The 144,179-nt window shown below is 43.2% G+C and overlaps 2 protein-coding genes across 6 annotated transcripts in view; both read right to left on the bottom strand.

Moving 5' to 3' along the window:
- LOC133344506 (homeobox protein Mohawk-like) overlaps positions 1–4,447 on the bottom strand; it is a 23,869-nt gene extending 19,422 nt beyond the window's left edge. The window contains exon 1 of the mRNA XM_061554484.1: positions 4,316–4,447. Coding sequence (XP_061410468.1) covers positions 4,316–4,374 — 59 coding nt within the window. The 5' untranslated portion in view covers positions 4,375–4,447. The remainder of the gene's footprint in view (positions 1–4,315) is intronic.
- A 67,668-nt stretch (positions 4,448–72,115) lies between these two features.
- MPP7 (MAGUK p55 scaffold protein 7) lies at positions 72,116–131,042 on the bottom strand. Of its 5 annotated transcripts, XM_061555181.1 has the most exons (21): positions 130,862–131,042; positions 102,413–102,485; positions 101,990–102,108; positions 100,670–100,747; positions 100,161–100,241; positions 98,041–98,172; positions 96,246–96,327; positions 93,512–93,597; positions 90,640–90,714; positions 90,148–90,344; positions 86,923–86,987; positions 86,701–86,718; positions 84,622–84,642; positions 84,462–84,476; positions 83,969–84,004; positions 80,863–81,033; positions 80,207–80,287; positions 79,924–80,017; positions 79,268–79,376; positions 78,456–78,590; positions 72,116–75,418 (listed from the first exon to the last, which is right to left on the bottom strand). In XM_061555181.1, exons 2-21 carry the CDS (start codon positions 102,468–102,470, stop codon positions 75,239–75,241), a joined length of 1,833 nt encoding a protein of 610 aa, XP_061411165.1. In that variant the 5' UTR covers positions 102,471–102,485; positions 130,862–131,042; the 3' UTR covers positions 72,116–75,238. The 5 variants fall into 5 exon arrangements, with proteins under 5 accessions (XP_061411165.1, XP_061411166.1, XP_061411168.1 ...); XM_061555182.1 differs by lacking the exon at positions 86,701–86,718; XM_061555184.1 differs by lacking the exons at positions 84,462–84,476; positions 84,622–84,642.
- Positions 131,043–144,179: the final 13,137 nt, after the last annotated feature.

Below are 144,179 nucleotides of genomic sequence, written 5' to 3'. Positions count from 1 at the left end.
AGCGCGTGCAGTACGTTACCTTGGGGCCCGGAACGGGCACAGATCGTGCTATAGAATAAAACTAACACGGCCAGTTGACGCAAGCGGTGTGGCGTGCGAAACCACAGCGGTTGTGTAATCGTAACGCTTCAAGTGACAAATCAAAGTCAAGTCGTGCAAGTTGTTTCCCCAACCACTGCAGGGGTATACGTTCTGTTTCATTGATGCGAGACATGTATGTTGGGTGTTATATACGTTGTTGATTTGACGTGTTAAAACGCGAGTCTTGCTGTATGATTTATGTTGCATGGGTAATTGTATTTTCTTTCGATGTTGGGTTGTTTATTTACATTTTTACGTGTTCACTTTTCTCTCCCGCTTGTACGTGTTTCTAATTCATGCACGTACACCTTGAATTATATACGCGAATCTAAGTGGGTTGTAGGCGGAGTAATTAACATTAACTTACTTCTTTTCAGACAATTAATGACATCGCATTGTGTATAAAGCACATAAACAAATCCATTATCATGTGAAAGAGACATGCAAGCAATCAGCAACTATTCACAATTAACTCAAAAGAAGCACATTTCACCTGAAGCTATATACAATATTGCAACATTACTGTTTTAAACATGAACCAAGGAATGCTGTTTCCCTATCATGCTAATAGCGTACATTCCCAATTGTTTAATGCAATATTTACGCAATTACATTTTTCAGAATTATTTTTTTGCGTCAGATAAAGTAAGTAAAATGTATGTCATGCACCCTCTTCTACCAGGCATAGACAATTAATATAAATGATGAATAATAATATTGGTAGCGAAAGTCTACGTGTTAAATTTGTACAATTAAATGTATTATAAAATGTGAAATTGGCAACGAGCTATTATCCCGGGCTAGTATTAACTCTCACAAGAGCAACAATTATATATTTTTTCTTTATTAAAAGTTGATGATCACAGTGAGGATTTTATTTTTGACACTCAAACACAATGACCTATTTCTTCAAGCGAGACAAATTGTCTTTAATATCCACTTTACAGCGGATAACACGAATTGGTAATAACGATGAACGTTTGTAATTTCCTCTACCCATCAAATAACCACATCCCTTCTCCCCATGGACCCGCAGAGCGGGGGGAGGTCCTCATCCAGCAGCGGATTGATAATATCCCTGTGCATGTGACATGGCTCGGCTGCGAGTGTCCAGTATACTGAGTCTACTCACTGCCACGGGCTGGCACAGATCAACAGGATCAACAGGAGTGAACGTCAGTCAGTGGGTTTCGCATTCAGACACCATTACGTGCAGCTAGATAAGCACGCAGAACTGAGTTTAATTCGAGGCCAGGGATACTTTCAGAGGCGAGTGACATCTAAGCCGGTCCTGCCCCCACCCCTTCACCAACCGGCACTGGCCAGCATGGTTAAGCATGGTCAGCCACATCACCACCCCCCGCTTATCCCAATGACGAGCCAGGCGTTGGGGATGTCTTCATCCAGCGGTGGCTTGACAACGATCATTATTACGCAGCGATCACTTCTAATGTAGTAGCGAGATCGTCAGCTACAACTTTTGGTCGGCGGTTGACTCAGCACATCATCATTATCATCGCCATGGTCGATACAATAAATACCACGTTGTAAGACATCCACATTGGTTTTCTTGGGGACAATCTAGTTCCCCGCCATGGTAAGGTACAATTTCCACTCGGCTGAGCGCCGCGAAAGGTGATGCCTGCGGGACTCATGGCTCACGGCAGGAGGGAGACACTTCTTTGACTCTTGACCGTGTTCACAGTTCAGTCGCCTGTCCATTGTTATTCCACGTCTGGTTTTACACAGAAGCTGCTGCTGCTGCTGCCGAGCCTTCTCTCACGGTCAGAGCACGCAGTGCCCGCAGGGAACAGATGAAACGGGAGCCTACACCACGTCCACCGCACGAAACCATTTGGAATGTCCGCTATTAGAATCACAGGAACAAGCATCGCTTGGTTCATGTTTAAAATGGTATTTGTTGTAGCATGCGTGCTATCGGAACGGTGTGCATGTATGTATGCTCAGGTACATGTTTTTTGCCTATATATCTAAACATATATATTGCTGACCCTTATCGATCCACTGGTGGATCAATGACCCCCTTCCCCCACGCATGTCGGTCATCAGGATTGTTTAATCTTACTTCACCACGCTGGGCATTGAGTTGAGGGACTCCAGGAACGGTTCTTAATGCGTATATCAAATATTAGTCGCCACTGATGTTAGCCGGATTCAGAGCGCAGTGCGCCAATCACTGCGCCGCCGCTCCCTTCCAGGTTCGGTTGAATAACCATCAGAAAACAAAGTGCATTGTAAGGCAAAGCAGCTTATACAATGCCAAATTTACAATATGTTTGCATTCATATGACACGTTACTTTAAGTATACAATTTATATTAGGGTCTCGCACGAAAACTTTATCCGATGTTTGATCTCACCTTCGTGGTGTTACGCTACGTTTGTATTACGAGACTGATACCAGCGTGTATAATCTTCATACATCTCATTCAAAACACTTACATGAACCATATATGTAGAACGCATATTTGTGTAAATAATTATAGAAGCAACATCGACAATACCAGTATCGGGTGACTTCAGATAAACGGTTTATTCGTTTTCTTGTACAGGGAAATATAATTTTCAGGTGTTATACGGCGTATCAGCCGTTTCAATACGGGCAAAAAATATCGATATGTTTGTGTTTTTCCCTTGTGATGGGACTTTGTAGGATGAACGTTGAGATTTATCAGGGCACAGGGTGATAAATAAGGTCTGAACTGGTCTGTAATGAGGTAGGCACTGATAAGGGTTGACAGGTATGTAAACGCATATGCTGTACGTATCGTGTTGGGAGACTTGATTGAGGTCATTGTTCTGCATGTTGACGGAATCGAAACGCTATGTCATAAAAACATTCGCATTTTCAATTGCACAAACGTCGATTGCTTGAATAACTTTTTTAAGAACAAAAAAAATCCTGTCATCACATCCGCCCACTAGCACTGTGACTTTCAAATAAATTAATTAAACCATAATAGGCGACGTTTCGGGCAATGTCCCTTCTTCATAGCACCTTAGTTATTTATGTATAGTTATCACAGAAATACGTAACAGCGTTGTTTTTTTCTTGGTTCTTTCGGTAAAGTCACGTAGAATGGAAATAATAAAATAATACAAATAAAACATAATAAAATAATTCTCACGACGTTTCGGCCACAACGCAAGCAGCCGTCCTCAGGTGGAGAACAGGTTTGTCGAGAAGACAGTGAGTTTAAATCGAAATTTAACAGCGTTGTTGTCATATTCCCCCATTTTTAATCCCGATTGAAATAATATTCAAAAGGTTAAAATCAACAATTAAATCCAACCAACCGATTGAGGCTTACGATAATTTGTTTGCACGCTTCATGAGGGGAGCAAAAATTTGCAACGACTTGTAACCGCCTGCCTTTGATGATCTGATTTCCCGAGACTCGGTACACAATGCGTGGGTTTTCTGCGAGCGATCGGATTCATATCAGACGCTCATTAATGGAAATGGACAAAGATGATAATAATAATAAAAATCCTCCTGATTTCAAAAGAGTCTTGAGGCTCGGTTGAGTTTTCTCGGATGAAGATGATTGGTACATTAGTTACACGCAGTATATTTCAGTCGGTGTCTCGAATATCAAATAAGTCGAAATTCCACATTTCTGTATCACACACAGGTTGTGCTCATCACTTTCCACAGGAAAATAAAATAACCACCGTTGACTTTCCAAAACACTAGTACCTATTTTATCGACCCCAAACAGGTAATGATGGTGATAATGAGTTGAGTAGACCGCTACAAAGACCCGAAGCCGCAACCTTTTGATTGTGAATCAAGTGCGAGATTCTAACACAGCACGACAAGATACGATTACGCATATGCACACGCATAAAGACAAATATCAACCATATAGTCTTGACTAGACTGTTTGGAAAAGTTATGTTAGCACCAATTAAGGCCGGCACGCTACAAGCAGAGGTTGGTAGCCAGCACTACGCCCACCCGCCTTTGTCTCCCCAGTGCTGATGTTTACACACTGCACTAGGTACCCATTTCAGGCTAAGTTGACATAGGGGAGGCTCAGGACCGGTTCAGCTAATCGGCACCGATATTGGCCATAAGCGAGAAATGAACTTGGGTTCGCAGACGCAGTGCATTGACCACTGCGCCACAGCTGCCCCACGTGCACGCACGCACGCACACAAGAGCACACACACTTGTTGGCGATGACGTGCGCGTATCGAGATGCACTTACCCCGGGCAGATGAGCACCCACTCTGCAATGTAGGAAGGAGGTCCTCGCAAGCGGTTCATTCACGCTGCTGGGTGAGGAGAGCATGAGACGGCGCTGCTCTACATCAGTAGTGATGATCGCTGCGTTCATAAGGGCACCCGGCCGGTGCACGGGCTGCATGCCTTACGTGGTAGGCGGAGCCTTCACCACGACCAATCACACACCAGAGGACGGCGTTTGGAGGTGCCGGTGTCTAACTTTAACATTGCCGAACCAAACAAAAACAACACGTGAATTTGTCAAACGTGCTGCGACGAGGGTGCATTTTCTCCGGGCAGTGGTTGAAATTCCACATTCTTATGATGGGGGGGGGGGGGGGGGGATGTCATTCTCTTATACAAGGTGAACGTTTCGGTATCTCACAGAGTTGTATGTATTTTTATAAACTCTTGATGAATTATGGGATTGGAACTCACAACCTTCGGACTGATCATTTTCCATACAAGATGCACTCAAGAGAATCTAATGTAAATATAAATAGCAATGTTTAACTCTGCTCACAGTGGTGGGAATTCCACATTCTTATGGCAGGAGAAACAGTTAAGTACTGTTTTGGTAAAACTTAATTTTATTAACAAGTGAGGGGCAAATTGAGAAATTTATTCTCTTTGCGGGGAAGAACTTGCACTATAAAAAATAATGAAGGTAACTTTTCGGTGTAAGTGTAAAAAAATTTGAGCGAAATAAAGTCATGATTTATAAAACTGACGATTAACTCAGAAAAGCCTCATTGAGGCTCCTGTATGGGATGTTTGGCCAATTCCTTTTTTTAGCGTCTTTTGATAAGTTTTGAATGCAACTATACAAACTCGACCACAGTGGGTTATATAAAAAGTTGTAACTTAAATTAAACATTAAAAATGTTGCCACTTTAATAATGTTTTTGCATTGCTTCTGAGAATTTCCCAATTTTTGTGTTTTTGCACAAGTGAGTACTGTTTTCGATAGAAATATACATGTATATATTTGTTTGTATATTTGATCGTGATATTACACATTTATCTTTCGATTTAAAGCTTTCGTGACTGCAGGGATTCATCTTCTTGGTTCTTTCGGTAAAGTCACGTAGAAGGGAAGTAATAAAATAATAAAAATACAACATAATAAAATAATTCTCACGACGTTTCGGCCACAACGCAAGCAGCTGTCCTCAGGTGAAACCAGGTCTGTCGAGGCGACAGCGTCTGAATGAAACAGCACACGTGCTTGGAGCATATATATAAGCTAGGTTGGAAGGGGGGGGGGGAAAGGGCGCCTTGACAAAAGAATTTGCATATCAAGAGGGATTTAGCATATTTATGGGAAATGCAGGTATGTGATTAGTACTACTTATGTCCGTGCATTATGCAGGATTAGCAGCATCCAAGGGAGGGGATATGGGAAATGCAGGTATGTGATTAGTACTACTTATGCCCGTGCATTATGCAGGATTAGCAGCATCCAAGGGAGGGGATATGGGAAATGCAGGTATGTGATTAGTACTACTTTGCCCGTGCATTATGCAAGATTAGCAGCATCACAGGGAGGGGATAGGGGTAACATTAATAAAGAGAAGAAGTGTTAATAGTATGTAGCTGCAGTTACTAAAACCACCACGTAAACAACTAAAGAATAAACTACATAGTATCATCATTATACTAAATATACTCTACAATAAGCTGAGTTACTAACAGTAAGTAATACATTACAATTCTACGTCGTAAAAAATATAATATGCTTCCATCTAAACGTTATTCTCTTACATCACACGAGTCTACACCGTACTATATACTGCCATAGACAAACCCAGCATTAAATTATATACTGTATATTGCTATAAACATCCCTATACCTTATACATAGAGTATTGATGAGGGAATTCTTCATCCATCCCAGAAGAATTCCCTCATCAAGACTCTATACCATAGAGCCCAATGCGTATCCGACCAGGAACACATTGCCAGTGAACTCAAACACGAACGCCAAGCTCTTAAGGCTAATGGTTACTCCGACTACACAATCCGCAAAGCCATCACTCCAACCATCAAGAAGGATCCCGTTGAGGAGCCTTTCAAGACCATCACCTTACCCTACATTGCTGGGGTCACAAAAAATATATCCAAAATCCTGATAAAACACAAGATCCAGGTCCGATTCAACACCGTACATAAAATCCGTGATCTGGTCCCGTCTGTAAAATATGTGGTTCCAGACATACAGTACCCTGGTGTCTACAAACTAAGTTTCCTCTATGGTAGCAGTTACATTGGAGAAACCAAACGACATGTCTCGGACCGCATCCGTGAACATAAAGCAGACTTGAAATACGGTAGGACAAACACCTCAGCCATGGCAGATCACTGTTACAATTCAGTGGGCTCACATGACATTGACTGCTCCAAGACAGAGGTTCTCTGCAAGCCATCTGGCTACCATGAGAGATTCGTTCATGAGGCGATCCACATATACAAACACAGAGACAATTTCAACCGAGAAGATATATTCTGGCTTAGCAATCATTGGAAGGACGTAATAAACCATTTCGGATCTTAACTGATTGTGTACACGTTTACGGTGACTTTCAGACCGCGTTCCACTCACTGGCATTGTATTCTCTGCAGGGAATGGATTCTTTGCCCTGCTGCATTGACATATTTTGTTTCTTCCTCTTAGTATCTTTCACACGATGGTCAACGATACAATGTATAATAACAAATAGTATAAAAATGTATATGCTTAATACAATGTACAAAGTAATATATAGTATCGTAATTGTATAGTGAATATACAGCAGTGTGATATACATTAGGGTGGGTAGAATAATACATTGTGTAATATTACAATGGATAAGGTGGTTTATAGCAATACAGTATTTAATTTAATGTTGGGTTTGTCTATGGCAGTATATAGTACGGTGTAGACTCGTGTGATGTAAGAGAATAAAGTTTAGATGGAAGCATATTATATTTTTTACGATGTAGAATTGTAATGTATTACTTACTGTCAGTAACTCAGCTTATTGTAGAGTATATTTAGTATAATGATGATAATATGTAGTTTATACTTTAGTTGTTTACGTGGTCGTTTTAGTTACTGCAGCTACATACTATTAACACTTCTTCCCTTTATTAATGCTACCCCTATCCCCTCCCTGTGATGCTGCTAATCCTGCATAATGCACGGGCAAAGTAGTACTAATCACATACCTGCATTTCCCATAAATATGCTAGATTCCTCTTGATATACAAATTCTTTTGTCAAGGCGACCTTTCCCCCCCCCCTTCCAACCCAGCTTATATATATATATGCTCCAAGCACGTGTGCTGTTTCATTCAGACGCTGTCGCCTCGACAGACCTGGTTTCACCTGAGGACAGCTGCTTGCGTTGTGGCCGAAACGTCGTGAGAATTATTTTATTGTGTTTTATTTTTATTATTTTATTACTTCCCTTCTACGTGACTTTACGAAAGAACCAAGAAAATACACATTTATTGTTTAGTAATACTGTAATGAGCGACTTCCACGACAAGTCGTGTAGAGGCTACTCTTCTTTATTTCACGTAAGGCACGGAACAGGCCAACGTTATCGGCTTCCTCTCCAAGTACACACTGAGATGTTACGTTCTACAGACTACACACACGGTCGATCACACGGCGGGTTCCGCCCGTCTGCTCCCGGTCTCGCCGCTGGCTGACGGCGTGCCGGCAAAGGCTGTGGAGCTCCGCCGGAGATCCGCCACGTGGCTGAACAACGAAGAGAGATGCACGGCGAGTAGTCGGTTCTCGTAGATACCTTCCCCTTTGGGAATTGGATAATGTTTATAATAGTATCTGCTTCCCTTTACCAACCAGTAGATTTCACTATCTCATTATATTACCCCCCCCCCCCCCCCCCCCGTCAGAGCACATATGCGCACAATAAAAGAGGTGTAAAAGAGGACTCGTGACGTGTGCCTTAAAGAGCGGGACAACGCGTGGAACAAATAGCCCGCAATATGAGGGAACACAATGTGAAGGGGATATATAAGGGTCACGACAGAGGAAGGGAACAAAATGCAACAACCCTAGACACTCCGACATTCCTGAGCAACTCCAGAGCAAGGATTAACGTAACCGCAAGCATTTGGGCCGAGTCCGCAATGCTGGTCTGTCAACGGGGACGGACTTCTGCTCCTGCTCGGGCGGCGCCCCAACCACCGGGTCAACCGGGGGCACGGACTGCAGCACAGGAAGCACAGGAGCAGCAGGTTCAGCAGCAGCAGGCGCATCCTCGATCCCGGCGAGGTCCCGAGCCCCATCCATGGTCACAGGCCTGGATGCTGTGGACGGTACGACACAGTCCTTCCGACAAATGCCCTCCGAACGCACCATCCCCAGCCCGTCGGACACATCAGATACCGGCAGGCCAATTGTTGGAGATGAAGAGGCGATACGTGGAGGGACAAACGGCTTCAACTCAGAAGGATGGACGAACTAATGGCGACGGCCCACCCAGATACGCACACATTGTGGCCGTTTCATCTCGACCACTTCCATGAGTCCTTGCTGGAGCTTATGTAACTTAGGAGATGTACCAAGCAGCACCTGGAGGAAATGCAACCATGCTTTGTCGCTGATGGACCATGGCAACACGTGATCCCGCTTCCCCACAATGCGTTCATTGCACGCCTGTGTTTTGGTGGCATTAACTCTGGCTGCCTCTCGAGCCATAGAAATGTGCTGTAGGGAAATTGGCACATGCTCAGACAATCTGGACTTTCTTTTATCCAGCGACAAACCCAATTGGGCATCTATAGGGGGCACAATCTTCCTCTCATACATGAGAAAAACCGGTGAAAACCCCATGGAAGTATGAGAGGCCACCCTATACGCGGCGAGTACACTCGGCACATGCAAATCCCAATCCGTCTGCCCAGCGTCGACCGCCTGACAGAGCATGGAGATCAAAGTTCTATTCAGGCGCTGCACCATCCCATCCATCTGTGGGTGGTACCCAAAGCGTCGCAAACCTCACGCAGCAATTTAGATGAGAAATTGCGCTCCTGGTCAGTGAGGAATTGCTCCGGGGCTCCCATGTCCATCACATAATCGTATAAAAACGCCTCCACAATGGAGTCCGCCGACTGGTCAGGCAGCGGCCAAGCCATCGGCCATCGGGAAAAATATTCGACCCCCACTAAAATAAATGTATTCCCTCGTGGAGTGGCCGGAAAGGGCCCAAGGATATCGAGCACCATCAATTCGTTGATACGCGAAACCGAAATGGATTGCAGCGGCAGATGGGACTTCCGTTGTGGCGGTTTCCTACACGCACATTTAACACATCCTTGGATCCATCTTGAAACATCGGCTGTCATCCCCAGCCAATAACAGTCATGCTGCAGTGTCAAAAGGGACTTCTGGACACCGAGGTGCAACAGCTTATCCTTGTGCAGCACGCGAACCAAGTCACCCCGAAGAGTGGTGGAGACGACAAGCCGCCAGCGATCCAACATGTCCTCTCTCCACGTAAAAAGGCCGTCATGAAGGATCAACAGGGGCCCATCAGCTGACGCGATAGTGCATTTCCACGCGACCCCGCAAGACCCCTAAGGAATCGTCATTCAGCTGCTCGTGCACTCAAGCAGAGCGTGCAAGCTGCAACACGCTATCAACCGGCACAGCCGGCCCAACGGGATCCGAACCAGCAACCGCAGACATAACGGCAGCCGGCTGCAACACAGAGGGTCTACAAGGGCCCGCCCCTGACGAACATGGACAACGAGGCGATTGAGGCAACCGGGACAAGGCATCTGCATTACAATATCGAGCACCCTTCCAATATATCACATGGAACGAGAATTCCTGCAAGATTTCAAGTCAACGCGAAAGTTGGCCAGAAGGTTGTTCGACGTTCAGGGAATAAACAATGGCCAATAATTCCCTCTGAGTGACACAATAACGACGTTCCGCGGGGGAGAGGACACGGCTGCCGTACGCGACCACCTTCTCAACCCCGTTTTTAACTTGAGACAAAATGGCGCCTATGCCCGTGTCACTGGCGTCAGTATCTAGGATAAATTTCAGGGAGAAATCGGGATATTCGAGGGTGGGCGCGTCCGACAGCAGCTCACGAAGGGCTAAAAACGCTGTCTCTTCCTCTGGACCTCACCGGAACCTTTGATTCTTAGCAGTCAAAGCATGCAAGGGTTTGGCGACCATAGCAAATTGCGGCACAAACCTACGGTAGTATGACACAAACCCAATGAAACTGCGCACATCACCCACACACTTAGGGTTTGGCCAATCGCGTACACAGGCCGTTTTTTCGGATCTATGGTGATGCCCTCAGCGCTAACAATGTGACCCAAATAGCGCACTGAATTTTGTTACAAATGACATTTCGCTGGCTTAAATTTCAGATTGGCTGAGCGCATCCTAGCGAAAACAGAATGCAGACGTCGGAGATGTTCGTCAAAAGTGCAGCTGAACACAATAACATCGTCTAAATAAATGAGACAAGAGTCTCACTGAAGGCCAGTTAAGACGAGTTTTATGAGTTTCTGAAAGATGGCCAGAGCCGAATTCAAGCCGACCGGAAGGCAATTAAACTGAAAGAGTCCTTAGGGCATGCGGAACGTGGTTTTCAGCTTTGATGAATCGTCAAGGGGAAGTTGCCAAAACCCCGAAGACAAATCGAGAGTAGAGAAAAACCGTGCACCGGACAAGGCATCCAGGGAGTCGACCATGCAAGGGAGTGGGTACGTGTCAGCCACAGAAACTTTGTTGAACTTACGGAAGTCAAAACAAAATCTAAGACTACTGTCCTTATTCTTAACAAGCACGACGGGCGCTCCCCAAGGGCTTTTAGATGGAGAAATAATATCAGCGGCCAACATGTCGTCGACCGTCCTTTGTATACGTTCTTTTTCCACTGGGCTCAAACAGTACGATTTCTGATGAATAGGGCCGGCCTCCCCTGTGTCGATACGGTGATGCAACGGGGAGGTCTGCCCGATATCAAATTCACTCTTACTGAAAACGTCCGAGAATTCGCACAAGAGCAACCGCAAGTCGTTCCGTTGCTCAAAAGACAACTGCGAATTCTCATGACACAGAGCTTCAGCCCACATCTCATCCATGACCCCAACGCGATTAATGGCACCCACAAAAGTATGTGATGTAACGGCATCATGTTCACTAAACGCGGTGGTGGCGTGAGCCAACACCATGCCCGCATGAACCACGACCGCATCCGGGCCCCCGTTAAGCACTTGCAAGAACGGGGCCTAGTCGGAGAGAAGGACCGTCTGTGCACCAACTAGCACCAGTCCACGAGTCGCCGTATTCGAGGGGGTCAAAAGGACCCCAGCCGCCGAATCAACACTTTTAATTGCCTTATGATAGCGTAGCAGTACAAGCATCTGGGATCCCGGTGGGATCTCCACCACAACATCAACAAGGGCTTGTACCATGACGCATGCTGCCGAATGTGGTTGCAACGACGGCAAAACAAACTTGACACGACGGCATTTCCAAACATCCCTGGTCAACGAGGATTTTGATGGGCATCCTCTTAAGGAAATCGGTACCCAAAAGGCAGGGGGCCGCTAGCAACCTCGAGATCAGGATAGGCCCAAGCACAGCCACTTCGCCAATTACGATGCGGGCATCCACCTGACCAATGATGCCCATGCTCCCACCGTTTGCCGCTACACAAGCATTAACAATAGGTCGTATTTGACGAGCCTGAATCGACAACAATTGAAATATAACGTCTGAAATAATGTTAGCCGAGGTACCTGTGTCCACCAAGACACGTACCTCCACTCCCTGCACGGAACCCGATACCGCTGAAGAATCCGCAGCCGCCGTGACCACGCGACGCGCCATTTTTTTCCACTGTGTCCTCGAGCTAGGCCACCCCCGCGCAACTGAACCCTGGTGCCTAGTGCCAACGTGTGGGTTATGCTGAGAGCGAGTGAACCCCGAATTATCAGATGTCTGAGATTGCAAAATGGGCTGGGTGTCTGATGTGTACCGACTTGCCTGTTGGGAATGAGATGGAGCCATCGGAGGGACAGCAGGGGCCGGAGCAGCAGTCGATGGATTAGTTTCTCCAATTCAATTTTGGCAAGTAAAATTATCACCTTTTCGTACACCCCTTTAAATATGGATTTTAGTACTTTCTTCGTGTATACTTAGTGTCGATGTTCAATGTTTCTAATTCGTTTTTTTAATAATTTGTAGTTTTTATTTTAGGTTTGTGTGAGCTTGGATGACGCCATAATTTCTTTCTGAATTAAGTGATTTTTCATAGTGTACAAAGGCGAGACACAATGGTAACTGAAATGCATTGGTCTCTTTTAGACTCTAACTAATATACGTGGTTGATGTGCAAATACGGGGCTGATGGGTCTAAATCAGGTAGTTTTTTTTATCTCCGAATCAGCTTAAACAATTAATTAACATGTCCCAGCAGTCAGTTGGTGCTGCATCTTTCGTGATGTCTACAGTTATATAATCCGTTCCAGGAGGTTTCTCGTTTTTGGACACGACAATATTTATTCCAAAGGACAGAATAGAAGAAACAGAATTTACTCCTTCAACTGTTGTACCTGGAATGCATTTCTTTTCATCTGAGAGTTAACTTGGGCTATGTGCATTTTTATGTAGATATATATTGTGTACAAATAGAGCAAGGGGCATGCATTTATTTATTTTGAAATGTATGATATTCAGACTGAAACAATTCTTGACAAGCACCTTTCACTTGCGGTGAGTCTACCCTCTCCACCGAGCAAGTTTCCAGAGCCACCGGTTTGATTTGTGATTCCTGGAGCTGCTCAGCAATTTTCAGAGGAGTTTTACAAATTCGCTGTCATATTCTTGTTATCATTCTCATTAGTGTGCCACGATGTCCCTGGGTCGTGATCTACATTTTAAGTAGAGATTTATTTGTAATACTTAACTTGGAAATAAAAAAAATGGTCTCCGAGGTTTGAGCAGTTACGCAATGGACTAAAATGCTTTAAAAGTCAGACATAATCTAAAAATATGAAAGCTCAAAAACTTTCTGCTTAATCAAGTGTTAATTGGTGCTTTTCTCAGTTGGAGGCCCTCAGCCAGTGCTGGCAAATCCACTTGACTATTACAGGGACAATTATGATAAACATATTGTGTTACCATGTTCCCGAAGAGAGATATCGATATATAAAACAAACTCCCCACATTCATTATTAGCACTGCATAGACAAACATCTTTAACTCGGTAAAACCACATTGAGATATACATCTGTTTTTTAAAACAAACATGCAAGCCAAAGGGAAAACATAACAAATTAATAATCTGAACAAAAAAACTTAATAGAATTTCATCATTATCATACTAATCAGCAATTGTCTACCCACTGCTAAATGAAGGCCACCTGTGCTATCACCATCGTTTATGGTACAGTGATGTATCAAACTATTTTATTCCTGCACATGAACCTTATCGCTCCATCTCCACAGTGGCTTTCCTCGTCAGTGTCCAATGTGTCTGATTCGTGTGTTACAGTGGGTAATACGCACTGATTAAAAACTTTCCTCTACAGGCACATTTTTTGTTGTTGCTTTAACAACAAATCTAGATCAAATATAGATTGCTTTAAATAATCAACATGTTTTTTTTCTCTTCTAAGAAGCACTCCACGATGATGAAATTAAGAGGCACACAATTTACCAAAGAAAACCACGTTCATGTTCATATGCGAGCAGTACCTACAAACAACGTGTTCGTGCCGCAGTTTAAAGGCTTACTTTTTTAAAAAAAAAGTGAATACCCTCATGCCCTTCGTTTTTGGAAACCATTAATGCTTTTTTCCTATACATGTTACTTTTGAGTGATTCTGAAAAGCGTTTTCTATTTTAGAAACAAGACAGACAGACTCAGTCGCTGATGGTGCATGCACACGTGTTGCTCTGTGTCTTGTTATAGAGTTCACAGCGTAATGTTCATTTCTCAAAGACCTACCTACCTGCAGTATTACTTTAATTTCAGCTGATCGATCCCAGACACTGAGCCTCAGTTTGTTCCGGAATCATACACATTTAATGATGACAGCGTGCAACACCACGGTTTAAATTGCCAGGAAACACAAGCAGCCAGATTTGCAATAATAACACGGTTCCGCACCGCATTTTATTCAAAGATCATTTAATTATGTAAATGAAACGGCCACAATAAGAGATGCAGGGTGACTAATGGCTACCCCGACAGCCTGCTTCCCACCACAGTGGCAGCAGGCAGTTGTGCTGCTGCCTCGCCTTGCAAGATGAGACTCCTGAGTGAGGACCGCGCTTTGTGATGTTAAGCGGTGCTTTCACAAGTGCCTTTCAATTTGTTTTCCACGCATCGTAGAACGATCTGTGAAAAGTGCTCCGTGAGGATTTTCAGCCACGAAAGAGTGCGCGGATTCTTCTTCGCGCTGTGTTATTTTACACGTGTGTGTGCGTGTTTAAGCTGGATATGACTGTGCCAGAGTGCTCAATTCACAATTTAAATGTTGTGAATTCAAATACCATATCCAGTCGGGGAGGGGGGTAGGTAAGGAGTAAACTTCGTCCATAATAATGTCTCTAGGATTGATAACATGAGTGCTGCTTTATAGGACGTCAAGAGCAGTTTCATATGGAAACACTGAGTAAAGACAAACACTGTTTAGCCCTTAGTGTTCCATTTCCGTAACTTCACTTTAACCAACAAGCATACATCCACTCTCAATACAGTTGCTGTAGCTTGTCCTGTGTAAAGACTGGTCCCCATCATGGGAATGCGGAATCTTCACCACTTGCTCAGAGCCACCAATTGAGATAGGTATCACCAAATGCTCATTTGGGCAGGAAGACTTCAACTCTATTGTCTCCGAAAAGTTAATTTCTGAGAGCTACCGTTCTTGTGCACTGATTTTTGCTGGGAGGATATGGGATGCCCACTGGCATGGGGAGACAAATCCCATGAGACCAGGTTTGGTGATCTGCTTAATGTTACGGAGTGTTGAGGAAGTGAGTCCTAATTAATGCTGGGAGACTCGCGGAGGGCTAGTATTCGTGGCTGGGCACAGCGGGTTCAAGATCTGCGGTGGAAAAATAAAAGTGTCTTGTTCATTTTTACTGAATACAGAAATATTGATGATCTCAGACAAAAAAAAGAATACTTGAGCTATCTATTACCAAGATACAGTAACAAGTATTCAGTGTAGGGCAGTAACATGTGGCAAGCATGGGTTTACAATAATGCTTGACTTGTACCTGTAAGTTGGCCAGAAGATGGAAGTACATAATGTAACACATTCCTACGGAGGGAGCTGGTAGAAACGTTGGGTTGCTCGGTCAATGGCCAGGGTCAACGGCGGCGTGGTGTATTTCGCAAATATGCCCGACTGTGAGGGCGGGCACAAGCCGGCGTGAGTAGGTTAAACGTTGAGTTTTATAAGGGCACCACGGGGTAACCAGCCCCTCTCCACCCAGCCCCACCCATCCCACCCAGCCCCACCCTCCCCACCCAGCCCCTCCACACCCTCCCCACCCAGCGCCTCCCCACCCTCCCCACACAGCTCCTCCCCACCCTCCCCTCCCCACCCAACCCCTCCCTCCCCACCCAGCCCCTCCCTGCACGATGGACACAATAATCCCCTGTGGGCTGGTGTGACCAGGAGGTTCCTACCAGTATTATTGAGTAAATCGGTGCAGTGGTTTGAGTGTTGCCAATTCCTAATGTTTGGGTTTTATCTGGCTACTCCGATTTATTTTCCATAAACAGGCATTCCTGTAACATGGAATTAAATAAACGTCCTAATGCTGGACAACTTTTGAAGAAGACTCTTAAGACTCTTTTCTGGATAGATAGCGATGTAAAATCGTTGACAAATGAATAACATTGTTAAAGGCCAGTACCGATAATCCCACAGTATGACTTCATTTTAATCAAGAAAAAAATTACTATTACATTGTATGTGCCAGGGTGTTTTTTTTTGTTTGTTTACAATTTCATTATATTATAAAGAAAACAACAATTTGCTAAATAATTAAAATATAAAAATTATGTTGCAAAAAGCTTGGGTTTTGATGGAAAGTCAGAGGCAGCAAAAGTATTTCGACCAAGCCATGAAGACAAAGATCCCCCTTATAGCCTTAATAGACTGTTGGCGCAAGTGCTGTTAGCGAGCACCTATGAAGGCCTTTGTCTCTCTCGTGGCGATGTTTACACACTGCATCAGGTACTCATTTGAGGCTGAGCTAAACTAGGAGAGGCCCAGGACCGGTTCAGATAATTGTCACCGGTGTTGGCCGTGAGCGAACTCGGGTCGCTCAGCGTGCTAACCACAACACCACCGCTCCCCATCTATATTCACAGTCATGTGCTTGACTTGGTAGGTTAAATCATGCTACTTTATATTTGAATTAAACAATACAAGTACAGCACATTACAGTAATGATGTAATCAGATTACATTTAGTTAGTAATGACAAATAAGGTATTACATTACACGTCAAGCATATGAATAACTTTTCTCAAACAGTACTCTCAATACCATAAGTATGCAAGGGAGGGTTTGGGTGAAATTTCGTAACAAAGGAGACGAAAATCATGCGTCTTGGAAATTCGGATAAAGTCAACACTTTTGGGAGCAGGTGTCACTTGGATTACATTCAACACAAAATCAATAAAAGCCAAGCCAAATTGTCACTTTGCTCCCTGCAGGGAGAAATAGGAATGGGGTGTGCAGAAACTGTGAGAAAATTGGGTTGGTAGTCAGTCTTAGTGCCAGCGAGAGCCTGCAAACCTACATGGGAACGCTTTCATATTGGCTGGTGCAGTGGGTGTTTAAGCCCCCACTTACTTGAGTGTTGGTGCATCAAGCAGAACCGAAGACTCCGCATGTGTCATGCCTGCCCCCTGCCTGCCTCTTCCTATCCACGCGCGCTACCCAGGGCTGCACAAGGCAGCCATTCTACAAAAAAAGCTTTCACAAACACTTGGCGTCAATATTGTGGTGTATTTGGTAAAAGCGTGCTTAAGAAGGAAAACTCTCCTGTATGCCAACAAACCACTGTCCTGCAATCCCACATTACCAAGATAGCAAGGACATTTATATGGAACAGCCGTTGCTTAAAATGCCACCAACTAATTTTGGTTGTAATTTTTTTGTTCAGCCAAACACATTGGCCTTCATGCGTTGGCCTGAAATCCAGTCTCTTGGAAACCCAAGTTTAAAGACATCTGAGGTGACTGGTTCGAGGCTCATTATGGCCATGTCTGAGGCCAGTGCCGTCACCTCTAGTATTCTGCGTTTGAATAAGAGTTTCAGATGTATTTTCAGATGTATGTGATTAATTTTGGTGTTTGAGTGTATTGAGTTGATGCTTTAGAGCGATCACCATAACTGCAAAAAAGGGGCAAACATTGATTAGTTTATATTATTTGGGTCTTTCGGTAAAGCCACATAGATAGAAAAATAATCAAATTATCACGGCGTTTCGATCGCAACACAAGCAATTGTCATCAGGTGAAAAAAGTATAGCGAGAAAGTTGCCGAGGCAGGAGAAAATACAGCGGGAGAGCTGTTGAAACACGAAGTTATATAGGCTTGAGATGGGCTCAGCCCAAGGGTAAGTGGGCGGGGCTGGACGTGGAATTTGCATGTAAATGTAAGATCGGTGATGTACCTCCACGACGACGCAGCTGTAGAGGTGGCCATTGTATTATGAGAGATTAGCATGTCAATGTAAACGAACCAACGTAACGGTGGCTGTGCTAGTGAGACATCCAGCTTGTTAAAAAAAACGAGGGACAACACCACATCGAGGAAAAGGAGCAACGGCGGCTGTGTTAATGAGACATTTAGCGTGTATGTAACTCAGAGAGACGGAAATAACTGCTAGTATCGGCAGATAGAATGGAAACATCACAGCCAGTTATGACTTAAACTGGTTAATAACGTCCTTCCAATGATTGCTCAGTTTGTATCCATCTTGTCGGTTGAAATTGTGTCTGTGTCTCTCACAATACAATGGAGGTACATCACCGATCTTACATTTACATGCAAATTCCACCTCTAGCCCCGCCCGCTTACCCTTGGGCAGAGCCCATCTCAAGCCTATATAACTTCGTGTTTAAGCAGCTCTCCCACTGTATTTTCTCCTGCCTCGGCAGCTCTATCTACGTGGCTTTCCGGAAAGACCCAAAGAATATGAATTCCTGCAGTAACGAAAGCTTTAAGTCAAGATCGATTAGTTTGTTCGCTTAATTTGACATATTCCAGCTTTGAACAAATACGAGGTTTTTATTGTCTTGCGACAAATGCTCTTTTCAGGGCACATAAAAGGGCATTTTGTAGTATTTCATTAGATGCGTATTGAAGCTACTCCAGAAAACAGTTATATGTTATTATCCTATCGGGCCCATTCCTTGACAAAGTGTGAGGGTACACTATTTCACTATGAGAGGTCCAAAATGAAAATAACTTGGTCCCGTGACAAGATGCCAATAGCTTAATTGCAATATACATTAAAAATTTTCCAGGACACAAAATTGACCCAATTTCAAATGTTTCAGCGGCTCCACCAAGCCTTGGGTTCTGCAGAGGAGCACAATGCGCGTGTGTGCATAGGCTGGGCAGGGCAGGGCCAGGCGTAACATTGATGGACATGTCTCCGTGGGTGTTTTGCCTGTGCTGTGGCTGCACATAATGGCTTTATTTGAATTGTGAGCTGTCCAATGTGCATGTTTCCAAATTGTTCTTCCAGACATTGCCGGCTATCCTTATGGAAAATATTTCAAGCAGGAATGCTGCATTTTATCCAAGTTGTATGAGGATACTCGAACGGTTTCAGTCAGCAAGCCACTGAAAACCGAATGCTACACCCATCTCGTTACGCCCCCCCCCCCAACCTTCTTCACACACACACACGCTCATCTCTTCCACAATAACAGAACAATACATAATAATAGGGTTTTTCCCCTTTTTTTCTGGCAACAAAACTGAAACCTTTTCACAAGGATTCATGTCTGCATTAACCACAATACTTGCAGTTAAGATGCAAACAAAAAACATACTATGATAATATATGCATTTTATTGGATCTTTCGGTAAAGTCACGTAGAAGGGAAGTAATAAAATAATAAAAATAAAACATAATAAAATAATTCTCACGACGTTTCGGCCACAACACAAGCAGCCGTCCTCAGGTGAAGAATGAAACACCACCAAGCTTGGAGCGTATATTTAAGCTGGGTTGGAGGGGGGAAGAAGAGCGCCTTGACAAAATAATTTGCATATCAAGAGGAATTTAGCATATTTATGGGAAATGCGTAGGAGGTGGGCGGGGGGTTTCAAAGTCATATTATGCCCGTGCATTATGCAGGATTAGCAGCATCAAAGGGAGGGGATGGGGGTAGCATTAACAAAGGGAAGGAATGTTAATAATATGTAGCTGCAGTTACTAAAGAACCACGTAAAAAACTAAAGTATAAACTACATAGTATCATCAATATACTCTCCAATAAGCTGAGCTACTAACAGTAAGTAATACATTACAATTCTATGTCGCTAAAAATATAATATGCTTCCAGCTAAACTTTTTTCTCTTACATAACACGGGTCTACCCCGTACTATATACTACCATAGACAAACCCAACATTAAATTATATACTGTATTACTATACACCACTCTATACCTTCAATTATAATATTACCCTAAGTATGATTCTACCCACCCTACTGTATACCACACTGCTGTATATTCACTATACAATTACGATACTGTATATTACATTATACATTGTATTAAACATGAATCCCTGCAGTCACGAAAGCTTTAAATCGAAATATATGCATTGTCCTTGAAACTGATTGGTCCACACCAAGGGACGGCTTTCTTTTGAGCCTCGACCCAATTGGTGCTCGACCAGAGGACGCCAAAAGATGTACAGCTCAAAGACAATGCACTATCAAAGTAATGAGGGCTCGAGGTGAGCATCTACATCATTAGACCTCCTTTTCCAGTACCAAAATATAATAATAGGGTTTCCCCCTTTTTTCTGGCAATAAAACTGAAACCTTTTAACAAGATTTATGTCTGCATTAACCACAATATTTGCAGTCAAAATGAAAACAAAAAACATACTATGATAATATATGCATTGTCCTTGAAACTGATTGGTCCACACCAAGGTACGGCTTTCTTTTGAGCCTCAACCTAATTGGTGCTCAACCAGAGGACGCCAAAAGGCGTACAGCTCAAAGACAATGCACTATCAAAGTAATGAGGGCTCGGGTAGAGCATCTACATCATTAGACCTCCTTTGCCAGTATCAGTTTCAAGGTCACTCCATAGAGATAAACACCAACGAAAGATAATTCTCGAATGAACAAAACATCTACAGTGAGGGAAAAAAGTATTTGATCCCCTGCTGATTTTGTACGTTTGCCCACTGATAAAGAAATGATCAGTCTATAATTTTAATGGTAGGTTTATTTGAACAGTGAGAGACAGAATAACAACAAAAAAATCCAGAAAACCGCATGTCAAAAATGTTATAAATTGATTTGCATTTTAATGAGGGAAATAAGTATTTGACCCCTCTGCAAAACATGACTTAGTACTTGATGGCAAAACCCTTGTTGGCAATCACAGAGGTCAGACGTTTCTTGTAGTTGGCCACCAGGTTTGCACACATCTCAGGAGGGATTTTGTCCCACTCCTCTTTGCAGATCTTCTCCAAGTCATTAAGGTTTCGAGGCTGACGTTTGGCAACTCGAACCTTCAGCTCCCTCCACAGATTTTCTATGGGATTAAGGTCTGGAGACTGGCTAGGCCACTTCAGGACCTTAATGTGCTTATTCTTGAGCCACTCCTTTGTTGCCTTGGGTCATTGTCATGCTGGAATACCCATCCACGACCCATTTTCAATGCCCTGGCTGAGGGAAGGAGGTTCTCACCCAAGATTTGACGGTACATGGCCCCGTCCATCGTCTCTTTGATGCGGTGTCCCCTTAGCAGAAAAACACCCCCAAAGCATAATGTTTCCACCTCCATGTTTGACGGTGGGGATGGTGTTCTTGGGGTCATAGGCAGCATTCCTCCTCCTCCAAACACGGCGAGTTGAGTTGATGCCAAAGAGCTCCATTTTGGTCTCATCTGACCACAACACTTTCACCCAGTTGTCCTCTGAATCATTCAGATGTTCATTGGCAAACTTCAGACGGGCATGTATATGTGCTTTCTTGAGCAGGGGGACCTTGCGGGCGCTGCAGGATTTCAGTCCTTCATGGCGTAGTGTGTTACCAACTGTTTTCTTGGTGACTATGTTCCCAGCTGCCTTGAGATCATTGACAAGATCCTCCCGTGTAGTTCTGGGCTGATTCCTCACCGTTCTCATGATCATTGCAACTCCACGAGGTGAGATCTTGCATGGAGCCCCAGGCCGAGGGAGATTGACAGTTCTTTTGTGTTTCTTCCATTTGCGAATAATCGCACCAACTGTTGTCACCTTCTCACCAAGCTGCTTGGCGATGGTCTTGTAGCCCATTCCAGCCTTGTGTAGGTCTACAATCTTGTCCCTGACAGCCTTGGAGAGCTCTTTGGTCTTGGTCATGGTGGAGAGTTTGGAATCTGATTGATTGATTTCTTCTGTGAACAGGTGTCTTTTATACAGGTAACAAGCTGAGATTAGGAGCACTCCCTTTAAGAGTGTGCTCCTAATCTCAGCTCGTCACCTGTATAAAAGACACCTGGGAGCCAGAAATCTTTTTGATTGAGAAGGGGTCAAATACTTATTTCCCTCATTAAAATGCAAATCAATTTATAACAATTTTGACATGCGTTTTTCTGGATTTTTTTGTTGTTATTCTGTCTCTCACTGTTCAAATAAACCTACCATTAAAATTATAGACTGATAATTTCTTTGTCAGTGGTCAAACGTACAAAATCAGCAGGGGATCAAATACTTTTTCCCCTCACTGTAAGTGTCCCCATACTCAAATGAGCCATGATTGGAACATCTCCATTGGTCAGTGGTGGAAATTCCATATTGCCATGCCAGGTTATTTTTACATATCGGATTTGCGATGACAGCAAAACAACACAGGGGCATACTGTTGTTAATTAGACTGGTTTGTTGTTTATGTCAGTCTGTGACTTCCCATTGATTGCAGGGCGAAGGTCTCCCCTAATTTGTTCCATTCCTTTCCTTTTGTAATAAACGACTTCCACGACAGGTTGAGACTTGCGCCCTTTCTTTATTTAGCGATGACTGCTCGGCACCGCACTCCCTTCTGGATGGTCACCCTCTTTCTCTCTGCTCTCTTTCCTGTGCATCGCTGCTTGACGGCATGCAGTGAGAGGGCAGAGCTTCAGCCCACGAGGCTGCCACGTGGCCAGTGGCGTGACGAGATGGCGGAGATGCAGTCCGGACTCCAGGCTCCCACACCAACCCTCGAGTCCTCCCCCTGCCTCTCCTTCAGTGGCGGCTCCTGCAAAATCTCTCAGGGGGGGCAAATGTCTGGATGATTGATAAGGATAAGGTCCTCCCATGCAATGGATAAATTAACAGCTTAAGCATGTAAAGGCAACTTCACTTCTTTAATATTAATGAAAAATAAAGTGACTCTTACAATACATATTGTTTGTTTCTATACTCACTATTAATACAATCCACTCAAGTTTCTTTTATTAAAGATTCCACTAGGTGGTGACAAATTATATTGTTGGATGAAACGTGCTTACGTATGATGACGTAAGCACGTTAGGGCGAGCCCTCCCGGAAGCCATAGAGAATGCATTGCAGCGCCCCCCGGTCGAAAAAAAACATCTTTGAATGTAAGTCTATGGGGCCACTCGGGGCGATTCTCAGCCGGAGTGAAATCGCCCAAAAAGAGGCGGTACTCCACAGAACATGACATGACGCTGATTGGACTATATTCAGAGGCACAGTGACGGCTAGCGTGACTCTGTGGTTGAATGACATTGGTGGTGCGTCGCCAAATCGCCCTAATGAAGAAACCGCCCCTTATGGTAAATGACATCGAAGGAGAACTCCTGTAATGTCTCAAGCAAGCGAGATAGCTGGACAGCCGGCTGCTCAATTTTCAGGGAGTATTGGAGAGCCGCATGGTCGGTACGCACGACAAATTTCCTGCCCTACAGGTAAGGCCGATACTGACGCACAAAGTCAACAATTGCCAATCATTCCCTTCTCGTCACACAGTAGCGGCTCTCAGCCCGAGACAGAAAATGGCTGCCATAAGCAACAACTTTTTCTACTCCGTTCTTGGATTGGGACAAGACAGCGCCAATTCCCGTATCGCTGGCATCGGTGTCCAATAAAAACGGCAAGGAAAAATCAGGGTAATCGAGTATCGGCGCAGCAGCCAAGCGATCTTGAAGGGCCACGAATGCAGTCTCATCCTTGGGTCCCCATTTAAATCTCTGATTTTTAGCAGTGAGGACGTGCAGAAATTTAGCGATCGTAGCAAACTGTGGAACGAACCAACGGTAGTAGGATGTGAACCCGACGAAACTCCGTGCATGTCACGAACACAAGACGTCTTGTCCGGGTCCGTGGCAATACTGTCCGAGCTCACAATGTGGCCCAAATAGCGCACGGAACGTTCAAATTTGAGGTTAGCGGAGCGCATCCTGTCAAAAACGGCCCGCAACCGTCGAAGATGTTCCTCAAATGTGCGACTGAACACAATAATATCATCTAAATATATGAGGCACGTGTCCCATTGCAATCCAGCCAAAACGAGCTCCATCAAGCATTGGAACGTGGCGGGAGCGGAATTTAATCCCATAGGAAGACAGTTGAATTAAAAGAGCCCTTAAGGCATGTGGAACGCGGTCTTCGGCTTCGAAGAGTCATCCAGGGGCAACTGCCAAAACCCGGACAAGTCGAGAGTCAAAAAAATACCGCGCTCCCAACAGCGCATCGAGGGAGTCATCCATCCGTGGCAGAGGGTACGCATTGGCCACGGACACCTTGTTAAGTTTGCGGAAATCGAGACTGCCATCCTTTTTTTTGACAAGAACAACCGGTGCCCCCCACAGGCTGTTAGACGGGGAAATTGTCAGCGGTCAGCATATCATTCATCGCGCTCTGCACCCGTTCCTTTTCCGTGGGGCTCAAGTGGTGGGAATTCTGCCGAATAGGGCTGGCCACTCTGGTATCAATGAGGTGGGACAAAAGTGACGTGCGACCCAAATCGAAATCATCTTTTGCTAAAGACGTCAGCAAACTCGGTCAGCAGTGCACGCAGCTCCCCACATTGATCGGCGGCCAACGATAAATTCTTATGGCATAGCTCAGCGGTCCAACGATCGTCCGACAACGAACCCGGACGAGTCGCCCCCACCAACCGGCCGGACGCGTCCTTGTTGTGGTCCATAAAAGCGATAGTGGCATGAGCCAGTACTGTACCAGCAGGGACCAAACCCCCTTCCGGAGCCCCATTCAGAACCTGAAAGAATGGGGCCTGTTCAGAACAGACAATCGTTTGAGCGCCCACAAGAGAAAGACCCCTGGTAGCAGTGTTCGAGGGAGTCAAAAGGATTCCAGCCGCCGTATCCACGCCGCAGAACCCTTTTCGATACTGCAATGGAACAAGCATCTGGCACCCCGGAGGAATTTCGACCGTAACATCCGCCAGCGCCTGGATGACAGCGCACGGCGGCGAACGAAAGAGCGGGGATGGCAGAAAAAACTATTTATGTCCAGAAGGAATCTCAAGACACCCTTGATCTACGAGAATTTTAACAGGCATTCTCCTGAGAAAATCAGTGCCAAACAAGCAGGACACCGCCAAAGATCTCGAAATCAAGACCGGCCCTGACGCAGTGACATTCCCAATAGCAATATGGGCATCCACCTGACCGATGATGCCCATACTCCCACTATTGGCAGCAGCGCACGCATCAAAAGCCGGACAGACCCGTAAAATGGGAATAGATAGGAGCTGGAAAATCACATCGGAGATAATAGTGGCCGACGCCCCAGAGTCTACCAAAACCCGAACATCCACACCCTGTATGGAGCCGGGCACCGTCGAAGATCCTGCCGCTGCAGCAACGATGCGGCACGCTAGCTTCCTCCATTGCGTTATCGAGAGAGACCAATCTTCAACCACAGTATCCGAATCGTGATGCGACGGAACCCGATGCATGACAAGAGATGCCTGAGGTGACAACTGAGGCCAGGTGTCTGACGTGTACCGAATTTCCGCACGAAAGGATGCCGGCCCGTTAACGGAGGAGCTGGAGCTGCAGGAGGCGTCGGAGAACGAGGGCAACTCCGGCAATCCTGGGCAAAGTGGCCCTGGCGGCCACACTTGAAGCACGTAACAGCTGCCCACCACGCAGCCCCCTCGTCACCCCGGCGCGGGCCATAGGACCCTCGGCGACATTGATCAGCCCCCCGCCGTGGGTCCCAATGAGGAACGGCGGCCGCCAGATCCCCGTCCCCCGGCGCATCGTCCGGAATATGGACGACCTTCGATGGCGACCATGCTTTAGGCTCATTATCACGAGCCGGGTCCCCCGTCCAAGCAGCCATCTGGGCCCAACGTTGTAAGTTGTCTTGCGCGTTCAGCCACTTGGTGGCCCACCGGGACGTCAGCGACTCGTGACCGCAAACAGGCAGCATAACCCCCATGTCCTTTGCCAACGCCAGCATCTTACCCAAGATGAGCGGGTCGAGTATTTCAGGCTTGACTTCGGGATAAGCAGCCACTGCCAGCGCCAACAAAGCACTGCGGTAGGCCAAGGGAGATTCGGAACTCCCGCACCTACGATGCATGAACTTCTGTTGAGTGTCCGAAGGCGGCTCGTAAACCTCTGCCATTTCGGCATACACGTCTTTTAGCGTATTCTTTTGGTCTGGAGGAATCAAACAAAATACCGCCAATGCATCATCATCGAGCCCAGTAGGTAAAGCACCCAAGGCGTCTTCCTCCAACCACCGCACCGAACGGAATGCTGCCTCAAAACGCCATGTGAAAGTGCTCCAATCGCCGCCCGCCGCGACAAATTCCTTGATGTGAGGAAGAGGGTGGCTGGGCCCCACACCGCCGCGTTTGTCAGCAGCAGCCTCGTATGGCAGCTCGCCACGCGGCTCCATGGAAATGGCGGGCTCCGACCGTACCTCAACAGCCGCGCCCAAGATGGCTGCCTCCTGCCGCGTGGCGTCCGCCGCGGGTGTAATAGCGGACAGTCCTCCCGCGACTGTAATGGCGGCCGTCGATTCCGAGGTCCCCTGAAGAGGCCCCTGCTCATCGCCCCTCGGCGACACGTCTTATGGCCGTCCCGTCACCGCAGATTACGCGACCAGTGACACCAGCTGGAGAAGAACAGTGCAGAGTGAGTCCAGCTGCTCCGCAAAGTGCTGCCAGCCATCGTTCGCGCGTGGAGACGAAGATGCCGCCGCCACACCATCCCTTTCTGGTGCGATGACCGCACCAGCTGAGGTTCCAGTAACTGAGTCCATGGAACCCAGGGTCATCGTCGTCGGAAGACGCCACAGGTGGGTTCTTCTTCTTGAGATGCTTGGACATCTTCGCACTCTGTTGTGTTTTCTTGTCCCAAAAAGAACCACTTCTTACTCCAGTTGTAATAAACGACTTCCACGACAGGTTGAGACTTGCGTCGTTTCTTTATTTAGTGATGACTGCTCAGCACCGCACTCCCTTCTGGATGGTCACACCCTCTCTCTCTGCTCTGCGTGTGCGGGCTCACTGCTCCTCCGTTCCCACGCGGTTTCCCTCGCTCTCTCTCTCCTGCGCACCAATGGTTGACGGCACACCGACCCTGAGTCCTCCCCCTGCCTCTCCTTACATCCCTTTTGGCGGAGCCAAGCTCCGCTTCTAACCACGCCCCCCTCAGAACCTTCCCGATGGTTCCTCCATATACCCACGAGCTCCGCCCATTAACTTTGACCCAGATGGAACCGTTAGCTCTGATTGGCTATGACTAATGCAGCAGTGCCTATGCAGCCCTCCGTCCCCCGTCGGTGCGCTCTCTCATTACACTTTTGTTGTTGTTCTAGCAGTGCCTCTGAATTTTTAATTCCATCTTCCCACGTTTTCTGCTGTCTCCCTCCGCTTCTTTTGCCATCTCTCGGTGTCCATCAAGGGGTCTTTCATTGAACCATGCAGCAGTCAGTGCATGAGTAAATCCCTGCCGAAATGTCTGGTTGCTATGAGAATTGAGCCGTCGATTTTGTGCAAGGTGGCTGAGTGGTGGGGATCCTGAGCCTCCTTCATGGCTTATTTGTCATGATGGATTGCAAAATGTGTAGTAATGCCTGCCTAAACAGTGTGCAACATCCACATATCATATATAAATAAAGAGGCACTGCAAAGCTAAGAGAGGCTATAATAAATGTACTTGTTTATACATGAATGCAGCATTAATCAGTGGCATTTTCTGCGCAACATGAACAATTATAATGATACGGCCGTGTCGGTCTACATATTCTAGGAACTTCCATATGCCACCGGTGTGGGTAATTTGTTGTTGCAGGGTAATGATGTGTGTAACGTGCAATTATTGCGGATGTATGTGGGGTAGGGGAAATATGAATACTGTATAAAACTCACTGTGATAAAGCACAGGGACTGTGTTCAGGTTTAGCAGATGGAGGCCCTCGATGTATAACGGTAAAAACTGCAGTGGTTGAATATGCGACGAGCAGATTGCATTTTGTCACATTCACAATCGAGCGACTCTTTTATTTTATATTTGTGAAGGATATAGACGATGGGGTGTGTAGACTTGGCCCTCATAGCTTTTGCTGCTAGTTTAATGACCCTAAGGGCGATTAGCATCGATCGGTCGCTGGTTTGATGGCATTCATTGTTTTCACGCGTAACAGAGAAGACCGTTGGTAGGTCGTCATCTTCCTCCCTGTGAAGTTAAAGACAGAAAGATCACCATCACCCACCCCCCTTGGGTCATATAAGCGTACGACTTTATCAGAAGTCCAGCATAGTTATTTAGGATGCCCTAATTCTTGCCAAAGGAAAGTTACATTGTTCATAATGGCTCATGGCCACTAATGGAGGCATTTACTGCCCCATGCTCAAAGTAGCAGGAAGACAATTTTATTGTTTTTACTCTCAATATATAACCCCGCAATATATCATGAAGAAAGCCAGTCAACTGGCACAATCAGCCCTTTCTGATCTCTTGGTGGCTGTTTTATTTGTATGTAACCTGCTAATATAGTTCTCTTCTTGAAATACGTTCAGTGTGCTTACAGTCAGAGCACCTTGAGACAATGCAAGGAGTGTCTAGAGAGCAAAAACCATTCACACATGCACACTTTGACTTTTCATTTAAGAGATGAAGTACAGGACACGTTGAGCAGAATCATAGGTATCACATTGTTGTGACGTTGCAGTGAAAAGAGGGAGGGATCATCTGATTTGGCAAAGTATTCGATGGCAGCAGAGTATACTAATTGGGTCCTGGGTGTATGTTCGTGGGTTCTGGTGGAAAATGATGGACCTTTAGGGATTAAGGGATGGCCTTCCCCAAGTCCTGATGCTTCTTATGCCCATAGAGGGGATCTGGAGTGTCTCTGCATTGTACTTTTTAGACGTTCATTTCGTCTGCGGAAAATATATATGTATACATGTAAAAACAAATATTCCCGGCTTGTTTGTGCTCAAAGAGAGCCGAGATAATGGCTGGAATAGAACAATATTTTTCGTTCACTTCACCCTGAAAAGTGCGAGTTGGTGAAGGTAGGTGCCCAGGATTGCTTCAATTATGACACATCGCTGATGTTAGCCGTGTCTGGGAATCAACCTCAGGTTTGTGTTTGACTAATTATACCCATCGAAATAGCCGCGGTCATATGTGGTGTTATAGAGAGGAGGGAGGTTATTACTATGAATATCCTTTTGCCCCCATGAAAGCCAATTGCCTTAATAGTGAACACTGTATTCACGCAAACAGCACCTTTTCATGTTAAAATAACCTTTGGAGTTCATTATATTGTAATGTATGCTTAATTATTTTTCGCAAACAGCCCTTTGTCAGTGCACTGCTGGGTGAAGGCCTCCCCACACTTGCGCCCACACTGAGCAGCGTGCCAATTCCGACTATGTCCATTGCCAGACTAATTTTTGTTATTGACCACCTTTTGTCGTCACTTACTGTGGTGACTTTCAAAATGGCAGGTGCCTCAACAACATGCCTCCTGAAGGTGGGAAATCCTCACCCCCTCCTACAAGGCCCGCCCAGCGTGATGACGCCGTTGATGTCACAAGCCCCGGCCATCACCTCCCGTGCAGCGGCACATGTGGTAACAGAGGTGAGATATTTTTTTTGCCCAACAATTTTCATGTTAGCCATATTCGTTGGTTAATCACACCGATAATCGGTCATCGATTACGTCAAGAATCTACAAGCCCTGCTCTAAACTACGCCCAAAGCAACGGCTCTCGAAGACAAACCGAATGTAACATCTGCAGTAGTCACACCTGGTAAAGCATTCATCGTGCGGTTGAATAGACCAACTGTGTGCATGCGCTGTATTATGCCGAGATTTATTGGTCTGCTTATCGAGAAAGAGAGCACGGAGAAGCAAAGCCGCGTGTGCAGCTCCCGCAACCAGCAGGCTGAAAAACACCGGGGGGGCGGTGAGGGGGGGAATGGCACCTCGCCTTGGACACCACAACAATATCCAGCTACGGCTCTGATTACAGCACTCCTCTGCCACGCGTGGTGGTGCGCACCTGTAATCCAGGTGCATTTAGGTAGGTTTGGTGGATCACACAAGCCAGAGATCGAGGCTGCTGGAGACTCCAACCCTACAGTTTACTGAGGCGGATGTCGGATGCTGCAGAAAGCAGTGCTGCAAGTAGGGTTATGGCAGGATATCTACATCGTGCAACTTGAGTGTCTCCCTCTTGTATTTGTGAGTTTTCTCTGACAGAGGTTATTAGGATTTACCCTGTGAGCCATTCGGTTCTTGATTTGGGTTCAACCGCAACAAACAATACAATTACAAGATACACCTAAAATTCATTGTACACAAATTTAAACATCACATACGTAAACAATTAAATGCTACATAAAAAGCACAACCCGTCCATGCTGCGTACAAAAAGTGCAAAAAAATCCATTTCGATGTTTGACCCCAATAACAATCATAATACAATACAGATACAATTTTTAAGTATAAATCTATACTAAAAAAAAATCGGACCAAAACAAGCTCCTCTAAAACTTACTCAAACAATGCTATATAAACAACATAACAGTTTTCCCAACAAATGTGATTAAAAGTTAACAATAGCGACACACACAACACACATCACTAAACCTAGCATCCTTTGCTAACTGGATAAGTCAATCCATAACAAAATACATAATAAGTTCATATGTTGGTTACTTGGTCACAAACTGCTGGTGGCAGGGCTTCCACTCAAAACAGCTCCATGGCATTGTAGCCGATTCTTTCCTGCTGACCTGACGTCTTGGTAGACGAATTCCGATTGCTGGTCCTGGGCTGCCAATGGAAATTAGTACCGTGCCACATTAATTACAATTTTACTTTAGACGTGGATCGCAATAATTAAACACTAAAGCAGTACTGATTGTACATTTTTCTCAAATATATATTTTATGAATTTGCCAGGACAATATACTGTATACCGTTGACAATGATGGATTTATGGAAAAAACATGAATGTCTAACATAATTACACGATAGGCAGCAGGATCAGGTTAATTACAGAACTGCGATTCATAAAAGCCCCAATTTTAGCTTGACAGCCTGATGGCTCTATCCTTCCCATAGAAACCCACCGATATTTGTCAACTTACTCTGTTCAAAAGGTTTGCATTTACATTCGGTAAACCCCACACGAGATTTACAGGCCTTGATATTTTTAAATAATAATATATGGCAGTAATATAATAACGATGCCATTATTTATCAAAAAAATGCCTCACTGAGACGTAGGATGCTTATTTAAGTATTGCATTGGGATGTTTGACCAGTTTTATTTTTATTAATATTTTGGATATGGAAGGATACTGAAGTACCCAGAGAAAATCCATACATGCGAGAGATTGGCGCACAAATTTACGTGTTGTACTGTACTATTGTGATGCCACCGCCACGAAGCCGCTCGGCGGGCGCCCCATCTACGACCTCGCCACCACCAAGCGACGGAGCCAGCCCCGCTTCCCCCTCACCTCACCTCACATAAACACACCCGCACACATTTCCCCCCCCCCCCGCATAGAGCTCCGAGGGGAGGTCACCTGGCTGACCGGTTTTAATCCGAGAAGCCCTTATCGGGATAACTTTCACGGTTTCCGGTGACCAGGGAATTGGACGACCTCCCCCGATGCTACTTCGCGGCGCTGCGACCGGCATTAAGATTGCAAGGTCGCGGCGCGGGGCCACTCGGCCACTGCGGTTGAAACGCACCCCCCACACCCACGCACGTATCGACGAGACAGGCAGAGGAGGGACGGCACGGCATAATTTAACATGCCAAAAGGGGCTCGAGCGCGTAGGTGCCATTATTAGGGAAATTAAAGGGTAAAGCTGGAATTACAAATAATCAAATAGGCGACTCGGGTGCATCATGCGCAATTGATAGGGTAAGTGGTAGAGACACGCGGAGGCTCCGCGCATAACTTCCCACGGCAAGCCTTTGTGATGGACGCCGCCGCATAATTTGCATAACCAAGGCACCATGCATGAGAAAGGGATTGATTAGCATATGCGCTGCGCATGAACAGGAAAGGGAGCGAAGAGTGTTCGGGGAGTCTGGGAGAGAGGATAAAAGGGATTGTAGCAAGGTAGAGGGATCTCACTCCAAGAAGCCAGCGGTCAAGGCGGCTCTCAGCTCTGCCCTCCGGACGTCCGTGTGACGTGTCCAGACGAGCATCGGGGAAAGTCCACAGGACGCCGAATACTTCGAACCGTGAGTAACAAGGTGAAATTGTATCGTAAGGAGATAACTCGGGAATAGGCATAGAGGTATCAGCATAGGCCAGCTTCGTCGATTCATACTGACTTAACAGTAAAGTGCAGCCGCCGAGAATAAATCATTAATAGCTGATCGTGGCCTTGTGTGATCTCGCTGAGGAGTGTGAGTCGCGTGTGGGGCTGTGTGTGGGTGTGGGCGTACGTTCGCTACGTGTAGGATACAGGCGCGCGGTTAGGAAAGGGAGGTATTGTTGTAGTGTGAAGGGGGCGTAATACTACTCGGTAATTAACCATGCCTACTACGCGGACCCGTGGTGGAGGGGAATCCTCGAGCGACGGCTCCCACCCCATGGGGGAGGAACCCAGCAGCGGTTTGCCTAGCAGCGGGGGGGGGCGAGTAATAATGTTAGCCCGGCCGTTAGCGTTATCGAGGGAGGGATCTCGGGGGCCAGCGACCCCCTCACTATCTTGGTAACCTCACATACCGGTCGGAGTGAGAGTGTCACAAATCCCTGTGAGCCACTGACCCTTGTCTCCAAATCGTGTGATTACAGGCATGATCACCTTACGAAGAGACTGGTCTTGTACCATGTAAATGTGGAATTGCCAACGCTGGACTCGGTCCACCAATGGAGATGTGTATCTCCTTTAGGCAGCGATAAACTTTCCACTTCAAATGTGGTCACTAGAGGCCGAAACTTGGCAAATGGCCTCTTTCGGCATAGTTTCTGTTTCGGCCGAAGCCAAAAAGTTAACTTTTGGTTTACTTTCGGTTTAGGCCGAAAGTAAATTTTTTACTTTTGGTTTCGTTTTCGACCGAAAACCAGAAATTCAGTTTCAGGCCGGCCTCTAGCCGACACATATAATACCTGTGCGCAGGAGTGGCTTCGTTTAAAAATCTATCTGGAAAAACAAACAGCACATTGGGTTTTCAGCTTTTCTGGCCAAGTGCAGCATGGCATGTGGCACATTGCATTGCTCTCCAGAGTTATTATGCCATGGGAGTGACCACAAGACTCGTGTATTAAAGATGTGTCTAATCATTATTGTAAATTTAACATTACTAGGAACCTGGCTCAAACATGCAAAGGCACTGAACTGTCTCAATTAACTTTCACCTGGTAAAATTACGAGAATTTACTTAAATGTACGCATGTTGAATTTGGTATGCATTCACACCCAAGCACCTAACTACATACTGGATAGTCAACAGCTCGATAACATAATGATGATTCATCCCGTTGATATACACTCAATATTTTACCTGAAACATTCTCGATAAAAAATATTTTCTGCCAATGAAACCTTCCAATTTCTGCATTTTGGGACCAGCGATTGGTCACATAGATGCCATAATTCACTTACTTAAGACATTCACATGGACGTTCATCATTTACCAAAATCGTGACTGCAGGAATTACTCTTTGGTTCTTTTTTTAAAGTCATGTAGAAAATCTAATCAAATGATAATATAACACGACGTTTCGGTTGCAACACAAGCAGTCATCATCAGGTAAGAATTAATGATAAAACACAGACACAGAAACAATATCGGCAGACACACATGCAGAGACACACCGAGCGAGACACACACCAATACAAACAGGTGCGTGTCTCGGTGTGACAGCCAAAGTAGGGGAACAGGTCCAAGAGGACATCCATTGTGGCGATGAAGCGATCAAATTTGCTAATGTAGAGGAGCTGGAGGTGCCAGATGGATTGTTGCATTGTGAAATCATGAAGGATGGTGAGATCTTCATTCACCAGTGGATAGATCGTGGCCTTCTAGAATTTCGTTATCATTTACATCACACACTCAAAGAAGATCACCTGCGTGTTAGATGTGTAGTGGATTAACGCGCACCAAGGGGGGAAATTGGAAACACGTGTGGGTTATGGACAGTGGGGTCGCATCAGGGCAAGCAGGTGTTGTTGGGAGATAACGGCCGGAGAGAGACGGCTCTTAGGTGATTATGGGATGCAGTGCAGTGATTGGCCGGTTGTTGTCAGGGACAAGGTGGCGCCAGCAAGTCTGGGGATGGGACCAGGTGGCAGGGGGGGGCGCGGGCACGGGGCGTCGGTGGGGACGCTGGTTAATTAATTGGTCATTAATGAGGACGGGGATAAATACGGGAGCGTGAGAGTAAGACGGGGAGTTGTGCTGGGAGCTGGATGGAGACAGTCGAGGAGAAGAAGAATAGGTTAGCAGTAGAGACGGAGAAGAAGATATGGAAGATAGAATAGGTTAGCAGTGGAGCAGGAGAAGAAGAAGAGATGAGAGATAGGATAGGCTAGCAGTGGAACGGGAACAGAGAAGACACGATAGAGACAAGGGGGAGAGATAGTTGGAGTGAGACAGTCGAAGCAGAGAGGAGAGTCGGGGAGAGAGAGCGGGAGGGAACGGAGCGAGCGAGGCCAGCGGAGCGTGGCGAGCGAGCAGAGAAAGCGCTGAAGTCTTGGTTGTGGAATGTGAAGAGTTTTGTAAAATAAAGTGACGACGGAAAAATAAGTTGTCTGCGTAATGTTCAGCACTACAGATGTATGTGATGTTGTAGATTGGATATACTCTGAAATAACACATTCACACAGCATAAAGAGGTACTGCATTGTGTGGTAAGAGGATTATAATCCTCTTCAATAATTATTTAAGAGATACCAGATATTGTTTTGAAATATCACTTTTCCCTGTTATCCAAAATGATGTGAAAATGCTTTCTGCAAGAATTGAATAAAGTATATTTATACACATTTCTGGTCAGTTGCTCTGTAGGTGGACCACAAAGCATTCTGTTGAATGCACCTTTAGGCACACGTCACCATTTCATTTGTGTTGTAAGCATAAACAATGTTTTTTAAATGGCGTCCATAACAAGTATTCTCCAGCATCATGGCACTACACTCATCTCTCGTAAGACTGCTTTACTTTGTCTCTCTGAGGCCGAAGAGTTTCTCTTGCACTCCGACATAAACGTTAATGCTCTTTGGAGCCTTACAACAAAAACAAAAGAACACATCGCTGTGCTCCTGGGTCGGGCAGCATGTCGGCACTAACCCCGGCAACTGCAGGTCCCTGCAATCCCAACACGGCAGCCTCCGCAACGTACGACATTGGGGTCAGAGCAAGCCGGAGGAGAGACGCCTTTTGTTCTCGGAGCCAACATACTTGCGGCGTTAAGGCCGCACTTGTGAAAATATGGCGTGGATTAGTGGCCCAACGTACTTTCCCCCTCTCCTTTTTTCAACAAACAAATTCTGTGAAACAGTGGAAGTGGAGAGCCACGGCCGAGTCCCAGGTCCTCGTGGGAGAAGGACTTAGGAGGGATGGCGAGAAAGCGGCAGAATCGGTGGTGGATGGAGCGAGCGAACGTGTACTGACTGGAGGGAGAGGGAGGGGGGTTGTGGAGGCTGAGCCAAAGTGGGGGACGTTGAAAATTGGATGCAGGCTCTGGATGGGTTTGGGTATAGGCACAGGTGGCATTGGAAAAGCACATTTTCCATTTCTCTTACATCTTGTGGTGGCACGCACCTGTAATCTAGTGCTTTGAGGGTGGGGCTGATGTATCATGGAGAGATTATATTATCAACCTCCATCATGTTGTCTTCTAAGCTCACCAGAATATGGCAAGACAGAGAGTGGGTAGACTTTTGAGTATTATCCCATTCTATTTAAGTGGTTTCTCCAGGAACTCCAGTTTCCCTTCTACATATGAATCACTAATATTTTAATTGAAATACTGATGAAAGTAGTATTACGACTTAGGCTTTCCTGGATAAACCAATGATATTTTTATTATCAGCTTACAGTAAATATGCCTTGGGTATTTTATCACCAATACATCCTAATGGTACGCATATAGATATGTCACAATATAAATGTCTTTCCAGAATTACAACAGAACACCACCTTACATAAGGGAACGGCTAGGAAAGGTGACACTGCAAAAACTGCTTCTGGAGTCAGTTTAATTGTTCTCTAACAATCACTCACCGGTACGAATTCATTCTCAAAACAGAAGAGTTGCCTACATGCCAACCATCCAAGTGTTTGTATGTTGTATGTGTGCAGTCGTGGCACAGTGGTTAACGCACAACATTCTAACTTGACGACTTGTGTTTGATTCTCGGCGACGGCAAACATCACATGGGTTGCGAGTGATATTTCAACTTGTATTGGGCCTCCCTTAGGTCAACTCAGCCTTAAACTAATACCCGGTGTAAGTAATCATCAGCGCTTGGGGAGCCAAATGTGGCGGAGTGTGGTGTTGGCCACACCATCATCCCTTCTAATCTCATGCTATCCGTAATATGTGCCTGCTAAGAGCACTTTCCCCAACAGTCCACAAGGCGAAATGAGCACCTTTGTGTATAATGTATATACAGTATGCGTGTGTACAAACATGCATCTTTGCGTAAGTGCCTGTGTGTGTGTGGGGAGCGGTAGTGTAGCGGTTAGCGCGCTGCGCTACGAACCCTGGTTGACCCGGGTTCGATTTCCGCTCACGGCCACCACCAGTGACGATGATCTGAACCAGTCCTGGGCCTCCCCTAGGTCAACTCAGCCTCAAATGAGTATCTGGTGCGATGTGTAAACATCGGCGCTAAGGAGACAAAGGCGGCCGGACGTGGTGTTGGCCATCCACCCCTCGTGTGCCGTGCTGGCCTTAATAGGTGCCCACTAACAGCACTTGCCCCTACAGTCTGTTAAGGCTATACAGGGGATATTTGTCTTTGTGCGCGCACGCAGTCCTTCGTGGTCTCAGTGTTCAGTGCTCCACTTTTCATTTTTGATTTCGACATCACATCTGCCGATCGCTCAATCCCTTCCACGCCAGAACGCCAGCCGTATAACGCAATTACACGTCTGCCTTGATGTTTTGACACGCTTGACATTTGAGGAACCCCACCGTTAGGAGAAGTGCAGCTCACCTCTGAATTCCCTGTCTCTACTTCTCCTCCCTCCCCCTCCTCTCGATCTCTCTGTTCCTGTCTTCCCTGTTGTCTCAACTCACGCATTGCCGGTGAGCGTTGTGACTCTCAGCTCTTGTGAGTCAACGAAAATGCCTTGAAGCTTGGACCACCAGGGTGCAGAGCTTTCGCAAACCAAAGCGATGATGCGCGATGCACGTGGCATGTTTCGCTCGGCATGTGGCACAGGGCCACACGACTAACAGGTAACAGGTTCAGTTGTGGCTGGGTGGCTTTGAGCTTCTGGGAGCTCGCTTACAAGCCCACACTCCATTGCTTTGGGACCCAGGTTCTGGCTCGGTCTTGGCCACATTTATCATAAGCAGAATATATATGCATACAATATGACTCCCTCATAAGCATTTATCCAAGTGGAGCAAATATGAATATAGCATGAAATGATAACGATTGATCAATGTGCGTAAGTTGTGTTAGAAAAGAAAGAGGTGTCTCGTTTCAAAAGAAATTACTCCTTACACGATCATGCATTCAATAGGCAGCAGCTTACATGAAACAGAATTCTTTGTGCGTGCACACATCTGTGTTAAACATGTTAGTTCAAAGGTCGCTTTTTCATAATTTTATACCTTAAAATAGGACATTATCATGATTATTGGTGACCAGGAGTTGTATTCCAGATATTAAATGTAAAAGTAAACAAAAAAGATAAGAGATTGAATTCACTGTGTAATGTAATTAAATTATAATTAAATTATAATTAAACACAGCAGCCAGCATAAACTTGGCTACAGAATTGGCCAGGGTCTGTTTTAGAACCACATATATTGCCATCCTTAATATTTACGATGGTTATTTTGTTTTTAGATTTCATGTACTGATGTGTTTGAAAAAGTCCCTCATGAAAAAAAACATTGTTTTTAATATCACACACTCACACAGTCATATGCTTATTCCCCATAACCATATTCTTATTTACGTACCACAACTTAAAAAGCTCAGTTTAACACGTACGCGTTCGCGACCAATATCATCCATAATAGAGGTGTTTGGGTTAGATCGCGTAAAAATATAAATGTGCCGTTAAAACCTGCCACCACCCGAAAAAGCCAACTCGTAATGGTTGTTACTACCTTTACTATAGTTGGCTGTGTCGGGTGGCGGCGGGTTTTAACAACACATTTATAAACTCAAAATTGATCGAACCGAACATTCCAGATTATAAGAGCAATATTGATATGGTACTCTTTGGTTCTTTTCGGTAAAGTCACGTGACTTTACCGAAAGAACCAAATAGTATAGATTCCTGCAGTCACGAAAACTTCAAATCAAGATTGATATAGTAGTTTATCATGACTGAAAGCACTAGCCAATACGTTATAAGGCTGAGAGCCCGTGCTAGATGAGTGATACACATTTTCAGGATCATGCCATACATAGCTGGCATCCACAGCTCATGTTCAGAGCTGCAGTGGCATATTGCCTGAGCTATTTTTACTATTTTTTATTTTATTTTACCAGGTAAGGCCTACTGAGCTATATAGTTATTTTTTTCAGAAGCGACCACAAATTAGAGCTCAACAAAATGGCTTATCATGTGAACATTTATAGCGGCCACATACTGAACCTGTACTGACACAGACAGCCACGTGACAGAAAGCCAGCCCTCAGGTCTGTGCTGCCTCTTCTCTCAGGCTTGCAAAGCTGCTTCTTTACTAATAATCTGTGTTCCCAAACCAAATCTTTCACTTGTTGGTCCCATTTTAGTAAAATAAACACAAACCGTGGCCAATGCAAGTGTATTGGGTGACAACTTGCTCAGATGTGGACGCAGGGAGATGTACAACACACGTCTCCGGCGGGATGGACGCTTGTCCGCAGCACAGTGGGGAGACCGAGGAACTCGATGAGTGTTTGCAAACACTGCAGAGTTGTTCATGGCTGCGCAAGAGCTAACTGCTTCCAATTTGTTGAATGTTCTGCTTCTCCAGCTTCGTTTTTCATTCCTTTCCAATTCCTTACCCCCTGCCCCGCCGCCCCCCACAACTCTCTCCACTCTCAAGCTTTCTCTGTAAAACATACTGCTTTAATTCGTACATCATTATCATCATCATTATCGCAAACGAATTTTGCACAGAGTCATTTAAATGGAATCATGCATAATGTGTGTAACTATTATATGTTTCTGCGGTCAGTTCTGTTCTCCGTGCGTCTGTTTTGTATTACGCCGGTCCTCTTGAAGACAAACCTCTCCGCTGTGTCTGATCTCCGTGTCCCATGTCGGGGTGTAGCAAGTGCTTGAGTTAACCTCCATTCACTTGAACCTGGTGGTCTCATAGCGTCCTGAATTACATTCCAAAATCTTAGGTGGGCCTCACCGCGAGAGGTCTTTGTGTTGGGCGCTGTTTTCTACATTTTATTGTTACAGGTGAATATTGATTTATAGCAGAGTATAACTTAATCGAATAGAATATGAGGAAGTATTTTTTAAAACAGTTTAACGATAATAGTATATGAATGCATGCTCGAAAATGCAATAAGAGAAGCACGATAAGAGTACGGATAAGAGTATGGACGTACGCCAGCTTGAGAAATCACACTGGCAGTGAAGAAAAATAAGTGGGCTTGGGCAGGATACGTCGCTAAAAGAAGGTGCCGGTGATCAAAATTCACGATTGAGAGGCAACCAAAGGGGGAAACATGCCAAAGAGAATGTGCACTATGGAGATGGAGTGAGGAAACCAGATCGTGTGCAGGTGCTTTATGGATCGTAAGACCGTAAGAGATAGAACAGCTTGGGGAGGCCTTTGTGTGGCAGTTGATTGATGATCGTTGCCGACGATGAACGCCGATTGTTTATCCAGAGAACAGCACCATGGGTCTTAAGATGAGATAATTAAGGATGGGTCGTTAATACATACGTGGATGCACACAATTATAACACAACAACTTTGAAGTTAAGCTGCAGATTGTTCTTTCCCTGCACCTCCGATTAGCACAGTTGGCTACGTACGGTGCGAAATAAGTTCAACATACATACATACAATACTGATTGGCCATGATAACAGGTGTAGATGTACCGACCATATTTGGAGGACGATAGGTAGACATATACAGGCCAGCGACCTGTTGCAGAAAAATATCTTAAGATGAATATTGTTTTACTTTTAAAGCAATTCGACTTAAGATACAAGTCACTCGTGCTGTTTCTTGGGATTGGCAACGGGTGAATTGGTAGAAGGTTGATATGACATCCCTGTGTAGAAGAAGGCATCTGACGATGCCACACTATCTTCAATTAGATGTCATGATTCACCAAGTCTTCCCAATGCAGCTCTAATGTATGGACCCAGACACAGCCTCAGTTGTAGGCAAAGCCCTGCACAAACATTTACAGGTGAGCCCTCAATATGCTGGCCCCCGTCCTAATGAACCCAAATCGACTCTCCACCACAAGCACATTTTCTGCCCCCAAGTGTATATACCAGCAGGATTATATTTAGCCCCATTGAATGAGCCGGGTGGGCGAGCGGCTGGGTCGGTGGGTGGGTTGGGTTGGGCAGGGTGGCATCCAGAATTTGGGGCTCATTAGGGCGGGTGGTGGTGGGTGGGATGGGTGGAAAATTGGAATTCGGAGAGCGTGCGTGCAGAGTGGCACCCCCCGGTGCCGTGATGAGGACTTTCAGGGCTGGCCAAGCCGCCGTGCGTCACTCTGCACGCCGCCACGGCTGCCCCCATGGCCGATTGGCCAATTTGCAGGAACCGCAAACAGGCCCTCGGCAGTGGCGTTAATCAGCGGAGGAAAACGCTAACATCTTGTGCAGCGTGCTCTCTCGTCTCCGGCTCTCGAACATTAACAGCAATAAAAATCAAGAGCTTGCTCACTCAGTCCTCCCTTTTAGATCTGGGGGAAGCGATCGGCAAATGTATTTCACAAAAGCCTCCAGCACAGGTGCGGTCAATAAAGTTGCCGCGCATACCGAGTGCAAGTGGTATGCAGCCATTCTAATTGTGACCTTCTGCTCAGAAATGGGATGGTGCATTTTAAGAAATGGTTATTTTCTGAGGGCCGAGTTGAATAGGAAGCCTGAGAACACGTATCCGTTATAATGTGTTTCTTCCATTATAGTATGTGTTGTAAGAAGCTGCACTGAAAGATAGATGTGTTGTTTTTGTTTTCAACAAAAACTCAAGTATAGCACGTAGGCTTTCGTGACCAATATCATCCATAATAGAGGTTTTTTTTGGCTTAGATTGCGTAAGTATATAAATGTGTCGTAAAAACTCGCCACCACCCAACTAGTAAGGGTTGTCACGTAAACAGAACGTGCCAATTCGTCACGAGTACAGCACACCGGTGCGTTGGAGAGCCAAGCCACAGCATTTACAATCGGAGTACGACGTTTCGCCAGTAATTACAACTAGCTTCATCAGGCGACAGCCAGATTTGTGGAGAAGTCTGTTTCGTTCCTTATATAGAGGCGTTGATGTGGTGACCACGCTTCTGCACTCTTGCGCCACGTGGTGGGGGGGTGGGAGTAATGAGTCAACGAACATTATGCATGTACATTATGCGAGCCCTTTGAACTTGTCCTTCCTGTCGATTGTGTGTATTATAAGTAATATTTAAAAAACACGCTTTCATTAAATGTACCGTACTAGTAATGGAATCACTCCACGACTCCAGGAAGTGGCCCCGAAGCTTGCCATAGCGTAAGGGACCGTGGCCAATTACAGCCAACGTCAGTTGAGCGTGGACAATTAGACCCAAGCCGAAACATAACATATAAAAAATAATGTTTTTTTATGATAGAATATAGTATTGTCATCAGTATGACATAAGTATACTAAGTTTGCAGTCGATACCACATTGGAAAGTGGGTAAAAATGTAGTTACAAGATTTGAGGATACAGCAACAGACAGAGTGAGTAAATAAAAAGCGTGTAAAAATAGCCATACCAACAGTAATCCCTATTGAAGTATGCTGCCCTTCGTAGGCATGCATTTAATAATGTATTATTTGATTATTCGCTTCGACGCAGCGGTAGCTATCCAAACGGTGAAGGGAGTATTTATTTATTTCAATTTCTATATATGTTCTGCCTCACGGCAGGTGTTGTGCTCCGTGGGAGGAGTAGGGGTGTGCGCATACAGGAATTTCCTGTTTTGAAGCTGAGTTTGGTCACGTGACCAGGAAGTTCCGATTTGACAGTCTTTCAGCCACGAGGCTGGAGGCAGCCATTACACCGAGTTCAAGATGGCGGCACAAATCACAGCTGTAATTGTCCATTGTGGGACTTTAAGAAGCATTGTCTGTAAGTTCGTTTATGTTCTTATAATACTGGGAAAGCTGTTATAATGTTAGAATGACCGTTATAATGCTGTAAATGCATTTATAATGCTGTTAAATTGTTATGATAAATACGAGGCCTAGTTAACAACGAAGCCAGCAACTTTCCTTATTGTGAATGTTACTTGTAATTTAATAAGTCGAGTCAAACTTGTACCCAAGTAACTATATTGCGATCTTGAGAGCAAGGATGACAAAATGTCTAATCCACAGTTAAGTGTTATATGTAGTGCGGTACATTTGGGGTGCAGTGTGATGAATACACGATGTGCCTTTATGTAACACAGTAGCTTATGCTCTTGTATAGCTATTCAGTGGTAATGTAGGTGCCTGGTCCATCCAGGATCTATTGTTGAGAAACATGTTATCTAAGACAATGCTATGATGCTGTGGTATTCATTCATTGTGTTGGTGTTTCCGAGTATTAACAGATGCTGTATCTGTGCTGTTTTCTTACCAGTTTTACCTCGTTCAATTCAATAAATGATGTTTGGAGTCGGATGTTCACCCTGGCTCTGAGGGTTTATTGGATGCGAGGTTATCTACTCAGCTAGCGGTGCAACGCAGTGCACAGCGAGGCCGAGACAATAGATGATCTAATTAGTCTTGGCCAGTCGTAGCTAGTTTTGCGCAGAACTTCAACATTATTAAAATAAATTGAGTGTCATTGTTGGCACGCGTGTTCTGCTACTGGTTACAGTTGTATTTGCGATAATTTAATATTTCTCTGATGTTCTTTTAGTCTCGTGCTGATTATTCATCCCGTTTGCCCAACATAACAGTTACCACACGTGCAGTTAATCCTGTACACACCTTCTGTTGATAGCTTCGGTAATACATATTTTGTACCAGATATACAATTATGCATTTTATGTACTGTGCCAAATCTGACTCGGGTGTTTTGTTTTTCCAAACATCTGCCTAGTTTATCAGTTACTCCCACAGTGTACGGTATTTTGATCGTTTTAATTACTTGTGTAGTTTCAATGCTCGTATTATTTGATTTGGTTTTGGCATTCAATGCCCTGTTTATTTGTGCATAATTATAATCAACTGCTCATCGAGTTAAGAAAGTGTCAGATGGTGACAGTCTAAGTGACACTCAACATGTTAAAGAAGTTCTGCATACTGTAAATAATCTAGATATTACATTTAAAATTACATGTAATTGCACATTTACACGTAATTAACAACTAATATAATTAGCCATGAGTAACAGCCAAATAATAATGTTTTAATATAAAATATGTATAAACCAAAGTCACTACAGCACTATTGGCTGTCAAGCCACCCTGACCCCGACTGTGCGTGCACTCCCTGAAACCCTTCCACCACCTCCACCATTACCGGAAGAGGCGTGGCCTAAAAAGGAAAGGAGCAGAGCCTAGATGAAGGGACGGGGTCCTCATCAAGAAGAGGCGGCGTTCTCGTGAAGAGAAAGGAGGTGGGGCCTAAAGAGGTTAACATTCTCTGTTTTCAGTTTCGGTTTTTCAGTTTCATTTATTTGGTATAGTCCTGTGAGCCATTGGGCTTTTGAATTGGGTGCAACCACAACAAACAAAAAACATGAACAAGAAAACATCTTAAAGTGACTATGCGCAAACAGAAAAATCCAGGAAAAAACTGCAAAGTTTTCCAGAAAAAAAGCACCATACAAAGCACTGTTTATGTAAGGTAATAAAAAGCATTGCCTTAAAGCTTTCGTGACTGCAGGAATTCATATTCTTTGGGTATTTGGGTAAAGTCACGTAGATAGGTTATTATTTTATTTGCACCTATCTATGTGACTTTACCGAAATACCCAAAGAATAATAAAAAACATGTAGTCAAACATGTGCAGCAGGCAGGATAGCATATGCTGCCACAAGCCAACTAGTACAGTTGAATGTCATCATCCCCTTGAAGCAAAGGATGAAGGCTGAGGTTCACAATATATGGGAGGCTGAAGAGGTTTTAAAATAAAATTAGATAATAAATATTGTTTATTCATAAAATAAATGCTAAATAAATATGGAAACAAAAACTGAGAAAGCACTAATAGACCACACTAGCATTAAAGGTACATATTTCTAAATTGCATACAAGACATAAATACTGTCGTGCAAATACACATGCTAATTCCGACCGTGTGCAGCTTCATTAGAATGCGAAATAGTGTTCCAGTCAAATGTTTTTTGGTTATATTTTATTGTGTTTTATTTATTTCAGACAGCCTTCTACCCTACCCAGAATTCTGGCTTGCGCACGTTTGGCTTTGAGAGTTTTTGCTAAACTAAATTTGGAATTACAGGGATGTGGCCCAGACTACTGGCACCAGCCATCTTCTGCACAACTTCCCCTTGTGGTATCTGTTTCGGATTTTGTTTTTATTCTTTGGAATCTTACATTTCACTATGTATCAATCAATGCATCAAACACTTTACGCCAGATTAGAAACCATCAATACAAATGTTTTTTGCATACCTTGGTAACATTAATTAATTTACAGATAAAGGGCTTTCAACAAACCAATAACAGCATATCATATACATATCAATACAGTAAGTGTCTCCCTGGCCATATGAACTTGGATAATTTTTCAGGCACTGATGGAAATTCCACATTCCTATTTTAGGGCCGGTTTTATTCAGAGGTAAACCACTCTTGAGAGGATGGGCTGAGTTTTTCCCTGATTTGGATTTCAACTCATGAACTTCTAACTGTGAGTCGGGGTCTCAAACCAGTCTCACCTGCCCATATATAATTTACAATTCACAATCTAAGGTTATTGGCACATTTGTAATTTCTTGCTAGAATGAGTGTAAGATCATATTGTGATGGTGATTTAACATAAGAGCAGAATAATACAATAAATTTGACAATGAAGGACTTTATTTTATCTGCAAATAACGCTTTACAAATTATGACAGCTGAGGCATGGATATTCATTCCTGTGTCGCTGCACACATGGTGCACATATGGTAATGTCACAAAAAACTATTCTAAGGGACAATTTATTTCTTATAATCTGTTTCACAGATGCATTAAAATCGCTGATGGACACATTTTCACCATCCATTTCTTGACCATGATTTATTTAGTAGGAATATAATCCTGATCACATGCACCATTTGTTGAGCACACTTCATTACACCTTTTGCAATGTCTAATTAACGTTGGTTTGTATCTTACATGAGCCGAAGTGTCACCGTATGCTCACAAACGCCCGTTAGACTCATAGATCAAATTGTTACGGCTTAAATCTACGTATGCCAATTCTGCACTAAGACGTGCGATATTGAAACAACTGGTTGTGGCTATTGTTTGTGACAATTGTGTTCAATAAAAGGAGAACATATAAACGCTCCCAACTGGGGCACATTGAGCAGTGCTCATTTATTTGCAGCACATTTTGTTTTTATTTTCCCTTTACCTTGACATCTGTAACAAAACATAATACCTTGCAAAGTGTATTTGTTGCAACGGTTAGAACAGAGTATGGGGAGCACATGAGAATTTCACATTGGAAAAGGAGTAGGATATGAATGTATACTGTCTCCTTACCTATCGAAGCAGGCGTGAAGATTGGAGGCAGAATAAAAAACAACTTTAGATATGCTGATGATACCACCCTACTAGGAAATAGCCAAGTTGAAATTGTGACCCCGTTGGTAAATGTTAAAGAAGCTTGCGAGAAGGCTGGACTCTGCCTCGATCTCGAAAAGACAAAGGTGATGGCGACAACACCTAAACTCATTTAGTCTGGGAAATTATCCAATCGAAGTTGTGAAGAACGTATTCCTGGGCTCCTTTATTGCTGAAGACGGGGAGTGTAGCCACGAGATCAGAAGGCGGCTAGTTCGCGGTAGAACAGCCATGTTATGGCTCAATACGATATGGAGAGACAAGGGCATCACCATAAAACTAAGAAGAGGCTTGTCGAAGCTCTGTTATTCCCTCTTGCCCTATATGGATGTGAGTCGTGGACGCCGAGATTGAGTGAAAGAGGGTCAGCGCATTTGAGATGTTGTGCTGGAGAAGAATGCTACGCATATCATGGACAGCAAAAATATCAAACATGCCCGTCCTGAGAGAGATTGGTCCTGCGCTTCTACTCGAGGACTTTTTCGTGAAGCAAGAATTGACAAACTTTGAACATGTTATGAGGACCTCTGGACTAGAGGAATCGGTCTTGCTTGGGTATGGAGAAGGTAGCAGGGGCAGAGGTCGACCTCGGAGGAGGTGGATGGACGACATCAAGAACACCGCTGGCCTTATACACTAACCCAGCTACGAGAGGCAGCGGAGAGACAGGTGTGGATGGCGGAGTCTGGTCGTGAATGTCACCAGAGGTCGTAATCGACTTGACGGCACAAGGTGACAAGGTGAAAGTATGATAATTGGTTCTTTACCCTTCTATCTGGCAACAAAACTGACACCTTTTTGCAAGGAGTCATGTTTGCATAGACCGCAATACCTGCAGTCATAATACAAACAAAAGAACATAACTCTGATAATGTGCACTGTCCCTGAAGTTGATTGGTCCACACCCGAGACAGCTTTTCTTTCGAGCCTAGGGTAAAGAACCAATTATCATATTTTTACTGGCAAATGAGGTCCCCATAGTGTAGATGCTTGCCCCGAGCTCTCATACTCTGATGGTGCATTGTCCTTGAGTTGTGCGCCTTTTGGCGTCATCTGGTCCAACCCATATGAGACTAGGCTCGAAGGAAAGCTGTCTCGGGTGTGGACCAATCAACTTCAGGGACAGTGCACATTATCAGAGTTATGTTCTTTTGTTTGTATTATGACTGCAGGTATTGCGGTCTATGCAAACATGACTCCTTGCAAAAAGGTGTCAGTTTTGTTGCCAGATAGAAGGGTAAAGAACCAATTATCATATTTTTACTGGCAAATGAGGTCCCCATAGTGAAGGTGAAAGTAGTTCACTTTATATTGCATGGGGGGGTGGGGGGCTCTGGAAAGAAGTGCATTCGCCCAAGTAGTCAGCCTGCTCCAGTTATGCTGAAACCTGCCGGCTCAGACAAGGTGCATATGAGGAGAGAGCAGGGGCCACAAGCACACCCGGACACAGCTCATGTTCGCACACGTGTCACAGACATTAGCTCGCAGTGTGACACTATCTTGAGAATAGCATGGGCAAACTCTGCTCACCAAGTCAAAGTGTCTGCTTGTTAAAGCAAGAAACAGAACAGTACTCATCTCCCTTGATGGCCGTGGTGCCAGAGGTGGAAATTCTACATTATCATTGCAAAATTCATTCATCTCCATAGGATGGCAACTGTGGACACTGCACAAAATGTACTCATGTAATTATCTAAATGCTGTTTCTGTGACTTGTGTTCTTACAGTTAAAAGTTGCACGTTTTAACCAAGACACCACCAGGCTGTGTCCAATATGAAACTAGGACAGCTGATAACTGCAGGTGTGACAATTACCAGGGTTATAAATAGAATTATTCAAAATATCGTTATTCATTTTGATGTTGCCTTGCGGTTGCAGGATCACATTGCCCTCAGGCGATCCATACCACAAAACGTTACTCTATGAGGAATACTAAATATGTTTTGCCCAATTCCAGGAATTGCAATGGGAAATACCTTTCTAATGCCCAAAATAAGGCATTGCATACATTGAGCGACATGAGGAAATACCTTTATAATATCTATATCAGGCAACACTACACTGAAACGTAGCCTTGTTTTTGCACTATACATTTGTAATGGGTATTGCTACTTAAGCGATATCCATTACTGAAGCACTAACCAAGACAAGGACAGGCATGGCATCGCTATATATAACTCATGAAAGGAACAATCCAGTGCTGTGACCGCCTTCATCACAAGATATTGTTTGATAGGTTTGTGCACAGATCTGTTTGTTGTTACCGCTTGACCCTCTGAGAGGGAATAGTAAATTACCATCGCATGGGACACCTGGTTCTACGTGGCTGTGATGGGTTATGCCGGGTGAAGGCGAGGCCAGGGAGTATGGGATATTGCCCCCACCCATACCACACTCGAGTCAAAGCACGAATCCTTCTTTTACTGCACAACATTGTGATGTTATGCATTGGCTTTCTGCTAGGCATCCAACAAAGACGGTCACTGCATCTGACGCTTTCAGATGCGCTTCGGCGGCCACCTGGAGTGCTCTTCCTACCGATATTAGGAAACCGCTGGAGCTATGCACTTTAAATCTAGATTGAAAATTAATTTCTTAAGAACCGCTTTGTATGTGGAGTTTGTTGTCATTTCCCCGCACCTTTGATTCGCGCGGTTGACTATGTACGGTGCGAAAGAAGTTCAACATACATACAGACATGATCCGAAAAACTTGGGACAGTGCTAATTTTTTTAGGATCAACAGCTTTAAAGGCCGTTCGATGAGATCAGGAGGCCTTTATTACAGACATTTTATTTAACAATAATGTACAAATAATCATCCTGGATTTCAGAATTTCGATGTACAACAAGCAGACTGTCTAGCAAGTCAAACCTTGTCAGACATTTAAATAGGAGTAGCCTTTTCTATAATAGAAGAAGAGTTGACAGTATTATGAAACATTAGTAGTTTTAAATTATCTGGGAATCAAACAAAGAACGTTATAATTGAAGAGCACTTCTGATGGAGTTGCTCAGCTAACATTAAGCCACTAAAACCATTACAAGGTGAAGATAATTCATATATATGCTCCAATAACAAGATATGAAATTGTAAAAGTAGACCTAAATAAACTAAACAACTTCTAAATGAGGGCAAAACACACAATTCCATAACGTTGACTTTAATGCAAAGGTAGGTAAACAGATGAAAGCTGAGAAGATTACTGGTAAGCTCTGCATTGTAATGAGAAACGAGAGAGAAAGTCTGCATGTGTGAATTTCTTTAACACTGAAGCACATATAGGCCCTGTTAGAAACTAGCCCATGGGGGCCATGTTTCATCAGCAGATGTCACCACGCTGTCTGCTGTCACAGCCTGTACGTGTCGCTGCCTGACGAAGGCGAGCTGTCATGCAAAAAAGCAACAGTCTAAGTTCCAAACTGAAGAAGAACAATCAGCCAGCCACACGCACCTCCAAAGCGGTTGTTACTCCCACACCATTCCCAGAATAAGCTTTCCTTCATAAATAAAGACACTATTTCAGTCTGTGACCAGCTTTTTTGTGTTTCCAGGTGAAAGCCGATTGATATAGCAATTTGCGTTTGCATGGCAGAGCTGTGATGAATAAAACTAAATAAATATTGAATTGGAGAAACAGGGAACAGACAAAACTTGGTGTATGACAAAAATTAATCAATCCAAAAGAAAAACATAGAGTGTAGAGAATACTAAAATGTAATTACACATTTTATATTTAAAAGCATAAAATGTTAAAATTTCCAAAAAACAGTATAAAATACAAAGAAATTTTCAGAATTAACTAGTATATATTTTATTGAGAGAGCTGGTCGTTGTTACGTTTCACCATAAAGAAACAAGGTGCCGCTGATGCCTGTGTTACGAGCTTCTTAAACATCTACATTCACGATTGAAACTCTGCGATACAGTCTGTAAAATGTTCTTCAGATGTTAAACATGACGACTGATGGCTAAAATTGTGCAACTCTCTCACTCTCTGCTTTGTGCGTGTGTAGGCCGCCGTCGCCTGTTAAAGTGTCGGAGGTTTACAATGATTTGTGGATGACTGCTCACAGCACCAAAGAGCTCCACATCTTTTGTGTAACACACATTCCCAGTGTAAAATGTTGGTCTTGAAAGGCCGTTGGCATAACGTTTATTTCTTTTCCTTTCAGCGATCATATTCAAATTGTTTTATTACCACAGCGCTGTAAATACACAAATTCTTACGTCTAACCCCCCCCCCCCCGCACGACTGTAAATTCTTCATCCCTACGGGTGAAACTAACATGGCAAAAATGTCCATTCCACACCCCAGCGAACTGGCTGCCTGTTTTATTTTGACTTTTCATTTTATTATTATTGCCAGCAAAGCGGCCAAATAATCACACACACTGCGTGCCGACAGCTGGCCGGCCGCGTGCGAGGAGTGATGCCTCTTGTTTGATGTACGGCTTTATGCTGCTTCTGCTGCTGGCTGCTGGGTTTGTTTTGCAGCCGGTGCTGGTGATGACAGGGCCTTATGCGGAGGCCTCTTTATGGGTTCCCACAATGCATTCACGGCCCGAAGAGGTTCCCGTGTAATCGTACCCGGCACAAATGTTCACTGTGCGTAGGATTTGGAGCTGATACGCGATTTAAAGAGAAGAAAGAGAACGACGAACTCAGCGGCTGCTGTCGCCTCTTCTGTGTTGCGCACGTGCAGGGGTCCAGAGTGCCGGGCCCCTGAGGAATGTTGATACGAACATTGTGGAAGCACGTCTAGTGCTGTGGAGGTGGGGGTGGGTGGAACACGCTCAACTAAAACTAAACCATTTTTTTAAACCAGGTAAGGCCCACTGAGCTATATTGCTCTTTTTCAGAAGCGACCTGGCTATCACAAATAATAGCTCAACAAAGTAGCTTATCACGTGGAAATGTATTGCAGCCAAACACTCGAAACGAATGTTTCTAAATGTGGAGGGGAAAATCGGAGGACTCGGAGAAAAATCCACATGGCCACGGGGAGAACATGCAAACTATATAAAGGCGTCAGGGTCGCGATCGAACCCATGACCTCCAACATACCAGGAGAGGTAGTTAACATCTCGCCGTGCGGTTAGATGTTAAAAAAGTTTTGCTGCAAGATGGCAAAGAGATCGCAGTGCAGCAAGTGGGATTGTAACTCCCGTGAGTGAACGTTTTAAAGTGTTATCTTCTTGTATGAATTGATTTTCTCTAGGTGTTCCCGATATTCTTCCACAATCAAAACACGTGTTTCGAGAAAAGAAAAGAGGATTTGGTCAAACATCGCAGTGCAGAAATCTCAGAAAAAGTCTTGCGACTCAATGAAGCTTTCTTGAGTAAATAAAGAACATTATTATAAAAAATTGTCTGCGTGTTATGTGCATTCCAAGCCAGTGAAAATGCTTTCCAGCAGCACAAGAAAAGTAGCTGAAAAACCTGGCAGGAACTTAAAAATATTTTACTGTCTCCACAAATGTTTTCTAGTGAATTGTTTTCAAATAAGGCCTCATTTGATTGCCACCAGCACTGCCATCCGAGTTTGTATTCTGGTGTCATTACGATAACTTTTAGTTTTTGTATGACTTACCGTCTGCGTTAGTACATCAAACAGCTTTTTTTTAAACATATGTGTTTGGTTAACTTACATGTTTAGCGTTGCTTTACTTAACTATGCACAACCAATATAAATGTTATGTGTTTTTTAAGTGAGATTGGTTAATCCTAGTGCACCTACAAACCGTTTGTATTATAGTTGCAAATATATTTTAATACTCGTGTTGTTTTCTCATTAATCGTATGCACTGGAACAAAATCACCTGTTGACTATAGAGGCAGGTCCTGTTGGCTAGCACCTAGTAAAGTCAACACACCAAACAAGGTGATGCTTATTGCCAGAATGCCACGCCTCCATATTTGTGTCACTTGTTTGGAGTAGTCATTCTGTACACCAGGTACAGACCAATACAAATAAATCCCTGTATAGCCTAATATACAGTCTCCATTGCTGGATGAAGGCCCCCCCCCCATTTTTCATGGTCTCCTGATGCCACTATTCAACTCGATCCTACGAGATGCGGTAGAGATTCATTTCCCTGGTATTTTACTCTCTGATTGTTTGAGAGCACCTATAGAGAGCACCTATACAGTATTAAGACCAACATTGGGCTCAAAGGAGTGGTGTAGCCAGAACCACACCCAGTTTGCCTTTGTCTTCCCAGTGCCAATGTCTTTGCAGTGCCGATGTTTACAAACCACATCAGGTATTCATTTATGGCTGAGTTGATCTGGGGGGGGAATTCAGAACAGATCCAGATTTAGATGCAAATTGCTGCTGATGTTGTCAATGGTCAGGAATCTAACGCCGGTTGCTGTGATAGCGCGTGGACCAATTCACTTCTGCTCTCCACAGGGCACCGATACAACAAAAGGCAAAACACCCTTGTATAACCTACAGACTGATTAGGCAAGTGCTATTAGTGGTTGCCTGTTCAGGCCAGCACAGCACACGGTGTGATGGTGTAGTTAGTACCATGCCTGGCCACATTTGTCTCTCCAGTCTTAATGCTTATACAGAGCCGACATAAGGATGACCCAGGACCAGTCGAGATATTCACCACTGACGTTAGCTGTGGCAAGGCATTGCACTCGCCGAGTTCGTTGCGCAGTGCGCTAATCACTACACTACTCTTCCACCAACAAATACATACACACAGACACACATACACGTGTGTACATGCACACACACAAAACATGTGTGCATATGCACATGTACACACATAGTGGGGTCAATGGGGTGAGATGTTGTTTGTCTAAGTGCCACAAGAGAACTTTGGCAACCTTATGCCTTTGCCATATGCTTGAAATGAAACCTGCACAAGAAAAGCAATTCCATCGTTTCAGGTAGGAATGCTCTGGGGTTATTGCTTTTGGCCACGAGATCCATGCATGCACGATTAAGTGCCATGTGCAAATCTCTCCTCCATGTGGACTGTTTTATTTTCCACTGTCATAAGCAATAGTCAATTCTACATGACAAGCTGCCAACATGTCAAAAGCAAATTGATACCAAAGCACTTTCAGCAGTGATAAAGCTGTTACTCTTTTTTTCACAACCCAACTTGGTACAAATTATTCGCCCAGCAATCAGAGAATCTAAGACACCAGCAGAGTCGTATGCTCAACACCTAGCAGGTTACACTGGTCTACAATTTTTTAGACGTCGTCTGTTTCAGAGATGAAATGTGCTGTGTATTTTGGATTTTGATGTGCTGAATTCAAATATGACAATTAAAACAACTGATTGGCTACTGTTCCCAAGATTATTTTTATTTACATTTTACGTCTATTTATAAGTTTTACTCATAAATTGTAAACCTAGGTCTTTTCATGTCTTTATGGTTGCTTTACATAATAACATGTCACATGTACTGTTCATGTAACACTTAAAAAGTCAGTAAAAGGGTTATATAAATAAAATGCATTATGATACAAAAGGCAAAAAACTATCATGTATATATAAGTACATAGTTTAGTCCTTATTCAGTGTCTACTCGGCGCTTCTATTCATTAAATTGAGCATCTCTTGTCACTGTCCAGCAATAGTCTGCAAGCATTGATGGGCTCCATTGGCCCAGATAGCGTTTCTCCATTGTCGCAATGTCCTGGTGAACTCGCTCGCCATGCTCATCGCTCACTGCTCCGCAGTTCGTTGGGAAAAAAATCCAGATGAGAGTGCAAAAAATGTATCTTTAGTGACATGTTGCAACCAAGGCTTTTGTATGCCTTGAGGTTTTCCATCGACTCCCTGTAGTTGTATACCTTGTTGTTTCCGAGAAAGTGTTGTCACTAACTGGAAGACTTTCCATGCCGTCTTTTGCTTGCCACGCAGTGCACTGTCAAATGCATCATCTCGAAGAAGTTCACGAATCTGAGGACCAACAAAGACACCTTCCTTTATCTTAGCTTCACCTAACCTTGGAAAATTTCCACGGAGGTACTTGGAAGCTGTTTGTGTTTTGTCCATGGCTTTGACAAAGTTCTTCATCAGACCCAGCTTGATGTGTAAGGGTGGTAACAAAATCTTCCTTGATTCAACAAGTGGTGGATGCTGAACACTTTTCCTCCCAGGCTCCAATGACTGTCGTAGTGACAAATCTATCTTGATGTAGTGGGAATCTCTCGCACGACTATCCCATTCACAGAGAAAACAGCAGTACTTTGTGTATCCAGTCTGCAGACCAAGCAAGAAAGCAACAACCTTCAAATCGCCACAAAGCTGCCACTGATGTTGGTCATAGTTTATGCGCCTCAAAAGTTGTTTCATGTTGTCATAGCTTTCCTTCATATGGACTGCATGAGCAACTGGAATTAATGGTATGATATTGCCCTTATGCAGCAAAACATCTTTAAGACTCATCTTCGATGAATCAATGAGCAGTCTCCACTCATCTGGATCATGAACGATGTTGAGGGCTGCCATCACACCATCATTGTTGTTGCAGGCTACAAGATCACCTTCCATGAAGAAGAATGGGACAAGATCCATTGAAAGTCACAGAACATGGAAACCCTAACATCACCTGCCAGGAGATTCCACTGCTGCAGTCTGGAGCCCAACAGCTCTGCCTTACTCTTTGGTATTTCCAAATCCCTGACAAGCTCTTTCAGTTCACCTTGTGTTATGGGGTCTGGTTCATAGAAGGAGGATGGGAGAAAATCTGGGTCATGTGACCTTGATGGTTCAGGACCAGAAGTTTCATCCTCTTCCTCTTCTGACTCAAATGAAAATGATTCTGGTGCATCAGGAACCGGAAGTCCTTCTCTGTGGGGTACTGGGCATATAGCTGATGAAATGTTTAGATAATGCACAGTCAATTTTTTTCTTATTTGACACACCTTTCCCAACTGGAGGCACCATGCAGAAGTAACAATTGTTGATATGATCTGTTGGCTCTCTCCAAATCATTGGCACTGCAAAAGGCATATATTTCCTTTCATGTTCAACCACTGGCGAAGATTTGTTGCAGAAGTGTTGCAGCATATGTGTGGGACCCACATCTTGTCCTGATCTCCAATTTTGCAGCCAAAATCAAGGTGATAGGCTTTCTCATAGTGGTTATACTGCACTTTTGTGATGCAAAAGTCACTTCACCACAAACATAACGAAAGTTATATGCATTGTTCACACAAGCACGAGGCATCTCTGCTCCCTTTGGCTAAACAGACATGTGTCACTTTGCAAAATCAAACACTGACAAATAAGAGAGAACGACACTGTATGATTTCGAGAGCTGATATAGGGTGATTTGTTCAGCAAAGGGATGTAAGCCTAGTTATGATTGCATCATCCATGACTTCTAAGAATAACATGATGCAATTCATATCGCAATACCAGGTTCAGATTGCATCATTTTTGTTTTGCTCAAAAAGCAAGTACTGTCCAAACCCAGTTATATATTTATTCATAGATCTAGTCAAATATGTATTTTAGTCATTTCTGGTTTTAATTAAGATCCTTTCCCTTTATAACTCACTTATCCTCCGCCATTCCCAAGTCAAGGGTCGTATATGCTGACCCAGTAGCATATCTTTAAAACTAGAGCCAAACAACAATTTTAAGCATAATTTTCATTCTCAGTGACCCAGAATTAGTAAAGTTGGACTACATTTATTTCGGAAACATTTTGGCTGTAGACCAGTGTTATGGAGTCAATCCGTGCCCAGGGCTTTCTTCTTCTTTAGTGCTGCCTAACGGCGTGTGCGACTTCACGATGATATTGGTCCCGGTCTAGCACGGCGTGTAGAGTTTGTGCTGTTGTTAATTGTAGCCATGTTTTGATGTTACTGAGCCATGTCGTTTTTGGCCGTCCTGGTCGTTTTTTCCCTTCGATTTTTCCTTCCAGGATTTGCTTTAATAGCTGGTATTTGTGGTCGTTTCGGGCAATGTGGCCTAGGTAGTAACACTTCCTGCTAATGATGGTCTTCAGCAGTTGCCTGTCAGTGCCCATATCTTACAGAATTTGTGTATTGGTGGTTTTGGCTGTCCATGGGATTTTCAGCATTCTTCGATACAGCCACATCTCGAAAGCTTCGAGCCTTTTTGTTGCTGTTGTTGTCAGTGTCCACGTCTCTACTCCGTACAGCAAAATTGACCAGATGTAGCATTTCAGTGTGCGTAGTTTCCGTGATGTACTCAAGTTGCGGTCTGCAAGGAGTGTTTTCCATTTAATAAATGCTTGCCTTGCTTGTTCAATTCTGCTCTTGATTTCGACTTCATGGTTCAACTGATCGTCAATGATTACACCAAGGTATTTAAATCGGTGTACTTGTTCCAATTTTTCGCTGCCAAGCTTGATTGTTATTTCGCTTGTAGTTCGGCTGACCTTCATAACCTTTGTTTTCTTTTTATTAATTCGTAAGCCCCATATTTGACTCTCTGTGGCAACCTCGTCCAAGATTTGTTGTAGGTCTTGTTCCGAATCGGCCAGCAGTGCAGTGTCGTCGGCATACCTGATGTTGTTGATGTATTGTCCATTGACTTTAATACCAATGTTTTTATCTGCTAGTGTTCGATCAAAAATCTGCTCCGAGTAGATGTTGAAAAGACTGGGTGAAAGTGGGCAGCCTTGTCGTACACCTTTTTGTATTGGTGTTGGGTCTGTCAATTCGTTGTCATATCGGAGTTGGGCTGTTTGCTTCCAATAAAGAGCAATGATGAAGTTGATGTCGTTTTAATCTAGTCCCAGTTGTTTTAATAGAGCTGCTAGTCGGTCGTGGTCGGCTGAGTCAAAGGCTTTCTCGTAATCTATGAAGCAGATGTACACTTCTTTCTGATGTTCGTAGCATCGCTGTAGTAGTATCTGTAGACAGAAGATTGCTTCTCTTGTGCCTAGTCCTTTGTGTCTCCCAAGTGAACCCACTACAGATTGATTGAATACTTCATTCCTGTGCTGCCATTTCCTGGCCACTTCCTGGCATCGAAGTAGACAGAGGAAAACAAGAACAGTGGATACTTCATGCCCAGGGCCATTGGACTTAAAATCTTAAGCCTCAATCGTGACGCTTCTGAAATATAATACACGTATTGTTGCCCTAAATATACCCAGAAAAGCCTCACCAATTCTCAAGACTCGTTTTCAAGAGGGTCTTGTTTAGGATATATGATGGATTCCATTTACTAGTGTTTTGCAAGTTTAAACCAAAATATCTGGAGAAGACTCTCAAATATCATGGGGTAGCAACGAAAACTCTGCACAGATTTGTAGTGATGTATTTGTTGGGTCACTACGGCGCCCAGAACTGGAGTGTAATTAGCCCTGTCTGCCAGCAGGGTGTGCTATGCCATGGTACATGGTCCCGAAGGAGCACGGTTTTAGCGGCAGGCAGAGAGAGAGCATGTGAGGACGTAGCAGCCAGATTGGCTGGCAAGGGCACGTGATAGGACAGGGTAAGGATGTGGGTCAAAGGTGACAGAAGGGACATGTGATGTCAGGCGCAGAGTCTTCTATTGAGTTCTAGAAGGGGGCGCGCTGAGGGGCATAAAAGGGAGGTCCCAAGGTCCGATACGGGCTGTCTACTGGAATGGAACCCGCCATGCTAAGTCTCTTCGGTCTTCACGCTCGGCATCGTGGGTCAGGCAGTGTGTTAACTGACCTGACCCGGTTATGTTGTTACCCCGTGGTTACCATTATATAGTTATCCCGTTGTTACGTTTATGTAGTTACCCCGTTGTGGTCATAGAATACACGTGTTGCCTCCTAAGTCAAGTGTGTCTCCCAAGTGAACCCACTACAGATTGATTGAATACTTCATTCCTGTGCTGCCATTTCCTGGCCACTTCCTGGCATCGAAGTAGACAGAGGAAAACAAGAACAGTGGATACTTCATGGCGAAGACAACTTTATGAACGATGAAAGCTAACACAGAAAGGAGCAGCATCGATTTAATACTCGTAGGCAAAATACGTCTTCATGTTGTGAGTGACAAATTTGAGTGACAAATTATTATACCGTGTGCATCGGACTGCAGGTGAATCTGTGCTAATTAATTTAGTGCTGCAAATCCAAATGCAATGAGGATGTATGCTTACAAAAAACCCAACAGTCTCCCTGCTCAAAGGAACCGATTAACTATTGTTGTAAATGTTGTTCTCATGCAACAGGCCCAAATATTCCCACAGGATGACGACTTTTTATATTCCTCCTGATTGTGATTCGAGAGCCCTCTGCCTTAGCGACACTCCACTAAAATATTGAACCAAAACTTTAATGAGCTCTTTTGGTACTAGTTGTCTCGGGAGGTGGTGTTAGTGACACTCAAATTAGATTAACACATAACTATCGATCATGGAAAACCACTCACAATTTAATAACAAGATAATATTGATAGGGTAATACACAGCTACGTGTAAAGCTCATTTGGTGAATCTGTTGCTAAATGAGGGTCTCTCCATTACATCTTGTGAGACGTGAGATCTTTTGCCATACTTCATGAGGCTGGCCAGTGTGGGTTGAAAATGTGGGCGGGGGGGGGGGTGCGAAAAACCTCAATGGATTTGCCACTGCACTGCCCGCAATGCTTATCACATCCGTCTTGTGTGCATTGTGGTCAACCATTAAAGCGCTTTCCAGGCTCAATCCTGTTTGGCTTCTGAGATAAGATAAGGAAGTCAGACCCCCCCCCCCTCAAATATGACGTCACAAAGCTCTACCCCCCCCCCCCCCAAATAAAACATGCTTCAAATCGCTTTAAACAATTTTCATTGTAGTGCGTATTTAATGTGGCGCTGCACTCTGATGTTGTAGGAGAAAACATGTATAAAAAAGTATATTTAATTATGTCAAACGTGTTGTCTATATTTATTTAAAGTTGCGCATTTTGATGTGACATCACATTTCTCAAACCCCCCCCCCCCCTCGTCACACATCGTCACAAATGTCTGACCCCCCCCCCTAGGTGCGTGACGTCATTTATGGACGGCCCCTAAGGTCAGGTGCCGAGGTTAGAAAATCAATAAAATAACTGCAGCATGCTGTCCAAAGAACATATAGGTAATGCAAAATAATATTATAATGGAGCCTGAGCATTTGATCCTACATACAGGACAAGTTGATCGTCACTGCAGATGTGGAATTTGCGCATACGCGTTTCAGCTTTATGGCCAATTATTGTTAACAATGGCCAATGAGGTTAGATGTGCCAACTGTGAAGTACAACCGGGAGTTAAACCTAAAGCCTGGCTTTCGTGAAATTGAAACACCGTAGCCTAACACTGTAGTGCCTAATTTTCCAAGCGAGTTTCCATGCATTCTTTTGCTATCGGAGCTTAGAATGTTTTTTTGCATGCATTTTCTCACTCAAAGCTTGCATTGATTTTATAGAACTTGAATTGCTACAACAGCGTACTGTACTATATTTTTGTGCGTTTCGTTTGTTGTCCTTCCCCCACACCTTCGATTAGCACGGTTGGCTACGTATAGTGCGAAAGAAGTTCAATAAACATAGATACTAACTTCATAGATTGCCCTGAATACAAAATATGTGGGTGCATATCATGTAACTCTGCACGTGCTATTAATGAGGTAGGATAACGGTCTGCTGCCCATCACCAAATCTACTGAAATCTCGTCAAGTTCCAAGTTGATTTGTTTCACCAGTTAAGAACTCAAGAGACCAAAATACAGTAGTCTCATTTGTAAGAGTGACCTGGCCGACCAAAATGACAAAATCAGTTACGTAAAACAAAGTGCAACGAATGAAGCAAATACTAAATCTAAGCAAAAATAATCGTGTTGCGCAAGTAATTAAAAACAGTGCACAAACACACATTATTCAATATATATTTTCCCTTTAATGCAAGCTAAATTGGGCAAAATTACTTTAAAAATCATATTCAATGTTTTGATAATTCATTAACCCTTTCCCATTTCGATGACGTACGTGTCGGTGATTAGTTTTTATTTTGATTCTGAAATCGGAGGAGTGAAAAGGCAATGCAGGAGCGCGTGTGGCATAGTTTGGCGCCCGCTGTCATGGAGTCCGGTCGTGTCGCTACAGTTCTCTGTGGTGAGTACAATGTCTTTCAAAACAGCGGCGCTATGCCTCTCTAAATGAAATTGACACTAACCAATTGCTCGTTTCGAGATTCAGCAGTGAATGGGAGCCTCCCTGCAACTTGTAGACGTTTCGGAATGGGAAAGGGTTAAATTGAGTTATGGATATCGGAAGCTACTGCATGGGTGAGCCTGGTTAGGGCCTGGGTGGGTGATCACCAGGGCTCAGCAGGTACCGTCGGTGTGGGGCTGTGAGGTGGCCAAGACATGACAGTGTTGAGTGTTACCTGTTGTGCGTGTTGGTATGCTCCTTCCACATGTCACACACGCATGAATAGCATCGTCCAAGCATCTCTCTTTATCCATGACCTTCCTGAAAGAGAGTTTTGAAGACTCAGGGAGGCTTTTCTGGGACAATAATGGGCACGTTAATAATTGACAGATCAAAATACAGCTCTCGAACACAATTTTCTGGCCACCAGCAAGTTGGGAGTCTTACAGTAAATGATGAAGGCTGCACAGTTCATCAACCCCTCCTCCAAAGCACTGGATTACAGGTGTTTGCCACCATACACTTACCTGTACGCCAGCGCCAATATTGACGGTGCCTTGGTTGCCCCACAGAATTTGTGTGATTGGGGATTTTCTGTCCAATGCAATAGCAAATAAAATGTCTCAATAGGAATGAGTTTTAAACAGATTATTTGTAAAATATGAACCATATTGACATGGATTCCGTTATCCAAGGGTTCATCAATCTGAACCAAGAGGTATGGGGCGCTGCCGTGGTGAGATGTTAAATACCTTGCCTGGTAGACAGGACGACGTGGATTCGATCCCGACCGTGACACCTATATATTTGGATATTCTTTGTTTTTTTTCGGTAAAGTCATGTAGATAGAAAAATAATAATAAAGTGAATACAAGTGAAGTATTTGAATTGACGGCAGGAACTTCTTGACGGGTAACACACTTTTATTAAATCTTGACGTATCACAATACAACGGGTGGTCTCTATCTTTTGGACTATACACTCCACTTAACTCGTGTAGACTCTATGCCTCTAGCTACACACAACACACTTGACTCGTGTAGACCCTATGCCTCTGGCTACACACAACGCACTTGACTCGTGTAGACCCTATGCCTCTGGCTACACACAATGCATTCGGCTCGTGTAGACTCTATGCCTATGGCTACACACAATACACTCGCCTCTGGGTTACACAGAGTCCCGGTCCCGTTAGGACAGCGGGACTAGGTACCGCAGGGCCCTAGGTCTTCATCCCCGTCTTCATTCTTCGCTGGTTACATACTGCCCTTACGCCTGTGTGCATCCCCTTTTATAGCCCCTGCTCACGAGAGACGGAGCTGATGCGGACGTCGATGTGAGCATCGCTCCTTAGTGAACCAATCACGACGCACTCTCTCTACGATCCGTTTTCCCCAGCGCGTGTTAACACTACTCCACCAATCACACCGCGCTGCCACCCGGTCACTCCCTCTCAGCGCGTCACCGGCCCACAGCCAATCATTACCCCGTAACCCACGACCCCGCGCTGACCCCTGATCCTCCACCGTCAGCGCATGTCACCACATACACAGCCAATCATTACGCGCTGGCATACGATCCCTAATCCCAGCGCGTATCACCACTACACAAGTAATAAAAATAAAAACCACGACGTTTCGAATGCAACACCTCTTGTGTTGCGATTGTGTTGCGATCGAAACATCGTGGTTTTTATTTAACTTTCATTATTTTTATTCACTTTATTTTTTTTTATCTACGTGACTTTACCGAAAGAACCAAAGAATATGAATTCCTGCAGTCACGAAAGTTTTCAGTTATATATTTGGAGTTTGCATGTTCTTCCTGTGGTAGCATAGAGTTTTATCTGGGTCCTCACGAATTTTCCCTCCACATTTAAAAGCATGCTTTCACAGTATTTGGCTGCGTAAAATTTCCACGTGATAAGCCACTTCATTGAGCTACCATTTGTGGCCAGGTCGCTTTGAAAAAGAGCTATATATCTCAGTGGGCCTTAACTGGTAAATATATATTGTAAAAAACAAGTCAGCTTTATTGCTTGTGCCAGAACAAAGTAGGAACAATGAGATTAATTCGAAGAAACAACAACTCCAGTGTCATTCCTGGAACGTCCGACACATGTACACGTAATGGTGAGGCCCCAAGCACTTACCCAGTTCACAGCCACGCTTCCTTACGATTTAAATATGGATGGACAACCGTTATAATGCGGAGCTATCCGCGTTGCTTTCTGACCCAAACTCGATCCTTTGGTGCATATTTCTGAAATGGAAACTCTTTGTTTTTCCCTTGAGCACAAATACAGCCATGACCTCAATTTGTGTTTACAGAATTTACATAAAACAAAACGCACAGTCGGTCAGATTTGCTGCGTCAGTTTAGGCATTTTTTGCATTAAAACATCTCTAATATATTAAGTGGAGACTATCAATCACAATAACAGCCCTGTCTCATTCTTTGAAATTACATATCCTTATGACAGAGACCACCCAGTAAACATGCAATTTTGGGCTAACATTGGCATGTGTTTGGAACCGTTGGCCCCACCTTGGCCCAAATGTCCATGTTTACTGGGTTAGTCTATGGCCCTGACAGATATTCTGAGTAAAATGTTTCATTATAACGTTTATGGCCAATCCGTGAACCACTGCACCTAAAAACAATTTGCATATCGATAGCTCTTCTTATCAACTTCCTCATGTACGTAGCATGCATCACAATTGCGAGGGGATGTAATGAGGGACGTTCATAAGATTAAATTAACTATGTCCTTTCACTGGTTTTCCTCGTACGTGTTGACATACACACTGCAAGTGCACGTCTCAGAAATCAAGTCACCTGGAACGTGCGTACAGCGTGTAATGCGCGTTTATGTGCTCGGTACTTGGCCGATTGCACCCTTAAGCCAATCCCAGTCTGCTGACAGTGGTGAGTTGAGGGTCAATGGTCAGAGGTTACAAGTATGTATGTGTGTAGAACTTTTTCTCACCGTACGTAGCCAACCATACTAATTGGTTGACTGAGTATTTTTCCATAACTGTTTTCCCAATGGCCTTTGTAAAGTTCACTTCCTGTCACCTCTTTGAGGTCCACTAAAAATGTAATTGTTTTTGGAATTAAAACTGCAGGCAATTTTTTTAAATCCCACTGTAATTGATTATATGTGATTGTTATATGATATTTAACGAAACATGGCATTATTACAGTTAATTTAAAGTTAGTATCCTTTTCAATTTAGCATTGTGTTTTGCTTTGCACATTATTAGTTAAATAATGTTATTTTTACAACGAATTGCATTTTTATATTTCTGCACTTAAATATATTTTGTTTTTATACCATAATTGTATTATTTTTGCAATATACATTTATACTGATGGCGTTTCTTAACTTATTATTTATTAATTTAACGGATGTTTTTGTTGCTTCACAGAATTTCAATTTACTACTCTGAGGTCTCCTCTATAATAAAGACCGATATCTCATTGGGTCCTTACAATATTCTACAGAGAGTTCATCGAGTGATTGATGCGACTCACATGCAGGCAGTAAGGCAGACAAATTGATATTTGTGGAATCATTCATGCACAATGAGTCTGTCTATTGTCAGAGAATGAAGCAGACAGAAGATCTGGCTTGGATTTCATCTGAGGTTTTCGGCTCAGACAGCGATAAGGCTTTGACAGAAATGCAGGTATCTCCTGCCCAGTAACTTTGGCAGTTAACGAAGGCTCGTGGGAACTCCTTGATCTACAGCAGACAAGAGAACGAGTCCAACTCCACAAGCCCAAGGGAGTCTAGCAGATGGGAAGTGGATCTGAATTGTGTCCATTTGATTTTCCCAGCATGGCCTGACCTCCCGAGGCCTTGTGCACTCCATTTATTGCTCAGAAGCAAATGTTTTATATTGTATTCTCAACCAAAAGACTGTAGGCTGCAATTAAATAAACATTCTTGTGCCAATTTATAGTCGGCTGTGTGGATTTTAAAGTGGGTTGAGGATCGTGAAGCACATTTAAAACAGCAGTGTTTAATTTCCTTGATGAAACATGCATTGGGCAATACTGAACTCCATCGTCAGTCCTCAACCAGCGGTAGAAATTCAACTATCATGTGGCATAAGACAACCACTGTTGGTTTATCACTAAATGTAGAGAGGTTGAGCTGGGTCAAACTTTGACTGAGATGGAATCTTCTGACGGTGAGTCATGAGTTCTTCTGCCACTGTGCCATCTACCTGAAAAAAACATCAGTTACAATGTTCATGGAAGTGTTTGTTGTCTCAATACAGCATCCACTTAGGTGCATGGTAATGCCCGAATTCACTCGTGCTTGACCTGCTGTCGTTATTACAGAAAGCCTAGAAATCCTGCAACTCGCAAAATCCCCATTATGACAACTTTTACATGTGTTTTTACAAAATCAAATCTAACATGCTTTCAATGAGTTACATCATATATTTAGAAATATTTATACCAATGATATATCATGAAAGTAATTTTATATTTTTTAACATCTCAGGTTTTTTTCGTAATTTATATTTGACTAATTCTGTTTTTGAAAATATTTGTTTCTGCATTCAATATACTCCTAATGGCCTAATTGATTGAAATGTAGTCAACCACCTACCTACACATTCTTTGGGTCTACATTTAACCTACACTCTTTGGTTCTTTCGGTAAAGTCACAGATAGAAAATTAATAGATCACGACGTTTCGATCGCAACACAAGCGACCGTCTTCAGGTGAGAGAGAGAAAGCTACTGAAACAAAGCCTTATGGAGGTCTGAGATGGATGCAGCCTCAGGGTGAGAGGGCGGGGATAGAGATGGTCTGCATGGGGCTGTGGAAATGGCTAATGTATTGTGAGAGATTAGCATGTCAATGCACGAGCTTATTATGTCGCAGCATCGGTGACTGAGCGAGGATATCCAGCCCGACAATACAAAGACATCCAACCTAATAATGTAACTCAGAGAGTCAGCTAGAATCGCAGGAAGGATGGAAACATCACAGCAGGTTAAGACTTTACCTGGTTAATCACGTCCTTCCAATGATTGCTCAATTTATACACATCTTCTCGGTTGAAGTTGTGTCTGTGTTTATATATCTGGATGACTTCATGAACACATCGCTGATAACCTGTGGGTTTGCAGAGTACATTCATCTTGGAAAAATAAATTTTGTGTGCCCACAGCGTTAAAACAATGATCCACAACGGCAGAGGTATTGGTCCTACCGTGCTTCAGATCTGCCTTGTGTTCGCGAACATGGTCCGAGACATGTCGTTTCGTTTCCCCAATGTAATTGCTGCCGCAGCCACAACTTCGTTTGTAGACACCAGGATATTGCATGTCAGGAATCACATCCTTTACAGAATCCCATCCTAAGCTCGTGCATTGACATGCGAATCTCTCACAATACAATAGCCACTTCCACAGCCTCAGGCAGACCATCTCTAGCCCCGCCCTCTTACCATGAGGCTGCACCCATCTCAGGCCTACATAAGGCCTTGTTTCAGTAGCTTTCTCTCTCTCATCTAAAGACGGTTGCTTGTGTTGCGATCGAAACGTCGTGATCTATTAATTTTTAATTTTCTATCTACGTGACTTTACCGAAAGAACAAAAGAGTGTGGATTCCTGCAGTCACGAAAGCTTCAAATCAAGATTTAACCTACACTTACAGTTGCTCTGTGAACTGACCAATGGCACAGATGGTTGGAGGCAGGACAAAAATAAAACCTGCCACCTGGACTGCTAAGTGGCGCATTGATTTCACAACCACGAACACTGGATCTGCAATAGTTTGGGTGAGTGCAGTGCCGCCCGTGCTGTATTAAAGATGTGTTTGGCCACAAACCAGCTGTACGCACGAGCACAGAGGACATCTGCTGTCAATACAGCGGCGCTAAGCGAACATGTGATTAGTTCAGCGTGTGGGCGCACACTTCACAGGGCATGAGATCACTGTTGCATCGTGTTTAAATGTGGCTCTTAGCTAACACGGGCCGCTAAATCTTGTCCACATACCCAATGTGCCGCCGCTATCGCATTGCCTCTGTGTTACGAAAAAAATATTTACCAGGCTCGCCTCATTGTACCAACGTTTTTTTTTTATACAGTCAATAGTGACCAGGCTGAAATGGTTAAACTATTGATAATGTAGTTTTACAACAGGTGGATGAAACAAGTTTTTTAATCGAGAATCTCAATGGTGCTGGATGAACACTTTTTTTATCCGAAGTAAAACAAAAATCTCACATTAAATGTTACGTTCTGTTTTACCATCATTTAACATCAAGTCAGAAAAGTACATGAAAAAAAACTATTAAAGTGTCTACTCAAAAGAGCAAGGGACCAGACTTTCTGTACAGCAACCACTGTTGACGTCTCACAAAGATATCAACAATATCAACAACGCACCAAGCCTCTCGGTTCCCTCCGGGTCGAGGTGTTTACACTCTGGGTGCTTATCGAACAATTGGACGGTCGGAAGTTCAAATCCTAAACAAGGATTGGTTGGCTTTGGACATCACGGAACATATTACCTTTTAAAATAAATAGGGTTTTCTAAAAAAAACGACTCTGCATACATTTAAGGGAATATGCAATGTTTTATAACATATTTATGGAAAGATATGCATTGATATGCCATTATTTTCAGTCCACAATTCGTACAAACGATGCAATGACTTCTTTGCACTTTCCACTGTGTTGTGCTCAGATTCCTGTCGATTTGAGATGTAAGCTGCAGTGTAAGGATACAATGTCGTGAACACTAAATAGCGCATTATGTGTTGTAGCTCAGTGATTCACAATCAATGTGCGGAGGCAAAGTGCTAGGTGCGCCGCGGTATTTTCGAATTGAACAACAGACAAGGAAATAAATACGTAACTGAGAGACACTCAAACACACGTAAACCAATGTGAAACAATTAAGTAGACGAACATTGAAATGAAACAATTCTGCATTTTTAATAGTTTGTGGATGTCACAAATATTGTGAAACTCCCTTCTCTTCAGGAGAAGGGAGTACGTGTAGCAAGTGGACCAATCGTCATCTGTTTCCATCTCTACGGCGATCGTGTTCCCCCTCGTGCACATGAGTTTCCTCCGGGTGCTCTGGTTTCCTCCCACGTGTATAAACTCTCATCATGAATTGGCTGAAAACATCTTAAAATAAAAACCCAATGCAGGAGCCTCATGAAAGAGTCATACGACTCAGTGTGGATTTCCTGGATAAATAAGTAAACAATAATTATTAGAATTGTTATGAATTAACAGACACACATAGTTAAATGAAATAATTAACTAACACACACGGACATAAACAAAACATAAAATGGACACATACATTGAAATGAACACGGCAGACACAGAAGCCCACGTAAAACCACGGAACAGTTACAAGTTAAACAGACAGACTGACCGATGCACACAAAACACACAACGTCCCCCTCTGAGCGATTTGTCCCCTGGGTGAGATTAAACCCAGGAGCCTCGCGAATCTTCGTTTCTCAATCGAGTCCGCAATGAGGCCTGGGGGTGATACACCAGAGAGCGACTCAAGCTATTGTGGAAATTCCACATTTCCATGATGGCACCAAGTTCGTAGCGCGGTGTATCACTTTGAGAAAGACAGACTTGACGAAAACACTACTGGATGAAGATCCATCTCGGTCGCTTGATTGAGTGTGCCGTTTAATGAAATGTCGATAAGCATTTGTATTTGATGATGCTTTGACTTAAAGCTAGATTTCTTGCAAAGCAGATCCGTTGCCTTGCTGGCATCATCCTTAGTTAAAAAGGATTTGATATATTTATTGGTGGGACCAATTTTACATTTATGTAAACTCTTAAATAGGGGATTTTTTTTGTTGGAAAGAATGAGTATCTCATAAATTACATTCTTTCCACTCGCACTTAAATGAAAAATATACGGCATTGATGAAAGCACGATTGTCTTAACATATGTCCAATCACATATATATTATTGCGTACTTGTAAAATATTTTGCATACATCTTGATGGAAGCAGCTGAAAAGCTGGTGTCTGCTCATGTGTGTGTCTGACAGGACACGAGTGCAGGGGGGAGCAGTAGGGTAGTGGTTAGCGCTGGACAGCGATACAAACCCGGCGACCCGAGTTCAATTCCGATATCAGTGATGATTATCTGAACCGGTTCAGCACCTACCCTAGGTCGACTCAGCCTCAAATGCTTACCTGGTTGTGCAAACATCGCAGCTGGGGAGACAAAGGCGGCCGGGCGTGGTGCTGGCCACCCACCATATCGTGTGTTGTGCCGGCCTTCATAAGTCCTCGCAAAGATCACTTGCCCCAAAAATATGTTAAGGCTATATGGGGGATATTTGTCTGACAGGGCTCATATGTTGGTGGTTCTGATTTAGTGCCAAAATTCCACATTCGTATGGTGTGGCCCAGTCAACCCAAAGGAAACTACTGATAACTTTCCACCAAGTGGTACTCTTTTTTATATTATTCTATGAGAATTTTTTTAAACTGAGTACAGAAGCGCATGCAAGATTACACTTGCGATTTTGCGTGTTTTGCTAAAGCATACTGTGTTCGCACCGACTAAGGCCGGCTTGTGACAAGAGAGGGCAGTGTAGCTATTGCTAAGCTTGGCTTAGCGATGATACTTACTTTTCTCCAGTGCAGGGTAAATCAATCTGTAATAAAATACAATTGTAAATTGTACTTCATTTAGTGATTGCTTGTTTTCTTGTCATTGAACATCTTGATAGAATTTCCCTCAGTTAAATAAAGGACAATCACTTTTTGATTGACTGCAACAACCCTGCTTTAGCCATCAATCTTAAACTCACACGGACCACAAATAGCAAACAGAACAATAACCGAGGACCAAGAGAAGAATCACTTTTCCATCTGCTGCAATTGTAAATGGGTTCAGGGGGATGGTAAGTTGTGTTTGTTCACATCTGGTTGCAATCTAACACAAAGGCATTACAACTCTGTACACGACATCAAATTTAATTGTTGGAATCCTTTGAAAATATTTACATGTTTTTATAGAAAATTATACCTCTCCACAAACCTCCCCACCCCCTGAAAAAAACATATCTCCATATCTACGGTATTTATATTTATGTTTTACGATAACAATTGGGGTTTTAGGCATGGGTTGGATGTTATATGGCCCCAATATTAGAGGTGGCAGGGTGGCTCTGGGTGAATATTATTGCGTGTCAGAACGCTAAGCCGCCCCTGCTGACTGAGATCCTGGATTTGAATTCAAGCAGCCAGATGAGAGTGAAGAAGCCTCGCTCGTGTGAGTTACGTTGATGTTCTCAATGTGGTCATCCGTGAGTGACTGCACATCAGTGAAGAAACGACAGCAGATAGCACCACTTTACACGAGCTGTCAAACCTCGCCTTCATGTAGGTGTTAGTGTCAACCCTGCACTGCATGAGCAAAGTTCCCGCGGGGAGGCCCAAGTGCTTCCTCTGCAGCAGGGAACTGAATCTGAGCCTGCAGACCCAGAAGTACAAGGTGGTCCAGATGTATTGTGACCCCCCAATTAATTGACTTCTAACATTTTGTCCCTCGGCGTAGTCATTTGTTTTAAATAAACCTGACTTAAAATAATAGTTTTAGATAATTAAATGGGGGGGGGGAGGTCACAAGACATCTGGGTCACCCCGTACAGTGCATGGAACCTGCTTATTTTTTAACTCGGCAAAACTGGATGCACCCGCGGATCCATGCAGCTATCCTTGCTCTCGAGGCAGTCTGCCTCGTTCATCTGACTGATGGAATCACAATGTATAAAGCGGCCGCGTTACGCTTTCGTGGCGCTTAGCGGTGGATCATTTGCGTCGGATGTTTCTGGAGGGTGTGGAGAAAACGATGATAAACCCACCGTGTGTTTAAAGTTAAACTCTGCGAAAAGGGTGCTTTTTGATTTGGATGGCCTCATGCCACTAATTGGAGGCTTTTTTTGGAAGCTGCACACATGGCTCGGTGCACAAGGCTCGCACGGCTTTCAAGTCCATTAGCAATGGCACATCCCCGAAGCTGGCTGACACCTGCCGGCCCCTTCGCGCTCACGCCGGCAGCTGTGCATCTGCCTCGAGTCACGCGTTGACCTTGACACCGTCACGATTTTTCCACGGCCGATGCACGCGGTTGAGGAAAAATCAATACGGCAAAAGGAACGCACATCTAAAAAAAAAAGTCTGCATAATAAAAAAAAACTACTCAACTTGGAAAATGTTTGCCGGGTTAATCACGGAATAAGAATGGTGTGCTAAATGCTGCACAAATATTTATCTTCACCACTACTTCAAACCACAGGTGTGTTGGAGAGTAAATACACATTCACAATTTGAGTACGACGTTTCGCTGGTAATTACATCCAGCATCATCGCCCGATTTACTCTCCAACACACCGGTGGGCTGGAGTAGTAAATATTTGTCGTGTTGTTTACGTGACAAATCCCTTACTAATTGGCTGTGTCGGGTGGTGGAGGGTTACGACGCATTTATACTTATGCGATCTAACCCAAAAATCTTTATTATGAACAAGCCCTGTTGACTTCGTTGAATTAAACCTGCATAGATAATGAGCAAAGTCGTCTACTTACCATCACTTAAACTTACAATACAATTAATGTTTTTACTCGTGAGTTCTTAACAATGCTCCAGAGCCAAATGTTTGCATTCTGACAAGCATTGTGGTTAATGCAGACGTAATTCCTTGTAAAAGGTTTCAGTTTGGTGTTTTAACATATTAACCCTTGTTTTGTTGCCAGAAAAAAATGGAAAAAACCTATTATCAAGGTTAAATAAAGCAACTTTAGATAACATAGCTTACATTTACTGTACTTGCATATGATTGTCAAAGTGAGACAAAGTTGGACCCAAGTTTGTCAAACGCATTATTTCATGTGTGCTGCCTATAGCCATCGAGGTAATAATATAATTTAAAAGTTTGTCTTGAAACTTTCAAACAAGTCACCAGGTTCTGAAAGAGTATTTATTGGACAATGCTTATCTTTGTGGTTTGAAACTAGTGAAGGAAATTCCATTTTATTTTGACTAAGTTCAGTCTGAGACCTCCTTTACCAGTGGTAAAATATAGTAATAGGTTTTTACTCTTTCAACTGGTACAAAAACTGACACCTTTATACAAGGCATCATGTTTGCAATAACCACAACACAAGCAGTCAAAATGCAAACAAAAAGAAACAACTCTGATGATGATATGCACTGTCTTTTAAGTTGATTGGTCCACACCCGAGACAGCTTTTCTTAGAGCCTAGTCTCCATTGGTGTTGGACCAGATGACGCCAAAGGCGTACAACTCAAAGACAGCGCACTATCAGAGTATTGAGAGCTCGGGGTAAGCATTTACACTATGAGACCTCCTTTACCAGTGGCAAAATATAGTAATAGGTTTTTACACTTTCAACATTACCAACCGAGCCCTCCTGATGACGAATGCCTATCCTGTATTTGGTCTTTAATGATTATGCATTTGATGAATTGTCACAATTTAGGATCATGGTGCAATTCAAAACATACTTTGTTTATGTAAATGTAGCAAAAGTGGTGGCAGCAGGGGCCGTACAAACCCATTACAAAACATATGAATGGGAAAAAACAAGAGTTCTTGCACACTATTTGATGCATGCCTTGCAAATGTAAAAAATGTATCTTAATCGATGCAGCGATGCATCATTGCACCCATTATGCCTATAAAGGTATACAGAAAACCACCCTGCGTCACACGGATTTGTAGATGGGAAAAAGACAATTGCACACTGTTTCTCTCTTTATTTCCCACAGATATACACCAACGGACAGTGTCTACTCAAACTTAAATAACGTATATTTACAGAAATGCACATTTTACACAATTCATGGGATAAGTGGAGACCTCTCAGTAGCCAAAATTACAGTAGGTTAAACCTGCTCCCAGGATGATGCCTCTCATATACATCAATCACCCACCATTGTGTCCACTACGGCGAGCCTGATGCACTCGACTATGGGACACCTTTACTGGGAATTTAGGTTCTACTTCAAGCTGTGCTGTTGGCATCTATACGAATGCAGCACATTATTCTGCTTCATAGCATCTGAACCATGTCATATTCTGAATGACCCGCATGTGAAATCACGAAGCATTTTCCTGTATTCTTTAAACTATGCAAAGTTGCATTTTTTGTTTTACTACACAGAGCTACAAGTGCTCAAAGCTAAATGGACAAGTCAGTGCATAGTACATTATCTGCCAATTAAGGTTTTCAGGAGCCAGGTTTGAGCCAATCAAGTCATCATCAAATTTAGAAGATGATTATGTATGTGGAGTCATTGGTGAGTGGGTGGAGAACATCAAATTAGCTTAACAAAAACACATGACCACCTGAGGTGGGCACCCAAGGGCATGAACCATGGTTTTGGCCTAAGTGCTCAAACATAGGCAAAGCATTAACCCACAAAGACAACCAGCCACTTTTATAATTCCAATCGTTAGCAAATACCCAATGAGATGTCCTCTTTTGGTGCATTCTGATAATAGCTACCTTATCATTTGTTTAGCGCCATATACCCCAAGAGTGGTTGGGCAATTCTCATAAGTTGAGGTTCTACACCAGCAATGGTTATTATAAATTTGTATAATGAAGATCAGTCTCTCCATAGGACAAGTTTGGACATCGCACATAGTCGAAACTTCTTAACCAACCTTGGAGAGACAACGGATTAAGTAGACTCCTGACCAAACTTTGAGTTTCCAACTTGGAAGTACAGCGCTGCGTCAGAGCACCACTTGGTTCACATGCAGTAACTTTAGAGCAATGCAAATTCTTATATTAAAATAAAAAGCTATATAAAAAATGCTCTCTCTAACTTAAGCACACTAGCAAATCCCAACTAAAGATAAACTCTCGCCGTAGTACACAATAGGATATGTGCACAGAGATCTCGAATTCAACGCTATGTCAAGTTTGTTCAAAAGGACATCAACATTACAAAACCTAACTACGACTGATAGCCATACAACATAACCCATACACAGTCCAGTAGGGAGAAAGCTAATAAAATACTGTATTACTAACATTAGATTTTGGTCTTTTACACTTTTAAGGATTGTTTTTACAGCAACACATTTTACAGGATATTATTTAAAACTGCCGATTCAATTACGTATAGCAAGCTAATCAAACATTAGACAATCATTTTCCGCAAGTAGTTTCAATGTCAAGAAGAAATAATTTAAGAAATCCTGACAATGTCACAATACTGTATTTTTAGCATGTTCGTCCTAAAAACTAGCACTACACTACAACATGCAAGACATATGAGCCATCATCGGTGAGCAAATATTCCGCCGCTATTCGCACACAATACAGCTGTCTACAATAATTACTAAATCGCTCAATACATTACAACGCTCAGTTATGATTTCACTCAATTGTCTTAAACTGGTTTGGTACAGGCAACACAAAAATGTAATTCCAAGCATCTTGGATGAGGCCATCATTGGGCAATCATTCAGCAGTGTAAACAATGCTGGTTGTTAAAAGGATCGTTCATGATTTCATGAATTTGTGAGACAATGGCTGCAAACCAATGGCAGATACGAGTGGAAACACTAGCATTTGGAAACCAAAAAACCCTACACACCTGTACAAGGCCTCAAATCTGGCCTCAAGATATAAAAATGTTGTTAAATGAATAAAATGTCCTGTTTAATCATATGGTACATAATGTGACACTGCTCTTGAATTATGTGGTTTAATTTTTTTTTTAAATAACCTGGATTTATTTAGCAGCAGTGGATAACACAAACCATGCTTCAATAGCAATAATAATAATACATGTAACCTGGTTAAATGACTTAAGATACATTTCAGAATTATTTGGTTTGGTTCCATTTTAATACAAGCCACAGCAAAAAAACCCCCAAATTTATAAGCGCATCTTACTAGGTGTGCATCCTGTGTTATTTGCATGGGAATTGTTGAGTGAAACCTTACATTCACCAAGAAAACAAACGTGTACAAAGTTAAGATGACTTAAAAACACTATCAAGGAGTGGGTGGCAACTGCCATGACAGCACTGATGAGAGAGAGCATGCGGTCTGCCAACCACAACACACCATGGGATGCTTCGTCACCCATTACAGCACTCGGACCAATTCCTGACCAGCAGATAGGGGCACGCAAGGTAAAAAGGGGTTTTCCCCCAGACAGCTCATCTTACCTATTGTGCCCCATGTTTCTGTGAAGTGCAACACATCCTTTTCTGCAGAAGAAACATCGCAAAAAAGGGAATTTGACACAAAGCACAGCGCTGTGGAGGAAATGCCTATTGACCATTGCGCGATACGAGAGCACGCCTGACTGTTTTTACTGCAAGCCAATTCAAGTTGTGTTTAATTTGAGTGTGTTACTTTTTAAGTAAAAATAACTTTCGTGTTAAGTGGCCAGCAGAAGTAATGCCCATGCTGCTGTGCAAGTCAAACTGCTAAACTGTAATACAGCAATGAGAATACCTTTTTGCCTTAGATTATATGTGCATGCAGAATGAGGTAAGGAACTTTGAAATATAATGTGGCAAGAAAGCCAAGTAGGTTTAATCAAGAAAAGGATGTTGCAATGGGTGGAAGACGATGGGGACAGGTTACCGAGGCAAAGAATGGAGTGGGCACCCAAAGGTCAGAGGCCAAGGGAAATACCTAAAAGCCAGATTGTGAGATTACTGCAAGAGCAGATTTTGGTGGTCAGGTGTCAACTGCACAACAGCTGCAGGATCTAGGAGTGGTGAGGAGCATTGGCATCGATGGTAATGGCCGTGACGACCTCTTGAGCTTGTTTCCGTTTGCTCGGCGGCGCCATGTACTTGCTACTGTGCGACGGTGGGGTGGCGGCGCGGGGCTATGAGAGCACCCAGCCTAGCGGCACCCACATGGTCTCCCTCTCCAGCGAGTCTGCGGTGGCACGCAGCTCGCGATACGCCACTGCCAGCTCGTCGTTCACCACCGTCTTGTCAAACAGGTAGCCAAACTGAGCCTCCATCCGTGCTGCCGTCCCCAGCATTTCCTGGAAGTCCTCATCCTGTACCCGAGTGGGGGAGCGGGTGGGGATATAGGTAGGATTCTGTGTGAGTTGTCCTGCTTCTTGCATATTTCTACTACGTCACAAAACCACCGGTGTCGAAGTCACCGGCATCTGTGTGGGCTGCAAGGGTGTGCTAAGTGTGTACGCATTTATTTAATTCTAAGAGATCTCAAAAGACCTTCCACCAATGCAGCCCTAACTTCCATCAACCTAAGACACCCCATTTTTTACCCATCAAGGCTAAACATCGTGCGAAGAGATTTATTTAAAATACTAAATGTCAAAACTTTTTGTAAAAATTCTGCACTCCAACAACAAATGTATTTCCAATTCCATTTCAGAAAATTGGACCACTATGTTTCCAAGAGGGGAAAGGAAAAAAAGTCACTGTGTTCACATTTTGCCTTTTGGATTGGAAAATAAACATTGGACTAAGGGTACAGAGTTGAAATAATTAATTAGACATAGAATTCTCCAAACAACAGCATAAAACACAATAAAAAACATGCATACAACATTGCACGGAGCACAATATGGGATGTGAGCACGTGCAAAATTACAGAACTAGAGCATGATAAATAACTCATAAATCACGGGACTTCCAATTATGCGCTTTGTTAACTCGCATAATCCATTATCGGCCTATCCAATTATCCAAAATATTTGCTTATCCTCACCCCATTTCAGCACAGATTATGCTTAGGTTCATCTATCCACACATGTACATACACATGCATGGGCTGCTCCTGTGAAGAATGTCATGTTATAGCAGTGTGCTACAGATCAGCAGATGCTGGATTGCAGCATAAGCCTTAACCTTGATGCATGTAAAATCATAAGATTTGACATGCATCACGTGGATCTATCTAATGCATATTAAAGGAGAATTGATACGTGAAAAAGGCAGCCTACTCTGTACTGGGCTAGTTATCACACTGATGCAATTTACAGAGTAAGTTGCTATATATAATTGTATGGTAGTTCAGGAGTACAAAATCCTAAATTTTCAAATGCCCTACAATAACATTGTTACAGATATCTGACTGGTTATAGATTCCCAGGTGTTCTTTGAAAAAAGAAACATGGATTTGTCCTACATTACATTCTGACCCGTTGGCACTGTGGTTATTTGTTTTTCAATGAAAAGTTACACGTTAAAATCACAATCGGTGTCAACTCAGCGCATCATCCCTCTAGCGTCTATAAAAATGAGCACACTACTTGGTCAGACGTCAACAGCGGTCATCTCTTTGGAGAGACTGCCACCTGGCATATACATTTGGAATTTCTACCACTAAGGATCACAAAACGTGACAAGGATTGCCCCAGTGCATTTTTAACTTAGGAAACACTTTTACTTGACTTGTGTACAGTGGCCAAGTAGGAACGCAACAAAAAACTCACGAAGCTTTTCCACTTGTGTGGCGTAAAATACATGTTCAACATTGTTTCCACATATGCTCCCCGACCATGATAATTTTGAGTATCCTTTTATTTTGCACAACTCTCTGACATCACCCACACGTTCTTCCCTCCACATGCAGCCTCCGCTAAATACATTTACTGAAGCTTGGAATTCACTGAAGTGTTTTTCCCCTTCTTGCTAAGCTATTTAAATTTCAAGCAAGGAGGCACTTCTTAGAACTTGGATGCAGCACAGTCATCCTTTATTAGGATAATGCAAGTAGCGTGCATTCGGTAAGGTATGCCATCACTGCAACAGTAAAAATGCATAGACCAGACTGACCTCCCAGTGGTTCGGACCTCATTGGCAATGAGTGTGAAAGAAACACATACCCCACATTACAAAGACAAAATAGAGGGCTGAGAATTTCCGGAACTAGATTATTATTCCATGAGACTGGCGTGCATTTTGCATTAAAGCATTCCTCTGTCCAGCTCTTGGGATTGTGACAGACATTCGATTGGCAGCAAGGAAAGGGAGCATTTTAAGAAAAAAATATAATACAAAACCTGCCAGTTGCTGAACGAATTCAAAATATATTGTACTTAAGAATACACTAGCACTGGCTGAGGCTTGCATACGTAAATTACATTAATTAACCTCCACTGTTGTGTGTGAAGAGGAATGTGAGTGGGGATTATTCCCTGGTGATCCATCAGTAGCAAACAAGAAAGATCCAGAAAAGTGCTTTGAGCATGGTTCATTTTACTATGTGCTAATGATAAGGCCTGGTAAAAACACCAGCTATACTTATTCAATCTAATCCACAGTTGTGTAAATCTATGCCAATTTAAATGCCATTAATTTTACTGTCATATTCAAGCATTCCATTTCAGAACCATGTGGAGCAATTACAAAAGTTTTTTTTCATGGTTATCCATTTCCTTCTGTTTTCTTTAATTGTTCAGGTTTGAGTTTATAAAAAATAGAGGTGACCAAGTGGCTCAGTGTGATAGCATCTCTCAAAGCACTGATGAGTTTACTAGAAATTAAGAGGACTCTACATTCCAGCCTCAACATGGCCAAAGATATATGAACAATAAAACACCTACCAAAGTAAAATAAAAATGACGCCACAATTAATTTGGCCAAACTATCGAGAAATATAAATATTGTAAGATAAGGAATAATAAATGAATAAAGGTGAATTAAAGAGCGATTGTAATTATGTTGGTAATGTATTCTAGGTTCATTCACCAATGTTAAGTAAAGTGTGGTTCCCCTGCCGAGGAATTCTAAAATAGAATGCAAATACTTAGCATCTCACCCCGAGGTTGACAGTACAAATGCAGAGTAATTTCGGAGCAATATGCTCAAACTATGAAATATATATATAATGCAAAGATGTAAATCACAAAAGAAACAAGGCTGAACGTGCAAGCAACTGCAGTTGACACAGAAGAGTTCATTTAGATAAACGCATGCCCAAAACAAGAACCTTCTTATTCTATCTTGGTCAAGATCTATTGTACATGATAACATAATTTGCTATATCAGAACTATACCTTGAACAAATGCCCTTTACAGATTACTCAAAGCACCCATGCAGTTATTTGGTAAAGCACTTACCGTGAAATTACGGGCCGGGTTTTTGTCTCCGCTGGATTTGGCTGCCCCTCTCGTCTGTCGGAGACGCTCAAGAGAAGGCGGCTTCACGAAGATCACAAACGGCTTGAACTCTGGTGTCCGAATGGACTTGATAGCCTGGCAGAGGCAAAGGTCAATCACATGGCAAATGTGGTTGCTGTTCTTCAAAATTTAAGCACTTTATCAGCCTCAGCAGTCTTATGTGCGAGTGATTGTCACGCATGCGTATACATTTAAATTCTAGTAGAGTTAACATGTTACTCTATTCACAGCATCCAAGGTTCATGGTGATGCCTCATTTCTTTAGAACTGCCTTTGGTGTTTAATTTGTTATCTTTCCCCTGCACCTCTGATAAGCAAGGTTTTCTACATATGGTGCGGAAGAAGCTCAACACAAACAAACTTTGTGCATGAAATAATTAGGCAGTTTCTACAATGGGCAACTAGGCACCAGTAAAGGCAGTAACACAAGTAGGCTGCCAACATATCCATACGGAGTTTAAGTGCTCTCCTCTCATATGCATAGGCTCTGCAGATTATCAATTTTCATTCCATAAGCAAAATACTCATTAAGACATTAACCAAACATCCAAGTGTAGGATGTTCTCAAAAAATAAGATTGAGGCTGGATAAAGGACTGTTATTATTCCTTACAAGTTTAAGCCAAGTGTAAAAAAAGCACGATCATTTCTCCCCAGTTCACATAAAGAAACGTACTTGCCGCATGCCAATTGAAACACCGAGTAAAACTCGTGTAAATAACCAAAGGGGGGTAAATGGCTGCTCCTCCTCACCGGGGGGCTCACGTCCAGTAGGCAGACCTTGCCAGCATTCACCACCGAGCGAATAGCGTCCACGCTCGTGCCATACAAGTTCCCCTTGAACTCGCCGTACTCCACAAACCTGGACAGGGCATAAAACGCTTGGGGGTTCACTCACACCTCCCTTCAACTAAACTGCCTTTTACTTTTAAATGCTCGATTCAAATTGATGTTCGTATTGTCCAAAGAGTGTACGTTTATGACAGCACGTGTATAACTGAATGAAAGCCAAAATACCGGACGTCTAAGGTAATGTGCGATCAAAGTGTCTCTCTGCTCGAACGAGTGTGGGTCAGTGCTCATCTCTGTAATTGCTTCTGAGCCAGTGGTGGAAATTACACATTCCTACAGTGGGGGCCAGTCTCTCCAAAGGAAAAAAAACCTGTTTTGTAAAATAAAAATCACGCCTGGAAGAAATGCCCCAAGTAGTTTGTCGAGAGCTGCGTTTCTGCATTTGAAAACGTACCGGTCTCGAATGCGGTGGGTTTAAATGGTGAATGCTAAACATGCCAGGCAACGACTGGCCCCAGCGTGAATAAGTTCCTTCACTCGTCTGGCCAGCTTTGCACCAAGAGGGAAGGGAGTCAAAAGTAATGCACGTTGGGCAGCATCACCTCTGATGCAATCACCTGTTGTTCTGCAGATCTGCCTCGAATAGGTGCCGAGACACAAAGTAATACTCCTTGCTGTCTTTCTCGTGGCTCTTCTTTTGCCGTGTAGTTGCTGCAAATTCAATACGCCAGTTAAGCAATGGAGCATTTAGGAAAAAGTCAAGCTTTATAGACGTGGCAAATAAAAGTAGCTCCGCAGTTTAAAACAATTAAATTCCCACGGCGAGAAAACACAAGACTTCTCAATTGCGATTAATGTGCAGAACAATTTCAGCATCGTCTCTGGATGAGTAATACGCACTTGGAACAGTTCCGCTATAGAGGCTTGGGTCGCTGGCGATGAGTCTTCTTTTGAGCTCATTAATTCCAACCCCAGGTGGCCCTGTGAAGGATGCTATGTTAACAATCATCTCAAGGAGTTTCCAAAAACATGCCGAAAACAAAAAAGCGCAATGCAACCGTTATCATCGCACTGTGCGTTCTCCCAGCAGGCATTGGCCAAGAACCTGTGTTAAGGCCAGGCACATACCAAGCACTCAACGCACAGAGATGCAGTCATGTGTGACAAGACAAAGTGCAACGGCCAGATATGAAGACAAAGTACAACAGCCACAAGCTTTTAAAGCATGGGATTACCTTTGGCAGTATTGAAACATTTCATGTAAAAGATATCTTAAAATGTAATATTCCATTCCGATCTTTTAAAATGTGTCTATTACATGGTGATACGAACAAAAGCATAATTTCAAATTGAATGCCACAGTTGAAATGTGCAAGTACATATCATTAAGTTAGAAGCTTCTGTATTTGCTTGCTTTGCTAGAGTCCCACTCTCTGACTAAGACCTGCACATTAACACAGATATTACTCCAACCTCGACAACCGTCTCTCTTAGCACTAAATTCCATGACCAGGCAGCTTTAATGCAGCCCTGTGGGCACTTGTGCGATTGCTCACCGACGAGCACGATGACTCGATACTTGTCACCTAGCTGGTGCTGGTACTGCAGCACCTCCTCGTAGGTGGAAACCTCCGAGGCATCATACTCGGCACTGCGTTTGCTCTCGTACATCAATTTGCTCGTCTTCCTGCTCTGGCGGCTGAGCCGGAAGCTCCGACGGAGACCGGCTACAGAGGCGTCCACATTCACACATGGACACAAGCGAATAAATCGTTGTTAGCATTGCATATTCACCATGGCATAGAGATGGACAGGTGTCAATCAACGAAGGCAAGTGCCTTTAAATGTTTCACTTATAATAGTGGTATATGACCTGTTGTAGTAAAAAGACACGCCTTTTCCTTGGAGAAAAATCCGCGACCTTTATTTTACTTGTTGAAACACCAATGACAACTATGAACTCTTTTGCAAGCTAGATCTGCGTTCTTAATTTTCAAAAACATACTGCAGTTTTTTCCTTTTAAAATGTAACAAAGGCAGTTTGTCTATCATGACATTGCTGTGCCAAGGCCACACACTGGTCTATTACTACTAAATATATTACTGCATCTTTAATAATTGATTTGCAAGGTGTTAAATACAGCCGGGTGATGGTGGCGCACATCTGTAATCCAGCACTGGAGGCAGTGAAGGTTGGTGGATCGCACAGATGTTGTGAAACTCCCTTCCTGTAGGCATCGAGGTGCCATTCTCTGGCTCGCCAGGAGAGGACGGTACAAGCAAGTGGACCAATCGCCATCTGTTTCCACCTCTACGGCGATAGAGTGTTGCCCCCTCTTGTGTGTGGGGTTTTCGCCGGATGCTCTGGTTCCCTCCCACACATATAAATACTTAACATTATTGGCTGAAAACATCTTAAAATAAAAAACTCAATGCAGGGCCCTCCTGAAACAAAGAGTCCTACGATTCAGTGCGGCTTTCATTGATAAAGTAAATTATCATTATATAGTAATATAATTAGCATTATATTATGAAGTGAAAATAATCTGGCAGCAAATCAAAGTGTTGATTAATTATGCAATAGTTTAGTGACGATTGCACTGATAACCAGGCTATGCAGACCAAGGATCTGTGTTAAATGTTGAGCTGTTTTTTTCAGATTGAGGGTTGAGAGTGAGATTTTACAAGTTAAGGAAGTTGAGGAACAACTGACTTTATCAATCTCTTTTTATTTACATTGGTTACATGATTTTCAAAACATAAACAGCTGTTTTTCTCTGTAAAAGCATATACGCCCTCGAGTGAGACTACTCTGACAATGTGGCTGGCTACAATGTTACCTTCACTAGATCAAAAAAGACAAAAACACATATTGCTGTGGAAGATTCTCACACTGAATAACCCAATTATTTTCGAAGTATTGCTGTTATGAAAATAAAAACAGTGAAATTTAATGAAATTATGTATACTTATTTCATAAAACTCATTATGAATGTGGATTACGTAACATGATGGCTGGTATATTGTGAAATAAAGGTCGTACATTCCCTAGATTTTTTTTAAATGGCTTTATAGATTACAAAAAAAAATGTTGGCCTCATATTGCAGGTTTCATAATTTTTCAGGTTGGCTCATATAGATCTAAGAAAATGAATGATAATGTTTACAATGTTGGATTTTTCGGTGTAGGAATGATAATTTACATTGTTGATCAAAAGCGATATGGACATCCCATAATATGATTACTCTGTATGACATATCTAGAAGGTTGTGACAATAACTTAGAAAAATGTAGTACGTCGGGGATGCGTTCATGAAGGTGCGACGAATATCGAAACGACGTAAATCAAAGCAATTTAAACGGTAGGTGGAGGTGAAGGCTGAAGCGATGGATACGAGAAAGGACGGATGATGCTGTCAGTGACGTGTGGGTTGAGGCAACGCAAATCAGGATGTGGTATTAATAAAGTGATGACGTATTTGTGAAACGATATAACATGGGGAGACATAAATCGGGATATTACTATATATAGGAATGTCCAATAAGGATTAATTATCATTTTAAATAACATACGCAAACACACAAAGGCTCTCGATTATTGGGATGTATTGGATTGCTTTGTTTAATTATTTAATACAATTGCACAAGCATAGGTCACACCTGCTAAAGGTTACCAAGTAACAATTATGCTGCCTGATATGATTATACCCCAGAATGGCATTATAAAAATAATTATTGAGTCACTTGAGAAGGTCTTTAGGGCAAAAATAGTTTGCTGCATGAGAATCAAGCCAACGTTTTAAATCCTAAGAGATTGAATATATTGAATTAGGTGGAAAACTGTATTTTTATTACTTTTTTGTACGGTCATTGGAGACTGGGCTAAAAGCATAAACGTATGTACCACTTCCCAGACCACTGGGAACCAGATGCTGTCGCCCAAGAGCTGCCGAGGAACAGCACAAGGGCCCAGGTCTGTGTACAAGGTCTACAAAACAATGCACCACGAAGCCCCATGAGTTTGGCTCCTCAGACTCCACCCCACCCCTACGACCTACATCGATATTTTGAAATGTTATAAGTACAAGGAGTAACACAAGTATTACACTAATTTAAGTAAGAATATATTCATTTTTTATTTTTACACAGATCCAGGAAGTTAAACGAAGTCGGCAATGTCAATACATACAGGTCTCGCTTCTGAGCTGACTTTGTGATGTTGCAACTGGTTCTGGAGTAGCAGTAAACGTTTGTGGGCTAATGCATTAGTCCAGTGGTTTGGTTTTGGGACACCATGAGATTCGTTTATATAGGCGAGGCTGATACAGAAACACAGGTTATTGGACCCATCCCAGTGTGAGCACATCAGCATGGTGCCGACTGGCTGTCGCAATAAGTCATCACTCCCCTCGAGAAACTGGCTTAATCAGTTATCGAAAAGCCAGATTTGAATGCAGGATCTCAGCAGTGCTGGTCCAGTCATCTGACAGCCATTGTTAGGTCAGAGCCACCTGGCCACCTTGGGACTTCTCTATAAAAGCATGGAAGCGATGACCAATGTGATGACGGCTGTGAGGGAGAATGGGAGGTGGAGCGTCGGTGGGGGCACTGAGGACAGTGGGGGAGGCACACGCATGCACAAGTGGCGACAAAGCTCTCACCGATATAAACTCCGTGGCCATCATACCCTGGATCTTCTGGACATATCAACAAGCACACCGAGCAGTAACAAAGTACAGGAGGAGAAAAAAGCAGAGTTAGACACCAAGCCTGTCATGCAGAAAGAGCAGAGTGTGCGTGAGAAAAAAAATATAACCACCAATGCAGACTTTGCACAGACAGCCAGCAGCCAGCAGTTAAGGAGACTTAAGATTTAAAATGAAAACCATAAATGAAACACCAAAAGTATAAATCAAGCAGCAAATGATGAGGACACCCACTTAATGCCTGCCAGTCCATGGCAATGGGTATAGTCATATGAATGCCAAGGAACATACTAGTGATGTGGCCAACAACTGACCAAATATTCTGGTCTATTGCAGCTGGTAAGATCCAACTTATTCCCTTAAAAAATAACGTATAAGGTTTATGTACTTTTAAGTATATTCACAGATTTTTACGTATTTGTTTATACGCTTTAAAATATGGAAATACCTGTTTTTAAATCCTCTGAAGACGAGCATGGGAAGAGGAAAGAGGTGTCAGTGATTCTGACAGGCTGTTATCTCGCTGTTACATCTGCTAAATAATAAGAACACAACTGCAACGCTGTTCGTCTCGGTGCATTACAGAAATGTAGACGTTAGACACCTACCACATGCATAGGACTCCTCACCTACGGAAGCCATCAGGAGAAAGGGAAGTTCCAAGAGTTTTTAATGAAAATATACCAGAGGCAAGCTCTAACACGATTTGACACACAAAAGAGTAATCATTCTAGATTTGAAGTTTTCGTGACTGCAAGGATCCATACTCTTTGGTTCTTTCCGTAAAGTCACGTAGGTGAAAATAAATAAATAACTAGCTTTTATCACGACGTTTCGGAAGCAACACAAGCTTCCGCCATCAGGTGGGACAACCACAGTAAGAAACAACATTACTGTAGTGGGCAAAGAGAGCTGTTTGTGACAAGCGATTATATAATGTAAGAGGGGGGGGGGAGGAGCCAGAGAGGAGAGATGCAGGGGGCGGGGGGTGTGGGGTAGGGGGGAGCTGCGGGCTTGAGGGGGGGGTAGAGTGCTGCAGAAACTGGGAATGCAGGTATGGGAGCAAGCTATAAACGCAATTAAGAGAGAATGGATTAAAATTGAGCAATCATTGGAAGGATGTTATTAACCAGGTAAAATCTTAATTGCATTTATAGCTTGCTCCCATACCCGCATTCCCAGTTTCTGCAGCATTCTACTCCCCCCCCCCTACTCCACACCCCCCGCCCCCTGCATCTCTCCTCCCTGGCGCCTCCACCCCCTCTTACCTTATATAATCGCTTGTCACAACCAGCTCTCTTTGCCCACTACAGTAATTGTGTTTCTGGCCGTGGTTGTCTACCTGATGACGTAAGCTTGTGTTGCTTCCGAAACGTCGTGATTTAATTTAGTTATTTATTTTTTCACCTACGTGACTTCACCGAAAGAACCAAAAAGAGTCATCGCCAATGTTCCATAAGAATGCACATAAAACTGAAACACTATCATATGCAAAACGAATTAGTTGTGAAATAATATTGCCTCAGAGATGTACTCAATAAGGAAAATAACTCATCAACCAATGTTGCGAATTTGATAAACTCATTTTAGTATTAACTGCCACCATTACATACATATTTGCAATTCAAACATCTATGTTGGTGATAAGATCTTTAATATTTTCGTCTCAAATATTACATTCCTAAAAGATTAGAATTCACACCACTGCCAAATACCATCATTAAAATTGAGTTTTCCTTTAAGTGTCAGCAAATTTTCTCATCAGATAAAAGCAAACAAATCATTATTAATGAGGAAACTGCATTAGTTGGGGGTATGAGTTGAAAGGTTAGTTACGGAGATAGGAATGAACATGAGACACACGGTGGGAGGGTAACGTATAACAATGCAGTTTTCCTGAGCGCAGACAAGACAAAATGTGCTTTTCAGAGGCCCATACTAACACAGATTTTGCCCCATCTGTATCGAATTGCACAGCCCTGTCTGCATCACTCCTACAATCGAACCTGTTGTGACTGTAGCTGGCACCACTTCACAGCTTGTTCTGTTCTCACTTCAAACTATCTGCACACCTTACTTTACCATGAATCAGGCAGCGTGGTATTACACGAGAAAGTGATATACAGCCCATATTGGAAATGTTAAAGGTATTGAAATGTTTAAAAATATAAGCTCACTACAGAAAACAAAACCACAAATAAAATAGCATTTTCATTTTACTACAAATACCTATTTAATTGTGGAGCATGTAAATTACTATGTAAAAAACAATGTAGTTGTTTCTCAAATAACCTTCATATTTTATCCAAAGCAAGTGCACTAAAAAGCCACATAAAATAAACACGCTCCACACCACTGCCAAATACCATCAGCTGTTTTACAATAATCTCCGAGTTGGAAGAAGTATCATCAACAGTGCTTTCAGCTTCACATCAGCATTAGCCATAGCAGAACGATTCTCAGGATCTATTTGCCAAACGCCCATTTTTGCTTGGTCCCACCTTACTAGCATTGCATAGCTATACCTGTATGTTGGTAAAGGCAAACATGCATTGCATTAAAGAGGGTGTTAAATGAGCATTATAGTAATAACAGTGGGAAAAAGTGAATCGAATGCTCAATATAATGTTCCTGATTACACACCAGATGAATGGAGTTGGACCACGCACACACACAAACAGACATACCTTCTTCAACCGTGCTTACTGAGAGGCATGCAAAGGAACAACGGATTTGGTGGTGAGCATAAGAGGATAAAAGGGAACATTGGCGTGACAGGAGGCAGGCAATTTCAAACGCGTGCCGTGGAAGAAAGTGACCCAAAAATAACAGCAACCGTTATGCGCAGTAAACGCCGTGACAGCTTTCATAGATGTGTGGCCAGAGCCTGAGCCGTGGCCATGACTTACACAATCTTGATTTACTGCTCTTCTGGACGATGGGTGGTGATGCCGGCTGTCTGGCTGCAAGCCGCCTACAACAGACACACTGATTATTTTTAGAAATAGACAAAGGATCAGCACAGCCGAACATGCAGCAGTGGCTCTATGCTCCGGGGAATTGTAGGAACCAGTCCAAGAATGTATTTACACTTATATAAAAAAAATGTTGATGAAAAGCAAACACACCAAGTGACTGACTGTAGCAAATGTACAACTGATGCCAAACAAGACGATGCAACTACCTGAATACCCTACACCAGTACCACTAGCACACCCTTCCATAATGCATAAACAGTACAACTCTAGCATACTCCATACATAAGTTGGTTTGTTCATTCCATTAATAACTTTATGAAGTTGTGAATTATTTTCACCAATTTATAATGGTATTTTTTCTTGCTTATTGTATGCCAATACAAATATTCATGTGCCAAATGTGTTAGAATATTTCAGTTTCTCCTCGGATGTAGATCGAACAATACTCTCCTTATCTATTAGTCTATCCTCCACCTTCTCTCTGACTGTAAACTAAAGAGTTTTAACTACTCCTTAATAACTACAGGCAAGTTATTGCAAGTATGTGTTTTAACACGACTGACAGTTCAAGATATGCTATGATATTTTCGAAAATGTGTTAAGACTTGCTGTACAGGTAATTAGGAATGTGCAAAGATATTTTAAAAAACGTTCTAGGTTGTTCAAAAACTTGGTAAATCAAAAAAGGCGATTAATAATTTTAATAAATACATGATTTAAACATTTTGACACCTGGCCTTCAAAATAACTAACATTTATTAACAAGGCGTTTCACTTTTAGGACCTCTGCAGGGCAATTAAGCCATGAGAAAATATTCACCAAGGCATGAGTAAATGCATTTTACAAAATGTAATCATTAAAATTTGTTGCACAATGCTGATGAACTTTATTTTCTTACGTGCAACCCCACACAGATTGTTGCCATTGTAGAAAGCAGATGACAACTATTTTAAAAAGTGTAATATAGTTAGAGAAAGTGATATAACACTAAACAATTAATGCCCCCTCGTGGTTAACTGCAATTAATTGATGTTTTGCCTGGAACCCATTAAAATCTTGCCGTGAACAACCAGCTTTTCAAAGTATTGCAGAACCACCAGACTCACACATATACATATTGACATGCACATCCATGCATTTCATACGAGTCAACAATGTCCGATCTAAAGCACCCTCCAGTTCCATGACCACATGTAGTTAGTAGCACATGTCCTTGGGTAAAATAACAGCTTTCTTGTTCATGCAATACTGCCGCGTGGTCTCCTTGAGCTTTCGTGGTACACACTGACCCCTCCTGGACAAACTGTGCCTCTGTGCTCTTTTATAGCCGATGCATCAGCATTTCATTACTTCTTTATTACGACAGGACAGCAGCGGTGAATTAATAAGGATGTGACCATAGTAAAAGTGGTGCAATAACTGGCCCGAACAGAGAAGCCAGGATACACATGTTCAAGGGGATTTACATTTAATCGCCACGGTTAACATTCGTGGCGAGCAATATTTGAAGTAGTTCTGGGCTCCAACTTACCAACCACACTGGTTAGTGTAGAGTATCGTCAGCCAAACCTCCATGACTGACATTGCATGGGAGCCTTCATCCATTAGTCGATTAACATGTACATACACAGACCATTTGTTAATTCACTTCTGGATAAGGGACTACACACCCATGCCACACAAGCCATGAGGGTTATTTTATCTTACTTCACCATGCTGGTCAGTGCAGGTTGGTGAGGGGAGTATGGAACAACAATAGATTTTGAGAGTGGATATAACGAAGAAATGTACACTATTATCATCACTGCAAAACAAATGAATTTTATAATAAAATAAACAACTTGTATGCTTATTCTTAAAAAAATATTAAGAAGCATGGTTGTAATTTAAATGCCAAGACAAGAGAACCATAAAATGCATGCTGTTCTGTTTGCGTTGGAACTTGCTAATTATCCTGCAGATACCATCAGCAGACCACAGAACACAATGTCGCTACTTCTGGCACCGTCTCAGTACGGATGTAATTTAAAATGGCCATTTCATTACGTCAAGTCAATTACTATCCCGGAAAATACAATATCCTTCAGTACAAGATGCCGGCTTAAACTGAAATCCTCATTTGTCACATGAAATCACACCAAGGACACCATATCAAGGTCAACAAAAATTGCACAACATTATTTCTAGACATGAAGCTGGGTAGTGTTGCTTTATAGAGTGCTCCACTACAAATCATGAGGTTAACATTTTAGTGAGTGCTAGACGAAGCCAATTATTCATTTGGGGGTAAATAAAATATGTAGAAATTCGTGTAAAATCAATAATAGTTGTACTATACTCTTTGGTTCTTTCGGTAAAGTCACGTAGGTAGAAAAATAAAAAAATATATATATCACGACTTTTCGATCGCAACACAAGTGGTCGTCCTCAGGCGGAAAAAAAAATCCACCAGTGGAACTGCTGAACCAGCGAGAGAGCTGTTACAACAAGAGGTTAATATTTGGCAATGGGCAAGCAAGCGGGGTTCAGCAGTTCCACTGCTGGATTATTTTTTCCGCCTGAGGACGACCGCTTGTGTTGCGATCGAAACGTCGTGATATATTATTTGTAGTTTTATTTTATTTTTCTACCTACGTGACTTTACCGAAAGAACCAAAGAGTATGGATTTCTGCAGTCACGAAAGCTTCAAATCAGGAATAGTTGTACTATTATTTTTTATTTTACCAAGACTCTCAGGCTGATACTGCCAAGTTTTCGCACAAGGGGGCGATGCTGCTATTGGAATTCCCAATTTAGTGATTTGTCGGTAATATATAATCATTGGGATGTTTGGTTAATACCAGTTACAATGTATGTTTTTTTAGATATGGGAGGTAATCAGGGACCTGGAGGAAGCCAATGCAGAACAGAGGGAAGAGCATACAAACTCCACACAAAGGCACCGTAAATCTGGAATCAAAGCCAGGCACTTCTTGCTGCAAAGCACACGTTTGGCCACTGTTGGTAACACTTGTGCTGTGTTGGGCACCGTTGATAACACTACTACAAGTGTTATCATTACCCCCTATATCTCATTTAAGCTGGGAGGAACTACGAACTGGACTGAGCGACTGCCAATGGTGAGGCCGCGATGTGTAAGGGGTGCCTCTCAGACCTCTCCATGTAGTGCTTGGAAGGGATGAGGCCGGCACGCATGTTGCTCTGCTCCGTGCGCTTGGCCTGCCACCACATGCTGTCATCCTGGCTCACCACCTGAAGCACCTCGCCACGCAAAAATGGTAACCCCGCCTCCTTGCATGGGATCGCCACGTCACCCCGCGGGTTGTAGTCAAAGAATGTGCGCAGGTAAATCTGCGGGGAAGAGCATCGACAACAAAATAATAGTAAAAATTGGAGGTGGCAGAGTAGCTGTGGGGTTTCAAAATGCCTGTCGGGGACAATGTCCTGGCATCATTGATTTTCTTGGTATGAATCTGGATTTCAGTTATTTATAATTAAACCAGCATAGTAAGTTCATGGTATTTGGTTTAAAACCAGTTCTTGGGGCTGATGTGTAAATTTTTTGGCCTGTTAGGCCAACTGAATTACTTCGAATGTTTGGAGATGAAAAAAAATTGTTCATATGCTGGACCTCATGTGGCCATACCTTGGTGTCTTTGCTTTGGGATTCATCTTTAAAGGCTGGCACAATCTTGAATGTTATTGCACTCTGCGACTGTGCCTGCAAAACAATAAAGGAATTTTGCTGCGGTAACACATTAAATATATATACACGTATCCAAAGCAAAAATGTAAAATAATACCTATAAAGAAACATTTTATATATACATTTTCTTGATAGGAAAATAAAATCACGATAATTAAAATAATGATACAATGGCAAATTATTTTGGGTGCTCAATTTTTTTAAAAAGGACGTTAATATTTTTTTTATTTCTGACTCATCGCTAACGTGTGTAATATCTGAATTAAATTTCGATTTAAAGCTTTAGTGACTGCAGGGATTCATCTTCTTGGTTCTTTCGGTAAAGTCACGTAGAATGGAAATAATAAAATAATAAAAAATAAAACATAATAAAATAATTCTCAAGACGTTTCGGCCACAACGCAAGCAGCCGTCCTCAGGTGAAGACCAGGTCTGTTGGGGAGACAGCGTCTGAATGAAACACCACCACGCTTGGAGCGTATATTTAAGCTGGGTTGGAAGGGGAAGAGCGCCTTGACAAAATAATTTGCATATCAAGAGTAATTTAGCATATTTATGGGAAATGCAGATATGTGATTAGTACTACTTGTGAAATGCGTAGGAGGTGGGCGGGGGCTTTTTCAAAGTCATATTATGCCCGTGTATTATGCAGGATTAGCAGCATCAAAGGGAGGGGATAGAGGTAGCATTAATAAAGGGAAGGAATGTTAACAGTATGTAGCTGCAGAAACTAAACAACCACGTAAAGTATAAACTACATAGTATCATCAGTATACTAAATATACTCTCCAATAAGCTGAGCTACTAACAGTAAGTAATACATTACAATTCTATGTCGCAAAAAATATAATATGCTTCCAGCTAAACTTTTTTCCCTTACATCACACGGGTCTACCCCGTACCGAACTCTTGTTGAGTGAGCGGCTGGTGTTTGTGTGAATGCTGCACAACCGAACTCTTGTTGAGTGGGCGGCTGGTGTTTGTGTGACCGCTGCACTACCTAACTCTTGTCGAGTGAGCGGCTGGTGTTTGTTAGAACGCTGCACTACCGAACTCCTGTTGAGTGGGCGGCTGGTGTTTGCGTGAACGCTGCACTACCGAACTCTTATTGAGTGGGCGGCTGGTGTTTGTGTGACCGCTGCACTACCAGCCGCCCACTCAACAAGATTTCGGTAGTGCAGCGGTCACACAAACACCAGCCGCCCCACTCAACAAGAGTTCGGTAGTGCAGCGGTCACACAAACACCAGCCGCTCAATCAACAAGAGTTCGGTAGTGCAGCATTCACACAAACACCAGCCGCCCACTCAACAAGAGTTCGGTAGTGCAGCGGTCACGCAAACACCAGCCGCCCACTCAACAAGAGTTCGGTAGTGCAGCGGTCACACAAACACCAGCCGCCCACTCAACAAGAGTTCGGTAGTGCAGCATTCACGCAAACACCAGCCGCCCACTCAACAAGAGTTCGGTACGGGGTAGACCCGTGTGATGTAAGGGAAAAAAGTTTAGCTGGAAGCATATTATATTTTCTGCGACATAGAATTGTAATGTATTACTTACTGTTAGTAGCTCAGCTTATTGGAGAGTATATTTAGTATACTGATGATACTATGTAGTTTATACTTTCGTTTTTTACGTGGTTGTTTAGTTACTGCAGCTACATACTATTAACATTCCTTCCCTTTATTAATGCTACCCCTATCCCCTCCCTTTGATGCTGCTAATCCTGCATAATGCACGGGCATAATATGACTTTGAAACCCCCCGCCCACCTCCTACGCATTTCACAAGTAGTACTAATCACATATCTGCATTTCCCATAAATATGCTAAATTCCTCTTGATATGCAAATTCTTTTGTCAAGGCGCTATTCCCCTTCCAACCCAGCTTAAATATACGCTCCAAGCGTGGTGGTGTTTCATTCAGACGCTGTTTCCCCGACAGACCTGGTCTTCACCTGAGGACGGCTGCTTGCGTTGTGGCCGAAACGTCGCGAGAATTATTTTATTATTTCCATTCTACGTGACTTTACCGAAAGAACCAAGAAGATATCTGAATTAGTTGTGGCCGCAAGCCTCCCTCATCAACACCATACTAATCAGCATGGTGAAGTACAATCAAACAATCCGCCATGGCCAACATGGAATGGGAGATGCCTTTATCAAGTAGCGGTTTAATATTTGTATTGCTCACATTCAATTGCTGTAATGCTCAACGATAAATAATTAAAACCAGACAGACAATTTTCAAACCTAAATCAAACCCTCTTTACGTTTAAACATGTATGATGCTCATCTCCCATGACAGTCCAGTGCTATTGGTAGATATTCCACGTTTCAATGAGGGAGGCAGTATCTCTGTAGAACAATCAGTTGACTTATCCGCACAGTGGTGCACAATTTGTCATCCACAGATATATCAACTCTTTCCCATTCCTATTCGTTTTCCTTCCGGACGTCATCGGAACGGAACCGTAAGAAAAAACAATAGCTTTATTGGGACCGAGGCTCCCACAAGGCCATGTAGAAGGCGTGGCAGTTTGGTGCCAGCTATCATAGAGTGCGGTCGTGTCAGGCAGTTCTCTGCGGCGAGTACAATACAATGTCTTTGAAAACAGCAGAGCTATGCCTCTCTAATTAAAATTAATGCTAACCGCTCGCACGTTCCGAGATTCAGCGGTGAACAGGACCCACCGTACAACTTTCCGACGTCTTGGAATGGGTAAGGGTTAAGAGATGTTTCAAATCGGACACAGCAAATTCAGTATAAAATAAATTGAATTCTGGTATTAGTTTGACAGTATATATGCTTACCAGGATCTGAATGACCTCTTCAGGCTCCTTGTTGTCAACGCGAACTCCGTTGACCTCCTTCAGCTCATCGCCTACATTGATGAGCCCTGCTCGGAACACAACGCACGTTCAGCCTTGCATTAATGCATCCAGTCAAAGATGAATCATACACAAAGCCTACTCAATTTGCCAATCACATGTGGGGCTGAAATGCGTGCACAGTGAGAGCACACGTCATCACGCAGTGGAGCTTTTTGGATGTAAAAATCTGTAAAATTGTACAAGTCATGAAGACCCTGATGATGATGCCTCTACAATGGGGCACATTGACTTGTCAGTCTTAGAGATAACAATATTTAATCTTAGTCGACTATTAGTCATACATATAATGTAATTTGATTTAAAGAACATGCAACATATTAGTATTCATCGACTGCTATGCTACTATTTTCAATAGCGGCATTTTATTCCCCACAAGAAACATTGAATCGTATCGAGACATCAGATTATCAAATGGAGACAGAAAAGCGCTTAGTACCATCACTATTGAACTCACTGCCTCAAAGATAATATAATCATATAGAAATAGAAATGTACATTCTACAACAGCCCATTCCTAAACCACAAAAACACGAGTAGGCAACAGCTGTGGTTCAAAATAATACCAACGATCATTTAGCTTTCCATTCCATTACTAATGAATCAATATGCAGTTTCTCTCCATCACCTGCTTACACTACAATTTATTTTACTCCAATCGGTAGCAAGTGCTCATTAAGCCCAGTGTGAAATGGATCTTTACAACAACCAAGGTTGTTTTGCTGTCACGCAATGCAGGACTCAAGCTGAATTCCACAACATGCAGGACAAGCCTGCCCGCGATTTCAGCATACCACTGTAAGATGTTGCTGTGAGATTAAACATGACTTGCAGAGCAAACATGCCCTGCAAGTTATGCGTATCACACACAAGTGATGATGTAATTGTGAAAAATGTTGGCGAACAGCGTCCGTTATGCGAGCACTGACAAGTTCGGACAGCTCATTCACCCTGCACGTTTCCATATCAATTAAATAATCAAAGTCAAACAAACGAACACATTAAAAATACACTGTTTATCAGTTAAATTGTTAGGGACAGGTTTATCCAGACTATGCCGGTAAGTACAATTTAAATCATAATTTACTTATAAGGCAATGAGTATGACGAGTAATAAACATATCAAGACACTTTTTGTAAGGAATTTAAAACACATGATCTGAGAGTGATCCAGCTGAAGAAAGTAAAAGGTATTTGCTTAAAGACATTCAACTTAAAATTTTCCTACATTTATGAGCGTTACAAATCACAAATCATGTTTAAAATAACAGATAAAAAATACGTAGATGCACACAAAACTCATTGGTTATGGTGGTAAGGACATTGCATTTTATATTTCAATGTCCAATATTAAACAGTGTAACTAATTAATACTATTACCTTTTTCATATTCTATCTGCAGTTATGTATATGGCCTGAATCCCAACAATGGTGTTGTCTCTTTAAAATGCCACAAATTACAAGTGGCAGCAAACTGGTTCAGTGGTGAGCATGCTGACTACTAGACTATCTAGCAGTCTGGCCAAACACAATAAGGTAAAATTATTATTTGGTTCTTTCGGTAAAGTCACGTATAAAGATAAAATTATAAATTAAATAATAGCATAAGACGTTTCGATTGCAACACAAGCAATCTTCATCAGGTAAAAAAGAAATAGCAACAAAAATCTAACCAGAAAACTATAGACAGACATACAAGCAGACAGACATCACAAAGACACACAGAGAGAGAGAACACGTATCAGCACAAAGAGAGAGGTCGTTTCTGTGACGAGGCCTTAAATATAGAGAAAAGGCGGGGGTGGAGAGAGGGAGGGGGCAGAGAAAAAATTAGCATGTCAATGAGTGGACGACGACATTGACATGCTAATTTGTGGTAAAAGAGATCTCATAGTGTAAATGCTTACCCGAGCTCTCAAGACTCTGATATTGCACTGTGTTTGAGTTGTACGCCTTCTGGTGTCACCTGGTCCAACACCAATGGGGACTAGGCTCTAAAGAAAGCCGTCTCGGGTGTGGACCAATCAACTTCAAGGACAGTGCATATTATTATCATTATCAGAGTTGCTTTTTTTTGTTTGCTTTTTTGACTACTTGTGTTGTGGTTATTGCAAACATGATGCCTTGAATAAAGGTGTCAGTTTTGTACCAGTTTAAAAGGGTAAAAACCTACTACTATATTTTGCCACTGGTAAAAGAGATCACATAGTGTAAATGCTTACCCCGAGCTCTCAAGACTCTGATATTGCACTGTGTTTGAGTTGTACGCCTTCTGGTGTCATCTGGTCCAACACCAATGGGGACTAGGCTCTAAAGAAAGCCGTCTCGGGTGTGGACCAATCAACTTCAAGGACAGTGCATATTATTATCATTATCAGAGTTGCTTCTTTTTGTTTGCTTTTTTGACTACTTGTGTTGTGGTTATTGCAAACATAATGCCTTGAATAAAGGTGTCAGTTTTGTACCAGTTTAAAAGGGTAAAAACCTACTACAACCAAAGAATAATTCCTGCAGTCACGAAAGCTCCGAAATTGAGATACAATAAGGTAAAACCCGTACTAATATGAGAAATCACACAGGAGTGTTTGTCAAGCGGCATAGACGTGCTGTGGGTCAGACGCCGATTCTCGGTGAGGGCGCGCCCTGCATTGCTCACCACTGCGATCCGCCGCACCACCCCTCATGATCCGTGCCACCACGATCGCTCCCGTCTCCTCGTGCCGTCGGATGGTAGCACCCTAGCCCACAACAGAGAAGTCAAAACCGTTTTAACTAAGCGCCAGAGAAGATTACACTGCAACTACCATTTGTAGCGTTTCCATTAGTGTGCATGCTTATATGGTACATTTAATTTGCATATAAAAGCTGCTATTCAAAACAACTAATTTTCATCTCATTTATTTGTTTGTTATAATTATTATATTAAATTAGCCACTTGATATTGTAGAATAATTATTTGTTTGGGCCAAGTAGTGCTGCCCGATGTATTTCACTCACAATCGGGACGGTCTGTGAGCTCAGTTGGGAGTTAACAAGGCTTATCAATGCTGGGAGGTCACTGATATGCACACCAGTCTGAAGAAAATTAACAGTGGTCATCTTATGAAAAGATTGGACCCTGCCATGGGCAAGAAGAATTTCCATTGTTCGCTCATGGTTACGAATGGGAAAGTGTGTTGCCCCAATACTGGTTTTAAGAAGAACACTGACTTGACAGAAACTCCTCAGTGATTCTTAAGATGGATCTTCAACAGGGTCTTATAATGAAATAATCGACCAGTTCCATTGGCTGCTTGAGGTGACGTGTTCAGATTATGAAATTACTTGAAGATCACTACTCATACACAATCCAAACATGAATGTTTTTCAATGGCTCATTAAAGTTAATAAAATGATAAATGCTATAACATCTTTAAAATGAGCAAATAAATATAATTCTACTTCGCAAAATGTGTGTTGCTAATAATCTCACCTTCACCATTTTTACATACACATTGTTTCGTCAGGTCTGCGAATACCAATTAATGCTGTCTACAATAGCCTGAGAAACATGTATTTTATTGCAATTCAGCTCTGCCCATGCATGCTGTGGCTAGGTATGAAAAGTATGTCTAGGAAATAATTACTTGTGGAGCATGGATTTGAATATACTCATGTGCATGCTTTATATTATGCCAAAAAAATGTGGTATAATATTTTTAATGAACCAAATATTTTAGACATTGTTTTGTTACATTTGGGGAACCAGTTTTCATTAGGACACAAAATATGAGGTTTCAATGTACAAATTAAATAAGGAGAAAATATTTTCCATAATATCATGTGCATTTTATTGCACCAAAAACATAGGCAATGGTAAAGCAAATTAAACAATGAGATACAAACAATCCACAAAGAATGTGGAAAAACACTTAGAATTCCGCAGAGTCAAATGGATGCACCGTATGGGTCATGAAGGAGGGAGCTGGTCGGAACGTTGGGTTGCTCGGTCAATGGCCAGGGTCAACGGCGGAGTGGTGTATTCCGCAAATATGCCCGACTGTGAGGGCGGGCACAAGCCGGCGTGAGTAGGTTAAACGTTGAGTTTTATAAGAGCACCACGGGGTGACCAGCCCCTCCCCACCCCTCCCACCATTCACCCAGCCCCACCCTCCCCACCCAGCCCCTTCCCACCCAACCCCTCCCCACCCACCCAGCCCCTCCCCACCCTCCCCACCCAGCTCCACCCTCCCCACCCAGCCCCTCCCTCCCCACCCAGCCCCACCCCTCCCATTTTTGGATGCACGACGGACGGACACAATAATCCCGTGGGCTGGTGGAACCAGTGGGTTCCTACCAGTATAAATCAATGTGGTACATCACTTTAAGATGTAGTGACTACAATTGTCTGACTATAAATGACAATGCAGGGCTGGAGGGCCTCCGCTGCAGCCATATCTTGCTGCTCTTACCAGGGGCTCCTTGTTCTTGACGAGCCGGATAATTTTGACTGACTCTTCATCGTCATCAAGATCATCGGGCAGCGGTGGCAGAACCGGGACAAAGTCTTTTTGTGCCACAGAATCGTGCGCAGACAGCACTGCCTGCGAAATAGCCACAGAGTGATAGCACACTGCTTATCGTGAACTCCAATTGTGGGAGGAGCCTCATCACTCACGGCAAATCCCATGTACCGAACCGTGAACACCAGTCATTCCTCTTGAGCCACAGTCACTGACCTTGAACCCATTCAATCAGCATTCGTCAAAGCGACACGCAATGAACACTTGTCATTCACTTCGAGCCCCAGTAAACGAACTTGAAATGTAGTAAATTCACATTAAACCAATTCACTCATCATCATCCAAAGCTACTGACAATGAAGTGCAGTTAATCCCCATGTTCCCTCAGTCACTCATCTTAAGCTTAGTAATAAAATTTGTTCCCACCCCATTAACACAATCTACTGACTATGAACCCATCATTTCCCTGAAGCCTCAGTCAAAACCATGAATTTTGGCCAATTGCCATAAATCCAAGTTAATAATGGCAAGTCACAGTTATTTAACATGTACCCAAATAATTTACCTTGCAGCCCATTATTCGGTCACCATGACCCAACACTACTCACTGTGAATCCTTGTCACTTAGCAGAAATATCAGTAACGCAAACTGCTGTGGATTTCACACCTGATGATGATTGCTTGTGTTGCAGTCGAAACGTCGTGATAATTTTATTGTTTTATATTTTATTATTTTATTATTTGCCTTCTACGTGACTTTACCGAAAGAGGCAGGAATATGAATCCCTGCAGTCACGAAAGCTATAAATCAAAATTTGTCATTAACTATCTCTTCCGCATCTGTGCAAGTAAACAACTATTCCACTGTAGTCATATCAACGTTCACATTATTTCCATTGCACATATCTAAAGAATACATATCAGGCAAGAGGTAAGGAACTATTTACTGATTCTTTTAAAATCTCTCATTAGTTAAAAATGTATTCAAACAACAGAGCTTCCAATTACATTGAGTAGATTGGGAATATACAGTTTTTTTAATTGCTGCATGCAGTAATAGAGCCTATAGAGTAATGCCAACACATTCATTATCAGCCAATGTTTACATAATTTCCTTTTGGGATTCAGTGTGGATTACATTTGTACAAAGGGCAGCATTAGCATTCTGAGAACAAGGCACACCAAATATAGCAGACTAATCCGGTAGCTTGTTGATCACTGACAACACGGTCACTCAAATGGTTTTAAGCCTCCGGTTTGATGTACTAATTACTCAGTTCTTACATTTATTAAAAAAAAAATGCTTATCTGCATTGTCACAAGCCTTTTAAAACATCCCTTCAACAATCACGAACATCTCAGCTACGATTTAAACCCTCTATGGATAAAACACATGCAACCCTTTTCATTTAAATACAAAAATTAATTCAAGTTAAACACGGCTTCTTCATTGGGAATAGTCTGTTGAATAGGGCATGAGCATTTTACAACGACCTCAACATTACAATTCCTGCTGCTACTCTGTTGCGTATGTGTACAATACCAAGTTGTGCCATTTTCCTCAGAGAATAAATTATAGACTGTGATAGAATGTTATTATCAGTAACTGTGTATATCGATGTATTTGAAAACTGCAAAAATCCCAACTCTAAAAACTATCCAGGTTTCTCTTGGAAATAATGACTTCCAATGGGCTCAAGTGGTGATTAAATGTATTAATGCTCAGGCTTTATTTATGTAGGCATAATTGAGCAACGTTCATGTTTTTTTGCCATTCACTTGCTGGCCCAATAATAAAGCTCTGTAAAGCAAATGGTCGCAATGAGATTATGATTCATTATAAGAGATTACAAATCGATTTGATCAAAACAATTAATTGATGCCAATAACTTTTCTGAACACTAGTTTCACGTTTGAAAAATCCAATGCAATTGCAGGAGAGAAATTTTCTAGGAGCATTCAAGCAACAAATAACTTCGCTTTGGAAGTCCCTTTTTTCTACCTTTCCAAGCTTCATATGAAACCTGAAAATTTGAGTGCGAAGTTCATGGCGACAACTTGTGCCTCACCTTGACATGAGGGTTAGAAAGAAGTGTTAACAGTTCCCTGACATCGCTGTTTATCGGTTGACCTTGTAGCTCCTCTGTTAACTGAAAACAAAGATATAACAAGTATTACTCCAAATCCGAGTTGAACACTACTTTCGTATGACCAAATCAAAAGCAACGATTATAATGTCAGTGCTCAGTGATTGAGCTATTCAATTGCTTTATGAGAGTTGGTCAATTGCTGATACACCACATTCAAATGTTTTGGGCCGAGCACAGTTGTATGGCCCATGGTTTGGTGTTCATAGCGGCAGCTGCACATAGCAGTCAGTTTAATACATCTAATTAGCATAGTTGGCTACGTACGGTGCGAAATATGTTCAACATACATACATACTACTCATAATGGCAAACACTCAAAAGTCCGCACAGTGTACCTGTCCAGGGTACTTAAGTTTGAAGTGCACAAAATGAAGTTACCAATATGATATAAAGTAACCATGCAAGAAAAATCAGTGGGAAAGGCTTACATCATCAGTAAGAGTCGCAGAATTGGCCAGCATGGGAGCAGGGCTGATCTTAATGTAACTCTTTAATTTGTCATGAACCTGAAAGTAAAACAGACACAACAGCATTAACAATAACTATAGCCATGTGTACATACATTCAGTTTTCAATCTCCAGCTACTATCTGGGCTGCCATGATGTTTAACAAACGTTATGAATAAGCATGCGTTCCACGTTGCATTTGCTGAATTATTCACCATTTTAAGTCTACATCTGCAGGGCCCAACTTCCAACAGTAAGGTTAGGGATGATATCCTTGTAAAGTATGTATGGAGTTTAATAGTGCAGTTTTGTATACATACACAATAAATATGCACACATTTATTTTTAGATAAAGAATAAAAATTGACTCTGGGAATGCTTCCACATGTATTTATTAGTTACGGTTATCGAATATTGTGGAGTCTGTGCCACTCTTAAATAGTTTAAAAAGACCCAGGATCTAAACAAATTAATTGTTGAAAGAGAAAAGAAGGAATCTTCCTTAAATAAAGCAGGAAGAGGAAAACATTTAGCATTTGTTTGCAGCAATTTTTTTCCAAGACAGAAGTGACCAGCATTTCAGGCCATTGTTCACAAAGCTCAACAATGACAACTCAAGTGGTCTGAAAATAACAGGAAGGATTTCAGATCAGCTACCCCTTCCCCATGGATAACAGGAAATGCAAATACGATGATCCGTGATAAAAAAAAAAGCTATACTGTATTTGTATTGGCTCTCTCAGCTTTAAGTCAGCAGTACTGATGAAACACAATAAAAAAATGTATGGTGCAATAAAGGATGAAAGCTAATTTTCTACGTGGCCCATCATTCTAAGATCCACCGCACAAACACTTGACATCGATTCATATTTACTGCACTGTGTATCGTATGTTTTTCTTCAAGAACGAATTCACTGAAATGTTTGATTTATTCACAAGTGAGTTGCATTAGAATGATTTTTTTTAACTACAACTTTTCAAAACACGATGTAGTAAATATGTTAGGTAATTTGAGTTTGCAGATCCCGGTATGTAGTGGGTGTGGAAAAGGTCATAGTTAAAGGTTTGAGTGTTAATGGAACATTGATTAAAAATAACAACGTGGGCTGCAAGGTTATGTAGGGACTGAGGGTAGGTGTGCAAACTGGGGTACAGGGTGTATAAAAGGTCACAGGTGTGGCTAAGAGTGACAACCAAGTCATGAATGGCTGTGATGGTTACTTGTCTAGAGAAGGGTATCAGTCAGCTTATAGGAGGGCACTACGCTGATGAGGGTGTGTTTGGTAGAGGTGAAGCAGTGCCTTCACGAGGGACTGCAGGCTGGCATCTCCACAGATGTCCCGTAAGAAGGTCATGTCCTCTGGGCTGCCCCCATGCTCCTGAAGTTGCGACGGGAGGGTGGCCAGGACTTCGCTCATCGCTGGGGGAACAATGAACACAACATGCACGTCCATGTTCTCACCTCACAGGGTAACTGAAAGCCCATTTTAAGTAAATCTGACGAGGCTCCTAAAAATGTAATTGCCAATTATGAAATTATTTAAAATGTATTTACATCACAATGTACTAGCAGATGTTTGGTATATATATATTTGTAGATTTGTCCATTTTATCCAGATAATAGATCAACAACCAACAGATGAATTGGGCCAATTGAGTTCAGAAACTAAATAAATCTTGCAATGACTAAAACATCTAAAAAACGACCGCTCTGCTCGGCTAACCTCCGTTCCTTGGTGTGGCCGACAGTGCTGGCATTCCGGTCCCTGCCGAGTCGGGCATGCACGAGGCTCCGCGCTGGCACAGACAACAAGATGGAACTTGTTACGAGAAATCCGCGTCAATCACAGCAACACCTGACGCTTCTCACGTACGTTCATCAGCAAGCGTCCCCCCCCACAAGCCCATCACACCATCACAGCTGCCTGCCTCACTGTGAGCCACAGAGACACAAAGACAGCACAACAGGGTTGTGGTTGGAATTTGGAAAAACGTTGATCATCACTTTAAATGATGAACTATCATTACCAATTTCTTACATGTGACATTCCACTAATTGCAATTACTTTTAGTTGTAGGCCTGAATCATGGGACAGTTCTACGAGAAACATTAAACACATGGTTAAAGGCAAGACATTGGCAGATATTTGCATTTACAGGTAAGGATTTGCAAGCAAGGATGCAAATGGCACAAATGTCCTTGGGCAAAGCATGTAAACAAATATCAGTGTACTGTAACTTATACCGAATAATTGATATACATATCTAATCATGTATATATACTACCTTTATTTGCCATGATGCACAAAAAAGTTCAGTATTTCTGTCATGATACAAATGACCATTTCCAAGTAAAGTAATTTTACAGCTTCTAAAAGTTGTCAATCATTACTTATTTTGTCCACCCCCCACCACCCCCTGAAATTCAAATTAGATTCAGCTACACTTAACGTTTCAAACACTGTACACATAAATCAGGCATGCATGCACACACACAACCAAACACAAAAAAGGCACAAGGCACACGGGCTAAATGGCACCAGGGGTCCCTTACGGCAACCAAAAACCGAGATTAATGGCACGCGATAATGAATTCCCCTCAGTACACAGATGGGGCACTGGTGTCCATATTTTTGACTCCTGCTCATCATTCCCCTCATGACACAATGGCCCCTCCATTTTGTCCATCTAAAGTACAATGTGAAAAGATAATATATATGAAACATTTGTGTACGAATGTACGTGCAAATTGTAGCAAATAATAATTGAATTACATAATAAATTCACATATTTATCAAGACGTTGGTTATTCACGTGTAAGTACACATTTCTATTGAAAAACGATGTGAAAATGGATATATCTTACACACATTTTGTTATTTTGGCATATTGTTTTCTTTTTATGGAGAGATAATTGGCGAAAACCTTTTCCACAACATACAAACCAGGTCTTTTTGCAGCACAGACTGGAAATTAATAATATATGGTGTTCACACGCATCCTTGGGAGGTCTGCAGGTCCCTGATGTTATACATGCATGGGATGACGGGCCATGCAGCAAGGGCAAATGTGGTAGGCACCTGCATCATGTATTGGTATTAAGGCAGCTTCAAATACATATTTCACTATCTCGCTGGAAGTACAGCAAGTCGTTGATGAGTGAGATTCTTCTGGATATTTGATTATTTTCCTTGGTGTGAATAGGATTTTTTAAAGTGCTACATTTACTTAAATGTAAAATTTCTAAATAAAGAAATGGATTACATATAAAAACTTTTTTAAAGTCTTGAAAAAATGTATGCATACAAAACCAGACTTATTATATACATTATGCAACAATAACATTCATAACCCATGGAAGTGAAAGTTGATTACAAAATCGCCTGGAACGACCCAATCCCATCACCCCTTAAAAGATAAGTATGCGTTGTGCCTGGACAGTGTTTTGATGAGTAACCACCACGTGCAAAAATACAGGTGTAATAGGCTTTGTGGGAAGTAGACAAGAGTGGAGAAAATGCACTGTCTGTACTCCTTTATTCACAAATTCACACTTCTCAGTGTGGTGAAGTAAAGTCAACTAACCCTCCGGGCCCATCCAACAGTGTATTGACAAAAACGGGCCGTACCTGTACATAAACGTGTAAATCCCTTTTACGAATGAGAAATATTCTGCAGTAGATGTACAGTACCCGATATGCCCTGGATTTTTTCCAAGCGCTGTGCCATTTAAACTCCGAGCAAGCCACTGGAGTGAGCCCGGGTCATTCCGAGCGCATTAGCGCGAATATCAGCAGATGTGCTGCTTAGCATTTCAGTGTCCTGATGTGTGTGCACGCAACTCAAATTACAGAGGCGACAGCGGCCACTGCACCAGACCAACCGGTGCAACGGCTAAAAGTAATACGATACAGTCCACTTCTATTTCCACCTACGAGAGACATTTGTGTGTTACGGTGGTTGTGTGGGAAACACACCGTGCAGCTTTTTGGACAGAAGCAACACAGCGCTCCGTAAACAGACGAAAATACCTAGCTAGAATTATTATCGTGTTGTATTACTGCTCAGCACAAAACACTATTGTGACTTAATTCGTGCACTGTGATGGGATCTTTAATTTGAAAAAGTGTAATCGTTTTTTAGACTGGTAAAGGTCTTTTAATACGTTAATTTCAATGGCAATGTGACTCAAAGCTCAAAAGGACGTTTGATTGTTCTCAGATTCGTTGGCAGTCCTAATCTTGATGCGAAAGCTCCGCGTTATTATGACTCGGTCCTGTCTAGCCAAAGGATGATTGCTGATGTTACAAAATATCGGTCCTTATATTATTGATTCCAGAAGAATGAAGCAAATCTACTTTTGACCAGGATTTGATGACCTTCTATATCGAGGGGATGATTTTGTAATCATTATTGACATATGTTATTTAGGCAGGAAGATTGCTCTGCACAGCAGGACTAGCAGCAGGGATGACAATGTGTGCTGCTCATAGCTGTGAAATAATTGTATAAATAATAGGGCTGTTTAAAAAAAAGGCAGGCAGAAGGCACGACAGATGAAAGGGTGAAACATTACCGCTTCCTTCATTGACATCCACATGGAATTAATTTATTTTTAAACAAAGAAAAAAAACAGTTTTCACCTATTTACATTCAAAGCTCATTTAATAGGTTCCATGTATAGTGACCACCTAACGATAACTGACCTCCACACTAAGTGGTATATACAGTAAGCAACCAGTAGTGGCTGACCATTTGCTGCTGCAGTAATTTATATGCTGCTTCCTGTGATGTCGCATACCCTTGTGGAAGAGGTCATGATGGTTAAGAGCAGATGGATTCTATTTTTGGTTAGCTATTGTTTGTGATGGGAATTACTTGTTTACTATAAAAGAGACCATTAAATAGATTTCAGAGGTTATATTAGATGTGATAAAACACTTAATTACAAATGTAAAACAGTTCCCTCATTGTAATGGATCTTATCTAGAGCCATTTCATTTGAAATTCCTGTGATCTATTAGGGCCAGCTGGGTCATTTATTGAATTATTCTTCCTGTTATTTGCTTTGTGAAATCAGTAAATATGAGTTCCTTCATCACTTTACCTGCAAAGATAACAGTAAAAGGAGCACAGTTCAAGAATCGATTTCTGTTTTTATCCTCCACGACATTTTCTAGGTTTTGTTTTTAGAAACGTGTCAAAATATATTTAATCGCACTCTGCAAAGCCTCGACTGCTGTAGCTCTTTCTACAACTCAATTCCCGAAGTTACAGCTTGTAATTTTCAAGACCTTTTCATGGTGCTACATTCATCACTTTAAGGCCTGTGGGGGCGTGATCACTGATTGACTCTGCAAGTCCCCTTGGAAACACTAGTCACTGCGGTAGCCTCTCATACAGCACAGGGAAAAAGACATGGGCAACTGTTGCTTTTAATTTGCCCAGCACAAACCATCAAATAAATGCAACAGTATATGGCAAAGCGATTCTAGGTGGACTCAATATATATTTACCACAATAAATGAGTATGTGGCCTTGGCATGGACAATGGAATGCCACAGCATTTCCAAACAAAATCACCGCATCTGCTTGCGAAGCCATATTAGTGAATGGAATTTTACCATTTCAACATTTAAATATTTCCACCCAGATTATCTACTAGACTAACAACGAACGCTCAGTGCTTTTAAAGCTACCATGTGTGGAATGCACATTCTAAGAAGTGTCGTATTTCATATTTCACACACAGCACGATGAATGCAAGCACAATACACTAAGAGACTTCTACTTCTCTTTGAACTTGGACGATTCAAAATGTAAAGACAGTATGTCGCCACAAACGCTATGGACACATTGTGCGAGTAAAAATGGCACGTACATATTTTCACACGACTGGCAGAGGTGTAATAATTATAATTCCATATTGCCAATGTAAAACACTCAATTCATTGAAAATACATGGCAATACATCTGAACCAATACCGGTTGTTGTGCACTATGAATAATTTGTTGTGCACAATGGTAAACCACGTCAGCGGTACTCTGCAGTCTGCTGCTTTTGCGTGCACAACCGTTTGTGATGGAGGCTTGTCAGCTAATCGAAGTCCATCTGAGGGAACAATTATTGTTGGCAGGAATCGCAGCTAAATGTCTCAACTACTGCACTCGGAAACAATGCCACTTCTATTCCATTTCTGGGGAAAAGACTTCCCAAAGTGTGCTTTTGGATAGAATGGATGCACTGGGCAGCATCACCGCTTTGATCAATACGATCAATGAATATGCCGCCAATGATTAATTCAAAGTGCTTGCTGTGTGACAGCCACTTTAATAGGAGGGCGACTTACCCCAAGCCTTTATTTATTGACAGGATGAAAGACTCATTAAACACAAAGTTCTGCACTTTAAAAGATGCAAGTACTTCAAATAATCCATTCTTAAATTAATACATATGTAGTGACATCAGGGATGTCAATGTATGGTGCAGGCTCGGGAGGGCCGTGGCGTGCGATGTCCTTACGTCACGGACAGCACCGTGTGGGTTGCTGTGTGAGGCCGGCTCGAGCACAGCACGGCGTGCGATGCACCGTCATCGCATACACCCTGTAGCCTGGTGTAGTACCAGCCCTAGTGGGGCTTGGTGAGCACTGGGATAGCGCGGGCACCAAGCATAGCGTGTAGTGCGGGCTCCCACAAGGAGGAGCGGGAGATTGTCAGCCCAGGGAGAGGGTAGTCCCGGGCCATGGCACTCTGGTTGACCCCGTAGACACGTGATCCACAGTGTCCACTGAGAAGGCCCCAGGTGGGGGGGCTAGGGGGTGATCACATGTCCAGGGAGAGCTCTCGAGAGGGAGCTAGAACACTTGAGAAGGCGGGCGGGGCCGAGGGCGGAGGCGGCCCCGACCCGGGAGGATATAAGGTGGGTCCCTGAGAGGGACCGGGGTCTTCATTCTACAAGCTGGAAGCTCTACGTCTACAAGCTGGAAGGTCTATGTAATACGAGGCATCAACACGTGGCCGGAGACCCAAGTGAGGGTCCGACCCTTCGGAGCTGTAACTCCTACGTATAGTGTAGTTAGCTGGGTGGTCACCACCCCATGCTGTATCTGGTAAAGGGGTAGTTACCCCTTTGTATATACGTGTTACAATAAATGAGTTGCCTCTAAAAAGAATAACGTCTGCGACTCAGTTGGACTCACTACACATATCTAAGACACACATCCTAAACATTTGATTAAATATGTGCCATTCTACTTTTTTTCATCCCCGACTTGCGACGTTCCACAAATTCACATTTCATCTACACTACCGTGCGAGACATTTTTAAGTGGAAGATACAGTACAAACGTAAACATATTTATGTACCTGTAGTGACTGTGAATGTCACGGCGGATAATGAGTTGGCATTTTGTGTAGTCCGCTTACTGGGCGTAGTACCAGCCCTAGCGGGGCTTGGGTGAGCGCTGGTCAGCGCGGAGGCACCACGTACAGTGTGCGGTGCGGGCTCCCGGTGAGGGAGCGAGAGGGAGTGTCAGCCAGCCAGGGTTACGTTGGGGCATGATACGCTAGTTGACCTGCCAACACATGACCGGATTATATTGGAGGGGAGCCACCGGTGGACGGGGGCCGCTGGGCAGTCACTTGTATAAAGGAGCTCTTGGGGGCCTTCAGGAAAGCGTTCGAGAGATCTAGAAGGTGGGCGGGGCGAGGGGCGGAGCCAGCCCCAGCCCAGGCCGATATAACGGGGGCCCGTGAGGAGCTCGGGGTTCTTCGGGATGCTGGTGAAGAAGATCCACGTCGGGTTAAAGAAGCCTCTAGCCATGCGGTCCGGGACCCAGCTTGTGGTCCGGGCCTGGATAGTGAACCGTGTCTAGTTCTGCCGTAGCGTGGCTAGATGGGCATTCAACACCCAAGTGTAGGTTGTGTTATGTTATGTTGGTGAAATATTATTGCTCCTAAGACAACGTCTGCAACTCAGTTGGACTCACTACATACCAATCACTCAGATTGCAGTGTAATTTCTAAGGCTCTTCTTTGAGATGTCCAGTATTTCTCATGTTTCCCGAGAAAATAAGGAAAGAACGAATTTTTATTTTTGAGAAAGCACATAAGCTGTCTCATGCAAGCTTAATCGCTGCATGAACCCCCAATCCAAACTCTCTGCTGACAGAATACTGGTGTGTACAACCACACCATTTGACTTTAAATCACTCTTACTGGGCCGAGAATTGCAGTCTTAATGATTAACACAGGACAGTAATATCTACCGATTAGCATGGTTTGCTACGTACTGGGCGAAAACAGTTCAACATACATACTGATATAGAAACAATACCCGACTGCTTTAGGAATATAAAGCTGGCAAGTCAATGCAATATGTGAGCCTCCAGTTTATTTAGGGGAGTGGACTTTACACAGAAAAACAAGTAGTGTGTAAATGCTCATGCAAATTGTTACACACAATAAGCATGCAAGTGTAATGACAGTAGAGTCTACCTGCGATGTGAGTGGACTAGTGGCCATGGGAGGTAATGAGTGGGGAGTCAGCCTACAGTGCGAATGCACTAGTGGCCACGGGAGGTAAAGAGAGAGGTGTCAGCTGTGAGTACGAAGGGACTGGTGGCAACGGGAATGATCGAGAAGGGAGCGTGGTCAGGTGACGGAAGAAGAGGGTAGAGTCTGCTGGTGGAGCGAGCTTCCAGAGTCAGCGAGAAGGTTCAGGAAGGGGGGCGTGGCCTCGGTCCTTATACAAGGGAGATGCGCGGGAGACTCGGGGCTGTTCAATAAAGAAACCATCTCAAGACAAGTGTGTCAAGCCGTCTTTACACAAGCTTAAAACACACACACTAACGATAGAGCTAATACTCATGTACAAGAATGATAACATCCATGTATAAACATTCAAACATTTATTGTAAATAGTGCATAGATTTTGTCGTTTTCACGAACACATGTAAAATGTCTTCTTATAAAGGGATAAATGAACATACCACTTCACAGGCACGGCCATGATTAATCTATTGGCACTCTTAAAAACAGCTTAGAAAAACAACTCTTACATTGTGCGTGTTATACATTTCATTATTGATCAGTCAATTGTACAACATGCTGTTACATAAACAGTTGCATCATCATTTAATCTATTCTGCATGCTATATTATTTGGGTCTTTTGGTAAAGTCATGTAGATGGTTCAAAGAAAATAACAAAAACTCCTAGTGATGATGATCCCTTGTGTTGTGATCGAAATGTCGTAGTTTTTTGTTCTTTTCTTTGAGCCATCTACGTGACTTTACCGAAAGACCCAAAGAAGATGAATTCCTGCAGTCACGAAAGCTTTAAGTCAACATTTATTCTGCATGCTATCACAATACTGAAACATTCTTTGGGTCTTTCAGTAAAGCCGCGTAGATAAAAAAAAAAAAATAATCACCATATCACGACGTTTCGATCGCAACACAAGCAATCGTCATCAGGTGAGAGCTGCTGAAGCAGGAAAAAATATATGGTGGGATCGCTGCTAAGGCAGGGAGTTATAAAGGTTTGAGATGGGTGTAGCCCAAGGATTAGTGGGCGGGGCTAGAGAAATCTTGATAAACGAAGCTGTGGGGGTGGCCATTGTATTGTGAGAGATTAGCATGTCAATGTAAGAAATTTGCTTGTAAATATAAGCTAGAGAGAGCTCGGAAAGGAACATTGCCACATGGAGGTAGAAAAGGATGGCAAGCCGCCATTTACTAACACAGCTAACGGTGGCTGTGTTAGTGAATGCAACTCAGAGAGCCGAAAATAACTGCTAACGTAGGTAGGTAGGAAGGAAACAACACAACCAGTTATGATCTAAACTGGTTAATAACGTCCTTCCAATGATTGCTCAGTTTGTACCCATCTTCTCGGTTGAAATTGTGTCTGTGTTTGTATATCTGGACTAGCTGTACTACCCGGCTTCGCCCGGGACTTGGATCCACCACGCCCGGCCGCCTTTGTCTCCCAAGTGCCGATGTTAATACGCCACACCAGTTACTCGTTTGAGGCTGAGTCGACCTAGGGGAGGTTCAAATAATCGTCACCGGTGGTGGCCGTGAGCGGGAATCGAACTCGGTTCGCCGGGTTGGTAGCGCAGCGTAGCGTTAAGCACTACACCCACCGCTCCTCACACACCACACACGCACAGACACACACACAGACACACGCAGACACACACAGACAGACACAGACAGACACACACACACACAGACACACAGACAGCACGCTAAGCACTACACTACCGCTCCCCACACACCACACACGCACACACACAGACACACACACAGACACACACACAGACACAGACAGCACGCTAAGCACTACACTACCGTTCCCCCTACACAACACACGCGCGCGCGTCCATAGGTACACATACACGCGCTTGCTGCAGACACACACGACTTTCAGGGTGCGTAAGGCAGTAAACGACTGAAATAATAAAGCGGCAATGCTGTGCGAGGAACGCCTTAGACCAGCAACACATTTGTGTAATGCGAGCGTAAACACACAAACACATACAAACACATACACACACATACATACACACACATACACACAAACACATACACACACATACACACACATACAAACACACAGACATACACATACACACAAACACACACATACATGCACACATACACAATACACACACACATACATGCAGACACACAGACAGACACGTAACACACATACATACACACACATACATACACAGAAACACATACACACACATACATAGACACACACATACATACACACAAACACATGCACACACGTACATACACACATACATAGAGACACGCAGACATACACATAAAGACATAAAAAAAAACCCACATACATACACACACACATACACACAAACACATACATACACATACATACACACATACATAGAGACACACAGACATACACATAAACACAAACACACATACACATGACCCGGCTTCGCCCGGGACTTGGATCCACGATGCCCCGCCGCCTTTGTCTCCCCAGTGACGATGTTCACACACGACAGCAGTTACGCTTTTGAGGCTGAGTGGACCTAGGGGAGGGCCAGGTCCGTTTCAAATAATCGTCAGCGGTGGTGGGCGTGAGTTGGAATCGAACTGGGGTCGCTCAAGCAGCTTAATGACTGTTTGTACAAAGAACATATAAAGAATCGATTATAATAACCAGGCAAGAGTCCACATTATAGACTGCCAGCACACGCACTCAGCTTCATAAGCAGGCTAGAGTGTACATGATAGAGTGGCAGTACGCTTACCGAGCTTAATAAGCAGGCTACAGTGTACATGATAGACTGGCAGTACGCTCACCCAGCTAAATGAGTATTTGTACAGTGAACATTAAAGTAATCGATTGTTGGCGCGTTGGGTTTAAAAGTAATATTAATAGCACACATTGTGGTGGGGGTGTAGTGAAGAGTAGGAAAAACTTTGATGAATTTACCTCAGAGTGGCGTGGTGGGTGTCGAGGCCTAGTAGCGTGCAAAGCCTGCGGCCTCGCCTAAAATTGTCGGCTTGGAAAAGGCAGGGTACGGGTGGCGTTCCTTCCCCCCCCCCCCCTAGCGCTCCAACAATACTGTGTAATGGCTATTATTTAATTAAATACGGAGCTTATGAAAGTGGCGAAGGCGTGGCTAGCCGTTGGCAGGGGCAACCGCCGTCCAATGAAACTGCAGCCCTTGGCGAAGGCGTGGCTAGCCGTTGCCAGGTCCAATGAAAGCGGCGAAGGCGTGGCTAGCCGTTGCCAGGGGCAACCGCCGTCCAATGAAAGTGCGTATGGGCCAAAGTCCACACACACACACACAGACAGACAGACAGACATGAACGATTTTATATATATAGATGGTTTCATGGACGAATCTTTGCTGATAGCCAGTGGGTTTACAGAGTACCTTCGTCTTGGCAAAATCAATTTCGTGTGTGCCCACAGTGTTAAAATAATGATCAGCCACGGCTAAAGTATTGGTACTACAGTGTTTCAGATCTGCCTTATGTTCACGAACCCAGTCCGAGACATGTCGATTAGTTTCCCCAATGTAACTGTTGCTGCAGACACAGCTTAGTCTGAAGACACCAGGGTACTGCATGTCAAGGATCACACCCTTCACAGATGGGATCAAATCACGATTTTATGCACGGTGTTGAATTGTACCTGGATCTTGCGTTTGCTCACGATTTTGGAAATATTTTTGGTGACCCCTGCTATGTATGGCAAGGTGATGGTTTTGATTGGGTTCCTAAGATGGTTCTTTCCCAAAGGTTGGGGTGATAGCTCTATGGATTGTGTAGTCTGAATATCCATTCTTCTTGAGGGCTTGGTGTACATGCTCCAGTTCACTGGCTAGGTAGTAATGGTCGGAAATACAACGAGCTCGATGGTATAGAGTTTTGATGAGGGAATTCTTCTGGGATGGATGGTGGTGGGAGTCAGGTTTTAGGTAGGCATCCGTACGGGTGGCTTTCCTGTAGACAGTGTCCCATTGAGCCATCAGGTCTGTTTTCGATTAAAACATCCAAGAATGGTAAATTGCCATCCTTTTTCACCTCCATGGCGAATTTGATGGCTGGGTGTATGGAATTGATGTGGTTGAAGAATTGGTCCCGAGCTGGTAGGCCATGTGGCCAGATGATGAACATATCATCTACGTATCGCTTCCACAAGGAAGGACGTAGGGTGGATGCCTGGATGGCATCTGTCTCGAATTTCTCTGTGAAAACATTGGCTACAACTGGAGATAAGGGGAGAACCCATTGGGGTACCTTCAACTTGTTTGTAGAATGTTCCATTCCAGGTAAAGTAAGTGTTGATGAGGCCGGTACATCAGCATTCAGTCCTTGATGGACCAAATCTTCAATGATTGCAATGGTGTCAGGCACAGGGACTTTGGGAAACAAAGATACCACATCGAAACTGACAAGCAAATCACCTGGAGATAGTGAGATGTTCTTCATTGAACAAAGTTAAGTACAGCTGAGGTGATCTTACCAGTGAATGGTTGCAAGGTCTCAGACAGAAATCGGGCCAGTTTGTAGGTGGGTGAGTAAAGGTGGAGACGATAGGACGGAGTGGTGTACCTTCTTTATGGATTTTTGGTAAGCCATAAAATCTGGGTGGTCTAGCAGCAGAGAGTTTTAAGGAAAGCCGCTTGGTTGATTTGATTAAATATGTCGAATCAGTGATGATGTTGTTGGTTTTTTTAACCAGGCCGTTGGTAGGATATCTTTTGATTTTGGTATAGCTGCCATCATTAAGTAGGTCCTGAATTTTGTTATTGTATGTGGTTTTGTCCATGATGACAGAGGCATTGCCCTTGTCGGCTGAGAGGATGACTGTCATCTCTCTTTTTTAGTTGAGAAAGCTCAATGCGCTCATCTTTGCTGATGTTGCTAACAGGTGTCTTAGTGTTTTTAAGGTTTGCAATGATTTCCGATCTTGCCACGTCTGCAGGAATGTGTCCCAAACCCTTAAGGGCTACATCGACCTGGGGAATGATATCATCAACTGGGATGTGTTTAGGGGTGACTGCGAAATTCAACCCTTTAGCTAGAACCGATTTTAGGCTGTTGAAAATTGGGCTGTTGCTCTGATTAATAACATTCTTGTCACCATCTAACTTTTTAATATATGGATCTGGTTTCTTCTTGGAAAGGAGCTTGAACTTGGAAATCAGGTTATCTTTGCATTTAGCTGACATTGAGGTGGCTGAAGAGGATGTCATGTTATCTACATGGTCCCAATCAGAGATGGAGACATTTTTTTCTGTCAATTTTCATTGCAAGAGGGTCTTGTCTAAATTGTCTAGTTCAAATCAGAGCAGTCTTATTCTCTCAGAGATCTGGGCTAGGCTGTCCCTAAACAAGATCCGTGTAGCATTCGGAGAAGTAACAGCAGCAGCTGTGAGTGTAAAGGCGATCGGTTTTACCTTAGTGTCGCGACATCTCTTCAGAAAAGTGAGCGACTCGATTAGATGAGCCTTTTTGTCTCGAAGTTTGTTGAAAGATCTAATAGTTGTGTGGTAACCTTTCCTGCAGATTCGGTTAAATCTTGACTTAACGCTTTCGTGATTGCAGGAATTCATATTCTTTGGGTCTTTCAGTAAAGCCACGTAGATAGAAAAATAATACTGCAAAATAATACAACATTGGGCATTGGTATTCTGTCTGACAATTAAATGGGACATTGCTGAGAAACCCAGAATGAAGGAAAATCAGCAGTATATATTGCTTCGTGTGTCTTGTCAAATAAAAAAAAAAATTCTTGGAACGGCTGTGCACGATAACACAAGGTTGCGTGTTCGCAGAAAATGTTTGAATTGTATTTGTATTGAAAGCATGCTCCCACCAGCATTGTCATGCTAATGATACACTGGATTGTTACAATGCAAACAATAGTTTAGAATGAAAATATAATTTACATGGAAACGTTTGTTACTCTTTTAGGGATGACATTAGCAAAGACTAAAATCATACTGAAACCTAATAATGGAGACAAGGTCATTAGAAAAGCTAAAAACCGAACCAATGTCTGTTATATTCCATTCAAATGATAATTGCATCACATGAACCGATAAGTGTACTCAGCCACACAGCCTACTGCTTTGAAAATGCCCTTGCACCCTTGCATATCCTAATAAGAGCATGTTGTGCCAAAGCTCCACCCTGCCTGCCCAACCTTCAATGCTGAGGGTTTACCGGTGGAGCGTTATGCAGATAAACATTTCATGGAATTGGAAAGATATCCAATTTAAATTACATCCAATTAAGCCTTTTCTCTCCCACTAGCATTGCGGATCTAATTTTGTGACGATAAGTCAAGTAATTTTAGTTCTTGTGTGGACGATAATTTCAACATATGTATATATATAAAAGGGAAATTTGTGAATGTGTGTCTGTTCGAAATGTTTAGCATACTTCCCGACATGCAACAAACTTGAAATTTGGCATGTGGGTAGTTTCCAGACTGCACACCATGCACAAAGTATAACAATTTACTTTTGTATTTATTTTGGGGGGGGGGGGGCGCAATAATGGATTTATATTGTGCACGGCAAGTGAGCTGTGACGTCACATCTGTGATGTTACCCGCATGAGGAAGCGTTACACAGTGTGCCTGCTGAGGTCACTAATCCCCCCCCAAACCAACCCTCCGCGAGTAAAGTGCCATACAAATGTGTTGCAGGTCTAAGGCGTTCTTCGCGCAGCATTGGTTTATTATTTGAGTCGTTTACTGCCGTAGTGGTTAGCGCGCTGTGCTACGAACCCGACGACCCGAGTTCGATTCCCGCTCACGGCCACCACCGGTGACAATTATTTGAACCGGTCCTGGGCCTCCCCTAGGTTGACTCAGCCTCAAACGAGTAACTGGTGTGGTGTGTGAACATCGCCACTGGGGAGACAAAAGCGGCCGGGCGTGGTGAATCCTAGTCCCGGGCGAAGCCGGGTAGTAAAGCTAGTTACTTATAAAAGCAAAAGGATGATATTTCACACATTCAACATTACATTGTGCCAGAACCTGAAGGTACATTTGTACCAGGATCCAGCCTAGTTGGAATTATCCCAACAGATTTTCAGTTCTACTTCAAATACATTCTGGCTTGACCTTCAATCCACATTTACGTGAAAAAATAAATGTTGATTAAAGGTCATACTTTCTCAGTTTGAATATGCTTATTTTACATCGATGCTTTCATAGAAATGCCAACTCTTTAAGAAACGGCAATGTCTCAACAAGGTGAAATGTATAGTTGACAATTAGCCAGGCAGGTGGAATCTGGGCAAGCCTGATATTTTATTGCACAACGGAGAGATTGTATCTCAGTGCCAAGTGTTAACAGTCCTGCTATGTAATGTTAATACATAATGGATGCCCATTAACATCTCCACAGGCAAATACCTGATGTGAAAGGCTACCTTTTGGTACCAAGTAAATGAGTTTTGCATGAAGCAAACACCACAATTGTATTCATATAGCTGTTGTTGTCTTTGACGTTGCAATCAAGTCGAATACTACTAGCCAAGCCAATAAATCCCTGTTTTGCTCCAAGACAATCAAGATAAGGTAGCTTTCTTTCCTTCTAAATGGTAATTCAGCATATAAGCTCTGAGGGCCCATATACCTTTAACACTTTTTCTCAAAGCAATTTGTTATAAGCGCATTTTTAAACGTAAATGCTAAAGGAAACACTTGTCAAGTATTTCTGCACTCAAGGTTGATTTAAAAAAAAGTATATACCCCCTTTTCCCCCCTCCCCCCTTAAATGCACTGTTCCCGATCGTGACCCCTACTATGGTAGGGCAGCGAGCCCGGATGCCCTCATCCGTTCGCTAATTACGAGGGTGCACTACGCCTGGGCCTGTTACACGTTGTTCCTCCCTCCTTTTGATATTCCCACTGCATTCTGGGTTCTTAAAATACCTTTTGAAATGAATGAATAAGTGGGAGGTGGTCATATTGCTCAGGGGTCATCGGAGCACTGAGCCAGAACCAATGATACCCTGGACTAGATAGGTTTAACATGTTGACAGACATTTCTCTGTACCAGGGCATGTGGAAAAGGTCCCCCCCCCCACTGTGTGGGTAAACAAAACTTCACTTGAAAGGGTGTCAGAAGTCTGATATATTTCACATGCTGCACTGATCGGGAGTGCTTAAGAGACATGATGTTGATAGCATAATTGCAATTTTGCATCACTAGAAAAATCACAAAAATGTCAGTTTCCATCATGTGTGTACATCATTTGTATAATGCAACTACAATATTTCCCTTTTTTAGGTAAAATGGATTGTTTAAATTGTATACTTATACTGCTTTATTTCCTCCTCACACACCGTTTCAGTTCATAACAATATTACAACCATACATTGCACCAAAAACGAGATTTTGATCATGGTAATTTGTACACTACGATCATCATTTGTATGCACACAACTCGTTGTTCAGCTGGGTGCAGTTGTGGTTGGAGCAGTTAACAATCGGAAGGTTGTTGAGATAAGTCACTGCTAATGAGTCAACTCAGCCCATCATTCCCACGGTCTATAAACATGTATATCGCTCTGTGAGAAGTCGATGTCATCCTATGAAGATGCATGTCCTCGGCATGAGAATGTGTCCGAGCTGGCTCAGGGATACCATCATAAATGAGTGCTGCCCTATTACAGTACGGCTTGATGAGTTAATTGAACTAAGACAATGGCTCAATGCCATGTAACAGCTGCATCCTGCATTATTCATCCTTTTGAGATGGAAGTGAAGATTTATCTCTTTCATGCATGTTGAGCTATAATTAACTTCAGTAGACGCTGACAATTTGTCGTGAGGAGCTTAGAATAATTTGCGTTACAAAAGTTATTTAACACCTACATTATAGGTAACAACAAAATAAGCTCATAATTCAGCCGCTAAATAAAACCCGATACTTCTATACACGATGTTTGGTCCATGAGGTAATGTGTTCACTATACATGATGGACCATTTTAAGTTATATTTATGTAAATAAATGACCAATCGCACAACATAATTTTGCCGCAGTGTTACAATTAAATTAATATTGCTTCAAAACAAATTGGTGTATTTGAGAATGCTGTAGTGTAGACTATATAACATGACATCATTGCGTCAAATTCACTGAGGGATCATCCTAATGCAAGAGCCTCTTTAAAATTGCAGTACGACTCAGCAGCCTTCTTGTTATATTGATGTTTATATAAAATGAAGAGTATTTCAAATCACCAATACGCATTTTCTGAAGGAAATGCAGACAAACTGCACTGTACATGGAGGATAATTCACTATAATGCAATGAGCAGTAAGACCCTTTTAAGTCCCATAAGCCTAAACCTATGAGACAGTTGCATTATGAAAACCCACAGGACCCAGATATGTGTTTTCTGCTTATACAATGAGCACTCATGGATTTGGAGGTCCAAAATTCTGTTATTGCAGCCTACCCAACACTGTAGCTCAGCACTACTGTCAAGGCTTACCAATTATTATCTAACTCATAATAGAGGCGCCTTAAAGATTCAGGGGTAACTGTCAGAACACACAGCAATGATACGTTGACATTGACAACTGATACATATCTGTGTTGTCCCTTCATATGCATATTACCAACACAGCAGCATGTGTGGCTATTAGTTGTTAGGGATGAGCCATTGAATAAAATTCATACATTTACAATATCTGGATTAAATTGAAAATATTATAATCATTTTGAATTATAATTATACACGAATGTAACGGTGAGCTTTGATGCAAAATAATGAATGAGAGACAATATAAATGGGACAGGGAAAAGCAAGAGAATCTAATCGCGTGACCCACCATCGAGACAGCACATAATAAAAATATTTACTCGTTTTTCCAGAGCCAACAGCTGTACAGAAAGCAGGGCTGGGCAGCTGTGCGTGACTGCAAGAAAGCATTGGTACCAGATTTATAGGTCAGGCATATCCACAGAATCCGAGAAAACTACATCAATTGACATACAACACATTATTTGGGTCTTTCGGTAAAGCCATGTAGATAGAAAAAAAAGAATACAAATATCACGACGTTTCGGTCGCAACACAAGCAATCGTCATCAGGTGAAAAAATAGCGGGAGAGCTGCTGAGGCAGGGTGTTATAAAGGTTTGATATGCGTGTAGCCCAAGGGTCATAAGCGAAGTGGGCTCGGCTAGTGATGAAATTTGCATGTAAATGTAAGATCGGGTAAATCGGAGAGCCACCTCCACGACGACGAAGCTGTGGAGGTGGCCATTGTATTGTGAGAGATTAGTATGTCAATGTAAGATCGTAGAGCCACAGCCACATCGAGGAAAACGAGCAATGGTGGCTGTGTTAGTGTGAGACATTTAACCTGTTAATGTAAAGGCATTTAACCTGTTAATGTAACACCAGAGAGTCGAAAATAACTACTAACATCGGCAGGTAGGATGGAAACATCATCACAATCAAAACCATCACCTTGCCATACATAGCAGGGGTCACAAAACAGACTTCCAAAATCATGAGCAAACACAAGATCCAGGTTCGATTCAACACAGTGCATAAAATTTGTGATCTGATCCCATCTGTGAAGGATGTGATCCCTGACATGCAATATCCCGGCGTCTACAAACTAAGCTGTGTCTGTGGCAGTAGTTACATTGGGGAAACTAAGCGGCATGTCTCGGACCGTGTTCGTGAACATAAGGCAGATCTGAAACACGGTAGGACCAATACCTCAGCCATGGCTGATCATTATTTTAACGCTGTGGGCACACACGAAATTGATTTTGCCAAGACGAAGGTACTCTGAAAACCCACTGGCTATCAGCAAAGATTCGTTCATGAAGCCAGATATATATAAAAGGGAAATTTGTGAATATGTGTGTCTGAAATGTTTTGCATACTTCCCGACATGCAACAAACTTGAAATTTGGCATGTGGGTAGCTTCCAGACTGTACACAATGGAAAAAGTATAAAAAATATACGTTTGTATTTTGGGGGGGGGGGAGCAATAAGCATATATTTAGCACGGCAAGTGAGTGGTGACGTCACATCTGTGATGTCACCCGCATACGGCAGCGTCACGCATCCCCCCACCCTCCGCGTAGGCCGTGTATTAATCCAAGACAAGAATCCAAGTCTCGGGCGAAGCCAGGTAGTAAAGCTAGTTCAGATATATAAGCAGACACAATTTCAACCGAGAAGATGGGTACAAACTGAGCAATCATTGGAAGGACGTTATTGACCAGTTTAAGTCATAACTGGCTGTGATGTTTCCATCCTACCTGCCAATGTTCGTAGTTATTTTCGACTCTCTGGTGTTACATTAACAGGTTAAATTTCTTTACATTAACAGCCAATTAGCTATTACTTCAGCACACTGGTGTGATGGCAAGTAAATTCACAACATTTAAAATTGAGTACATTTCGCTGGTGATTACAACCAGGGGGGTTAACGACATTTATAATTATGTTATCGAACCAAAAAAAAACCTTTATCGTGAGCAATAAGTGCACTTGAATTGTACACACTAACATTTAGAAGTGTATTGTAAATCATAAATCTAACTTGTTAAAGAATATTACGTCAAGACAACGAGTTGCAATGCTCAAATTCAGATTTGTTGGTGATCATCTCTCTCTCTATGGCTGAGCCACCAGCAGGATAAACTGTACATAAACGACAGGAGCCAGTCTATCCTACAGTTGACTATTATTGACAACCCACAAATGAGTACTTAAATTATTAACATCAGACAATAACGGTGTGCGCTAACTGTGGCCGTGACTGAACTCCCGAATTTCTGAATATATGGTCAAGCACGATATAAACAGCACCACCCAAATGGATAGCACTGTAACAAGACACAATGAAATAAACACGGAGATAAATTATTGGGTGTTTGTGTATCTTAGCCACTGGATATTGCTGGGCAGCTATCACTAAACCTCAACATATCCTGCTGTAAACATGTCCGTTGTTATCCAGATCTATACACTGTAAGACCAATAAATAATTATGAACAGCAATATTTTCGTAATCTAAAATCCTCAGTTTCTCTAACTTATGTTCCTTGATCAAGCATTATAACTGTGCCGCATTAAGTGGCCTTCGTAATAATGTATGGCATTGAACAGAGCACAGAATGGTATGAAAGCAAGTTTTTCAAAGTGGTTATAAAATGTAAGTCTTTCAGAAGAGCTAATTCCAAACTGTTTATCATAACCCAAATATTTACGCAAACGATTATAATTATGCCGTGCATCTCATCTATCAAGGAATACAACACCGTCTGGCCTGCTCAGCAGGACACACACAAAGGTTTAATTTGAAACCCGAGCACTTATTAATGATGCTGTGGAACACACAAAGCAACCAAAATAGACATCAACAGATGGGTGACTAATGCAATCCAGAGTGCATATAACCCATTGTTCTCATCACTAGACTGTCTGTAAAGGTGTCATGAATAGTGCTGCACTAATACTACTTCATGAAAACCAATTATGTTATAGAGAAAACCCTCTCTTTAATTCTGGGAATCCTATGTTATTTGGGGTATAACAGCTGCCAATCGCCACTAAATAGCGGTGACGTCACAAAGGCGCTTGTGCCAGGCCAGGTGCACACCGAGGCCACGTGAAGTGTCGAAAGATCGCTGACAGGTCACGGGACAAACCGAGGTGCTATGGATTGAGAGACCGAGATGACGGGCAGATGCATAACCTGCGCCGCCTACCATGCCAACCTGCTGCAATTTAACCACCCAGCTTTCTGCTTATTGTGAGCATCGTTCCTCTGCTCTCCGTTGTTGTTGGACGGCGACTGCCTCCAACCGACCAGTAGCATCCTTTACGAGCCTTCTCCATATAAGCCAATCTTGACACCGCTGGTACCAGTGTTCAGCAAGTCCACTCCGCTCCACATTCTCCCGTACCGCATGAGTCTATTTCTTCTTCAGCCCGTGCCGTGCCCGTTTAGCCCCCTCTATCCAGCCAAGCAGAAGCTGCTTGGGCATGCGGTGGCTGGGAATATGGGCTACATGACCCAGACAACGCAACCTTGCCAGCTGGAGGAGCTCATTGAATGCGTTCAGATCTTTCAAGAATTTGTGAGCACCAAAGATCCAACAGTATAGCCTTAACAGACTGTTGGGGCAAGTGCTGTTAGCGAGCACCTATGAAGGCCAGAACGGTACATGAGGGGGTGGGTGGCCAACACCACGCCAGGTTGGCTTTGACTCCCTCGTGGAAATGTTTTTATTCATCGCACCAGGTACTCATGTGGCTGAGTCGACCTAGGGGAGGCCCAGGACTGGTTAAGATAATCGTCAATGGTGTTGGCCATGAGTGGGTAGTGAACTCGGGGCGCCGGGTTCGTAGCGTAACCCGCTAACCCGCGATGGGCTGAGGAGGAATCCCTTGAGGTTGAAACTGCTGTGGGGCAGCAATTGGTATATCGAGAATAACAATAAAACAACACGACTTCAAAACGCAGCTGCTTCCTGGATACTCCACGACTCATTTATAAATCCACAGGCCTCCCCATACTCCAAAGAAGCCAATGCATTCCAAACAAACTCCTCACCCTGCACAGCTGACAAATTCTTGTAACTTAAGTCAGCACAGCATTGAGCCATTCTGTGAACATGCCATTTCTGGTACACAATTTACTTATTTACAGGGGCAATTTCATAAATAGTTGTCATTTGTAATAATCTTAAAGATAAATAAATGCTTTACAGTAGAAATACACTCATATGTCCCAATAATATGAATGTGAGGTCCCCACAGGGGAAGCATTTAAAATGTAACTGTTCCACACAGTCATTTTGAAATCTGACACAAATGGTCCATTCTACTGGCACACAATGGACATCTTTTTTCAATAATATTACAGGGCTTTTGAAGTTCACTTGGTGAAGACCAGAAAACTCAATGAGTAACATCGACCACACAAATGGAAGAATAGAAACCTTAGATTAACCTAAGCAAAGTGATTTTTCGAGGGATATACCAACACAATTGGACAAAAGGCAGTGAGTTGCAACTAAGGAACGGAATGCATTCGAGAGGACAGTCTCCAAAGAGATAAAGTGATGAAATCAGTTCATTAGCAGGGACTAGGTGGAATATGAAATCCTGAGAAATTGAGGTGACAGCTTACGAAGGCAATTATCAAAAAGTTGCTTGAACATGGCTGATGACAATGATGATTGCCTTCAATTAGCACAGTTGGCTATGCACGGCGCAAAAAAAATACAAAACACAAACATATGCTCGTTGTACATCTCCAAACCCACCTTTGGAATTTCATAAGATTGTGACAAGAAAAACTACAAACGCGGCAATAATTGTGATGTGCTTTGTCAAAGGGAGAGAGCATCACAGCGTGTTGAACACTGAAGTACAATTCTGTGCAAGGAAGGCAAGAGAAAGGCCACTGAGGTACAAACGCGAGCACTTGACACAAATGAGCACTTCAGAACAAGAGGGAGGCTATACCACTGCTTTACATTCAAACTTTTAAATCAAGTAAAACAAAGGCAGTAGTGCACTAGTAAAGGGGGAAAGATGGTAAGAACAGGCAGGTCATAAAAAAGCCACAAATAAAAAAGGCACTTATCTCTGCTTAGTGGCAGAACTGAGGACACTAAGAATAAAAAGGATAAGAAAAGGAATTTATAAAAATGTAAGCGTTGAACGCAATAGGTATGCGTTTTATTTCAGGTGATAGTTTTACATTTTTGTCCTTTCCTGAAATAAATTTAATTACGCTCTTGCAAAAAAGTGCTTTGGTATAAGTTCACCAACTCCATGAGCAACTCAAGTGTGGTACACTGTCAATATCAACAGAAATGCTTATTTTACAAACTCCAGAAAGGTCAAAACATACAGTTGTTATGGCCTGCCATTGGAACGGACATATACATACTGTACCATGAATAACTCTCAGTCCCCACAATGCTATATAACTGATTTACTCATCGGTATAATTATCCATGTGTATAATTACACTCTAAGAAAATCAAGTTAACCTCTACAAACGTAGTAATGCATATGTTGTACACGTAATTGTGAGTGATTGAGCAGTTAAGAAACCAAGTTGTTTAATTATTCAATCACTCTCTTCTAACTGTAATGTGAATTTTCATAAGTCAAGGCTGCGATTCAATTCAAGAAACAATTTGAGCATCAAATTGTTGCCATCGTTTTTGTATTGTGTAACGTTCCATTCTTGGTTATGCTCTTACATTCCGAATGTAACATTACAAAATAAACATAGCGTTTGCATACATTGAAAACAATGAATTATTTATAGAAAACTAGCTTTACTACCCGGCTTCGCCCGAGACTAGGATTCTTGTCTTGAATTAATTTAATATGCCCTTATATTTTTGAGTGGAAAACCCTGAAAAAAAATGTATGCTTGCAAGAAAGAAAAAATCCGAAACAAATCAATTGAATACTCTTTACTCTTTGGTTATTTCGGTAAAGTCACGTAGGTATAAAATAAAATAAATTAAATCACGACGTTTCGGGCACAACACAAGCATCCGTCATCAGGTGGGACAACCACAGAAAGAAACAATTGCTGAAGTGGGCAAAAGGACTGCTGTAACAAGAGGCTACATAGGTAAGAGAGGGGGAGGAGCCAGGGAGGAGAGATAGAGAGGGGGTGTGGGGTATAGGGGGAGAGTTGTGCTGCTCACTAGAGGGATTAAATCAATTTAACTAAATCGGATGTTTTCACTTAAGGAAATTGAACTTTAAGCAGGGAACTCGGGAAGGGAATGACGTGGCGAGCTGAAAATAGTCACGTTCCCTTAGAAATTCCAGACAGCATCATATGTGCAAATCTCATGACGTCAGAGCTCAGCATTCGAGAGTGTTTACTGCTTCACACAAATAGATGTATTTTCTGCTTTATATTTAAGAGCGAGCTGAAAATAGTCGCGTTGACTTAGAAAATCGAGACAGCTATGCCGCATATTTGTGCGGGATACACGGCCTACGCGGAGGGTTGGGGGATGCGTGACATCAGCAGGCACACTACGTAACGCTGCCGCATGCGGGTGACATGACAGATGTGACGTCACCGCTCACTTGCCGTGCAAAATATATCCATTATTGCCCCCCCCCCCCCCCCCCCCCAAAATACAAGTCTATTTTTATACGTTTTGCATTGTGTACAGCCTGGAAGCTACCCACATGCCAAATTTCAAGTTTGTTGCATGTCGGGAAGTATGCTAAACATTTCGAACAGACAGCACAGGATGTTGGGAGGGAAGTGTGTGCCAGACTATGAGGGCAGCACATGAAAATGAGCAACCTCTCACTAATCTAAGATTGATTAGGGGCTGGGACAAAGTCTGATGTAAGTCTCAGCAACAGCTTTGGTAAAGACATGGTGGATGTCGCTGATGCTGAGCAGACCGAGCTCTGGGGTTTTGCATGGCTGAGAATATATGAAGAGAACAAGAGATCAGGATGAACAACTCCAAGGATTTGTACAATGTGCATTGCGAGAGTTTAGCAGGTGGACCTACCAATGAAGGGTATTTACTTTTTGACATTTAACAAAAGGGCTGGACGTGATACATGATATATTCATCGACTACATATAATGCAAAAATAAATAGTAAAATGGACTTTAAATGCGGAACGTTTTACCAGTAATACTGGTCTAAGTCAGCATGGAACATTTGGCTCAAAACACTGCTAACTGAGGTCAATACTGGCGGGTCATTTTTAGTCGTCTGTCTTCTTGCTGTGGTTGTCCCAGCTGATGACGATTGCTTGTGTTGCGATCGAAACGTTGTGATCTATTATTTTTCTACCTATGTGACTTTACCGAAATAACCAAAGAGTATGGATTCCTGTGGTCACGAAAGCTTTAAATCAAGATTGAACTATATGCATATTATATACTCATTCATTAAACAAAATAAGCAACAGAAAATGTACAGCGTGTACAACATCTATTAGCTATACATTCCCCTTACAATGCAGCTAATGATAAGCAAAAGGAAGGATGACATCATATCTGGTCTAACAGCCTGGTAACATTTGCTTGACATGCAACACTAATCTGGATTTAGCACATTTCCCAACACGTCAGATGACTGAAAACAGGCTAATGCAAGGACAGTGAACTAAATAGATAAAAAAGCCTTCCTCTCATCAGGAATTATGAAATAAAATACACAATATGGACTGCATGCGTAATAAGTATGAACAACATTTAACTCATGACTTATTTCCTATCAAGCTTCAGACCTGAAACATTTGCAATAGAGGCGGTGTGTCTTCATAAAAACGGTAATATTTTGTATGGGTGTCTTGGAAGCACTGTTATAGCCGTAAGAGCGATGGTCTGCATATTTTGCTGGCCATGTCTAAGCAACATTCAATTAATGTGGCTCTGGCAAGGCATTCGTTCAATTTTGACAAGAAAATATAAGGGCAATGCATTTGTTTCTAAAAGGTACATTCAACTTCAGGAATGTGAAATTTGCAATTTTTGCACATTTGTAACACATTACTGTATATAAAATTTTTTTTACATATATTGCTTGCCTGGACCAAACGGCCAGTTAAGACTGATTTACGACAATACTGTGAGGTATTGTCGTAAATCAGTAGATCGTAATTTTCCATTCAGTTGTTTGTCTTTGCTTGCACGTGGAAAATTGTGCAATGCAATCGGTCAAGAGTTTATGTGAAGAACATCCAATAATAAGACACTAGGGGTTGTGGGGGGGGTGCCATAGGCGCCCCAGGCGCCCCCTCACAACCATTTACGGCCGTCGGCCAGGAAAGTCACGAAAAAAATTGCACACGAACGACGCATTCACGCAAGCACCCGATGCTCCGTTTTGAAGTTTTCAAATGAAACATCTTTGAATTGTATTATGTTTTTGAATTAAATAACTCTTCATTAAAAGTTAATGTAATTTTACATCTGGAAGACTTAATTGAAAACCTCATTTCATGTGAATTTTCTCTGGTCGTTAAGTAGATGGCCTTGCTGGGGGTTCTGTTCAATGTAGACTTTCACCTGTTTGGGATTGCGGGATCGAGATAAGGCAACACGGAGCTGGCCGTGCGAGAAGACCGCCGTCTGCAGATCGATTCCAACGTAATCGAACGTCTGTCCCTGCGCCTCCGTCGTTCATGCAGGGGGCGTGTAGGTTTGCAGCGCCCCCTGCATGAAAACGACGGAAAGTGCAGCGTTCATCACAGATAGATACAGTTGCGCGATTATATAAGAGTATATTTTACCCAAGAACCACTCCATCTCATAAGTTTCAAGCAACTGTGTTGCAGTCTACAAAATGAGCACAGTCGGGAAAATGCCTTATATTCCTAAGCACAAGAAATGGGAGACAAATTATGTAGTCCTGAAAGCAAATGGATCATCCATGTGTCTCACGGTGATGCAGCTTGGAATTAAACCTCTGATCCTTAACGGTGATGTTAAAAATAGCCACCTGGAGGTCAGTTTCACTGTTTCTAGATACAGGATCAGTATAGAGTCGTGTTACCACAATCTAGGGCTATAGTTCCCTACATTATGCCATAATACATTTAATTTATTTGAACTCAAACACCTCATACATGTTGTGCAATATATGTAGGCCTTTAATAAATGAAACTGAATATGAAAGACATTTATTTCCAAAGGTGATTAATAACCTGTAAATGATTTCAGCACTTAAAAATACACATTTATATATATTTATTCTTTGAGCCAATTGAAGCTGAAATAATCAGTTGGAAATTATCAACGAAATTTAATCTACTTGAGTAATAATATCCTTGCAACCGAGCATGTTATGAATAACATGTCTGTAATGATGAGATATTTAAGTAATGAAGCCATAACTGCTGCAGTGTGAACATCAGTCCTCGGCATAAGGTAACCAGGTAAGGTGGATGATGGCTGGGCCACTCCAGTGTATACCGCAGTGACGTTTAAAGTATCCAATGCGTTCAAGATTGTATGGGGGACAACGGCACACAAACACATAACAGTAGAAGAAGGGTCGTGTGCCGACACAGCCATTAATGTCCTGCCCTCGAGAACATAACCTTTCCCTTCCACTCAGCAAGGGCGATATCACGCCAATGTATTTAAGCAGCAATTACTGTGCATAGTTTTTTTTCAGAGTTGGTACGTTACACATCTTATGTTTTTTTTGTTAAAGCGATTCACAAGGGAAAGAGCGCAATCTGATTAAGTGTCAAATAAATTGGGCATATTTTCAATGTGTATGCATCGGTGAATTAATGTGAGGATGCGTATTATTTAGAGTGTACGGGTGCATTTGTGATTGCAAAGTGCAGGTACAGTAGCTTGTATGAGCGTACTATACCGGTGTAAGGGTATCGCACACAGGTGCAAGGCAGTATCATCTCGGTGTGTGAACGCGTACTCATGGAATAGAATCAACTCCCTCATAAGAGGGTGGCAGGTGTAAGAGTGACTGTGGTAGCAACAATTATATTCGTATACGGTACATGTATACATGTGCCAATATTTGACACTGCCCGTGTGCGTGCGAGCATCAGTGTCTGTATCGGTATCCCTGTGCTTGAAGCGCGTGCAAAGTGTCCATGTGCATCAGTGTGAATCAGTCTGTGTACGACACGTGTTGTCAGTGTCCCCGTGTCCGCAGTACACGTGTGTCAGTGTCCCCGTGTCCGCAGTACACGTGTTGTCAGTGTCCCCGTGTCCGCAGTACACGTGTGTCAGTGTCCCCGTGTCCGCAGTACACGTGTTGTCAGTGTTCCCGTGTCCACAGTACACGTGTGTCAGTGTCCCCGTGTCCACAGTACACGTGTGGTCAGTGTCTCCGTGTCTGCAGTACACGTGTGTCAGTGCCCCCGTGTCCGCAGTACACGTGTGGTCAGTGTCCCCGTGTCCACAGTACACGTGTGTCAGTGTCCCCGTGTCCACAGTACACGTGTGGTCAGTGTCCCCGTGTCCACAGTACACGTGTTGGCAGTGTCCCCGTGTCCACAGTACACGTGTGTCAGTGTCCCCGTGTCCACAGTACACGTGTGTCAGTGTCCCCGTGTCCACAGTACACGTGTGGTCAGTGTCCCCGTGTCCACAGTACACGTGTGTCAGTGTCCCCGTGTCCACAGTACACGTGTGGTCAGTGTCCCCGTGTCCACAGTACACGTGTTGGCAGTGTCCCCGTGTCCACAGTACACGTGTGGTCAGTGTCCCCGTGTCTGCAGTACACGTGTTGTCAGTGTCCCCATGTCTGCAGTACACGTGTGGTCAGTGTCCCCGTGTCCACAGTACACGTGTGTCAGTGTCCCCGTGTCCACAGTACACGTGTGTCAGTGTCCCCGTGTCTGCAGTACACGTGTGTCAGTGTCCCCGTGTCCACAGTACACGTGTGTCAGTGTCCCCGTGTCCACAGTACACGTGTGTCAGTGTCCCCGTGTCCACAGTACACGTGTGTCAGTGTCCCCGTGTCTGCAGTACACGTGTGTCAGTGTCCCCGTGTCCACAGTACACGTGTGTCAGTGTCCCCGTGTCCACAGTACACGTGTGGTCAGTGTCCCCGTGTCTGCAGTACACGTGTGTCAGTGTCCCCGTGTCCACAGTACACGTGTGTCAGTGTCCCCGTGTCCACAGTACACGTGTGTCAGTGTCCCCGTGTCCACAGTACACGTGTGTCAGTGTCCCCGTGTCTGCAGTACACGTGTGTCAGTGTCCCCGTGTCCACAGTACACGTGTGGTCAGTGTCCCCGTGTCCGCAGTACACGTGTGTCAGTGTCCCCGTGTCTGCAGTACACGTGTGTCAGTGTCCCCGTGTCCACAGTACACGTGTGTCAGTGTCCCCGTGTCCACAGTACACGTGTGGTCAGTGTCCCCGTGTCCACAGTACACGTGTTGTCAGTGTCCCCGTGTCCGCAGTACACGTGTGTCAGTGTCCCCGTGTCCACAGTACACGTGTGTCAGTGTCCCCGTGTCCACAGTACACGTGTGGTCAGTGTCCCCGTGTCTGCAGTACACGTGTGTCAGTGTCCCCGTGTCCACAGTACACGTGTGTCAGTGTCCCCGTGTCCACAGTACACGTGTGTCAGTGTCCCCGTGTCCACAGTACACGTGTGTCAGTGTCCCCGTGTCTGCAGTACACGTGTGTCAGTGTCCCCGTGTCCACAGTACACGTGTGGTCAGTGTCCCCGTGTCCGCAGTACACGTGTGTCAGTGTCCCCGTGTCTGCAGTACACGTGTGTCAGTGTCCCCGTGTCCACAGTACACGTGTGTCAGTGTCCCCGTGTCCACAGTACACGTGTGGTCAGTGTCCCCGTGTCCACAGTACACGTGTTGTCAGTGTCCCCGTGTCCGCAGTACACGTGTGTCAGTGTCCCCGTGTCCGCAGTACACGTGTGGTCAGTGTCCCCGTGTCCACAGTACACGTGTTGCTGATGGCCATGCGCCTGCAGGACACGACGTGTGTCTGCATCAGCGTCTCCTAACCACGCTCGTGTCTCCTCGCCTCCCTCCTCCCCTTGTTTGCTCCAAGATCTCCCCCCCGCCGCCGCCGCGCTCGGCTCCGCGCAGCAAACGACCCACACGAATCAACGAACCCTGTGAGCGCACACTCAACTCAACTCACCCAAAGGTAGCAAAGCAGCGGACGGGAGGCGAGAGAGCGAGTCGCGAACTACACCGCCGACGCTAACAACACAATTGCGTGCACCGCCCCCCCCCCCGTCGCCAGCAATGCGAGTCGCGGGGGCCGCGACCACCGCCACTCGTCGAAGGCGACGAGGACCCGAACCGCCGGTCACGTGGCCCGCCCCCGGAACCCCGCCCCCCCGTCCTCGGATCCCGCCCCCCGTCCCCGGATCCCCCCCCCCGTCCCCGGAACCCCGCCCCCCCCCCCGTCCCCGGATCCCCGCCCCCCCCGTCCCCGGATCCCCGCCCCCCCCCGTCCCCGGAACCCCGCCCCCCCCCCCGTATCCCCGCCCCCCGTCCCCGGATCCCCGCCCCCATCCTCGGATCCCTGCCCCCCCCCCGTCCCCGGATCCCCGCCCCCCCCCCCGTCCCCGGAACCCCGCCCCCCCCGTCCCCGGATCCCCGCCCCCCCCGTCCTCGGATCCCCGCCCCCCCCCCATCCTCGGATCCCTGCCCCCCCCATCCCCGGATCCCCGCCCCCCCCGTCCCCGGATCCCCGCCCCCCCCGTCCTCGGATCCCCGCCCCCCCCCGTCCCCGGATCCCCGCCCCCCGTCCCCGGATCCCCGGACCCAATCGCCGAGTGCGGAGTCGCCACGGGCGCTCGTGCGCTCTAGGAAATGCAATTGCGTGATGATGTCATCGCATCCGGGCCTTTATCGTAGGCGGGGCTTGTGCGGCGGGGTGGGGGGGGTTGGCCCGAAACTACAGCAAAAGAAAAAACCACGTCAGAATAAGTGAGAATATGTATCTCTACCGGAGGTAATCCGGCGAGCTATTTAAAGCTCTTCTTGCCCCCCCCCACACGCCAATATATGCCAAGTTAGTCACAGATGATGTGTCGCTCGAATTCACTCGAACTAAGCAAACCCGTTTGATGAGCGACAATCCATGGGGTGACGCGATTGGTCAACAGGATTGCACGCGGACCACAGAATCCACGTCTCTGATTCGTCCAAAGTTTCCTTTGTGGCGTCACGAACTCCGGTTGTGTGAGTTTAACACGTAGGCTTTCGCGTTCAATATTATTCATAATAGGACCTTTTTGCCAGTATAAAAGTATGAAAAAAAATAGGGGTTACCCTTTATGGCAATGAAACAGGTAGTCTTTGGTTTTTTCGATAAAGTCACGTAGGTAGAAAAAATAATAGATCACGACGTTTCGATCGCCGACTGCCTGTGTGACTTTTGTGGCGATCTAAACGTCGTGATCTATTATTACACGATTTTATTTAACTCACTGTTGTTGTCGTATCCTCAAATCTTGTAACTCAAGTTTAACCCACTTTCCAATGTGCTATCGACTGCAAACTTGGTATACTTATGTCATACTGATGACAATACTATATTATATCATTTTAAATAAAAAAAAATATTTTTAAACAATACTTTTTATATGTTATGTTTCGCCTTGGGTCTAATTGTCCACGCTCAACTGACGTTGGCTGTAAATCACCACCGGTGGTCTCTTACGTTATGGCAAGCCTCGGGGCCACTTCCTGGAGTCGTGGAGTTCTGCCATTACTCGTACGGTACATTTCATGAAAGCGTGTTTTTTAAATAAGTACGTGACTTTACCGAAAGAACCAAAGACTATGGATTCATGCAGTCACGAAAGCTTCAAATCAAGAATAAAACAGGTGTTAAGATGATAATTGGTTCTTTACCCTTCTATCTGGCAACAAAACTGGCACCTTTTTACAAGGAGTCATGTTTGCCAGATAGAAGGGTAAAGAACCAATTATCATATTTTTACTGGTAAATGAGGTCCCCATAGTGTAGATGTTAGCCCCGAGCTCTCATACTCTGATGGTGCATTGTCTTTGAGTTGTGCGCCTTTTGGCGTCTTCTGGTCCAACCCATGTGAGACTAGGCTCTAAGGAAAGCTGTCTCGCGTGTGGACTAATCAACTTCAAGGACAGCGCACATTATCAGAGTTATGTCTTTTGTTTGTATTTATGACTGCAGGTATTGCGGTCTATGCAAACATGACTCCTTGTAAAAAGGTGCCAGTTTTGTTGCCAGATAGAAGGGTAAAGAACCAATTATCATATTTTTACTGGTAAATGAGGTCCCCATAGTGTAGATGTTTGCCCCGAGCTCTCATACTCTGATGGTGCATTGTCTTTGAGTTGTGCACCTTTTGGCGTCTTCTGGTCCAACCCATGTGAGACTAGGCTCTAAGGAAAGCTGTCTCGGGTGTGGACCAATCAACTTCAAGGACAGTGCACATTATCAGAGTTATGTCTTTTGTTTGTATTTATGACTGCAGGTATTGCGGTCTATGCAAACATGACTCCTTGTAAAAAGATGTCAGTTTTGTTGCCAGATAGAAGGGTAAAGAACCAATTATCATATTTTTACTGGTAAATGAGGTCCCCATAGTGTAGATGTTTGCCCCGAGCTCTCATACTCTGATGGTGCATTGTCTTTGAGTTGTGCGCCTTTTGGCGTCTTCTGGTCCAACCCATGTGAGACTAGGCTCTAAGGAAAGCTGTCTCGGGTGTGGACTAATCAACTTCAAGGACAGCGCACATTATCAGAGTTATGTCTTTTGTTTGTATTTATGACTGCAGGTATTGCGGTCTATGCAAACATGACTCTTGTAAAAAGGTGCCAGTTTTGTTGCCAGATAGAAGGGTAAAGAACCAATTATCATATTTTTACTGGTAAATGAGGTCCCCATAGGTGTAGATGTTTGCCCCGAGCTCTCATACTCTGATGGTGCATTGTCTTTGAGTTGTGCGCCTTTTGGCGTCTTCTGGTCCAACCCATGTGAGACTAGGTTCTAAGGAAAGCTGTCTCGGGTGTGGACCAATCAACTTCAAGGACAGTGCACATTATCAGAGTTATGTCTTTTGTTTGTATTTATGACTGCAGGTATTGCGGTCTATGCAAACATGACTCCTTGTAAGAAGGTGTCAGTTTTGTTGCCAGATAGAAGGGTAAAGAACCAATTATCATATTTTTACTGGTAAATGAGGTCCCCATAGTGTAGATGTTTGCCCCGAGCTCTCATACTCTGATGGTGCATTGTCTTTGAGTTGTGCGCCTTTTGGCGTCTTCTGGTCCAACCCATGTGAGACTAGGCTCTAAGGAAAGCTGTCTCGGGTGTGGACTAATCAACTTCAAGGACAGTGCACATTATCAGAGTTATGTCTTTTGTTTGTATTTATGACTGCAGGTATTGCGGTCTATGCAAACATGACTCCTTGTAAAAAGGTGCCAGTTTTGTTGCCAGATAGAAGGGTAAAGAACCAATTATCATATTTTTACTGGTAAATGAGGTCCCCATAGTGTAGATGTTTGCCCCGAGCTCTCATACTCTGATGGTGCATTGTCTTTGAGTTGTGCGCCTTTTGGCGTCTTCTGGTCCAACCCATGTGAGACTAGGCTCTAAGGAAAGCTGTCTCGGGTGTGGACCAATCAACTTCAAGGACAGTGCACATTATCAGAGTTATGTCTTTTGTTTGTATTTATGACTGCAGGTATTGCGGTCTATGCAAACATGACTCCTTGTAAAAAGATGTCAGTTTTGTTGCCAGATAGAAGGGTAAAGAACCAATTATCATATTTTTACTGGTAAATGAGGTCCCCATAGTGTAGATGTTTGCCCCGAGCTCTCATACTCTGATGGTGCATTGTCTTTGAGTTGTGCGCCTTTTGGCGTCTTCTGGTCCAACCCATGTGAGACTAGGCTCTAAGGAAAGCTGTCTCGGGTGTGGACTAATCAACTTCAAGGACAGCGCACATTATCAGAGTTATGTCTTTTCTTTGTATTTATGACTGCAGGTATTGCGGTCTATGCAAACATGACTCCTTGTAAAAAGGTGCCAGTTTTGTTGCCAGATAGAAGGGTAAAGAACCAATTATCATATTTTTACTGGTAAATGAGGTCCCCATAGTGTAGATGTTTGCCCCGAGCTCTCATACTCTGATGGTGCATTGTCTTTGAGTTGTGCGCCTTTTGGCGTCTTCTGGTCCAACCCATGTGAGACTAGGCTCTAAGGAAAGCTGTCTCGGGTGTGGACCAATCAACTTCAAGGACAGTGCACATTATCAGAGTTATGTCTTTTGTTTGTATTTATGACTGCAGGTATTGCGGTCTATGCAAACATGACTCCTTGATAAGGTGTCAGTTTTGTTGCCAGATAGAAGGGTAAAGAACCAATTATCATATTTTTACTGGTAAATGAGGTCCCCATAGTGTAGATGTTTGCCCCGAGCTCTCATACTCTGATGGTGCATTGTCTTTGAGTTGTGCGCCTTTTGGCGTCTTCTGGTCCAACCCATGTGAGACTAGGCTCTAAGGAAAGCTGTCTCGGGTGTGGACCAATCAACTTCAAGGACAGTGCACATTATCAGAGTTATGTCTTTTGTTTGTATTTATGACTGCAGGTATTGCGGTCTATGCAAACATGACTCCTTGTAAAAAGGTGCCAGTTTTGTTGCCAGATAGAAGGGTAAAGAACCAATTATCATATTTTTACTGGTAAATGAGGTCCCATAGTGTAGATGTTTGCCCCGAGCTCTCATACTCTGATGGTGCATTGTCTTTGAGTTGTGCGCCTTTTGGCGTCTTCTGGTCCAACCCATGTGAGACTAGGCTCTAAGGAAAGCTGTCTCGCGTGTGGACTAATCAACTTCAAGGACAGCGCACATTATCAGAGTTATGTCTTTTGTTTGTATTTATGACTGCAGGTATTGCGGTCTATGCAAACATGACTCCTTGTAAAAAGGTGCCAGTTTTGTTGCCAGATAGAAGGGTAAAGAACCAATTATCATATTTTTACTGGTAAATGAGGTCCCCATAGTGTAGATGTTTGCCCCGAGCTCTCATACTCTGATGGTGCATTGTCTTTGAGTTGTGCGCCTTTTGGCGTCTTCTGGTCCAACCCATGTGAGACTAGGCTCTAAGGAAAGCTGTCTCGGGTGTGGACCAATCAACTTCAAGGACAGTGCACATTATCAGAGTTATGTCTTTTGTTTGTATTTATGACTGCAGGTATTGCGGTCTATGCAAACATGACTCCTTGTAAGAAGGTGTCAGTTTTGTTGCCAGATAGAAGGGTAAAGAACCAATTATCATATTTTTACTGGTAAATGAGGTCCCCATAGTGTAGATGTTTGCCCCGAGCTCTCATACTCTGATGGTGCATTGTCTTTGAGTTGTGCGCCTTTTGGCGTCTTCTGGTCCAACCCATGTGAGACTAGGCTCTAAGGAAAGCTGTCTCGGGTGTGGACCAATCAACTTCAAGGACAGTGCACATTATCAGAGTTATGTCTTTTGTTTGTATTTATGACTGCAGGTATTGCGGTCTATGCAAACATGACTCCTTGTAAAAAGGTGCCAGTTTTGTTGCCAGATAGAAGGGTAAAGAACCAATTATCATATTTTTACTGGTAAATGAGGTCCCCATAGTGTAGATGTTTGCCCCGAGATCTCATACTCTGATGGTGCATTGTCTTTGAGTTGTGCGCCTTTTGGCGTCTTCTGGTCCAACCCATGTCAGACTAGGCTCTAAGGAAAGATGTCTCGGGTGTGGACCAATCAACTTCAAGGACAGTGCACATTATCAGAGTTATGTCTTTTGTTTGTATTTATGACTGCAGGTATTGCGGTCTATGCAAACATGACTCCTTGTAAAAAGGTGCCAGTTTTGTTGCCAGATAGAAGGGTAAAGAACCAATTATCATATTTTTACTGGTAAATGAGGTCCCATAGTGTAGATGTTTGCCCCGAGCTCTCATACTCTGATGGTGCATTGTCTTTGAGTTGTGCGCCTTTTGGCATCTTCTGGTCCAACCCATGTGAGACTAGGCTCTAAGGAAAGCTGTCTCGGGTGTGGACCAATCAACTTCAAGGACAGTGCACATTATCAGAGTTATGTCTTTTGTTTGTATTTATGACTGCAGGTATTGCGGTCTATGCAAACATGACTCCTTGTAAGAAGGTGTCAGTTTTGTTGCCAGATAGAAGGGTAAAGAACCAATTATCATATTTTTACTGGTAAATGAGGTCCCCATAGTGTAGATAGTTTGCCCCGAGCTCTCATACTCTGATGGTGCATTGTCTTTGAGTTGTGCGCCTTTTGGCGTCTTCTGGTCCAACCCATGTGAGACTAGGCTCTAAGGAAAGCTGTCTCGGGTGTGGACCAATCAACTTCAAGGACAGTGCACATTATCAGAGTTATGTCTTTTGTTTGTATTTATGACTGCAGGTATTGCGGTCTATGCAAACATGACTCCTTGTAAAAAGGTGCCAGTTTTGTTGCCAGATAGAAGGGTAAAGAACCAATTATCATATTTTTACTGGTAAATGAGGTCCCCATAGTGTAGATGTTTGCCCCGAGCTCTCATACTCTGATGGTGCATTGTCTTTGAGTTGTGCGCCTTTTGGCGTCTTCTGGTCCAACCCATGTGAGACTAGGCTCTAAGGAAAGCTGTCTCGGGTGTGGACCAATCAACTTCAAGGACAGTGCACATTATCAGAGTTATGTCTTTTGTTTGTATTTATGACTGCAGGTATTGCGGTCTATGCAAACATGACTCCTTGTAAGAAGGTGTCAGTTTTGTTGCCAGATAGAAGGGTAAAGAACCAATTATCATATTTTTACTGGTAAATGAGGTCCCCATAGTGTAGATGTTTGCCCCGAGCTCTCATACTCTGATGGTGCATTGTCTTTGAGTTGTGCGCCTTTTGGCGTCTTCTGGTCCAACCCATGTGAGACTAGGCTCTAAGGAAAGCTGTCTCGGGTGTGGACCAATCAACTTCAAGGACAGTGCACATTATCAGAGTTATGTCTTTTGTTTGTATTTATGACTGCAGGTATTGCGGTCTATGCAAACATGACTCCTTGTAAAAAGGTGTCAGTTTTGTTGCCAGATAGAAGGGTAAAGAACCAATTATCATATTTTTACTGGTAAATGAGGTCCCCATAGTGTAGATGTTTGCCCCGAGCTCTCATACTCTGATGGTGCATTGTCTTTGAGTTGTGCGCCTTTTGGCGTCTTCTGGTCCAACCCATGTGAGACTAGGCTCTAAGGAAAGCTGTCTCGGGTGTGGACCAATCAACTTCAAGGACAGTGCACATTATCAGAGTTATGTCTTTTGTTTGTATTTATGACTGCAGGTATTGCGGTCTATGCAAACATGACTCCTTGTAAAAAGGTGTCAGTTTTGTTGCCAGATAGAAGGGTAAAGAACCAATTATCATATTTTTACTGGTAAATGAGGTCCCCATAGTGTAGATGTTTGCCCCGAGCTCTCATACTCTGATGGTGCATTGTCTTTGAGTTGTGCGCCTTTTGGCGTCTTCTGGTCCAACCCATGTGAGACTAGGCTCTAAGGAAAGCTGTCTCGGGTGTGGACCAATCAACTTCAAGGACAGTGCACATTATCAGAGTTATGTCTTTTGTTTGTATTTATGACTGCAGGTATTGCGGTCTATGCAAACATGACTCCTTGTAAAAAGGTGTCCAGTTTTGTTGCCAGATAGAAGGGTAAAGAACCAATTATCATATTTTTACTGGTAAATGAGGTCCCCATAGTGTAGATGTTTGCCCCGAGCTCTCATACTCTGATGGTGCATTGTCTTTGAGTTGTGCGCCTTTTGGCGTCTTCTGGTCCAACCCATGTGAGACTAGGCTCTAAGGAAAGCTGTCTCGGGTGTGGACCAATCAACTTCAAGGACAGTGCACATTATCAGAGTTATGTCTTTTGTTTGTATTTATGACTGCAGGTATTGCGGTCTATGCAAACATGACTCCTTGTAAAAAGGTGTCAGTTTTGTTGCCAGATAGAAGGGTAAAGAACCAATTATCATATTTTTACTGGTAAATGAGGTCCCCATAGTGTAGATGTTTGCCCCGAGCTCTCATACTCTGATGGTGCATTGTCTTTGAGTTGTGCGCCTTTTGGCGTCTTCTGGTCCAACCCATGTGAGACTAGGCTCGAAGGAAAGCTGTCTCGGGTGTGGACCAATCAACTTCAAGGACAGTGCACATTATCAGAGTTATGTCTTTTGTTTGTATTTATGACTGCAGGTATTGTGGTCTATGCAAACATGACTCCTTGTAAAAAGGTGTCAGTTTTGTTGCCAGATAGAAGGGTAAAGAACCAATTATCATATTTTTACTGGTAAATGAGGTCCCCATAGTGTAGATGTTTGCCCCGAGCTCTCATACTCTGATGGTGCATTGTCTTTGAGTTGTGCGCCTTTTGGCGTCTTCTGGTCCAACCCATGTGAGACTAGGCTCGAAGGAAAGCTGTCTCGGGTGTGGACCAATCAACTTCAAGGACAGTGCACATTATCAGAGTTATGTCTTTTGTTTGTATTTATGACTGCAGGTATTGTGGTCTATGCAAACATGACTCCTTGTAAAAAGGTGTCAGTTTTGTTGCCAGATAGAAGGGTAAAGAACCAATTATCATATTTTTACTGGCAAATGAGGTCCCCATAGTGTAGATGTTTGCCCCGAGCTCTCATACTCTGATGGTGCATTGTCTTTGAGTTGTGCGCCTTTTGGCGTCTTCTGGTCCAACCCATGTGAGACTAGGCTCGAAGGAAAGCTGTCTCGGGTGTGGACCAATCAACTTCAAGGACAGTGCACATTATCAGAGTTATGTCTTTTGTTTGTATTTATGACTGCAGGTATTGTGGTCTATGCAAACATGACTCCTTGTAAAAAGGTGTCAGTTTTGTTGCCAGATAGAAGGGTAAAGAACCAATTATCATATTTTTACTGGCAAATGAGGTCCCCATAGTGTAGATGTTTGCCCCGAGCTCTCATACTCTGATGGTGCATTGTCTTTGAGTTGTGCGCCTTTTGGCGTCTTCTGGTCCAACCCATGTGAGACTAGGCTCGAAGGAAAGCTGTCTCGGGTGTGGACCAATCAACTTCAAGGACAGTGCACATTATCAGAGTTATGTCTTTTGTTTGTATTTATGACTGCAGGTATTGTGGTCTATGCAAACATGACTCCTTGTAAAAAGGTGTCAGTTTTGTTGCCAGATAGAAGGGTAAAGAACCAATTATCATATTTTTACTGGCAAATGAGGTCCCCATAGTGTAGATGTTTGCCCCGAGCTCTCATACTCTGATGGTGCATTGTCTTTGAGTTGTGCGCCTTTTGGCGTCTTCTGGTCCAACCCATGTGAGACTAGGCTCGAAGGAAAGCTGTCTCGGGTGTGGACCAATCAACTTCAAGGACAGTGCACATTATCAGAGTTATGTCTTTTGTTTGTATTTATGACTGCAGGTATTGTGGTCTATGCAAACATGACTCCTTGTAAAAAGGTGTCAGTTTTGTTGCCAGATAGAAGGGTAAAGAACCAATTATCATATTTTTACTGGCAAATGAGGTCCCCATAGTGTAGATGTTTGCCCCGAGCTCTCATACTCTGATGGTGCATTGTCTTTGAGTTGTGCGCCTTTTGGCGTCTTCTGGTCCAACCCATGTGAGACTAGGCTCGAAGGAAAGCTGTCTCGGGTGTGGACCAATCAACTTCAAGGACAGTGCACATTATCAGAGTTATGTCTTTTGTTTGTATTTATGACTGCAGGTATTGTGGTCTATGCAAACATGACTCCTTGTAAAAAGGTGTCAGTTTTGTTGCCAGATAGAAGGGTAAAGAACCAATTATCATATTTTTACTGGCAAATGAGGTCCCCATAGTGTAGATGTTTGCCCCGAGCTCTCATACTCTGATGGTGCATTGTCTTTGAGTTGTGCGCCTTTTGGCGTCTTCTGGTCCAACCCATGTGAGACTAGGCTCGAAGGAAAGCTGTCTCGGGTGTGGACCAATCAACTTCAAGGACAGTGCACATTATCAGAGTTATGTCTTTTGTTTGTATTTATGACTGCAGGTATTGTGGTCTATGCAAACATGACTCCTTGTAAAAAGGTGTCAGTTTTGTTGCCAGATAGAAGGGTAAAGAACCAATTATCATATTTTTACTGGCAAATGAGGTCCCCATAGTGTAGATGTTTGCCCCGAGCTCTCATACTCTGATGGTGCATTGTCTTTGAGTTGTGCGCCTTTTGGCGTCTTCTGGTCCAACCCATGTGAGACTAGGCTCGAAGGAAAGCTGTCTCGGGTGTGGACCAATCAACTTCAAGGACAGTGCACATTATCAGAGTTATGTCTTTTGTTTGTATTTATGACTGCAGGTATTGTGGTCTATGCAAACATGACTCCTTGTAAAAAGGTGTCAGTTTTGTTGCCAGATAGAAGGGTAAAGAACCAATTATCATATTTTTACTGGCAAATGAGGTCCCCATAGTGTAGATGTTTGCCCCGAGCTCTCATACTCTGATGGTGCATTGTCTTTGAGTTGTGCGCCTTTTGGCGTCTTCTGGTCCAACCCATGTGAGACTAGGCTCGAAGGAAAGCTGTCTCGGGTGTGGACCAATCAACTTCAAGGACAGTGCACATTATCAGAGTTATGTCTTTTGTTTGTATTTATGACTGCAGGTATTGTGGTCTATGCAAACATGACTCCTTGTAAAAAGGTGTCAGTTTTGTTGCCAGATAGAAGGGTAAAGAACCAATTATCATATTTTTACTGGCAAATGAGGTCCCCATAGTGTAGATGTTTGCCCCGAGCTCTCATACTCTGATGGTGCATTGTCTTTGAGTTGTGCGCCTTTTGGCGTCTTCTGGTCCAACCCATGTGAGACTAGGCTCGAAGGAAAGCTGTCTCGGGTGTGGACCAATCAACTTCAAGGACAGTGCACATTATCAGAGTTATGTCTTTTGTTTGTATTTATGACTGCAGGTATTGTGGTCTATGCAAACATGACTCCTTGTAAAAAGGTGTCAGTTTTGTTGCCAGATAGAAGGGTAAAGAACCAATTATCATATTTTTACTGGCAAATGAGGTCCCCATAGTGTAGATGTTTGCCCCGAGCTCTCATACTCTGATGGTGCATTGTCTTTGAGTTGTGCGCCTTTTGGCGTCTTCTGGTCCAACCCATGTGAGACTAGGCTCGAAGGAAAGCTGTCTCGGGTGTGGACCAATCAACTTCAAGGACAGTGCACATTATCAGAGTTATGTCTTTTGTTTGTATTTATGACTGCAGGTATTGTGGTCTATGCAAACATGACTCCTTGTAAAAAGGTGTCAGTTTTGTTGCCAGATAGAAGGGTAAAGAACCAATTATCATATTTTTACTGGCAAATGAGGTCCCCATAGTGTAGATGTTTGCCCCGAGCTCTCATACTCTGATGGTGCATTGTCTTTGAGTTGTGCGCCTTTTGGCGTCTTCTGGTCCAACCCATGTGAGACTAGGCTCGAAGGAAAGCTGTCTCGGGTGTGGACCAATCAACTTCAAGGACAGTGCACATTATCAGAGTTATGTCTTTTGTTTGTATTTATGACTGCAGGTATTGTGGTCTATGCAAACATGACTCCTTGTAAAAAGGTGTCAGTTTTGTTGCCAGATAGAAGGGTAAAGAACCAATTATCATATTTTTACTGGCAAATGAGGTCCCCATAGTGTAGATGTTTGCCCCGAGCTCTCATACTCTGATGGTGCATTGTCTTTGAGTTGTGCGCCTTTTGGCGTCTTCTGGTCCAACCCATGTGAGACTAGGCTCGAAGGAAAGCTGTCTCGGGTGTGGACCAATCAACTTCAAGGACAGTGCACATTATCAGAGTTATGTCTTTTGTTTGTATTTATGACTGCAGGTATTGTGGTCTATGCAAACATGACTCCTTGTAAAAAGGTGTCAGTTTTGTTGCCAGATAGAAGGGTAAAGAACCAATTATCATATTTTTACTGGCAAATGAGGTCCCCATAGTGTAGATGTTTGCCCCGAGCTCTCATACTCTGATGGTGCATTGTCTTTGAGTTGTGCGCCTTTTGGCGTCTTCTGGTCCAACCCATGTGAGACTAGGCTCGAAGGAAAGCTGTCTCGGGTGTGGACCAATCAACTTCAAGGACAGTGCACATTATCAGAGTTATGTCTTTTGTTTGTATTTATGACTGCAGGTATTGTGGTCTATGCAAACATGACTCCTTGTAAAAAGGTGTCAGTTTTGTTGCCAGATAGAAGGGTAAAGAACCAATTATCATACATTTGAACTATTTGGGAGCGCAATGTAATTTAAGATTGATTAAACAATTCTCAGAACACTCTTGAACAACATTGCCTAAAAAGAAAAATATATAATCAGTGATGTTTCGGGCAGTATTGTTGATGAGTGTGTTTAGTTATTTATTCATGAAGTATGCTCGTGTCTCACTGCCGAGGCCGCATCATCAAATAATTTGTATATTTTTTACGATTCATAGTCGATTTTCGGTCACGGTTATGACATTAAGCGACTTCCCTGGCCAAAATAGTGGAGCAAATTAAATTGTCACGTGTACTAGCATTTAACGCCCTGGTTCCTATTGTTTCAGCTTACCGGGTAGTTGAAGAAGCATTCTCAGAACTAAATGTAGCAATGGGATGCAATATTTCGCTTGAAACGATGTCAAGCATCATCAGGAAAAGGTCGAGGAAGCTAAAATAAAATTCCTGGAAGTCAGACTTCCTGCATTATTATTCTGTCAAACATTGTATCTAATTGCTACTTGTATTGTGACAATCGTTCTTCAACTTTCCAGTGAACTGAAACAATATTACATTGGATCGTCAGTTACTTGTACACCACATGACAATTTCCTTTGATTGGCTCTGTCGGCTGGCGGATGGTTTTAGTGACATAAATATCATTACTTTGCCTAACCAGAAAAACAACCATTAATCATAATTACATTGGCTGCAACAATCTACGTGTTAATGGAATTTATAATAATAATAATTTTGCAACTTATGTTTTGGCATTAATGCTACAGCTTTATAATGAGAAAAAAATGCAATCTTAAAAGGTATTTTAACGTGCTGTATCGTGCGCCTAAACACATTTCTCTTTACATTGTTATACCGCTTACCAAAACCTTTATTGTCTGGCAACATTCTTGAAAATGCTCTCCAGTCCAAACGGTTAAGAGGAACCTTTCCAGCCGACTCCAGGCTCGTGTAAACCCCCCCAAAAATATATATTACGTGCTGTGCTTGAACATATAGGTGAGGAAAATGTGGTGCAAAAACATCACTGGGGGGAGGGGAGTGGAAGAAAATGTTGCAATGTAAACATGCTCAATAAACCGCGCAGACGTGGCACGTGTAAATGAAGCTGAGCATGCCGGCTGGCGCAAAGGAGTGGCATTAAGAGTTTGAACATGCACAGCCCGCAGCCAGCT

This window comes from Lethenteron reissneri, chromosome 20 (genome assembly GCF_015708825.2).
Source record: "Lethenteron reissneri isolate LAM-NWPU_2019-01 chromosome 20, ASM1570882v1, whole genome shotgun sequence".
NCBI lineage: Eukaryota > Metazoa > Chordata > Hyperoartia > Petromyzontiformes > Petromyzontidae > Lethenteron > Lethenteron reissneri.
This window is presented reverse-complemented; position numbering and strand designations above follow the sequence as displayed.

What these genes read in the sequence shown, in the direction of transcription:
- MPP7 (XM_061555181.1), bottom strand. Translation starts at nt 102,470, where the DNA reads ATGCCCGACTCGGCAGGGACCGGAATGCCAGCACTGTCGGCCACACCA. An exon ending in AAGAGGTCATTCAGATCCTG is followed by an intron (nt 90,715 to 93,511) that starts GTAAGCATATAT and finishes ATTGTTTTGCAG; the next exon opens with GCACAGTCGCAGAGTGCAAT. An exon ending in CCCAAAGCAAAGACACCAAG is followed by an intron (nt 90,345 to 90,639) that starts GTATGGCCACAT and finishes TCTTCCCCGCAG; the next exon opens with ATTTACCTGCGCACATTCTT.